Source organism: Amia ocellicauda, chromosome 10, assembly GCF_036373705.1.
Source record: "Amia ocellicauda isolate fAmiCal2 chromosome 10, fAmiCal2.hap1, whole genome shotgun sequence".
NCBI classification, from domain to species: Eukaryota; Metazoa; Chordata; class Actinopteri; order Amiiformes; family Amiidae; genus Amia; species Amia ocellicauda.
This window is the reverse complement of record NC_089859.1, coordinates 37,388,959-37,497,785: the sequence shown is the minus strand read 5'-3', so window position 1 is coordinate 37,497,785 and position 108,827 is coordinate 37,388,959. Positions and strand designations below refer to the sequence as shown.

The following is a 108,827-nucleotide window of genomic DNA, read 5'->3' as shown; positions in this document are numbered from 1 at the left end:
ATAGGCCTATGTGATATGTAGGTCTAAATTGAGATTACTACAAATATAGGCCTGAGGGAGATTACATTGATTTGTGAAAACAGCATATGAAAACAATTTTGAAATTAAAATTGTATGATGATACAGTGAATCCGGAAAGTATTCACAGCGCTTCACTTTTTCCACATTTTGTTATGTTACAGCCTTATTCCAAAATGGATTAAATTCATTCTTTTCCTCAAAATTCTACAAACAATACCCCATAATGACAACGTGAAAGAAGTTTGTTTGAAATCTTTGCAAATTTATTAAAAATAAAAAACAATAAAAGCACATGTACATAAGTATTCACAGCCTTTGCCACGACACTCAAAATTTAGCTCATCCTGTTTCCACTGATCATCCTTGAGATGTTTCTACAACTTGATTGGAGTCCACCTGTGGTAAATTCAGTTGATTGAACATTATTTGGAAAGGCGCACACCTGTCTATATAAGGTCCCACAGTTAACAGTGCATGTCAGAGCACAAACCAAGCCATGAAGTCCAAGGAATGGTCTGTAGACCTCCGAGACTGGACACGAAGACCACAGTTACGCTGAACTGGGAAGAAATAAGGAATGGTGTATCCCCGGGGCAACAAGAACCTTGTGCCTACCGTGAAGCCTAGTAATAGCGGCCTCTACTAGCAGTGCTAACAAACTATATACATAGCACACGTGTCCTCGCTAACAATAGTAGCAGTCGTCCACACTCAACTTAATAAGGAGTGGACAAGCTCAACTGTCTATTCCAATTAACTATATACACTGCGGGCTGCAGGAGCCAGCTCATTCACCACATGCAGGACACAGGAGCAAGTTACACACTGCCGACCAGCAGCTAGTGGCAACAGATGCTCTACTGATGTCAATAAATCAACTATATACACAGCGGGACACAAGAGTAAACTCAAAGCCTCCCGCTGAATACAGCAGCAGCGGCCCTCAGCACAGCTAGTATAGCTAGGGCGGGGCTACAGGCCTGCTGACAAAGGAACTATGTACAATGGTGGGGTACAGTTGTAAAAAACACATGCACTCCCGCCTACAGAATGAACTATATACAAGTCACAGTCCGGTAGGAATGGATAACGGTTCTGCGTTGCTTTTCCCAAGCATGCTCAACAGGTGCAGACAGGGATAGAAAAGGCCAGGAGCCAGTGCCTGATAGGCTACTGAGGCTCAACTGAAGCCAACACTGGATTTCCAATAGAAGGAACCGGGCCCATCACGTCCAGCCTGTAGAACCGAACAAAGGTGTGCGGTGAGACCCAACTCGCAGCCACACAGATGTCTGCCAGTGGGGCGCCTTGAAAAAGGGCCCACGACATGGCTACACCTTGAGTCGAGTGGGCCACCAGGTGTTCAGGCACCGGGACTCCTGCTGACTCGTAAGCCATGGTAATGGTGTCCACAATCCAGTGCGAGAGGCGCTGCTTTGAAATTGGTCCGAAAACCGAATGTCCTTGGTGCGCTCCAAATAGCACCTAAGAGCCCACACAGGTCACAACAGGTGTAGCCTACTCTCCTCCTCCGAAGAGAAGGGAGGAGGATGAAAAGCCATCAACTCAATAGGCCTGTTGATATGGAAAGGAGACAGCACTTTCGGGAGGAACAAAGGATTAGGCCGAAGCGTAACCCTGGAACCATCTCCTGCAAAACTGACACATGCAGGTTGAACGGACAGGGCGTGTAACTCGCTCATGCGTTTTGCTGACATGATTGCCAACAAAAACGCTGTCTTCAGTGATGCTAATCTAAGGTCAACTGACTGCAAAGGCTCAAACGGGGCCTTGGAAAGCACGTCCAGCACTACATCAAGGCGCAACGCGGGCAGAGAAGGAGCGCAGGTAGGCCTCAGCCTGTGCACACCTTTCAGAAACTGCACCGCCAAAAAATGAGAGCCTTGGAGGTTCGCCATCAATCCTGACATGACATGAGGAGATGGCAGCCAAATAAACCTTGAGCGTGGAGGCAGACTTGCCCTGGTTCAACAGCTCCTGCAGGAATTGAAGAATGACACCTATATGGCAATTAACTGGGTGATGAGACTTCTCCTGACACCAAGTTTGAAAACTTGCCAGCGGTAGGAGTTAGGGCTGCACAATATATCAAAAAAATATTGTTATCGCGATAATAGTATATGCGATATCCGTATCGCAGAGAGGAGCGATAAATTAAATGTATTTTATGTTCCAAGCATTTGTGTGTTGCATGCATAGGTAATGGCGGGAGTAGAGACAGTCGAGGAAAATGACAACAGCGAAGAAGTTGTGCCTAAAAAGAACTGTACGTCTGAAATATGGCAATATTTTGGCTTCAAGAGAGAAGGCGTGTCACAAATGCAGGTACTGTGTAAGTCGTGCCGAAAAATTGTGGCCACGTCGAGAGGAAATACAACTAATCTCCACAGTCATCTGGAACACAACCACAGGGAGCTATATGAAGACTTCAAAAAGTGTAAGCCCAAATCTACCAAAACTGCTAACGAAATGCCAAGTAACAGTAAGAGAGTCCCACAGACAACCATTAATCAAATTTTTGGAAGTGTAACTCCTTATGAAAAAATGTTGAAACGCCACAAGGAATTAACAGAAGCTATCACACGCTTTTTAGCTCACTTGGTGGCAACTCCATCAGGTCAACTTCCCACACCTGAGTAAACTAGCCAGGAAGTATCTCTGTATAGCTGCAATTAGTTCACCTTCAGAGAGACTTTTTAGTACATCAGTAAATGTTGTGACATGCCAACGCACATGTTTAAAACCTACCAAAGTCAATATGCTAGTTTTCCTGGCAAAAAACCTGGAATAAAATTGCTTTCACAGTTAAGCACATATGGCATTGCATTGTGCTAAAATATAGGTTTACATGTTAATACTTAATTATTTTATTCTTGTGAATGTTGACAAGATGTTAGTATTTCCACTACATACTAATTTATTTAAGGCCTGTACACTTTATGTTTAATAGTATTTTTTTATTTGATTTTTGTTTAATAATATTTATTTTTATTTAAAAAAACAGGCAAGGCAAGGCAAGGGGATATTTTGTTGAAAAGATGCTCTTGATGATTGCATGGCATTTCTCTAGGGAAATGTTATATCACAAGAAATATCGTTATCGCAATACTCAACAACAATATCGCATATTTTCCCAGTATCATGCAGCCCTAGTAGGAGTACTGCAACCTTGTAGAGGGAGCTCTCGTCGACTGAATAGTAGCCACTACCATGTCTGACAGACCCCAATTCATCAGGTGATCCCGCTCAGGGGCCAATCCCAGAACTGGAGCAGGCCCGGGTTGGGATGCCACAGTGTGCCATGCACCTGAGACAGCAAGTCCGCTCGCAGGGGAAGCTGCCAAGGCTCTCCGAGCAAGAGGGAGACCAGGTCCGCAAACCACAGTCTGCAGGGCCAGCGAGAACTGTAACTCCAGAACCACTGGAAGAAGAGGGAATGGTGGGAATGCGTAGAGGAGACATCGCGGCCACGTGTGGGCTAGCACGTCGATCCCCAGGGTCCCTGACTGATCCCGAACGGAGAACCATAGGGGACAATGTGTGGACTCCGCCGAAGCGAAGAGATCCACCTCTGCCCTGCCGTAGTGACTCCAAAGCTGCTGAATCACCAGCAGCTGGAGGTGCCATTGCAACACCGGGGGGCCTCCACGGGAGGTGGGCTGGGTGGAGGTCTATTGCCCGTCCTCTTGCCACGGTTCCTGGCATTAGGCCTGGCTCTACCACGGCTGGTCTGGGTAGGCGAATCTGGAGGGACTCCACAGCTTGCTGGGCGACTGCCCAGAACTTGGCCTGACAGCCTGCCGAAGCAGGGACGAGATCCTCACCTGTGGGGGGAGGAGGGGGGAACCACATCCTCCCTCAGATCCGCCTCCAGATCAGACCCCCCATAAGGGCTGAGGGAGATGACGTCATCTCCCCAGGTCGCCTGCTGACTCCTCCTCCGCAGAGTGGACAGACAGGCTCCCCTCAGACTCCATAGACACTGCTGGAATGAGAGGAGGAGGGGGGGAGGAGGGTGGGCCGCTTGGGCCACCTGCGCAGCAAATAGGGCGCAGATCTGGTCCATCCTGATGTTGAGAGCCAGGATAGCAGCATCTCGCCCCCTGTCCGCAGAGCTCGGGCCCCTGTGCCGGCGTCTCAGTGGAGATGAGATCGGTGGTGAGGAAGAGGAGGGGGAGGGGGCCCAGGGATGCCTCTCCACGGACCTCCCTCTCTGTCCCCTAATTGTCACAGCCAGTGGTGGGACAGAAGCCCCAGCAGTCACTGGCCTGGCAGAGGAGACAGAGGGGCTAAGGGCTAGGTGTAAGGCAGAATCTACCGAAGCCCTGCCCTCGCTTGGAGAGGAGGACAGCCTGACGATGTGGTGGTGACGCTGGCTTGCCCCGAGCGGAGGCCACAGTTGCTCCAGTCCCGGACAGAGGGGGCAGACCACGTCCCTGCTCCAAGCGGGTAACGTGCGGTGACCACACATGGCACAGCGGCGGGGGTGGGAGGAGGAGGAACGGGGTCTCTCCATCCCGGCAGTACCATGCTCGTGCACTGCGACATGATCGCACAGCGAGTGCTCCGGTCAGCGCGGGTACCGAAGACACAGCAGCAGCCGAGGTGTTCGCGCAACAGTGGCAACGCAACACAACACAGTGGGGGAGGGGCACTACACGCAGACCACAAGGTACTGCACTGGGGCACTGGGTTAAAAAACCAGGGAACACTTCTACCAAGTTGTGCCTTTTCTTTTGTGGCAACAATAAGGGAGGTCCCGAGGTTTAACACCATGCACCGCCAAAGTGCGCTGAACAAAGCACTGCACACTACAAGTGCCGGGCGGGCCATGAAGGCATAGTCACACCACGTGTTGGGGGGGTACCGGGGACACTGGGTGCCACACTGTTCAGAAAAACACCACCCGAAGCGGGGCTTAACACACCAGAACCACTACACGGATGAGCACAGCAGAGCTCAATCCAGTAAACTGGAAGAGTGAGACCTCCTACAGCCATAGCCGTAGGCTGTAGTGCGGGCGCAAGCTGGCAGAGGAGCCCCTCGCGGGCGAGGTACTCTTACGACAGACCAGGCGTAGGCTGGGCAGCCAGCCTCGGCTATTACCGCCGCTGCGTGCGCTCCCGCTGTGGAGGAAAAAGTCCTGTGGACAAAAAGCAACACTTCTGATAACTTTTTAAAGTGGCAAATACTGACAATTAAGATTACAGTTATGAGAATGAACATGGCTTGTACTTACTTAATAATTACTTGAAAGACCTTATTTTTTGTTTTTCTGTTCATATAGAATTGAGCCAAGATGTATCCAGAGGATTCCGTGTAGTTCAGTTCATGAACTCGACATCAGACATTTGTCGTTTATTTTACGTTTCATCTACTATTTGTCTATAAAATTGGTGCTTGTTATTCCTTAATAATGCCTCGGCTGAGTGATTTGAATATACAATTTTACATGTTACAGGTGTGGGAAACATAATATTAACTGTTGTGTTTTGATCTGGGGATATACGATTCTCCAAGTGGCTACAGCACATTTACTTATTTAATATTAAATGCATTATTTAATTAGGCTTGGTTCTGTTTAGCATAAGATATCACCTTTTTAGATATTGGATAATACTGATTTCAGAAATACTTTCTCAAGCTTCCTACATTCCCAACTCACCAGAGAGAGTGAAAACAAAGCAATAGCTATAGAACTGTTTATGAAAACACTGTGGGTTACAGGATAAGGCATCGAAGGAATGGGCAACAATGGACACAGAATAAGAGCAAATAATACTTTTGGGGAATTAACATTTGCAAGTCAAAACACGGATGACTACAGACGTTGGACCATTGTCGTTTTGAACATCAGGCCAATGTGGGTATGATGACGTCGGGCCAACTTTGGCATGATGAGCAAAACGATGACTGCCAGTTGGTAGCCAACATCGGGCCAACCATTCGTGATCAGGTGGGCCAACATTGGCCCAACACTGCTGTGCTATCTTGGTTTCTACTCTTGGTTCGTTTTATGGCTGAAATGCCTGATTTTATCAGTAGGTAGTCTACCGCCTGTTGTGACAGCTTGGGGCACAACAACTATCTACAATTGTTTAGATTTACTTTCTCATACTGTCTGCCAATTTACCTAATTAGTTTGCCTGAGAAAATGGCGACTGTTTTGATCCAGCCGCTAAGGCTGCTGGGATTGTGAAGTAATTTTCTGAATCTCTTTTTGCCTTATATGGCTAGGCAAAAAGGCTGTTTCTTCTGTGCGCAGTGTACTTGGCCTACAGCAATTGGCAGGCCAAGTTACTGACTGTACTGACTGTACACAAAAAAATCACCTATAAGCAATTTTGAAATAAGGCTGTGATACAAGAGCAATAAACATAATCAACAGGGAACATAACAGCAGGTATAAACACCAGAACTCTGCAAATACCTTAATATTTTCCCTGTTCTGCCATCAACAGGTCATCCTTTGTTTGGTTTGCTTCAATGGACAGAATTTTGCAGTTAGTAGTTGAGAGTTGCTAAAATACATTAATTTCAATTTCAGGGCAGTTCTGTCTCAAAGTCTCCTGGAATTATGAGGTCTGGAAACCCTAACACTTGAGGACATATTGAACATATGTGTACATTGTTTTGTGTGTGTGTGTGTGTGTGTGTGTGTGTGTCTGTTTTAATAAACTATGAAAGTGTTCCTTAAAGATACATTTTTTACTGATATTGTAAAATTAAAATGTGCAATTAAAATGTGGATAATATTGTATATAGGTATAGCATATGTATTCTTAGTTTGATACATATTGTGCAATATTATTAAAACTAAATATATAAATGTATTATGCACATTACCAATTTATATTATGCACATTATATTCTAAATTATATATGTGTAATTGAGATTACAATAAAAAATCCCGAATGTAAAGATTCAATTTGACTTTTTGTTTTTAAGGAAATTACGTTGTAACTTTTGTAAGCCAATCAATAAACTGAACTTCCTATTATATTTATGTGAGCAATGAGTTGTGGGAAGAGTAGTCTGTATAATTCTGTCTTCATTTAAATCGACCTTTCATGAAATACAAATCCCAGAATTCAATTGAAGATAATCGCGCAGGCTCCGTTGAGCACTGTATGGCCAAGCGCATTGTATACTGTGTACAATGTGCGCTTACTTGTTTTAATTGTTTTTGTTTTTACGTATATATTTATTTGTTGTTTTTTCTCATGAAATGTTTGTCTGTACTCCGTTTTTCTGGTAGTGTTAGAACAGCAGTTTGTATTTTTAGAGTGTCTCCGCAGTAACTTGGGATCTGTTGTGAATGGTTTTGTGTTTCAGCGAAATGATCGGTAGGGTTTTATACCGAAACTAATTTCTTGAATCTCAGTAACTACCTCTTGGACTTTTAGTTCAACATCATAAATGGGCCTACAGCTCAAAACATAAAAAAGGAAAGGGTTATACAGTGCTTGCGCTTGGGATAAAATGTGGCAAAGCGTCGGTCTGACAGTGTTGGTCATTATAGCCACCCTGGTGTGCGTGTTGCTATTCATGCTGTTCGGTAAGTACTGATTTAACAACTTGGAATATGAAATAGGTTTATCGACATTAAAACTGTAGTGCGGGGAGGGATTGAATTTAATTCACTGCAGCGCCTAACAGCTGTGGACAATGACCAATATATCTACTACAGTATGCTTTTACCGGTCTTATTTTGGTTGAATTAGCACATTATTTGAAACGCATAGCCTAGTACGTAGTATATCCACTATTCTGTTAACGAATGTATGTATGTATGCATGTATGTGGGTTCGGTGTAACACCCAAGTAATAGTGTATAACACACACACGCATACTCTTTATCACTTGGAGTTATACCGAACCCATTTTTATTGTTTCCCATACTTTATGGTATAAATGAATAACTTCACAATTTGATAGATCTTTACAAAAGAATGACGAGCTTAGTGTACATGGCATCTCTCTATACAAATGCACCTTATTTTTAAATGTGTTTGTGTATGTATAATATATACACACACACACACAGAGTTGGGTCCATAAATATTTGGACAGTGATACAATTGTCATCATTTTGGCTCTGTATGCCACCACAATTGATTTCAATCAATCAATCAATTTTATTTGTATAGCGCCCTTCGCAGGGTAGCCGCAAAGCGCTTTACAGACTGGAAAACACAACAAAGTACAGCAAAATAAAATGCATAAATACAATAAAGTAAAATAAATATAGACCTGTAAACAGTTTACATGATCTAAAATAAAGTAAGTGAACATTTAAATAAATTAACCATTTAGGCACGCAGGAGAGAAAAACCAAAAACTCCTATGGATGGCATATTGGAGAAAAATGAATCTCTGGGGGTCCACGGCTTAGGGCCTAGGCCTAATGGTTGCCTCCCCTCCAGGCAGTATAGTTGTTACAGCAGCATGGTTTCCTCTCTGGAGGAGGCCTCTTGCCGGCCATCGGGGGTCGGAGGGTTGGACCATCAACAGCCTTTGTGTGGCGATGGCTCATCAGACCTTGGGTGTGGATGCCCCGCAGGCCCTCCGTGATGGGGTGCCTCAGAGGAGGGTTGTGTCTCATCAGACTTCCATGGTGGGAGACGAGGTGCCTCGTCGGCCACTCAGAGTGGGGTGTTGCTGGAAGACAAGAAGACAGTTGTGCTCAGATACCGGTCATGCAATGCAGGACATTTCCAAAGACAGTTGTGCAATTGCATGTCCATGGCAGACCGGCGGCACTTTGGGCTAGAAAAACGGAGACTAAATAGATGAGTCTTCAGCCGTGATTTAAAGGCTAAGATGGAGGGGGCATCTCTTACGTTGGCTGGAAGATCGTTCCACAGTTTCGGGGCCCTATAACTAAATGCTCGACCACCTGCAGTTTTCTTGTGTATTTTAGGGACCACTAAGTAACCGGCTTCCTGTGATCTCAATGGCCGACCTGGAGTGTATTTGATAAGGAGATCTTTTAAGTAGGGAGGTGCCAGTCCATTTAGTGCTTTAAATGCTAGTAAGAGAACTTTAAAGTCTATCCTGTAGCGCACGGGCAGCCAGTGAAGAGAAGCCAGTACTGGAGTGATGTGTTCATGTTTTTTTGTTTTTGTAAGAATTCAATTTGAATTTGGATTTGAAAGGAAACAATCAAGATGTGCTCTATGTGTAGACTTTCATCTTTAATTTGAGGGTAGCTACATCCAAATTGGGTGAACAGTGTAGGAATTACATACATTTTTATATTTTGTCCCCCCACATTTGGGGGCTCAAATCCATTTGGTCAAACTAACATAATCATGAATTAAATTTTGAGTTTCAATATTTGGTTGCAAATCCTTTGCAGTCAATGACTGCCTGAAGTCTGGAACCCATAAACATCACCAAATGCTGGGTTTCTACCCTGGTGATGCTCTGCCAGGCCTGTACTGCAGCTGTCTTTAGTTCCTGCTTGTTCTTGGGGCATTTTGCCTTTAGTTTTGCCTTCAGCAAGTGAAATGCATGCTCAATTGGATTCAAGTTGTGTGACTGACTTGGCCATTGCAGAACATTCCACTCCTTTGTTTTAAAATAGTCTTGGGTTCTTTCGCAGTATGCTCCATCTGCACTGTGAAGTGCTGTCCAATGAGTTTTGAAGCATTTGGCTGAATCTGAGCAGATAATATAGTCCTAAACACTTCAGAATTCATCCTGCTGCTTTTGTTAGCAGTCACATCACCAATAAATACGAGGGAACCAGTTCCCTTGGCAGCCGTACATGCCCATGCCATAACATGCTTCACAGATTAGGTGGTATGCTTCGGATCATGAGCATGCTCTTCTCATCACACAGTTGTTTCCGTGGTCTTCTGGGCCTTTTGGTGTTCCTGAGCTCACCAGGGCATTCTTTTAAGAATGTACCAAATAGTTGATTTGGCCACACCTAATGTTTATGCTATCTCTCTGATTAGTTTGTTTTGATTTCTAAGGCAAAACTGAAGGCAAAACGTCCAAAGAACAAGCAGGTATGGGTTCCAGACTTCAGGCAGTCATTGACTGCAAAGGATTTGCAACCAAGTATTGAAACTCATAATCTAATTCCTGATTATGTTAGTTTGTCCAAATACTTTTGAGCCCCTAAATTTGGGGGGACTACCTATAAAAATGGATGTAATTCCTACACCGTTCACCCATTTTGGATGTCACTACCCTCAAATTAAAGATTAAATTCTACATTTAAAGCCCATCTTGATTGGTTCCTTTCAAATCCATTGTGATGGCGTACAGAGCCAAAATGATGACAATTGTGTCGCTGTCCAAATATTTATGGACCTAACTGTGTGTGTGTGTATATATATAATATATATATACGTACTGTGCAAAAGTTTTAGGCAGGTGTGAAACAATGCAATAAAGTAAGAATGCTTTCAAAAATAGACATGTTAATAGATTATATTTATCAATTAACAAAATGCAAAGTGAGTGAACAGAAGAATAATATACTTCAAATCAGTATTTGGTGTGAGCACCCTTTGCCTTCAAAACAGCATCAATTCTTCTAGGTACACTTGCACACAGTTCTTGAAGGAACTCGGCAGGTAGGTTGGCCCAAACATCTTGGAGAACTAACCACAGTTCTTCTGTGGATTTAGGCAGCCTCAGTTGCTTCTCTCTCCATGTAATCACAGACTGACTTGATGATCAGGGCTCTGTGGGGGCCATACCATCACTTCCAGGAATCTTTGTTCTTCTTTACACTAAAGATAGTTCTTAATGACTTTCGCTGTGTGTTTGGGGTCGTTGTCATGCTGCAGAATACATTTGGGGTCGATAAGATGCCTCCCTGATGGTATTGCATTATGGATAAGTATGCCTGTACTTCTCAGCATTGAGGAGACCATTCATTCTGACCACATCTCCAACTCCATTTGCAGAATTTCAAGTCCCAAACTTGCAAGGAACCTCCACCATGCTTCACTGTTGCCTGCGGACACTCATTCATGTACCGCTCTCCAGCCCTTCAGTGAACAAACTGCCTTCTGCTACAGCCAAATATTCCAGATTTTGACTCATCAGTCCAGAGCACCAGCTGCTGCCATTTTTCTGTCCCCCAGTTCCTGTGTTTTCATCCATAGTTGTCGCTTGGCCTTGTTGCCACGTCGGAGGTATGGCTTTTTGGCCGCAAGTCTTCCATGAAGGCTACTTCTGACCAGACTTCCTCGGACAGTAGATGGGTGTACCAGGATCCCACTGTTATCTGCCAATTCTGAGCTGATGGCACTGCTGGACATCTTTCGATTGCGAAGGGAAGTAAGCATGATGTGTCTTTCATCGGCTGCATTAAGTTTCCTTGGCCAACCACTGCGTCTATGGTCCTCAACGTTGCCCGTTTCTTTTGTGCCTCTTCAAAAGAGCTTGGACAGCACATCTGGAAACCCCTGTCTGTCTTGAAATTTCTGCGCTTCGGAGAGAACTTGCTGATGCAGTATAACTACCTTGTGTCTTGTTGCTGTGCTCAGTCTTGCCATGGTGTATGCCTTTTGACATTAAACTGTCCTCAGCAACCTCACCTTGTTAGCCAAGTTTGACTGTTCCTCACCCAGTTTTATTCCTCCTACACAGCTGTTTCTGTTTCAGTTAATGGTTGTGTTTCAACCTACATATTGAATTGATGATTATTAGCACCTGTTTGGTATAATTGTTTAATCATACACCTGACTATATGCCTACAAAATCCCTGACTTTGCGCAAGTGTATCTACAACAGGGGTTCCCAAAGTGCGGCCCCGGGGTCAAATGTGGCCCTCGAGGATCTTTGGTGCGGCCCCCCAAAGCCAACCTTCAACCACCCCTTTTCTGAAGCTTTTCTACATTGGTTCCCTCGTATTTATTGGTGACGTGAATGCTAACAAAAGCAGCAGGATGAATTCTGAATGTTTAGGACTATGTTATCTACTCAGATTCAGCCAAATGCTTCAAAACTCATTGGACAGCACTTCACAGTGCAGATGGAGCTATTTTTACACTTTGACAATTTTCTGTAACAAATTGCACATGTAATTTGGGGGAAAATATAAAACAACAATTAAACTTAATAAATGTTCCCTAACAGAAATGTATAGGAAATACTTTACACTTGCCTAAAACTTTTGCACAGTACTGTATATTGGAATATGGAGTTAAAAATGGTACGTTGCTGAATGACACAACTCTGATCTAGAGCATTGTACGTTTCCTGGTACCAAATCAGTTCCAGCTCATGTTTACAAAGACACATGCTGCAGTAATGCTACTGGTTGTATTGGTTGTAATTAGACATTTTAAATCGATCACTGAATACGTCATAAAATTAATACATTTTTGAAGGTTTTTGTTCATAATTGCAGAAATTAAGAGCAATAGATGAAGCAACAAGAAGCGGTTTCAGATGACTACTGAAAATAGTGGTATTGCTAATATTTGATTCCCAAAGTTTGTACCTTATTTTATATACAGCTCTGGAAACAAATAAGAGACCACTTAACATTGATTTCTGAACTTGGAGTGGTCTCTTAATATTTTCCAGAGCTATATATATATATATATATATATATATATATATATATATATATATATATATACTGTATTTTCATATATATGTATATGAAAAAGAGTTAATCTCTGTGTTAAATTCATATTCCACTCAAGATGATTAGAATTTATACAAAGTAATATTATGGAAACCTATGGTATCTTACTACATGGTAGGGTAATTTAGTTTTTTAAGGTTTCGTAGAAATTCTACCATTCTACCATAAATACATAAAAACATTCTGCTAGTGCAGATAAGCTATCTCATTTGGATGATTACAAAATAAATACACTGTGCCATCAGCTCAATTATTTCCCACAACTACATATAGCCTATGCCATATAGATGACATCAAAGGGCTGAGTTTGAGGTGCATGTCTTCATTCATCTAAATATTTTAGTTTTCTTGTAGAACAGCATTTAGTATCAAGTTGGACACTTTAATGTTCTTACAATAGTGTCATGATAATACCACAAATTAAGCAGATCTGAAATGGGGATATGCAGAAACTGTGCTCAAACACAGAAAGATAAGGGAATATTTTTGGATAGGCCTAAGGAAAACTTTTTTTCCTCCTCAAATTAAGCAAACTTGCCAAAGCAATCTACCATGATTCTCTGCCCTCAACATATTTCAGAAGGAAAAGGATCTATGCCCGTCAGCTTTGATATATTGTACAATCCTTGCAGATTTATTCAGAATAAAATATATTGGTAAGATGTAACTTCCAGGAGAATAATGCACAGTACCAGCTGTGTCAGCAATCTCTCCACAAGATATTAAAGGTATGCAATCTTTTCCAGAAACATTTTTTCTTATACTGGTTGAAAGTCTCTTCACATCCTGATAGCAATCAATAATTTAAGTGGTCTAAATGTAAAAAATATATATCTTCTGTGGAAGGGACAGGACTAAAAAAGGATCGACCAATCATTGCATTCGGTCCGAATGTAATGATAGGAAGTCCTTTCTGTCTGTCAATCTATATTTGCATACCGCCACGCAACTTGTTTGCACAGACAATTACACTTTATCAGCGCGGGAACCTTGACGCTGTGCAGAGCTCGAGAATGGAAAGCGAGCCGCAGTTACTATTTTTAAAAACATAATAACCGTAATAAGATGTTTACGTTCGTTATTATTGTAATGTCTAACCTATGAATGAGACATGCGGTAATCTGAAACTGTTGCGATCGATTCCACCCACACGTCTCTCCTCCTGGTGCTGAGACTCTGCTCTGTGTGTGTGCGCATGTGTGATAGAGGGGGCGTGGCTTTGGAGATGGACTCTATGCTTTCAAAACTAGCTTGCTAATTGCTGGCTTCTCAGGATTGCATACCCTAGCTTTAAAGCCATGATAGTGTCCTTTGTATGTACTTAAGAGAATTACTGAGAGTCTCTCAATTTTAAAACATGATTTTACCTTTTGAACTGTAAAGACTTTTTTTTTTTTTTTTAATTCTCAACAGCTCTCTATCAGTTTTCAGACATAGTTCTAGTTCTTTCCTTTTGCAGATTCAGCATTGTTATATTTAATAAATTCTGCTTCATACTGGTTGCATGTTTGTTTTTATTTTTTGTATGGATTGTATGGATCAGTATGGATTCAGTTTTTAGGACCTAATCTGTATTTACTCTATCTGTAGGGTGGTATGTGGTGTGGCAGCTATTCTTGTCCAAGTTTAAGTTTCTCCGAGAGCTGGTGGGAGACACTGGATCCCAACAGGGAGACAACGAGCTGTCCGAATCTGAGGCAGAGGGCGATTCGCCCCCAACCCCACGTCACAGACCCAAGACTGCAAGGCAGAGGAAAGCCCCAGTAGAGGAAGCCACATAGGGGGCAAGGCGGCCTGAGACTCTGAACACAACATTCTAGAAGCTAGATATGAACATGACATGGAACATTTGTTAAGGTAGAATTTTAGCATCACCTTTCCAGGCACTGGAATATGTAGGGCATGTTCTCTAATCCCCAGAGTTTCTGTAGCTATCCAGTAGTGTGCTGCTACCTGTGAGATGAGTTACTGTCCATCATGTCATGCTGATATCTGTGTTTCCAGAGCTAAGCTTTGTTTGTGGAATATAAACAACTAATAATCAAGATCATAAAATGGCGTTCAGTATTTAGTCCATGGCAAATCATATTCTAACCAAACTCCCCAGGCTAATGCGGTTTCTCCTTTTTTTATTAACTGTGATATTCCAAATGTTACTCAAATGTGCAATGTAAAATGTAATGCAGTGTTTTGCCATTCATAAGTGAGAAACATTTAAGATTGTTGACCTTGATTTTGCCTTTAGGTCTTGTTAAGGAATGAATGTTGTATCATGACCTCACACTAAAACCAAGATGCACCTCAGGTCATTACAGTTTACTTTTGCATGGCATGAGGTGTGCTGCTTTAATTAAAATTTAAAAGCAACTGAAGTACAGTTATTAAATAGATTTTGAACCCAGTTTGAAAAATGTTTTGCACATTTATGTTGTTTGTTTCCCGTTTCTGTTCCCTGTTTGTAGGTGATTTTATATGTAATGCTGATTTTGTTTGTTTCTGTAGATGGTCTTTGATCATAGCAAAAACTGTAAACTGTTAGGTTATGTATTATTTTGCAATAATTAATTGCCATCAATAAATGTATTTCTTAAAAGATGCATTTTCTTTTTATCGGAATGAAAATATAAAAGCTCCTCTTTATAAGTTCATAACCAAACAAACTTAATAGCTGAGCTATATAATAAACCTAAGGTCTAATACTTTATCCCATTGAAGGTCAAAAGAGCAGTATTTTATAACACAATCTGATTTAAACACAGCATGCCTAAAGGATGGGTGCATTCTTGTAGAACCTATTATTGCTATTATTATGATTGTAATCGCCATCAAGCTATGTGCTAGTAGGTATACCTTCCTGTAACTGATTGTGGAGATAGTTTGTGGCTTTTAAACTGTGCAACTTGACTCTCTTAACTAATTATGTTTACTCCAGATTTATATATAACTGCCAACAACACTCCTTGCCGTATTATTATTTACTTAGCAGTTTCAAGAATAATCATATATTAAAAGCAGGTACAATATAGTAGGTTATAATTTAACAAATCCATACACATTTCAGTCATGGCATATATACATGTGAAAATGTGGCGGGAAGCAGGGGCGCCATGGCCCCCCCTGAATTAAGCCTGCCCCCTCCCCAGCGGTCCCCCCTAAGATTGCTGTCTGTGCCCCCCCTAGCATGAACAGAACACCCATTACCCCCCCGCTTGTGTGAACCCCTCCCAGTTGAAGCAGAATGGAAAAAATGCAGTAAGCAAAACATAAATGTCAAACAAAACAAATTGCAAAGCAAATATAAATAAATAAACTCAGGACTCTCTGTAACCACAACTAAATTATATTGTTATATTGGTGCTGGCAGACTAAATCCTCCCTACTCAAACCAAATAAATGAAAATAAACTCAATTTAACCCTACAAATGAACTTAGTGTTCTTTAAAAAAAAAGAAATCCCAAACAGTAGAAGACTATTACATTCCACTGATAACTCAGGTTTCAACTAATTCATTACCAATATGCTCCCCATTGGTAAAACTTGCACTCACCTGCCCCTTAAAAAACAATATAATTGGAGGTGCACATACCTTTAATTTTAACCAAAATAGCTAAATAAAATGAAAACAAAATAAAACATCCATCTGCATGGTGTTATTCATACAGCATTTAACAACATCTTACTTAAACAGTAACACAAATTAAACAAAGTAACTAGTGGTGGTTATAAAAGATGGTTATAATGTGATTTCTCCTCATTACACAGTTGTTAATGTTTTCATTTATTCATTCATTTATTTATCTTGTAAATGGGCTCATGTTAACTAAATCATGTTCGCCTTCATACTGATGTTCTCTGCGGAGCTGTTGCACAGCAGACTCTGCACATCATTCACATTGTTCAGTTGTTTTTTGGCTGTTGCTGCTCTGATTATTGTCCTTCATGTTTTTACTCTATCCATTTTTTTTTAATTGCACCAGAGTCCTGTTTAATCTGAGTTCGGCAAGACCTCTGGCATACACTCAGATATTTCTAACTGTAATCAATAATTGTTTCTGTATGTCGACTGCTAATAAAACTTTAATTTCTTCCTGATCCCACACAGCACTTGAGATTCTATCTTCCGACATACTGTACTGTAGTGATTTTTGATGCATCTCTCTTATCTGTCTCCAAGTCAAGTGCACACCTTTACTTCTGAAACAAGTATTTTCTTAGTGGGTGTGATGGCTACTTAGGGCCCCATCTGGCAGCAGATAGTAAAGCGGGCTAGAAAACCATGGCTGCCAGTGGAAATGGGGCATAAGTGTTGCAGCAGGGTGTGGTGGTCTACCAGGGTTTGAATTCTGCCATGGCCTGAACCCCCCAGTATGTAATACTGATAACAGAAATATGTGCCGAACCTGCATTGGTACATCTCAGGGGAGATGAAGGAGCAGCGTGAGCACAGAAGCGCATGTCGAGCCTGCATTGGTCATTTTCAACTGAATCTGTATCCAGTGTGCTCCAGTCTAACTCTTCTAAGTGCCACCTCATACCTCAAGGTTTGCTTTTCTAAAATTGTAGACCATTGTTTTAGACTTGGTGCTTGCCTCAAAGCTAACCATACTGTTATCACAGTTTGCCATTGGTTCTCTAACTAGTGTCCCTCTGACTGCGCAGGAATAGCACAAGGATGTGTTCTATCTACTGGGAGTGGGGGGTAGTTTAAATCCTGCTGTGGCCTGGAACCCCCCAGTTCCCCCAAACTTCAAACATAAAAGCAAACAATATTGGAGAGCACCTGATGCACGTGTGACTGCTAGGAACACTGAGACACAACTGACACAATGCACCTTCAGTATTCAGAGCTTTTTGAATTTTGGAATTGTGGATAAAGAATTGTTGACCTGTATTGTTTTTTATTTGCATTTTGTCAATTTATGCAGAGCTTGATTTGGGGAATTTCAATCTGTCTGCACTGAGACACCTCTAAGCACAGCTCTGGCACCTCCTTGTGACATGAAAAATGTAACGTGCATTTACATTTTTTAAAGATTTGTGAAGAAGTTAAATGTGGCCCGCCTGAGAATTTTCCACCATAAGCGGTAAGGTTAGGCTACAGGCTAACAGACAATCAGCCATGACATTATGACCACCTGCCTAATATTGTGTAGGTCCCCCTTTTGCCGCCAAAACAGCCCTGACCCGTCGAGGCATGGACTCCTCTAGATCTCTGAAGGTGTGCTGTGGTATCTGGCACCAAGACGTTAGCAGCAGATCCTTTAAGTCCTGCAAGTTGCGAGGTGGGGGCTCCATGGATCGGACTTGTTTGTCCAGTACATCCCACAGATGCTCGATTGGATTGAGATCTGGGTAATTTGGAGGTCAACACCTTGAACTCATGATTCATCAAACCAGGCCACCTTCTTCCATTGCTCCGTGGTCCAGTTGTGATGCTCATGTGCCCATTGTAGGTGCTTTCGGCAGTGGATAGGGGTCAGCATGGGCATTCTGACTGGTCTGCGGCTACGCAGCCCCATACGCAACAAACTGTGATGCACTGTGTGTTCTGACACCTTTCTATCAGAACCAGCATTAACTTTTTCAGCAATTTGAGCTACAGAAGCTCGTCTGTTGAATCGGTCCACACGGGCCAGCTTTCGCTCCCTACGTGCATCAATGAGCCTTGGCCGCCCATGACCCTGTCACCAGTTCACCGCTTTTTCTTCCTTGGACCACTTTTGATAGGTACTGAACACTGCAGACTGGAAACACCCCACAAGAGCTGCAGTTTTGGAGATTCCCTGACCCAGTCGTCTAGCCATCACAATTTGGCCCTTGTCAAAGTCGCTCAGATCCTTACGCTTGCCCATTTTTCCTGTTTCTAACACATCAACTTTGAGGATAAAATGTTCACTTGCTGCCTAATATATCCCACCCATTCCTCATTTTGTTTTAACTTGGCCTTAATTGAAGTTAGCATTGTCTGTAGTTTGCCTTAATTGAAGTCAATTAAGTTCAGCTGCTAAGTTGGTGAAAGTAAATAGGTTGTAGAAAGGTGATTTAGTCAAGGACTAGCATGAATTCTGTTCCAGGTGGAGCCAGGTGAGGCCAGTTATGTGTGAATTGGTGGCAGGTAGACAAAAGCTACTTAAAGCAGCTGTTGAGAAATAGCTATGCTGTTTTTCAGTCACAAAAAGTTGACTAGGGAACAGGAACCAAGAAACAAACAAAAAAACACTAACATTTAGAAGCATGTAGTCACTATAGTGTCAGGTTTGCAGAATGATTGCCTTCCTGGATGAACTCATCCAAGAAGATTTCATTTGTGAATGGTGTTAGCATGTTGAAATCCTAGAGATCAAGGTCTGTGATCTTGAGGCTAAGCTTGTTGATCTGCACTGTATTAGTGATATAGAAGAATTGGTCAATCAGCCCATGAGAGAGATGGTGTGCATGCCAAAACCTAAGAGAGTTGAGACCTTAGAGCAGGACAGCGTAGAGAACTGCTGGGTTACAGTAGGTCATATCCACAGAAAAGGGCGCGCACAACCCTTAGAGACATTCCAAGAGCTAGAAATGCCAAACAGGTTCCAACTGCTGGACACCGAATTGTACAGTGACAGTCCAGAGGGTGATGGGAGGGTGGTTGAGCACCACAGCACCATGGTGCCCACTCCCCCCCAGAAGAGGGAGGTAGTTATAGTAGAAGACTCAATTCTTAGAGGTGTAGATCACACAGTGTGTTCTAGTGATAAGGAGACCCGCATGGTATCTTGCGTGCCTGGTGCTCAGGTCGCAGATCTCCCACTGACCAAAGCCGGGGGAATCCACTGGTCATGGTCCACATTGGAACCAATGACATAGGAAAAGGTAGGGCAGAGGTTCTGCAAGACAAATTTAAAGATTTAGGAAAGAAACTAAAGAGCAGAACCTCCATGGTATTTTTCTCTGAAATACCGGTACCACATACATGGCCAGGGAGACAGGCTGAGATCCCAGTAACAAAACAGAATCTTTGTGGGTTAAACGTTTGAACAACAGATCCAGAGAATTAGTGGTAGGAGTGTGTTACAGACCACCCAACTCAGATATTCAGAAAGATGTTGCATTGTACAGTGTAATCAGGACTGCATGTTGCAAGGATGTGGCTGTTATAGACATACACTGGGAAAGCCTAGTTAGGACTACAGAAGCAGAAATAGAAATGGTTGAGATGGTAAATGACTGCTTTCTAACTCAATTTGTCAGGGAACCAACCAGGGAGAGTGCATGCATTGACTTGATCTTTTCAAATGACCAAGGCAGAGTCAGAGGGACACTAGTTAGAGAACCAATAGCAAACTGTGATAACAATATGGTTAGCTTTGAGGCAAGGACCAAGTCTAAAACAATGGTCTACAATTTTAGAAAAGCAAACCTTGAGGTATGAGGTGGCACTTAGAAGAGTTAGACTGGAGCACACTGGATACAGATTCAGTTGAAAATGGATGGTTATATTTTAAGAATATACTACTTGAGGCTCAGGAGAAATTTGTACCAAAACTTAGCAAATTGAGGACCAAAAAAAATTGGCCAAAATGGTTTAATAGAAGTATGCAAAAAAATATCAAGAGAAAGAAAATGTTGTATAGCCTATACAAAATGGATGGAGATGAAACAATCCATCCATCCATTTTCAAAACCACTTATCCTGGTGAGGGTCACAGGGAACCCAGAGCTGATCCCAGCAGGCATAGGGTGCAAGACAGGAATACACCCAGGACAGGACGCCAGGCCATCACTGGGCAGCACACACATGGCAATTTAGCATGAACAATTAATTTAACCTGCATGTCTTTGGATGGTGGGAGGAAACCAGAGTGCCCAGATAAACCCCCCCCCACACACACACAAGGAAAACATGCAAACTCCACACAGACAGGCCCCAGAGCCAGGACTCAAACCCAGGACCCTGGAGCTGTGAGGTCAATAAAGGAGGAAGTGAAGTATCTTAGAAGATGAACAAGATGTGGCAAATATTCTAAATGAGTATTTCTATTTCAGTATTTTCACAAAAGAAAAAACTGATAACATGCCACAGGTTAACAACCAGTCCATTCAAATCCTAAGAGAGATCAGGATAAACGAGGAGGAGGTACTAAAGAGCCTAGCAGAACTGAAAACAAACAAATCACCTGGGCCAGATAGTATATTTCCAACAGTACTTAAAGAAATTAGGGAAATTATTTATAGGCCACTAACTCAAATATTCCAAATGACACTTGGGGATGTGCCAACTGATTTGAAAACTGCTAATGTGAAAGCATATGATATGATATACTTAGATTTTCAAACAGCTTTTGATAAGGCTCCACACCAAAGAATGATCCTCAAATTGGAAGCTGTAGGTATTCAGGGTAATGTAAGTAGATGGATTATGAACTGGTTTATGTATAGGAAACAGAGGGTGTCGATTAGAGGAGTCACTTCTAACTGGAGTGAGGTTTTTAGTGGAGTTCCACAGGGCTCAGTACTAGGGCCTTTGCTTTTTCTAATCTATATTAATGATCTGGACTCTGGGATAGTTAGCAAACTTGACAAATTTGCAGATGATACGAAAACAGGTGGCTCAGCAGATACAATCTCGGCAGCACAGGCTATTCAAAGGGACTTAGATAATATTCAGTTGTGGGCCAACACTTGGCAGATGAAATTCAATGTGGACAAGTGCAAGGTATTACATGCAGGTAACAAAAAAGTCCACTATAATTACACTATGGGAGGAATAGAACTAGATGAAGTAACACATAAGAAAGACCTAGGAGTCTATGTGGACTCCTCACTTTCTCCATCCAAACAATGTGGGGAAGCAATAAAAAAGGCAAACAGAATGCTAGGGTATATTGTCAAAAGTGTAGAATTTAAAACAAGGGAAGCAATGTTCAGACTGTACAATGCACTAGTTAGACGTCATCTGGAATACTGTGTACAGTTCTGGGCACCACATTTCAAGAAAGATATCACTGCTCTTGAGGCAGTTCAGAGGAGAGCAATCAGACTTATTCAAGGTCTGAAGGGAATGTCCTACTCAGAGAGACTGAGGGAACTGAACCTTTTCACCCTGGTAGAGAGGAGACTACGTGGGGACTTGATTCAAGTCTTCAAAACTTTTCCAGATCAGCAGGGACACACGCACCCAGGGACACAAATGGAAATTGGGCTTCAAGGCATTCAGGAGACACTTCTTCACACAGAGTTATTACAATCTGGAAGAAATTCCCCAGTGTTGAAGCTGAAAATTTGGGAACATTTAAAATCAGACTGGATAGGATCCTTGGATCACTCAGTTATTAATGGACACCAAACGAGCATGATGGGTCGAATGGCCTCCTCTCGTTTTTAAACTTTATGTTCTTATGTTCTTAAATACTGGCAGTACCAACCGTACATATTGCATTTCCATTTTCATTGTTCCAATGTACATTTTTATGACATACATGATCAGGTGTAAATGCGCTAATATTATGCTACATACCTACCTATATAACAATAATAGTAATAATAATAATAATAATAATAATAATTTCTGATCGCACCGCATGGCATAATCTTGCATTTGACGAAATAGCATAATTATGATGATGATGGTGTTAATGGGTAGGTTAATCTAGCCTAATATTAGCACATATTTATTTATTTATTTATTTATTTATTACATCTACTCTGTGGTAGGAACAGTTGCAAGCATTGTGGTTTAGAGTGAAAACGTTATCCAGATAACTTATCCAACTGATAGACATGCTTCACAGTTGCCAATAGCAGCTCCCTATCATGCAGTTGTGCTGCGCCCTGGACCAGACCAGGTTCCCTCACTTAAGACCCCACACAAAGAGGAAGCTCAGTTAGTTTGGCTCGACCTACATTTGTTAGCAGACATTCTCTCTCATGCCTCTGACTCCAATCTATGTGACAACTTTTCACTTGACTATAATGACATACTTGGCACCAAGTCACAGCTTCACTGCTCATATTAGGTGTGACACCAGTTCCCTCAAGACAAACGTAATGTTTTGATCAGGCTATAGTGAGGATAAGTCCTGTGCCTGTTTTTGTTTTATTTATTTAGTATGTTATGATGATTGTGATGCTGTGATTATTAGGCTTTTAATTACATTACTATTTTGTCACTGATCTGGCATACCAATATGGAAACAACTTTTTTTATGTAGGCCTACCCATACTCTTTATTTTCAATGATTTCATACTCAGTTCACCCCACCTCAGTTAGTGTATAATGTTACTGTATCTGTGAGCAGGTTTTCTAAGAAAAATGTTTTATTTATATTATATTCATGTGATTGTACTTTAATATCACAAGTAATTATTTACTTTGATTTGTATATGGCCCTTGAAAATACATCTGGCCCATTGAAAAAAAAGTGTGTACACCCCTGCTCTATTGTAATGAGACGTCCTTCAATATCCTCTGCAAGTACACTCAATGTGCAATATACAGACAGAACAGAAGATGGTAGTGTTGCTTTCACAATAAAAGAAATATAGCTTCAAACTACTAAGCAGCTGCTCACTATAAATATGATATTTGAATATAATAGTCATTTTGACCGCGTAGGTCAAAAAAAGAGATGCGGGTTAGGTTGACTGGTCTCTCTAAATGGCCCTGTGTGTGTGTGTTGCCCAGCGATGTACTGGCATCCCGTCCTGGGTGTATTCCTGCCTTGCACCCTATGCCTGCCTTGATCGGCTCAGGCTTCCCCGCAACCCTCACCAGGATAACCGGTTTTGAAAATGGATGGATGGATGGAAGTCAATTTGAACAGGATGTACACCTTATGCTTCACATTACATTAAGATTTAGAGGGGTTTGGGGTTTTTAACCCAAGGTACTGGAGTACCCCAGTGTCTGATGGTTTTCTTTCCAGTGTGCTCCCCCTTACTTAATTGGACCATTAATTATATTATTTTTTTTATTATTAGACCTATTTTATTTTTTTATTATTTTATTTTCAATTGGAAATTAGAAAGTACATATAAACATTTATAAATACATTGAGATCACATTTCTAGGAACTGAAAACTGATCTAATAAGGTACACAATTTGATTCTGTAAGGTTTCATTTAAGTAACGTGGAGCTAATTTGCAAAGAACTGCAGCAGACGATTGAAAACTGGTAAATTGAAAATGGTCAGTTATTAAATAATTGTTGGCTTTCTTGTAAACACAGTATGTGTTTTAATAGTAGCAACTGTTTCATATATTCATCTCTGTACAATATGTGCAAACTCACACATTTTAAAAAACAGACTTCCCTCATTATACTGCATAGACTGGGACAGGAAAGTAGGGTTCACATTATAAAGACAGAAGGACTATATTATTGTTGCAAAACCATTCAAGGGTAGAAAACTGCATATATGAGAGGGGAGTGTTATAAAAGGGGGCAGTATAGAGAGGGATAACTAATGCACCAGTACATGTTTTTCATGTGGAAAGCCAAGTTTTGACTGAGTTTAAAGTATCCACATATATTCTGATAGTAGTCCACACCATTGTTAATCAATATTAAAAGCCCAAGGCTTTTACAGGTTACAAAGTACAAGGGTGATTTCAATAATGCTGATGCAGTTAACATGGTTTGTGTGACATTCTCAGTGCAGCTGTGTGCTCGTAAGAAATGATTTACATATTTTTTAAGAGTACAGAAGTTGAAAAAAACAAGGGTCTCAAACGCCTGTCAGGAAATGACTGTGGTAAGCCAAGGAAATGACACTTCGCCTTGCTAGTTTGCTGGTTCTATAAATAGAACTGTTTCAATGTACTGCCTTCAGTGTAAGCACTTGCACAATAATAGCAACAAATGCAAGCAAATCAAAAATATAAAACAACTACAAGATTCAAAATGAGTGATATATTTAAACATGAATGGTAATGTGAGGCAATGCAACAAAGTTAGGCACATAGTTTGAAAAATCTCACCTTGGAACTATTGAAACATTATCTGTTAGCATCTGTCTGTTAGATACAACCCACTATGATACTGCAGTGCTGTTTTTCCCTTTCCTTTCTAAAAGCCTCTGACAACTTAATTAACACACATAAATCACATAATTATTAACAAGTGAGACTCCAAACACATGTTCATACCATCAAATGTACTGCCTTAAATGGAAACTAGCATGATTCCTAAAATTATGGTTTTATATGTCTTTACCTGTTGCTATTATATATGGTAAGTTTAAAATGTAACATTTTAAAAAGTTGCTTATATGATACAATCCAATTTACCATACACTATAGCAACAAGTAAAAACCCATAAAGCCATAGTTTTAGTTCCCCATTAATCGATGTCCCACTGAATGTAGGTGTATCTGAGAATTATGTTTAATTAAAAGAATGTGTAATCTATTCTGTAGAAGATCTGCACTTTTTGTAAGTCACTGAAAGTTTGCACAACCTTTGAAACCAGATATGCATGCCTTTGCTTTGTTGCAGAGGGAAAGATGGCTAAAGGGGACGCAAACACTAATGCTAGGGTCACACTACTTGATTTTTAAAATCCGATCCGATTTTAAGAACTGTGGGCAGCTCACACTTAACGACCATTTTTCACCAAGCCTTTTGTGCTGTGAAGGATTACACTACAAGATCATTTAAGTACAGGGGGTCACACACTTAATGACTGATCTGAAATCCTTTGTCGGGAAGATCTCCAACACAGATGCCGGGGAAGTCCAATCTGGGGTAGGGGGGTGCCAGCGAAGTGCGTTCGGTGCGGCAAATTGCGGTTCGGGGCGTGGGTGCAGTCGAAGTGCGTTCCTGGAATCCACGCGGGATGACTGGCCCACACGGGAATCGACCGGCCCACCGAACTAAACAATAGTCCGGCCCTTTTGACATTTGCCAGAATTGCCAGTCCGCCTATGGCCTGAGGCGTAAAACCTTTGAAGGAAATTGTGTTGTAAAAAATATAACAATATATATAGTGTAGCGACCTCGAGCTTCGCTAAAATGCGATAATTTTAGTGATGTGGTAAGATCGCTGCATTGTGGTGCGAGAGAATGGGGTTCGAGTCTCCGTCGCGGCCAGAACCCCCGCGTCGTTACTATATATACAATCAGTAGTAAATATTTGGGAAAAACTATCGACAGTATAGACGTAAGTAAGTATGTGATCTACCTTGATACATGTCTTAAAAACACGTATTATAATTGTAAAGATTCTAAAGAAACCGAAAATACAAATTTACATTTTTATCTCCTTCATTAAGTTACACACACACACACACACACACACACATATATATATATACACTCACCTAAAGGATTATTAGGAACACCATACTAATACTGTGTTTGACCCCCTTTCCCCTTCAGAACTGCCTTAATTCTAAGTGGCATTGATTCAACAAGGTGCTGAAAGCATTCTTTAGAAAAGTTGGCCCATATTGATAGGATAGCATCTTGCAGTTGATGGAGATTTGTGGGATGCACATCCAGGGCACGAAGCTCCCGTTCCACCACATCCCAAAGATGCTCTATTGGGTTGAGATCTGGTGACTGTGGGGGCCAGTTTAGTACAGTGAACTCATTGTCATGTTCAAGAAACCAATTTGAAATGATTCGACCTTTGTGACATGGTGCATTATCCTGCTGGAAGTAGCCATCAGAGGATGGGTACATGGTGGTCATAAAGGGATGGACATGGTCAGAAACAATGCTCAGGTAGGCCGTGGCATTTAAACGATGCCCAATTGGCACTAAGGGGCCTAAAGTGTGCCAAGAAAACATCCCCCACACCATTACACCACCACCACCAGCCTGCACAGTGGTAACAAGGCATGATGGATCCATGTTCTCATTCTGTTTACGCCAAATTCTGACTCTACCATCTGAATCGAGACTCATCAGACCAGGCAACATTTTTCCAGTCTTCAACTGTCCAATTTTGGTGAGCTTGTGCAAATTGTAGCCTCTTTTTCCTATTTGTAGTGGAGATGAGTGGTACCCAGTGGGGTCTTCTGCTGTTGTAGCCCATCCGCCTCAAGGTTGTACGTGTTGTGGCTTCACAAATGCTTTGCTGCATACCTCGGTTGTAACGAGTGGTTATTTCAGTCAAAGTTGCTCTTCTATCAGCTTGAATCAGTCGGCCCATTCTCCTCTGACCTCTAGCATCAACAAGGAATTTTCGCCCACAGGACTGCCGCATACTGGATGTTTTTCCCTTTTCACACCATTCTTTGTAAACCCTAGAAATGGTTGTACATGAAAATCCCAGTAACTGAGTAGATTGTGAAATACTCAGACCGGCCCGTCTGGCACCAACAACCATGCCACGCTCAAAATTGCTTAAATCACCTTTCTTTCCCATTCAGACATTCAGTTTGGAGTTCAGGAGATTGTCTTGACCAGGACCACACCCCTAAATGCATTGAAGCAACTGCCATGTGATTGGTTGGTTAGATAATTGCATTAATGAGAAATTGAACCCGTGTTCCTAATAATCCTTTAGGTGAGTGCATATATATTAATTGTATTTTGTGTACAGATGTTTACACAATCTGAATCCAGAGAAAACCGCACATTTTTTGTGTGGTTGAATTGATGATTTACAATGTATCATTAAAAACAGTAAATCATTATTTCAGTTTAAATTACATTGAACCTGCCAAATCAACATAATATAAACCTGTAAATTAGAAATAGGAAATCAGTACAAGTCCTTAAAACACTTGTAGGAGTATAATGTTTGTTCCAGCCTGTGGTTACAGGACAATATATTCTCCAATGTTCTCCAATGACCTATACCACCTCAATTCTCTATTTAAAGTCAAATCTGGTCCAATCTCTGTAGCTGGGTGTGGTGTGACTGAAAGTTGACCATTTTAATCTGGCTTTGAGGATATTTAAATATGAAGGGAATACTAAATGTGTAAATGTTTACCTTGATTTAGTTTTGAGCCATAATCTGTGCATTTTTTACTGCAAAGTACATTTTTAACTCCCCGCAAATATGAAAACATTATATAGAAGTATTATTAAAGTGCTTTGAGGCATGAGATTGTGTAAATGCAGGCTTTCACAAAATGTGCACTACAGAACTATTAAAAGCACATCATGGATACATTTTGCTGACAAACTATTGAAAAACATCTCAGCTGGAATGCGTGTTAGCCTTTAGGTAGACTTTCTGACATGTTTTTCCACTTTACAATATTGGATTGCCATTAGAGGTCTGAAAAAACTACTGGTCTCTAAGGGAAACCTTTACATGGCCTTTAATATTTTCCTAAAAATTAAGAACCATGTGTAGAGTTGTTTACTTCAGTGTTTTACTGAAGAGTTTAAATTAGTTGCAGAGCTTTTAACACCTTAGCTTCAAAATAAATTTCAGGTACACCATGTTCTAATACAATGTTTGTTTTTAAATGAGAAATGGTAAATTATTTTTATATCCATCCCCTTTCCAATCTTGTGGAATGAAACATCTCAGCTCAACACTACAACCCTTTTAAAAGTGGAAAATACAATTAGGTATGTTTAACAGAAAGCGTTTATTTCTACAAATGGCTTATGGAGATCTGTAACACACTACCCAGTCACAAACCTGAAGGTGTCCTTTCCTTCAAGAAAAAGATATCAGACATTTGGTGGTCCCTGAGTTATTAAAAAAAGGACCATGAAAAGACTGTTGGTGAATGGTTATTGCATCCTAGATTCCCCCTCTCTGTTCTTGCTATTTATGGGATATGCATTCCAGTCTCTATTTATAATACTACACTACAATGTAGATACACTAATGGGTAGATATATTAAGAAAGGCCAGTTGCATACCACACATTGTCTTTGTTGTGCAGATTCTCAATTAAAAAAAAAATCCTATTTAGTACTGAGAGAAAATATGTTAATGAAGACAAATCAAATAGTGATTTAAAATGATTGAACATCATCTTTGGGAGAAGCATTGCATGAGCTTTGCAATATTATAAGAAATAAAAAGCAGCAGTTGAATTGTGCTTAGTCTGATTTGCATAGCTGACTACACTACAGCAGCCTGGCCTTGATTGGAGGTTTTCTCAATCACCACCCTGATTCTTATATGTGCCTGGTAATTGTGCCCTTCCGTGTAGGCTGGGTGCAATTTGCCACCTGGGATGGTGGGGATTTTCCCCTTGTCCTTTTTTCCCCCCCTCTTCTGGTCATTATATTTTATCCCAGGTGGAGACATGGTATATCCCCACTTCTGATATGCATTTGTACATTGAGTTCCAGAATTTCACAAGTAATTTATCAAATCTTACATAAAACCAGTACAGTAAAATATAAATAATCTTCTTACTGTTTTTTGTTTTTTTTGGTGTGCCGATATGCTGTGACCGACCTGTCGCCCTTCGCATTATGTGTTGTATAGTTGGAACTGGTCATGAAGTAGCTTAGGCTAAGCAAGCCAGTTACAAAGTTTTCGTGCAGAAAAGCAAAGCCTGCCTATACTAGATGGAAGTGTGTGTATATTAAAAGGACAAAATGTGTTTATTTTTACAGTGACCCATATAAATTATTCCATGGTTTCCCACTGCTATATTTGCCGTCTGGCCAAACAATACATGGACATTGAGGAAAAAACTTACCACTCCCCCCCCCGACTCTTGCATATATATCCCCCCCTGTTTATTTAACAAATAACATGTAGGTAAACTGTATATACAGTGAAGGAAAAAAGTATTTGATCCCCTGCTGATTTTGTACGTTTGCCCACTGACAAAGAAATGATCAGTCTATAATTTTAATGGTAGGTGTATTTTAACAGTGAGAGGCAGAATAACAACAAAAAAATCCAGAAAAAAGTTATACATTGATTTGCATGTTAATGAGGGAAATAAGTATTTGACCCCTTCGACTTAGTACTTGGTGGCAAAACCCTTGTTGGCAATCACAGAGGTCAGACGTTTCTTGTAGTTGGCCACCAGGTTTGCACACATCTCAGGAGGGATTTTGTTCCACTCCTCTTTGCAGATCCTCTCCAAGTCATTAAGGTTTCGAGGCTGACGTTTGGCAACACGAACCTTCAGCTCCCTCCACAGATTTTCTATGGGATTAAGGTCTGGAGAATGGCTAGGCCACTCCAGGACCTTAATGTGCTTCTTCTTGAGCCACTCCTTTGTTACCTTGGCTGTGTGTTTTGGGTCATTGTCATGCTGGAATACCCATCCACGACCCATTTTCAATGCCCTGGCTGAGGGAAGGAGGTTCTCACCCAAGATTTGATGGTACATGGCCCCGTCCATCGTCCCTTTGATGCGGTGCAGTTGTCCTGTCCCCTTAGCAGAAAAACACCCCCAAAGCATAATGTTTCCACCTCCATGTTTGACGGTGGGGATGGTGTTCTTGGGGTCATTCCTCCTCCTCCAAACACGGCGAGTTGAGTTGATGCCAAAGAGCTCGATTTTGGTCTCATCTGACCACAACACTTTCACCCGGTTCTCCTTTGAATCATTCAGATGTTGGCAAACTTCAGACGGGCCTGTACATGTACTTTCTTGAGCAGGGGGACCTTGCGGGCGCTGCAGGATTTCAGTCCTTCATGGTGTAGTGTGTTACCAATTGTTTTCTTGGTGACTATGGTCCCAGCTGCTTTGAGATCATTAACAAGATCCTCCCGTGTAGTTCTGGGCTGATTCCTCACTGTTCTCATGATCATTGAAACTCCACGAGTTGAGATTTTGCATGGAGTCCCAGACCGAGGGAGACTGACAGTTATTTTGTGTTTCTTCCATTTGCGAATAATCGCACCAACTGTTGTCACCTTCTCACCAAGCTGCTTGGCGATGGTCTTGTAGCCCATTCCAGCCTTGTGTAGGTCTACAATCTTGTCCCTGTCATCCTTGGACAGCTCTTTGGTCTTGGCTATGGTGGAGAGTTTGGAATCTGACTGATTGATTGCTTCTGTGGACAGGTGTCTTTTATACAGGTAACGAGCTGAGATTAGGAGCACTCCCTTTAAGAGAGTGCTCCTAATCTCAGCTCGTTACCTGTATAAAAGACACCTGGGAGCCAGAAATCTTGCTGATTGATACTTATTTCCCTCATTAACATGCAAATCAATTAATAACTTTTTTGAAATGCGTTTTTCTGGATTTTTGTGTTGTTATTCTGTCTCTCACTGTTAAAATACACCTACCATTAAAATTATAGACTGATCATTTCTTTGTCAGTGGGCAAACGTACAAAATCAGCAGGGGATCAAATACTTTTTTCCCTCACTGTAGGTAAAGTTGGATTCAACTTATCAGTACTGATGTTAAGGATAGCCACTATCTTCTTACAACAAATATAATAATAATATTATTATTAATTCAATATCTCATATCACAGCTGAAACTTGAAATAATTGTTAAGGTTTAAACTTGCTTTTAAGGAAAAAAAAAAACTAGTAAGCACATTTCCTTTGAAATTATTTCTGAGAGCGTTGCTTTACAAAGTTCTTAACTAATTGATGTAATTGGAAATGTCACTATGGCTGCCAGGTTTAGAACATCTCATTTTAATAAATGGTACACCTCATTCTCCACCCCACACCCAAAATTTTATATCAACAGCTTAACCGCAAAGACAAATTATTTGCCCAAAACAGTTATTTAAATCACGCAAAAGTAATTGCTTTTTTCAGTACATTACCTGATACTTCTGACTTGTATGTGACAGGTTTAAGACTCTTAAATATGTGCAATCCTTTAGTATATCTACCTCTAAACCAGCAACTACAGGGACACCAGCATCGGGTGGATGGAAATTATGTGAAGGTAAATGAAAAAAAGGTGCCAGAAAAAAAGGAAAGATTTACAATGTTATATATATTGTAACGATTCCCAACAAAGTCCGAAGGGATCGCCAGACTTAAAGATAGGGAGGATAAGGACTGCAGAATATATAGTTGTAAACCCAAAGTGTATTATTCCAGAGTTTGTGTATGTACATAAGTATCCCAAAACAATTCCCCTATACCGACACAGCAAACAGTATATACAAAATACAAAACAACAAAAGAGTATGCGCTGAAGTATATGAAAAGGTTTTTGTGTCTTTCACAACAGCATTCAATTTGTTTGTGTCCCGAGTTTTGAGTCTCTGCACAGAAGGAAGGATCTTTAAAGAACTGAGACAAAAAGGAAGTCCCGAAAAAAATTACGTTCTCAGCCACTGGCTGGTCTTACCACTCCTTGAGTTAGACCGAAGATCCAGGACTGGTCCAGGAATGACTTTGTAATCCAATCAAGAAAGGACAAAAATATATTTCCCAAATACTCTAACAGGAACAAAAAGTGATGCAAAGCCCAAAAAGGCAATCCAAGACTGAAATCCTTACAAAAATAACAAAAAGCCCCAGGCACACCAACCAAAAAAACAAATAGGCTTCAAAACAAAAAGGCTAAAAAGAAAAAGAAAAAGAAAAAGGCAAGAACCACCTCACTTAGGACAGCAGACCAATAATGCAAAAAAGGGACAGAGGTTATAAGTAGGCTAGAATTTAGAGAAGTCAGAAACACACAACTCTCTCTCATCTCCTAACAAACACAAAGGGACCTCTCTTTGAAAGTACCAGAGCTGGCTATATACTGGTATTTCTGGTTTCAGAAGACTTGTCTAACCAGAAAAAATGGTTTTCCTGAGAAGGCTACAGGCAGCCTCGAAAAATAGCAGGGGAAAAGAGGAAGGCTTGGCCAAGCCAGCTTAGAACTGTCAACTTATTCTGACAGCTGTGTAACAGTGTTACAATTAGGGCCATAAATATTTGGACAAGGACACAATTTTCTTCATTTTGGCTCTGTACACCACTCCAGTGGATTTGAAAGTGTCAAGTTTTCTTGATCTGGCCAACTGTTGTGAAGGGTTTTTTCTTCACCAGGGAAATAATTATTCTGTCATCCACCACAGTTGTTTTCCGAGGTCTTCTGGGCCTTTTGGTTTTCCTGAGCTCACCAGTGCGTTCTTTCTGAAGAATTTACCAAATAGTTGATTTGGCCACACCTAATGTTTTTGCTATCTCTGATTGGTTTGTTTTGATTTCTAAGGCAAATTGAAGGCATAACACCCCAAGAACAAGTAGGAACTAAAGACAGCTGCAGTACAGGCCTGGCAGAACATCACCAGGAAAGAAACCCAGCATCTGGTGATGTCTATGGGTTCCAGACTTCAGGCAGTCATTGACTGCAAAGGATTTGCAACCAAGTATTTAAACTCACAATTTAATTCATGATTATGTTAGTTTGTCCAAATACTTTTGAGCCCCTAAAATGGGGGGAACACATATAAAAATGGGTGTAAATCCTACACCGTTAATCCAAATTGGATGTAACTACCCTCAAATTAAAGATGAAAGTCTACACTTAAAGAACATATTGATTGTTTCCTTTCAAATCCATTGTGGTGGCATACAGAGCCAAAATGATTAAAATTGTGTCCTTGTCAAAATATTTATGGACCTAACTGTATGTGTGTATATATATATATATATATATATATATATACATATACACTGATCAGCCATAACATTATGACCACCTGCCTAATATTGTGTAGGTCCCAAAACAGCCCTGACCCGTCGTGACATGGACTCCACTAGACCTCTGAAGGTGTGCTGTGGTATCTGGCACCAAGACGTTAGCAGCAGATCCTTTAGGTCCTGCAAGTTGCGAGGTGGGGCCTCCATGGATCGGACTTGTTTGTCCAGCACATCCCACAGATGCTCGATTGGATTGAGATCTGGGTAATTTGGAGGTCAAGTCAACACCTTGAACTCATGATTCATCAAACCAGGCCACCTTCTTCCATTGCTCCGTGGTCCAGTTCTGATGCTCAGGTGCCCATTGTAGGTGCTTTCAGCAGTGGATAGGGGTCAGCATGGGCACTCTGACTGGTCTGCGGCTAAGCAGCCCCATACGCAACAAACTGCGATGCACTGTGTGGTCTGACACCTTTCTATCAGAACCAGCATTAACTTTTTCAGCAATTTGAGCTACAGAAGGTCGTCTGTTGGATCGGACCACACAGGCCAGCTTTCGCTCCCCACGTGCATCATTGAACCTTGGCCGCCCATGACCCTGTCACCGGTTCACCGCTTTTCCTTCCTTGGACCACTTTTGATAGGTACTGACCACTGCAGACCGGGAACACCCCACAAGAGCTGCAGTTTTGGAGATGCTCTGACCCAGTCGTCTAGCCATCACAATTTGGCCCTTGTCAAAGTCGCACAGATCCTTACGCTTGCCCATTTTTCCTGTTTCTAACACATCAACTTTGAGGACAAAATGTTCACTTGCTGCCTAATATATCCCACCCACTGACAGGTGCCATGATAACGAGATTATCAGTGTTATTCATTTCACCTGTCAGTGGTCATAATGTTATGGCTGATCGGTGTATATACACACATATATACATGTCTGTTGTGTGCCTGTTTTTACTATTAGCCAATTCATGCCCATCATTAAATATGAAACAGAGTAAGATGAGTTGTTGGTTATGTGTATCATAATGAATTAAACCTGTAAACTACTGCCACTACAAAAGCTAAATATGTCTAATCCTTTTCAGCACCAAGTGTGATTTTTTCAAAGACATAACAGATCATTTACTTATGCCTGTTTGGGTTTTGTTATTTTTCATGCCTGAAACATTGGCATTTGTTGGTTATATTATTATAATTCAAAATATGTTTAGGCATGGGTAGCATGGTGGTTAGCGCTGCCACCTCACAGCTCTAGGGGTCCCGGGTTTGAGTCATGGCTCGAGTGCCTGTCTGTGTGGAGCTAGTATTTTCTCCCCGTGTCTGTGTGTGCTTCCTCCGGGCACTCCGGTTTTTGGGTTAGGATAATTTGCCATGGTAAATTGCACTGTAGATGTGTGCATGTGTCCCAGCGATGGCCTGGTGTCCCATCCTGGGTGTATTCCTGCCTTGTGCCCTATGCCTGCCTGGATCGGCCCCGGCTTCCCCGCGACCCTCCCCAGGATAAGCAGTTTTGAAAATGGATGGATGGATGGATGTTTAGGCATGTATGGGTTAGTTTATAGAGTTCTTAGTTGAATGTTGATGAAACTGAAAAAAGCTTAGATGAAACTGGTTTTCATTCTCCATTTAATGTTTTAATAAAGGTATCTATTTCAAGTCAGTACTTTATACATACTACTATGAATGAAGTTGGTGGTTTTATTGCAGAACTGCCACGAAACTCTTATAACACACACATAAATGAAAGCATATGTAGGATACTATATTAATGATTTCCCATTGAATCCTTTCCAAAAACATATTAAAACAATGAATATATGAGAAAGACAAATATCTCTAAAAATACAATTTGATCTCTGCAAACTGAAATCACCATCTATCAATTATGGTTCACCGTTTGACTGTTTAGATATGTAATACAGAATAAGTTTACATTTCCGTTACCAAAAACAATTTTCTATTTTGCAAAAATAAATATTTATTTCTGAAAGGTGCTTACATTATTTATGCAGTAAATTAATATTGCTACTAAGATTATATAAAGAAGAGAAACACAAATTTAACCATTTACCCATCCAGAAAAAAACGAAAAATAAATGGATAGACTTTACACCAAATTTTGTAACTAAACTGTTAGTTTACTCTTTACTCATTAAGGATATTGTCCATGAATTGTGGCTTTCATATAGTTTATAGGAGATCACTAGAATCTGAAATCCTTTTTTTAGTTTCGTTTTTAATTTACACACCGATATTTACATATTTTAAATTAGCCCAGTTTTTGAAAGCTCCTCAATAAAACATGTCTAAATACATACATGTACATACAATACAATCCTCTAATTTCTGTGGTTGATTTGTTGCACATTTCTTACGATCATATATTGACTTTGACACAATGCATTGCTGCAAAATTAATCCAGTTTTTAAGGATATCCTTTAAGGTTGTTCTTCAATAAACAAGTGCTTTCAATTGCACAGTAATTCACAGTAATGGGACAGATAATATCAGCTAAAGACTACACAAAGTTCTTAGTAGGTATGAAAAAAATTAAATTATTAAATAGAATTAAAAAAATCATAGAAAATGTATATATATCTATTGCTACAAGCAGTCCATACAGACTTGGAAAATCACAGGGTGCTATAAACAAGAGGATGAACTGCTTGGAAAAACAAAATGATCTCATAATGTATAATCGAGACTACTACTGCACATGCCAGAAATGTTTTATATCTGAGACTGATGAATTGACCTTTTATCCTTAAGAACAACAAAAACCTTATTAATAAAAGATCCACAGATTTTTACTGTACCCTAAAGGAAAATTGACAATGTACAAATAACTGCATATTTTCAGTACAACACATGGGAAATGTAAAGCAATCATCTACAGTGGATCAAACAGGTTGCAGATCATATTTTATAAGGTGCTTAACTACTAAGAATTAGAATGAACTGAAGGAATGTTATGACAGTTGTTGACAGTCTAGATTAGAAAATGCATTTTATTTATAAAAATCAATCTACATAAAAAAGAGCTATTTTTACAAATATATCTATGAGAGAGAGAGAGAAAAATCTTCCTTGTTTTCCTTGCAGTACAAATCTACCAGTCCTTTGATGCGCGTTGTATCCTTCTTACAAAGACGCCATCTGCAGAAGCTGTACTTTAAACTGTTGTGCGTGATGCGAAAGTTCCGTTACACGGTCCACCATTTCTTGCACGGCTGCTGTGCTGGGATAGTGAAGGGCTGCTATTTTGGTAGCTGACACAATGGTCTTTAGGAGCTCACAGAGGATGTTACTGCAGTTCATCACTTTATTCCGAACCTCCAAAGTGGCAGCCTGTCTTGATAGGGTATCCCCTATGAACACCAGTTTGTGTGCACTCAGAATGACAAACTTGCTGTGAGCCACAAAGATCCGAGGAGGCTGTCCCACACTGATGCAGCTGAAAAAGGCATCTATGGCATTCAGCAGGGTGACAAAATGAGTCTCGCACTGCTCAGAGTAGAAGAATAGTAGCTGCTTGTCCTTGGTACAAAGCCCTCCGTTTGCATGAGGGACATTCTGAGGCCCACTCCAGGTGGAAATGTCATTTTCTACAGGCTTAATGACCTCTTTCTCCAATTGCTTAAATTGATTCAACTGGAAAAAAAAAAAAAAGAAAAAAAATCAGTCCTAGGGCCGGATTAAATCAAAACTTTGACCCACCCGCTAATAGCAAACTACAAATCTGTACATCATAGCGGTCGGTTACATTTATGATTAGAAGAAAGTGTCATCTTACTAAAAATGAAGGCGCAACCGAGTACAGTTCTGTAGTTTTCTATTAGCAGGTGGGTCAAAGTTTTGATTTAATCCGGCCCCTAGTCTTCAAAAAAATCCAAAATACTTTACTGTAGGATTTACATTGTGGCGTAAATTAAAGAGCATGTTGTGTGGTTCCTAAATGTATGGCATTATACGTACCCTTGGTGGTGCTACAAGAGTTTAATTAGCATACCTGCAATTCTTCCTTTCACTGGGATCTATTCTTAAAACATGTGATAAGGGAATTGAGAATCTATCCAATTGTTGAATGTATTCTCCATTATTAACAACTTTCAAGAATGGGCATTTGGGTATTCCAAATTTGTTATTCTACCAAAGACCATCCGGTTTCTATCTGGAATTTCACACAGAGAATGCACTCGTGTATCTCAAATACTTTGTCTATATAGCCAATTTTTGAATTCCAACATGCTATCTCCCTTAAACAATGATTAGTTATTACTCAACACTTATTAATATTAGTTGAAGGTGTTAATCTGGTCACATATAACAATAATTCTGATATATTACAAAATATGAATAATTAGTGCAAGCACTAAAAATTAAAGCATTACTTCCATTACAGCACATTATAATGCTGAAAAAAAGAGATGCGAGTCCCATAAAAGGAATCTTTAGTGACAATACTTTGCACACTGTGTAACAACTTCTGAAGTCTCAAGCACTACATACAAAACCTGTCTCTCCACATTTTGTTTGAGACAGGTTTGTTTTCAGTCTGTAACAAATATGTTGTCATATTTAATTTATCCTCACTTTGATTTCAAAGCATGTTGATGGTGAGTGATTATGATTATGAATGTTTAAAGAAACAGGCAGCACTTGCCTTAAGAAAATAGGGCATACAACAGGAAATCATTTAATGAAAAGCCCCAGTTAGTCCTTCTGACATAGTATAAATCTGTTCTATGAAATGCTAAAACTCCATAGTAAGGCAGCAAACACCACCTTTTATCTTGTGTGTTTTCAATTAGTAGTCACAGAGAAATTTAATTGATGACATTGTGTTTATATTAAGAAAGACCAGCAGCATTCCCATACATATTTATTTTGCTTTATGAAACATGTTATATGATATTCTATATGTAAGGCTATCAAAAACAATTTGGTCATTGAAGTTTACTGTCCAATGAAGCAATTTATATGATTTAACAATGATCTATGGTAGGTTGTTGGGGGAGAAAAAAAAAAGCCCCGTTTATAATAAGTAAAAGTATCTGGACAAATGGTTTTGACTCTTGGTTTGAGATCTCATCTTATCAAATAAGAGGGTTATAAGGGAGAACTGCTTGGAAAATAGATGTAACTATCAGTTTAAAAAGAATACCTGCTCTTGCTCCAGTTGTATCTTGTTCTGCTTGATGATATTTTCTTTTTCTAGCAGTTCTTTCTGCTGCCTCTCAAATTCCTCCTTACCCTGTAAATAGAACAAATGTACAGTATCTGCATTAATGAATGAAGATGGTATAAAAAAGAAATTAGTGACAACACTGACACCAGTATAAAAAAACACTGTATAGACTACAGTTATTCAGGTAACATATTTTCAAAACAATTCTATCTATTAAGTTCTATAAATCTGTGCCAATGTATGCAATAAGGCACTATTGGATGCTTCAGTATTTTTGACATATAAATGCTGTGAAGCCCAGACTCTCCCGTTACTGTTGTATCTCCGTCTGTCCGAAGGGAGGCAGAAAAACAGGCTGTACTCCACGGGTTCAGGGATAGTTTGGGAAAAGTTTATTTACTAGTTTTCTTCTTAACAGTACTATTTTCTTCACAGGTCTCCTACTGTGACCTGACAGAACCCAACCCTTACAGCGCCCACTCTTCAGGGCAGGTCCCAACAATCCCAGCTCCTAATATCTTACACTACACAACTTAACAGATCTAATAAACAAAGAAATGTGGTGCGAGGGCCAACCAAAGGTTTATACTAAATAACTACAACACAAAACACCGGCTGGTCCACTGACTACACCAAACCAAAACAAACCAAACCAAACCAAACCAAAACAAACCAAAACAAACCAAAACAAACCAAAACAAACCAAAACAAACCAAAACAAACCAAAACACCCCTGCTACCGGCCCAACACTGTGCCTCCTTGTTCTCTACCCCCACCCCTCCTTATATATGTCAGGTGGCTGGGGTTGATTGACCTTCATTGCTCAATCACCCCAACCACCTGCAGTCCATAAGCAGACAGGGAGTAACACTTAACCCCCTCCCTGTCACACTCCTCCTCCCCCAGTGTTCCACGACCCAGGTTTTTTTTTGTTTTTTTTTAACCTCTGCTTCTGTCACAATGCCTAGAAGCATATGACCTCAATTTGGATATATATGGACATCCTTAATATAAATGTTATCAATATCCAACCTTGGATTTCAAGAAACCATGTTATTATTATTATTATTATTATTATTAGTAGTAGTAGTAGTAGTAGTAGTAGTAGTAGTAGTAGTATATTTCTTAGCAGGTGCTATATGCAATAGCACATATGCAATATGTCTTTTACAAGAATATATATTTGAAGAACTGTATTTCTTTCCCTGTGTGTCTGTGTGAACAAGGTCACTTTCTCACGGTCTTACTGTGCTACGGTACTGTGCCATAATTCAACCCTGATACCTAGAACAACAGGGTCTGATAAGAACCAGCAATTTGGGCTTGATACATCATACAAACCCCCCTTATAATAAATATTACGTATGCCTTCAATTTACCCTGGTTTAGCCATATATGGATCTTCCTGAGCAGTTATCAGGCAGAAATCGAACTTCCACTCATCACGGACAGACGTGTGCCTGTTATGTTTCTCTCCTGTCTGGTCTTCATAAAAGTGCCTGTAGTTTGTAACTTCTCTAAGTCTGTTCTTGAGATTGCCTCTTGAACCTCTTCCATGCAGCTGCTTGTAATAAAAACCTTTTAAATGGAGATACATCTCTTTCTGGACTTCCACGACTCTTCAATATTGATCTTCTCTTTATAGAAAACATGCTGACAACCAAAACCACCGAAGGGGGAAAACTGAATATTTGACCTACCTGCAGGTGTACATAATCATAATCCTCCATCCAGCTCTTTATTCCTTTCTCACTGCTGTTAATATTTGCCTTATCGTCAACATTAGGCCGGCTAGGAAAAGTCTTGCTTTGGAGGGTGTCCTTCTCTTCCTGGTCAACATGGGATTGTGGACTGTTATATATATAGTCTGTTGAACCACTTTGCTCACTGATGGCTGTGGAAAAAGATCCATTGGGCACGCGCTTAAACAGGAGCTCAGCATTTGTGCTTATTGCAGATGCTAGTTGCTTGACATCATCTGGGACTGTCCTTGACACCATAATGAAACGTTCCAGACTGTCACACTTGTTCTGGGCCTTGTTGATGACCAAGATATTTAAGGACCAATTACAGACATCTAGAGCCTGTCTGGTTTGTGAAAGGATCTGGTTGGAGTCATCCAATCTCTGCAGATGCTTTTTCAGCTTGTTGTATAAAGTCAGGTCAGTGAGTCCTGAGGCGTTTGCTGCAGCCCCTTTGCTGAAGTGCATAAAGTCTGTCAGGGCTTGCATCACCTTGTCAACTGCCGTGTGAATCTCATTCACATGCTTCTCCATATAGTCATAAGACCTCCAGTTTGGAGCTAAGTGGCCCATGAGGGCTGCAATGGAGGACTCCACTACCTGATAAAGCCAAGAAATCCTTTGAATGGCTGTGTCCAGGTCCAGGAGGAGCTTGATCTCCTGCAGGGGGGAGGTGGAGAGACAGGACTCTTTGGAGGTTGTGGAGGAGGTGGACATATTGCTTCTCGTGCTGCCGGTGCTGGAGAAGGACAACCGGTTGATTCCATCTGTTATGTCCTGCACAGCTTTGGAATCTTGGGAGACCTGTGGTTGGATGTCATACACCCCTTTTCCCCTCTCTGTAGACCTGTCTGTGGGAGCCCTTGGTTTCCCTGCGGGCTGCATCCCTCGTGGAATATCGTACACATCTGTCTGGGAGCTAAGTTGATTCCCAAGAAGCTGAGAGGGTGGGATGTCATAGATTCCATTGTTGCCTTGTGACGCTAGTTCAGAACTAGGAGGAAAATCGTAATTGGACTTTTCAGGAGATTTTCCAATGGTAGTGGGAGGTACATCGTAAACTCCTTCGGGTTTAAGTTTCATGGGTGGTGGGAAATCATAGTTTCCCTCCCTTTCTCTACAGGCAGATGGGGGAATTGAGTATATCTGCAAAGCAACAAATCATTCAAATGAATATTCTCAAACCACACAAAATCACACAAATCATACTGACGGCTCAAATTGGATTTGAAAAAGGTTGGAGTTGACTGGAAATACAGATATGTATTGAGGTAATCTTTTAAACTCATATTTGTGTCTCTTAACCAGTCAGCACTTATGTCTATTGGCTTGACTAAAATACATTGTTTCTCTGTATATGGGAAAACTGTGCAATTCCTTAATTATTCAACATATTTTTAAGTATATAATATGCACTGTACATAGACACACAAACACACATTCAAGGCGATTCAGCAATTCAAGTAATTTCAGTCAGCTCTGAATTCTGAGGTTGAAGCTGCTCCCAAATTTAAGAGGCTTTCCAAGACCATAATTAGGGCTGATGTAAATAACAGGTTCACTCATATTTCACATTATTACTAATAAACTGATGTTAGTGACATAAACTGCTCTTGGAATTGTATGCTGGAAAGAGAAAAATAAGTCCACCTTAACAGATAATAATTTTGTATTTCAGTTTCTAACAACAGAGCTCATAGATGCCTCGATAGAAAACACTACATACATGATATTATTTTTTCTACGATTGCAATACAGAAGACATGCCATTTTAGAAAAAATATTTATAAAATAACTCTGTCTCACAATTAGATTTAAGTTTAGTTTAGATTTAGGCTTTAGTTTTTTTGGCAAGTGTGTTCCTCATTACTGCTTGAACTTTAACTTTTAATCAGATGGTGTCAAGATGCATCTGCATACTAATTACAGGAAAAATATTGAAAATGCCCATAGAACAAGCAGGAACAAAAGACAGCTACAGTACAGGCCTAGCAGAGCATCACCAGGGAAGAAACCCAGCATCTGGTGATGTCTATGGGTTCCAGACTTCAGGCAGTAATTCACTGCAAAGGATTTGCAACCAAGTATTGAAAATTAAATTCATGATTATTTTAGTTTGTCCAATTTATATAGTCCAACTACCCTCAAATTGAAGATGCAAGTCTACACATCTTGATTGTTTCCTTTCAAATGCATTGTGGTGGCGTACAGAGCCAAAATTATGAAAATTGTGTCACTGTCCAAATATTTATGGACCTAACTGTATATACCTACCCCTTGATTAGTTGGTGGGATATCATACACGCCTTGAGCTCGAGGTTCACCTAGTTGTCCAGGAAACATTGAACCTTTCAGTTTGGCTGGAGGGATGTCATACACCTGCCAAATTAAAACAAGAATCACTAATGACATTTCAGACTGGACATTCCTAAATAAAAGCAAATGTATGTATATTTGATATATTTTGCAATGCTAATTTGAAATTCTAAAACAAAAAATAGAAATAATAAGGTTATTTAAGTAATTAAACTATATATAGGGGGTCCCCGAAAATCGTTGGGGATGCGTTCTTGAAGATCGCAATGAATTTGGAAATTACGAATTAAGGGGAATTAATATCCATACGAAATAATGGGAATAGCCCTAGATGCATTCCAACACCAAACAAAATAAAAACAATGTACCCATCCAAATGTTTTTCAAACACCATAAACGACTCTTATAATTCATTACAATGATATTTGTACATACAAATAAGTGTAACCATTACTGTATGACCTCAGTGAATGAACCTAACATAGTATTGTACTGTTTCTAAACACCAACACTTTTTACTTCATCACATTATGTATAATCAAGACATAAAAAATAATTTGTACTGTTAGTAAAATTAGAAATTATTCATAAAGAGAGAGAGAGAGCAAAAAAATTTAAAAGTTCACTAACCGCACGGGATCACTGTTCACAGGCTGAGAAAACACGAAACATGTTTGGGATGATGGGAATGTAAGACTAGCAACAGTTACGATATTAAGATTTTGTGTTAAATACTTATTTTGTACCTTCACCGTCTCCATAGTTATAGAAAGTAATACGAATAGGAAGCGACAATGCAGCCTGCTCTTGACTGTTTTTACTTTTATTTTCACACTGTAATGATGTCAGTTTATAATATCTGCTGGCCACCATCCTGGGCCGATATTTAGACCACAGAGTGACTTTGTAGCACCAATGACTCTGCGAGGACAGGTGATTAACGACAATTAACGAAAACACGTCCTAAATTCATTAGTAACAACTCTGCAAAACGATGAACAACGAGTCGATGAATTGCGAGTACCCCCATTTACCATGGAAAAATTTGGCCAAATTTTATACTTGCCTTTTAACATAACATATTATTGTTCTACTTATAGAAAACTTAGGATTGAGAAACAAGACTTAGAGACATAAAATGAGAATGTTAGTAAAATAAAATGCAAAAGCTTTAGTTTTCTGTAGTCTGATCGAAGTAAAGCATATCTGTGACAACAGGTTGTGTGTTCAATATTTTTTCTTAATAGGTCTTCATTATTTATATCATCATTCACTTTCAAGAATTTATACCATATAAGGAAAAAGATACATACCCCTTGGGGTCTTGTGGGTGGAACATCATAGACATCTTTCTGGTACCTGGAGGAAGATTCACAGGCATAAGTCTGTCCCACTCGTGTTGGGGTCATTACCTGTTAATACAAATAATAGAAATGCAACTTGCTTTAATTCAGCAAAACATACATTAGTTACACATATAAATATTGATTTTGTATTTACTAAGGTGTTATGATACACAGATTATCTACAAGAATACTGAAACATTTCATTAATTCATTAAACGTGTGATGTTGGAACTTGCTTTTGTTTTTAAGATTTTTGTGTCAGAATCAAAAAATCATACCTTGGGAATGTTGCTGACCTTTAATGGTCCAGCTCTGAGGCTCTGTGTACAGGGGGAATGTAGTCAGGAGCTTCTAGTATGAGCAGCTCATGATCACAGAAGAGAAAATGTGAAGGAAGGAAAAAACAGGCCAAAACTCCCTGCGCCTCTCTGTGGTTTGCAATTAAATGTGAATGAACAACCATAAATATCCTTTAATGAAAAGAAGCACAGCAGTAAACATCTTCAAAGATTGTTAATCTTCATTAAGCTCTTAAACTGACGGATGACGCTGGTACCCTTAAAAGGGCACCAAAAATTTCTGTTTCTGTTTCATGTGTAGTGTACTCTTCACCGTTGTGTTATTTTCTCGAGTGTTTGGTATCCCATGAAAGCAGAGACTCTCAGCTCTGTAATTATTCTCTGATCCCAATCCCCCCACCCCCTCTGCATTTTGAATTTGGGGGGGTGAGTGTTACTTGGTCTGATGAGGAATAAAAAATCATTGACATACTGATCAAAACGAGACCATCTGCGTTTTGATAGAAGCAACACACACTAGTACAGAGCTCAAAATATCAATAAGTAAACACTCTATTTCTAGAGTATTAATACAAAACTATTTTATATCATCGGATCTGAAATTCTTTGTATTTGATAGAACATCAAATATTATATACTCGATTGATCGTTAGGGTGTGCTAGACAAAACAAGCCTATTTGCAAAGAAATACGATTGAATTTGAGGGGTCTATTCCCATCTGAGTGGATCCCCTCCTCTTCTAAATCTGTCTGTGCCATTTCCCCCGGGGGACATCATCACGACATACAACACCAAAATGCTGGCTGTGGTGTCTGTGAGATTGACACAGGCATGTAGCCAATAAACTCAGCTTTTAAATGATATGCAGATTTGGCGGATATCCAATAGCATCTATGCACAAGAGGAATGCGTAATCAAGCTGTATAATGTCTTTAAGCGGGTACAGTCACAGACCGCCTGGTGATGCATAGAGCTGCGACGCAGCTGCCGAGTCTCATTTTTTTTTAAACACTAGATTGTGAGGTGGATCTGTGAGTAATATTATTTGGTTATTTGTATTATTTCAGCTAGTTTTGTTTGGCCACTTGGGTATGTGTTTGGACAGCACTTAGACAACTCTCACAAACACCCTTGTACAGTGGGTTCTGTTTGTCCTATCAACACACAAATTGGTACAGCTGTTGTTGATATGCCACTGAAGGGATATGGTTCAGCCTACTACACATAGATGTGCCTTCCTTAGGTGATGTGAAACTTGACTTTGCATATTGAAACAAAACAAAAAATGTTTTTTCTGAACATTCTCTTGTGTTATGTGTATTGAGTTACTATGTTCTAATTCAAGCAATTTCCTTTCAAATGATACCATCCATATGCATGTGATACAAATATTTACAGAGTTATGGGATTTTGAAATTGGGACGGTCCTTTTAGGAGGAAATTCCCATTTTTGACGGTCAGCTTGTTCATTAAGCAAGCACCAATAGAAAGTTCCCCCAATCAATCATGGACATTAATCACAATGGCATGCCTTTTCATTTAAAAGCATCCTCAGTGGCAACAAATTGATTCAAATATATAGAAAGAAAATAAAAGAGACAAAACCCCCAATAATTTCAAAAGTACCTTCACATGGTACAGAACTAATGTAGCCTATCCTAAAGATCAAATAACAGGCTGTTACTTCATGCACCAGAAGTGTGACAGTTGTGTCTTATTTGAATACAGTACAAAAATATTTCAGAAGAAGCAAAGTTCTTATCTTTTCCTCCACACAAAAGGGGAACAGTAAGGCACAATTAGAGAGAGATCATAAATTAACTTGATTTAGGGACAAGACATCTTTAGCATAAAGGCTGTGTTTTCTCCTCAGTACTGGCACTGACAAACATACAAAAAACATTGTTCCAATGGCTTCAAGGGCAAATAAGACTAGAAACTCACTGACAGACTTTGGTTGAACAACAAAAAAAAACTGCCTTCTAATTAGTGACCCTCTTAATTGATGTTCTGGGTCACCAAAATCACAGTATCTTCTAATTTAACAGTTCAAGACACTCTTATATTCAGAAAAGCATTCTTGGTGTGGGTGCATTTTTTGGGTGGTGCTGCAGCAGTGGGATGAGGTTGATGGATAAAACCAATTAAACATATATATATTTTTTTCTTTTAAGTAGATACTTTTATATTGATTCTGCATGTATGTAAGGACAGTATTGCATGAATAGATACTAACAACTAATCTTTACACAATGGCACTCTCAGCCACCTTCAGACAAATTAAACTGTGTTCATGAACTTTATTCTTTATCTGACCATAAATCCTTATATGACCCCACTTGACAAACAATAAACTTTTAATGGAATTATTGAATCCTTGCATGGTAATGCTTATTCATGGGTAACATAAAAATATTCCACATCAGGTTCAGTGCTCAGACACTCAAGGCCTGATGTCAGTGATTGGGTCTCTCGGACTAGTGGAAAGCAGGACATGTGGAGTCATCCCCTCTCGGTGTATTTAGATGAACGAATGAAAAAAACTAGCATTGCTCCCTAGGCTGCCATCAAGCCCCCTCAGTATTAGGACTGCAGACTATGGCTCTCTGTTAGACAGAACTATTTGTGGAATGCTGTTCTCTAGCACTCGTCAAGAAACAATGGAAGCAGGCCAAGTCCCTTTAAGAGCTCTCAGTCATAGGAAACACTTAGTAGGGTTCAGTAACAGGGCTAGAAAATAGGAACCATATGGTTTCCTGTTAAACAAGACAAGGAATCCTCCAAATATCCCCTCTTTGTTATAGATGTCTACTATTGAGAAAAGAGTTTGAAATGGGGGGGATCAGGACTGAGGGTCTTAATGAAAACGTATTCATTTACAGCACCACCCCACGCATATTTGTTTAACTGTAAGAGTTGCAATCTGAGAGCAATCTGTACAGGGAAATTTTTCTTGAATTGGTTCGATACTAAAGGGATACTTTAGTATTTTGGCTGGATTGGATACACACCCAGAGTCATACAAATCCATAGAAACCTCTTTAATTCTGGTTGTCGAGTTTGAAGAAATTTTAATTTATCGTTTGGTTAGCAAAGCACAATTGCTAGAAGCAAAAGGCTGCAAATCGCTGACTCTCAAAAGCCGGCTACTAGATCTTTAAAGCACTAGAAGTGCCGAACAGGTCAGTTTGATCGATTTGGTTATTCAAATTTGAATTATTCTGTGTTCTTGACTACCCATTCGTGACTTTTCCTAAATATATGTAATACATATGCCTACAGTATTTTAACTGCATAAAACAGGGCTATAGCACAATTATTGACGCAATATATTTTACATTGTAAATCACTTTATACATATTATTTTATTAAACTAAAAATTTGAAATACATATTTTACATTTTACTTTATACAATGTGAAGTGCTTTGAAATGGGTCCATCTGTCTAGTACAGCCGTGTTCATCAATGCAGAAAACACGCTTTTCAGCAGGGCTGTTTGTGTTAGTAACCTGGCAGTGTCTGTATTCCGAGTGCCCGTGGGTAGCGTTGGCTGAAAGGCGAGGGGCACCTTCAGTCCTGTAAAGATGCTGAATTGTAGTGCCAACAGCAGTCTAAATGCTAAAACCAGCAAGCCTGTCATAGGAAAGTTAGAAATTTGCTGAGCCGATCAGAGGACAGGTACGAGCTATATCACCTGCAATTCCTCAATTGTTTATCAAAATGTGCGTATATACATAAACAAGAAAAAAAATACAATTTACTTAAAGCAATAAACTGTGTCAACTGGTGTATAAATTGGTATGCACATATCATAGCAGATTTATACAATTATAAAGCACAAATAACCGGTTATAAAAATAGCACAAAACTGAAATATGAAAAAATATGCAATGAATGAGCTTTGAAATGACTCACTACAACATTACAGTGCCTTACACTAATACAAAAGAATTTGCATTCATGCTCAAACAGGTGACTGATCAAAGCATTGATCCAGAGACATGGGTTTGCAACATGATCAAGATTGAATTCTAAAGGAAAGCTAGAAACTTGATGAGCCGATCAGGACAGAGACGAGAACTATATCAGGTGCAAATCGTCTAACAAAATAAATGATCATAATAATTATATATGAATGATGTGTAGAATTATGTGTTACAGTCATCAACACTATTATAACTCTTATTTACAAAGCCCAGATTGTCGGCTATTTAAGCAATATCACACGAGCAAGAGTGTGATATGGTCCTACATCAGCACTGCTGTGATTCAGCTGTAGGTAATCACAGCAGTGCTGATGTAGGGCCATATCACATGATTGCAAGTGTGATATTGCTTAAATAGCCGACAATCTGGGCTTTGTAAATAAGAGTTATAATAGTGTTGATGACTGTAACACATAATTCTACACATCATTCATATATAATTATTTAATTAATTAAAATATGTATTAACATATAAAAATTGATATAAGGGGGGAAAAACATTGCAGATATATTCATATTATTTAATATTTAATGTTATTGTCTGCTCCTTTTATCTGACCTATTTATTAATTGTATTCTATTGTGTGAATAAACTGCTCTTTGGGGCACCTTTTTGAATTACACTGCCGATCAGAAGTTTTAGAACATCCCCATTTTTCCAGTTTTGATTGAAATTTAAGAAACCTGAGAGTCTAAGCTTTTATGGGATATCAAACACTTGGCAAACAACAGAACAGTGAAGAGTACACATGGGATTAAAGAGAAGCACACAGATTTGGTGCCATTTTAAGGGTACCAGAGGGGTTTGCTAGCTTAAGGGGTTACATTTTATTAAACAAAATGATTCCATGACTTCTTTTTTATCTCCAATTGTTTATTTGTTCTATGCTTTAATTTCAGAATACATTGAGACATTAAACTGCGTAAATTTCAATAAAAACTGAAAAATGTTAGGTGTTCAAATAGGTTGCGTATGCAACCCCGGTTATCTGAAAAGGAAGCAGTGGACCCCTCATCCAATAGGAGCGGGGCCACAGACCCCATGAGAAAAATACAACATAATACATAGCTGGCTAGTCAACAGAGTAGCCGAGCTGAACAATAAACAACATATACATATTGCAGCACAAGAGCATCCAACTCAACTAAACAGTACAGAGTGGAAGAGCTCCATCAAACACAGGAGCAGTTGACGCCTGCTGGTTAGACCAGCTAACGCAGGGCAACATTAGCTCTACTGTGTTAAGAAAGGAACTATATACACAGTGAGACAGCAAAACTCAATCGCCATCAGCTGGGAACAGCGGCAGTGAGCTCCATTTTATAATTTCAGAACGGAGCCACAGTCCTGCTGTTTAAAACATAATACATATATACACATATATACATCACGGGGTGCTGGAGCTGGCTCATGCGCCACACGTGGAACACAGGAGCAGTTGACACCTGTCGAATAGCGCAGCTAATGCAGGGCAACTACAGCTCTTAGCGTGTGAATAAATGAACAATGTACACAGTGGGGCATTGGAGAACTCGCCCGCCGCTGTGCCCGCCACTGGAGGACAACAGCAGCGGTCCCCTGCTCCATGGCGTAATACAGTCAGAGCGGGCCACAGACCTGCTGAACAATACATACAGAGTGGGGTACAGGCCAGACACATGCAACACCGCAACAGAATTATAATGAATGAACTATATACAGGGCGGCCTCGTAAGGCAACTTGCCTGTAGGCCGCATGACAAGCCCTGGGAACACATCGACAGGGCTGTCAGTAAATCCGAGCAGCTCGTGCGGGTGCTCGACTGGAAGGCATAGTCCGGTGGAAGAGAAAGACACGGTTCATTAGTTCCCTCAGGATGCACTTACAGGGGCAGACTGGGAGAGGAAAGGAAGGAGCCAGAGCCTGTAGGCTACTGGGGCTCGACTGCAGCCAACACCAGGTTCCCAATGGAAGGGACCGGTCCCATCACGTCCAGCCTATAGAACCAGGCAAATGTAAGCAGCGAGGCCCAAGCTGTAGCCGCACAAATGTCTGCCACCTTGAAAAAGGGCCCACAATTTGGCAACGCCTCGAGTCAAGTGGGCCACCAGGCGATCAGGCACCGGGGTCCCGGTGGACTCATGGGCCATGGTAATGGTGTCCACAATCCAATGCGAGAGGCGCTGCTTTGAAAGCGCCTGGCCCTGTGTCCACGCTCCATAAGACACAAACAGTTGGTCTGAGGAAGCGAAGCGAAGGGAGGAGGATGAAAAGCCATCAACTCAATAGGCCTGTTGAACATGAATAGGCCTGACATGAAATGGAGACAGCACTTTCGGGAGGAATGCAGGGTTAGGCCGTAGCGTGACCCTGGAGCCATCTCCCGCAAAATGGACACATGATGGGTGTGCGGACAGGGCGTGTAACTCGCTCACACATTTTGCAGAGGTGATTGCCAGCAAAAACGCAGTTTTAAGTGACACCAGCTTCAGCTCAGCTGAGTTCAGTGGCTCAAATGTGATTGGGAAAGTGTGTCCAGCACTACATCAAGACGCAATGCGGCAGTGAAAGGGGTCGAGGAGGCCATAGCCGTCGAGCTCCCTTTAAAAACTGCGCAGCCAGAAAATAAGACCCAGGAGGCTTGCCATCAATCCGGACATGACATGCGGAGATGGCCGCCAGATACACTTTGAGCGTGGATGGGGACTTGCCCTGGTCCAATAGCTCTTGTAGAAATTGACCCTAAGACCCTGATGGGGCAATTAATTGGGTTTTGACCACTGTCTTGGCACCAGGTGCTAAACGTCCGCCAGCGGTAGGAATACTGCGACCTCGTAGAGGGAGCTCTCACCGACTGAATAGTGGCAACTACCGCATGCGACAGACCCCAGGCAATCAACCGCTCCCACTCAGGGGCCAGGCCCAGAGCTGGAGGAGGCCTGGATTGGGGTGCCAAAGCGTGCCCTGCACCTGGGACAACAAGTCCACTCTCACTGGGAGCTCCCAAGGCTCTCCGTGGAGGAGGGCGATCAGGTCTGTGAACCAGAATCTGCGAGGCCACCGTTGGGCTATCACCAGAACTGTCGCTCGTTCTCTCCTGACCTTCTCCAGGACCACCGGGAGAAGGGGAAATGGTGGGAACGCGTAAAGGAGACAGCGTGGCCACATGTGGGCTAGCGCGTCGATCCCTAAGGTTCCTGAGCGGTTAGACGAAGACCCATAGTGGGCAATGTGTGCCGAGGCAAAGAGATCCACGTCCACCCTGCCAAACCGGCGTGCTAGACAGTACAGTCTGCGCGTCCGGAGACCTCCTTGCCTGTTGATATAGGCAACCACCGCTGCGTTGTCCGTCCGAACCAGCACATGTCTGTCCCGCAGGACTTGCAGGAAATGAGACAGTCCAAGGAGTACTGCTTGTAACTCCAGGATGTTGATTTGGAGGGCCTGTGCGGGCTCCGTCCACCTGCCTCGGACTCCACGTCCGTCGCAGACTGCTCCCCAACCCTGCTTGGAGGCGTCTGTTGTCATGACTGCTCGGTGGTAGGCTGGCATTAGGGTCACACCGAGGGTCAAATTGTGGGGGCACTGTGACTCCAACCACACGCAACCTTGCTGTTGCCAGACTGAACACTGTGTATACCAAGCACCAGGTGCTGGATACAAGCACCGCGTAGGCCCATAGGCTTAACCACACCGTGTATGCCGGGGTTTCCCGGAACACCTGGTGACGTGGAGTCCGGGGTCCGTGGGGCCGAGGTTAGTAGACCACCAGCCGTAGTGGCATCTAAAACCGAGGCATGCACGCACAGACCGGGAGGGCTAGCAGTGCTCGTTCTCAGCGAACTGAGAGAGCGAGATCTCCTACAGCCGCAGCTGTGGGCTGTAGTGCGGGCGCAAGCCGGCGGAGGAGCACCTCATCTCTTACGACACACCGAGGCTCAGGCTGGGCAGCCGGGCCTCGGATTTTACTGCCACTGCTAGCGCTCCTGCTGTGGAGGAAAAAACCCTGTGGACAAAAAACCAACACAGCAAGCAGTCGGAATATATACGGCACTATATAAACACAACTATTATTTTTAAGTGTGCTTTTTGTAGCCAAAACTGAAACCGAAAGCGCACCGGAGCCCCGGAGCACGGACAGAACAGAGAACAAGACACAGAGAGCTCACGTTCTCGGTCCGTGGCGAAGTGGCAAAAGAGCCTGCGCTGACATCACGTTTTATAGAACAGGATGTGGGAAGGGACCTGTTCTGAGTGACGAGCACAGGGGCCAATGGCAGCTTTGATAGAGTGACGTTTCGATCAGGTTCCTACGGCAGTGCGCAGAAACCCCTCCCCCTTGGGCAGTGCTTCCAACTTGAAAGATAACTGTAGTGTCAATAGTCTTCCTTTAACAGTGTGGGGTGGTTTCAGTATTTGTTAAATATTGTTTCCCTTAAATATTTCCCATTGTTGTGCCAAAATGTATAAATAAATAAATAAATAAATAAATAAAATACAAAATAAATAAATAGATAGAACAATAATGGAAATACATCTATATATATTTATCAATCTATTTATTGTGTTTTTTATTTATTTATATATGTAGGCCTATGGATTTTGTTATTTATTTATTTATTTATTTTGGCACAAATTATCCTCCATATGTATTCACTGAATTGAAAAGCCACACTTAAGTCTAATAAAATAATAACACTGTAGGGCAACTGTTGGTGGAAGAGGGGAGTTTCTCTTTAGCTGCTGCTTGCATTTTCAGAAACTCTGTGTGCTCTGTGGTGTCAGCGTCCAGGTGATTGATCAAGTTTGATGTGTTTCCCGAGCTTCCTTCTGATACATGCGATACAAATGGCCATTTTGCTGTCCTGATCGACACTTTGAAAAAGGTTCACACAGCCAGCATTCTTGTGTAACCAGGCACATTCAAAGCACATATAAAGAATAAAGCAGCATGGCACTTAATAACCGCATCACAGTTCATGCACGTCATTCATATTTTGTTAAAGGCACACGAGTAGAACAAAATCAGATGGTTAGTTAAATGCAATAAAAGCAGCACCATCAGTCAGAAATATTGGTCAGGAATATTGGCCATTTTAAAGCAATCGGACGATAGCTGATATTGTAAATTTGTGCGATATCGGCCTGATACTGATCGGTGGCCGATCAATCGGTGCATCACTAAATGAAGATTGTGTTTAAACATATTTAAACATATATTCTACATTTCATAAGGGCAAGAAAAATATAAATGTGAAAGCATAATTCTATTTATTATTTGTAATCTCTTCTACTGAATACCAGAATGTGCAAAGAACTAGCTATTTCAGTGAACATAAAATGCAACATTTTACATTCATTGAAAATAACTGTTTGCCTAACACAGGAAAATAAATGCTTTGAAAATAAGTTTGGAGATTCTATTTTATACACTATGAAATATATTTTCAAGGAATAAAGGAGCCTGAAATTCAAAGCAACAACTAAGAGCCATAGTGCCTTTTTAGTATCCTTGGATCACTTAGTTATTAATGGACACCAAACGAGCATGATGGGTCGAATGGCCTCCTCTCATTTGTAAACTTTCTCATGTTCTTATGTACATTAATTCAAATGCATCATGGATAGCCTCTGGGAGGTTTTTTCTCCTTTTTTTAAATGGGTTTTGGAGAGAGAAACCTAACCAAAGAGACTCTACAAAGCCAACCTGATCAAAAGACTAGGGGTCTGGCACGACCAATTGGTTATCTCTGTCTCTCCACTCCTGCTTCAGACATCAAAATGACAGGGGCCATACAGAAAGTCCCCTTCCCACACATGTTGTGGCCTCCTGCATTCTTCACAGCCCTCACACAGTGGAGTCAAAAAGCAGCAGGTGTCAACTTTGTTCATCAAAGGATGACCTGGTCACTAGCACCCAAGCACAATTCCATCAGCAACTCCCTCAATAAAACATGTATATATATATATATACATTTTTTTTATTCATGGGTTTTTTAAACTATAACCTTCCAATTTGGAATCAGTAATAGATCAATTACCTTAGCCCACAGGTGTGCTGACATAGGAAGGGTGTATGCAGCATATGGTGAAGGTTTGAAAAACACCTGACAAACTTTGTATGAAAACTTATGATCTCTGCATAGCTCTGCATGCTCTTTTCCAGGCTTAATGCACAGCTAATGTCCCACCTGCACACTCTGCATGGAATAATTAAAAACATAACATAAGAAAGCTTACAATCGAGAGGAGGCCATTTGACTCATCGTGCTCGTTTCGTGTCCATTAATAACTAAGTGATCGAAGGATCCTATCCAGTCTATTTTTGAACGTTCCCAAATTGTCGGCTTCAACCACATAACTGGGTTGTTTTTTCCAGTTTGAAACAATTCTGTGTGAAGACGTCTCCTGTTTTCTGTCTTGAATGCCTTGAAGCCCAATTTCTATTTGTGTCCCTGAGTCCGTGTGTTCCTGCAGATCTAGAAAAGCTCCTCTGGTTTGATGTGGTCAATGCCTTTCATGGTTCTGAAGACTTGAATCAAGTCCCCACGCAGTCTCCTCTATTCCAGGGTGAAAAGGATCAGTTTCCTCAGTCTCTCTGAGTAGGACATTCCCTTCAAACCTGGAATAAGTCTGTTTGCTCACCTCTGAACTGCCTCTAGAGCAGCGATACCTTTCTTGAAGTGTGAAGCCCAGAACTGTACACAGTATTCCAGATGAAGTCTAACTAGTGCATTGTCTTAACATTACTTCTCTTGTTTTAAATTCTACACTTTTGACAATATACCATAGAATTCTGTTTGCCTTTTTTATTGCTCCCCCACATTGTTTGGATGGAGAAAGTGAGGAGTCCACGTAGACTCCTAGGTCTTTCTCCTGCGTTACTTAATCTAGTTCTGTTCCTCCCATATTGTAATTATAGTGGACATTTTTGTTACCTGCATGTAATACCTTTCACTTGTCCACATTATATTTCATCTGTCATGTGTTAGCCCACAACTGTCAAAAAAGTCCCTTTGAATAACCTGTGCTGCCGAGATTGTATCTGCTGAGCCACCTATTTTAGTATCATCTGCAAATTTCACAAGTTTGCTAAGTATCCCAGAGTCCAGATCATTAACATAGATTAGAAAAGCACAGGCCCTAATACTGATCCCTGTGGAACTCCACTAACAACCTCACTCCAGTTAGCAACTCCTCTAATCGACACCCTCTGTTTCCTATACATCAACCATCAACCAATCCATCTACTTACATTACCCTGAATACCTACAGCTTCCAATTTCAGGATCAGTCGTTGGTGCAGAACCTTGTCAAAAGCTTTCTGAAAATCTAAGTATAAACTAAAACTAATAGATTAGTAAGACATGATCTGCCTCGTCTAAACCCATGTTGACTATCTCCAAGAATATGGTTGTCATTAAGATGCTCCTCTATTGTCTGTCTAATCATTTTTGTTCCACCATTTTACAAGTAATGCAGGTGAGACTGACTGGTCTGTAATTTCCTGGCTCAGTTTTTTCCCCTTTCTTGTGCTTTGGTATGACATTTGCCGTTGTCCAGTCAGTTGGCACATCCCCTGTTCTAAGTGCCATTTGGAATATTTGAGTTAGCAGCCTATACATAATTTCCCTAATTTCTTTAAGTACTGTTGGAAATATACCATCTGGCCCAGGTGATTTGCTTGTTTTTAATTCTGCTAGTCTCTTTAGTACCTCCTCCTCATTTTTCCTGATCTTTCTTAGGGTTTGTTAACCTGTGGCATGTTATCTGTTTTTTTGCTCTTTTGCTGTTGTAGTATTGAAAAAAGCTCTTAGCATAAGTTTTAGCTCCAAGAGACGTTTCATTCTATTTCCATCTTTGCTTTCCTGATCCTCCCTATAACATCTCTTTGCAGTTCTATATATTCTCTGTATTTTGTTTAATTTCTATCCCTTTTGTAAACATTCTTTCTCGTTTTTGTTTTTGCATACTTCTATCAAACCATTTGGCCAATGTTTTTTGGTCCTCAATTTGTTAAGTTTTGGTACAATTTCCTCCTGATCTTCTAGTAGTATATTCTTGAAATATAAACATCAATTTTAACTGAAGCTGTATCCAGTGTGCCCCAGTCCAACTCATCCAAGTGCTGCCTTATACCTCCAAGGTTTGCTTTTCTAAAATTGTAGATCATTGTATTAGACTTGGTCCTTGTTTTTTGAAAGTATGCCTCAAAGCTTACCATATTGTGATCACAGTTCACCATTGGTTCTCTAACTAATGCCCTTCTGACTCTATCTTGGTCATTTGAAAATATAAACTCAATGTGTGTGCTTTCTCTGGTTGGTTCCCTGACAAATTGAGTTAGAAAGCAGTAGTTTGCCATCTCAACCATTTGTATTTCTGCTTCTGTAGTCCTAACTGGGCTTTCCCAGTCTATGTTTGGGAATCATCAGAGAAGGTAATATGCACCCCCTCAGTTTCTAGCATTATAAAATGCTCACTTTCAGTGTACATTTTTAACTGTTAATGATAGCTTCATAGATATGTTCAGTCCAGTCATACTGTACCAGAGAAAGATGATTTCAAAACAAGCTTGCTTTCATGTAACCTGTTACACCGTCACATGCTTATATAGTCGCAGACATATTGATATTCTTCCCTGTAAAACGTTTTATATTTTATTGGTTCTTATTCACTTACAGTTATCAATACTATTTTTGTTATCCAATACATTTCCATACAAAATTAGCTTAGAGATGTGCTTTTGAATGAATGAAAAGCAGACTTTCAGTAAAAGCTCTGAAGACATAAAGCCAAAATAATGTACAAATACTATGAAAACAATAGTTGTGCATATTTACTTTATTAAAATTGGCACAATATTTTTGGATGTACTAGTAAAGTTGGCCTGTGTTTTTCACATTGCAACTAAGAATGCATGTCATAAAGGGAAATGTAACTTCGGACCTTGAATTAGACCAGCATTGAGTAATTGTGGAGAATGATGGAGAACTATAGATAACCCGTTTTACAGAGATAGTGTAGGCCTAAGTATGCTCTTACCTGACACCTATGATGTAATGTGAATCCTTCAATAAAGTACACTATGCGTAGATCATACATATACTCTGAGTCGCAAAAAGCAGATTAATACTGTCTGTAATTAGCTTTTATATAAACTTCACCACATTAGAGAATTAGATCCACATTTCACATTACCTCAAAAGCAACTGATATACAGCAAGTGAGGTAGTGCATGACATATTTGCAGATGAACTATAAACTAATTGTGATGCAAACTTTTTTATTGTTTTGTCTTACTGTGAAATAAAAGAAAATCTTCACTATGAACAAAGTCAGGCAGCATATTGCTTAAAGCCAGGGGACATTATACTTGACTATTTATCATTTTGGTGCTTATAAAAAGAGAAAAAGGTTATATAAGCAGTTAACTGTGTAAGCTAACCATATTGCTATTTAAATGTATATTCAGTCAGATGCAAAAAATAAATTAATAATCTGGGGCAGCAGAAAGGAGTTATGTGGACAAGTCTGACTTACCTGCTTGCTTAGAACGCTGACTGAGTGACACATAGTCACATACTTCTCGTTTATTTAGCAATTAACCATTTATTTATTTGTATCCCAGTTCTGTGAACTTTATGTTATGTTTATGTATAAATTCTCTCAAACAAATTGCATTGTGAAGCCTCAAATAGATTTGATTCTTAACAGGAAATTACACAGGTAACACAGTAACAAAAGGTCTCTAACTGAAAGTCACAGATTTGTGTGTCCTTTCAATTCCCCTCTTTTATTTCACTGATGAAATATTGACTGACTGGGCTGAGAGCATAGGACTTCTAAGTGATCAGGCAGTTGCCACAGATGGGAATTAAAGTTTTCACTTATAAAACAGCACTTGCTCTGCAGGGATCAGCTTGGCAGTGGGTGGGGAGGTGAGATAATTTATTTACCCACCTGAAAGCAGGCTCATAAAAAAAGTGTGCTCTCTTTTAAAAAACAGACCCACTGCAAGTCCAAACATTGGCAGGGTTTGTGCTCCTAAGCCAGACTTGTGGCTCAGGGCCATTAGAGCTGTATCCAAAATCCACCTCCCTTCAGAATGAGACTGGGTTTACTGTTAATTATGGTTGTTCTTTCATCTTTTTACGTTAGTCACACTTCCAATATCAAGAAGACATGTACTTAGGCCAAAAAATGTTATACAATTTCTCAGTGTAATTTCCTCCCAAACCAGCAAAACAGGATAAAGCGTTTTGTACACAGTTATCTTCAATTGAGTTTTCTAGATTTTCAAGTTTTCTAGTCTTAATTACCCGTTTGAAATTCCCCTATCAACCTAATTCTAGATGGGGAGAATAAAGGTTTTATTCTTGAGCCAAATATCAAAATAATGGATTTGTCTTACCTTTTGATAGTTCAATTTATTACATCATGACCACAAATACCCAACTCAAAAAGGGCTGGGCGATATGGCTAAAATATCATATCATGGTATTTTTCACATTTTTGACGGTATGACTTTTTTGTTGTAAAAAAAAAAAAAAAAAAAAAAAAGTCTAAATATATTTAGACTGTGTCATGACCATAGAATGGTCTCCAAATAAAGTGGTTTTAATGGCAATTTTATACTGTTAATAAAAACTGACATTAACTAAAGTAGTACTATTTGTTAAACTTTTATTCAACATTGTGCCAATTACAAATACAAAATAAATTACTTTGAAAAGCATAATTATCTATAATCTCATTCATGTGCATTACTAACATTTCTTTGTATACGTCAACATGCAATACACGTGGCATTTCTTTTCTCAATTGGTGGCATTCATTTCAAATTAAGGGTCGCGTCGTGAAGCGCAGTTCTGCACAGAAATCCAGAGATATGCGTTCTTGGAGTGTTTCTGCATGACATCACTAATCCCCCACCCATAGAAATCTGTGCAGAATCGCCGCAGCCCAGCGCAGCTCTGAAATGTTGCTGCAGGAGGTGAGCTATGGCTGGGAGACAAAAGAGACGATGCAGAGATCAAGAGGGGCATGTTAAGCCTTCACGCAACAGTATCACAAAATAGCAGCATCTCAAATGTGTACTGAAAAGCCGTCACAATGGCAGGAGCAGAAGAAGTGTCGTATATAACCAGTATAGAGTTGGGTTCGTCTTCTACGTCTTCTAAATGATCTCTATCTCAAAACTGCGACAACAAAGACCACGTCCACAACCAGGTCTTCTCCTCCCTCTCGGCACCATAGAGAACCGCCCCCGTTTTCTCTACCACATGTAGGCTTATATAGACTTCCTGAAACCGAATTCGGGTAATTGTCTTAAAGGCACACAACCCCACAAAGATTGTAAATACATATGTAAGCAATTGACTCGTCACAAATTATATTAATTATTTGAACAAACAGAATGTAAATCTATGATGCACAATAAAGCTGTAACTTAAATTATTGGCAATTCCAATTTTTATGCTGAGTTTGTGAAGAAATGCTTTTTTGGTCAGATGCATGTGACGTCAGACAGAGCGCAGCCACAAACAAGCTGTGGGATAGGTGAACACAACCAAGTTTAGTGGTAGCTGAATGCTATGCCTGAATGACACAGTAATTAGTAAATTATTTAGCATAGGAAACTTTAAAATACCTATATGAAGGTACAATAAAAGTCCAAATTGGTCCTTAAATGATTACCGGTATATCGTTTTTTATGGTATACCGCCCAGCCCTAAGCTCAGACCTACTATGTGATGTTTCAAAACCTACCAGTGACCTCCATATAATCAGATGACATTTAGTTAGTAAAATATCTATTGTTGACTTGCTTTGTTTCACTCATTATTAGTGTTGGCTTTGGGGTTATTGGTTACATCAATGTATACCAAATTTGCAAAAACATGTTTTCACTTTGTTCATGTTTTGCTGATGACATTGCCTCGGTAAACAAACAAATGACAATAGTGGTCACTTGTATAGCCATCATTCTCAAAAGTATCAATCAGCCAGTCAGGTTCCTAGCTTATGCACAAACCATCATCTTTCCATACACTTCACCAAGTGACCCTACTTGACCTTGAAACATTTACATACAGCAGTACAGTGGAGAGCTGACATGGTTACGCTACTTGTAAGCTTTCTGATTATCTTTCACAGTTGAAAATGTCTCAACAAACAATCCCTTTTAATAGTAAGCTGTAATTTCAGCATCCAGCCATTACTGGTTGACAGCTGCTTCCAGTGATTCACTTTGTACATTTCTACAATAGGGGACAAAACCCAATTTAAAACCTTCTAGCCATGAGAAGACAAAGGTATATAGTCTGGTATTCTTATTTGTCTGAGTGCACATATTATTATTATTATTATTTTTATTTTTATTTCTTGGCAGACGCCCTTATCCAGGGCGACTTACAACATAAGTAACCAAGGTGTAACCAAGGTGTTGCTTATTACTTCAGGTAGGAAATAATTGTAAAATCTTACAGAGCTATGAAATGTGGTTATGCAGTCAGTTCCTCACAATCCGCCTGTGTGTGTGAGGGATAGTGTGTGCTTGCCAAGATTTAAAACCTTGGATCTTGCTCAGTGAGAGAACTAGACGACCAAAGTTTTCATTGAGTACCTTATCTAACTCAAAATTATTGTAGATATTTTAGTACATTTGTAACATTTAGATTATTAAAACCTGAAAGTAAAACTGTCTGACCTTTTTGCCAACATCAACTGCATGGAAAATGTAAGTTGCCGTACCTTTCAGCCAAGCATTTCCTGTTCTGTCCTATTCTCAGTCCTTGGAATGTTATAAATCCCTACTGAGAGCTAACTGGGTATGTAGACATACAGTGGTTAAGTAAGAAAATGTTTTTGATTTTATTCAAAGGACTAATCACCTTTGTATGGATGGATAAATCAGTTCACTGTTTCTATTCATTTGTCAGTTCATAATAAAGCAGAACAACACAACGCAGTGTAGAATTTAAAAAAGGAACACTATACTGGTACTATACTGGTCTATGATACATACAATATAATTAACAAGTTAAATTAAAACTTCCATATGTCCATAAAATGTCTAATGCTACACTTCTACACATTTGTTTTTAAAGTAACACATTGCAAAGCTGTACTTTTGTGAGTGCCAAATGAGAATTTGACCCACCTGCCTTTCTGAAAATTATAAACAATGTTTGATGGCAGGTTTAGTCAGAAAAATAAGTCACCAGTTGATTATAGTTCATATAAAATGTGGTGTTTTTAAGCACTATTTTATAATTGTATTATTGTTTTGTTTGTTTAAAACTATATGATACATCATCATTTAATGTTGTAATGGTGGTAGTAATCAACTATTGATAAGATGAGTTTCTGGAGTAATTAACTAAACAGGGTTTGCAAAATTCTGTTTCTGCCTCTAGAAGTCACAAACAGTGCAGCTGTTAGACACTCCTACAACAAAGAGTAATTATCACTACAGCGTGAGGAAGGCTGTATCTTTAAACAGTACATTTTAAATCTGTGTAAATGTCCAGTGTGAAGATGCTTGCTGCATAATTTAAGCTCAAACTTTTCAAAGTCATCCTATATGTGGTTCCCTCATGGCATTTAAAGAGATGAATGATTTAGGTTTGCATTCACTGCTTGAAATACACAGAAAAAATATATCTGTAAACCTAACATTTCATTAAGGCCTTTTTTCTCCTTTCTATTAAACTGTAAAGGCAAAATGTGAAAATGTATAAAATCAGTTGTCTAAATCTGTTGTCTTACAAATCTCGTTCTGGAGGGCCACAATCCAGCACATTTTACAGGTCTTTTTAAATGATCATTAGGTAAAGATCCAGGAAAAATGGTAAATTTGGGTGTTTAAGGGGTTACATTTAAAAGGGCAACCGTAATTATGAAGTCTTTAGGAATTAAATCGAAAAAGCACCTAGGCCCAGAAATTCAAAAGGTTTGCACACCACGCAGAGGGGTATGCGCATCGCCAATGGATATCACACATAAATGTGCATTATTTGCCATATTCAAAACCTAGTTTTGCATTACACAATCCATTCTGTGCCATGCACAAATTAATTGTATGCATGGTGCAATATGGGGAAGTGGGAGACAAGATGCATGATCCTGCTATATTTGAAGGTATGCGCCATGCACAAAACTGGGTTTGTGACGCACAGAATAAGATTTATAAAAAGTTGGCATTAATTCCAGCACCATTGCTGCACACAGTCAACAATTGGAAGTGTGGAACTGTCTCTGCTTTTATATATGGTTGTATGTGTGCTGCACCAGAACAAATTCAGAACCATTTTTTTTTTACTGAATGGCAATAAATCAATCAATCAATCATTCAATAAGGGAATGGGGAATGGAATGGTCAATAGTAGCATGCAGCATATCCATCGACATTTGGAGAGTAATGATACACTGTAGACCTGGCAACAGTAATGTGGACATAGGTGAAGTTATGCTGAAAGGGTGTACCGGCCTCGGCACATATGAGGAGCTCAGCAATGAGCAAATTGTGTGCAGCTATCATCTCAACCGAGACATACTGAATTATCTATGTCACATGCTGCTAATGACCTGGCCAGAACTAACCTGCATAGTGCTGCATTATCCAAACAGCTGATAGTGTCTGTCTGTACATGTGTCCTGGCTACCAGGATCTTGCGACAGTAGCAGGTGATACAGTGGGGATCACTCAGTCCACTATGTCCCGCCACCTTGACTGGTTCTTAACCGCGTTGCTGTGACATGCTGAGGAACACATTAAATTCCCCAGTACCAGAGCAAATAGGGAGGAAATAATACATGGGTTGATGACATTGCACAACTGCAATGGCTTGATAGGTGTCATTGATTGCACCCATGTCACTATCCGGGCAAGGGTCCTACAAAGATGGAAGGAGCTGCTTTCATTAACCAAAAGGGCTACTACTACCTCAACATACAGGTTGCCTGAATCGTGATGTGTACATCTGGCATCAGTCCAGACTTTTGAGTCTGGACACATCCAGAATGCTAACCTCCTCATTAATATAGTGTACACATCTATGTCATTGTCCTGAACACATACACAAGGGTGTAAAATGAAAATCCCAAAATCAGAGGAAGAAAATATAGCAGCACAGAAATTAAAGAGCAGAATACTTAGAAAACCTAAACTTTTTGCATTTAAAATATAAGTGAATGATCAAAACAATTAAAGTAAATGCAAAAATATCTTCCAGCTTCAATTATTTAGTTTAATTCCTGTTTGCTTCTCTGTCACTCAAATAACTCACAATGTCTCTTGCTGTGGATGGACAAATGTCTAAACTACTGAACCTCTAGTTTCAAAGTCTTATTTACAGATATTTACTTTCACTTTTTCTTATTTAGTATCAGTTTCTTTATTTGAGTACACATACAGTGAGGGAAAAAAGTATTTGATCCCCTGCTGATTTTGTATGTTTGCCCACTGACAAAGAAATGATCAGTCTATAATTTTAATGGTAGGTGTATTTTAACAGTGAGAGACAGAATAACAACAAAACAATCCAGAAAAACGCATTTCAAAAAAGTTATTAATTGATTTGCATGTTAATGAGGGAAATAAGCATTTGACCCCTTCGACTTGGTGGCAAAACCCTTGTTAGCAATCACAGAGGTCAGATGTTTCTTGTAGTTGGCCACCAGGTTTGCACACATCTCAGGAGGAATTTTGTCCCACTCCTCTTTGCACATCCTCTCCAAGTCATTAAGGTTTCGAGGCTGACGTTTGGCAACTCGAACCTTCAGCTCCCTCCACAGATTTTCTATGGGATTAAGGTCTGGAGACTGGCTAGGCCACTCCAAGACCTTAATGTGCTTCTTCTTGAGCCACTCCTTTGTTGACTTGGCTGTGTGTTTTGGGTCATTGTCATGCTGGAATACCCATTTTCAATGCCCTGGCTGAGGGAAGGAGGTTCTCACCCACGATTTGACAGTACATGGCCCCGTCCATCGTCCCTTTGATGCGGTGCAGTTGTCCTGTCCCCTTAGCAGAAAAACACCCCCAAACCATAATGTTTCCACCTCCATGTTTGACGGTGGGGATGGTGTTCTTGGGGTCATAGGCAGCATTCCTCCTCCTCCAAACACGGCGAGCTGAGTTGATGCCAAAGAGCTCGATTTTGGTCTCATCTGACCACAACACTTTCACCCAGTTCTCCTCTGAATCATTCAGATGTTCATTGGCAAATTTCAGACGGGCCTGTACATGTGCTTTCTTGAGCAGGGGGACCTTTTCAGTCATTCACGGTGCAGTGTGTTACCAATTGTTTTCTTGGTGACTAGAAAAAAAAGTTATAAATTGATTTGCACTCTCTTAAAGGGAGTGCTCCTAATCTCAGCTCGTTACCTGTATAAAAGACACCTGGGAGCCAGAAATCTCGCTGTTAAAATACACCTACCATTAAAATTATAGACTGATCATTTCTTTGTCAGTGGGCAAACATACAAAATCAGCAGGGGATCAAATACTTTTTTCCCTCACTGTACATAAGCAAAAATATATAATAAAATAAACTTTACGTAATAAACTGTGAAAACTGGTGTAGAAATCAAAATGTACATATATTAGCAGACTTATACAATTATAAAACAAGTACAAAAAATTGCATAAAACTAAAATATATCATCTTATGCAACGTGAAAGTGCTTTGAAATGGCTGTCTGTTACAGCTGCCTATCAATGCAGAAAATGCACTTTTCAACACTGCAGTGCATTTGCCACAGACTGCCTTTTCATCCCATGCATTGACATCAACAGGTTAGTTTGTGTTTCATTTAGCAGCCTGTCAGTGTCTTAATTTTGTGTGCAAGTGTGCAATGCTAATTGAAGGGTGAGGGGCATCTTCTCAGTCCTGTTTAGATACTGAATTGTAGTTCCAACAGCAGTCTAATAAATGTTAACACCAGCCAGCCTGTCGCCCTACAACAAATACAAAATCATTAGCATACAATATCAAACTGGTGACTGATCAAGGTATTGATCCAAAGACCTGAAACATGTTCCAGATTGAATTCCAAGGAAAGTTAGAAACTTGCTGAGCCAATCAGAGGACAGGCAGATGAGAAGTGCGATTCTTAAATTGTGAACATTTTGTGACATCTGCTAATAAAATAATTATAATAATATATGAATATATGATGTGTAGAAATTCACATGTTTCTGCACTAAACACAATTATAATTCTTGATTACAAAGCCTAGATTGTCAGCTTTTTTGTACTGAATATAGCCTACCGCATAATCTGTGTGTCCGGTGTTTGAAGAAGAAAGTATTTATAACGTATTCAATTTGATGAGTTTACAGCTGAAACAGCGTACAGGTATTTAAGTAAAATATTTAGTAACATATAAGAACAGATAAGCCGAAGAAATTCACATATGCAGAGATATTTACATTTGAATTGCAAAAGCCGCACAAAATGTAGCTATGGCAGTTCTAGTGTTAATGTGAAATTATACTTTTTTCAAGAAACATTTTCCGAGACAAAGTTTTTTGGATTTTGTCTCAGGATGTTTCACACCCCTGCACAGAAAAGATACTCACAACTATGTTCCTTCCATACAGGATTATATAGATTAGATATATAAAGAGTATATTATATGGAAGTATGTATATGTAGCCAGTGCCACCACAGGCCCCCCTCCAAGCACAGTGACTCAACCTAGTAGAGTGTTATGCCTGCTACACCAAAAGACTGTCTCCCGACACAGGAGGCATAACACAGTACTGATTTTACTGAGGAGTTACATCACTTGTAGCATGCTCATTATACCGAATGAGCCCCGTTACTAATATACACCTTGGTCTTGACTGCCTGATTCTATGCCACCCTCTATCCCATTGTGGTGGTGTACAGAGACAAAATTATGACAATTGTGTCAATTGTGTATGGCAAGCTATTGCGGAGGAGCTAAGGATGAATGGTACGTACTGTCTGATGCAGCTAGAATTCGAGAAAGTGGTTAGATAACAAAAATATGACTTATATTATTTACAAAGATTGACACTTTCAAAACCAGTTTAATATCGAAACATGCACTCTGCTTGTGCGTCTTAATGGTGAGGTGTAGTTTGTGTGCAAAACATATATATATATATATATATATATATATATTAGTAAAAATAATGTAAAGGCTCCTTATTTCTCCAGCAGCCCGAGCAACTGAAACGTTCTCCTTTTTTTTGTTGTTTATAATTAATATTTTGAATTCAATATTTACGGCACTATTTTGATCCCATAGTCCGAGCCTTATGCAGCACTGTATCACAGCTATGTAACGCACTTCCAGAGGCTCTGAGAAGTGCCCCTACACATGATAGTTTAAAGAAATTTCTTAAAAATCACCTTTTAAAAAAGGATTTTAGGATCTCTCTTTTTTTATTGCTTGCTCCCGTTTATTAACTTGCTTACTTTGTTTTGTCTGTATGTACTGTACTGCTGTATTGCCTCTATTTTTACTGTCTGATTTGACTCTTGCTTGACTTGTCGTGCATAGACCACCTTATAAATAAAATGTATTATTAATACATTAATAATAATAATAATAATAATAATAATAATAATAATAATAATAATAATAATAATAATAATATTGCAGTTGAGGAAGTAAAGAAACAGGCGTAGCTTGAGAGACCCATACCAGTTCAAGAAATGGGAAAGGCTGTGAACTTAGTGCAGTTTTAATGGATCCAATGTGAACTGTTCTTGACAGACAACTTTTCGGATGACTACAAATTATGTGTCGGATCCAGTGTGCAACGGCCTGTACTGTGTTGAGCCATGTTCATCCTCTGTCAATGAGGCTGCAATGTGTTTTCTCTTCAGTGCTCATTCATCATTGTCGTGCTACCATGCTGTGTGAGTTCAGCTTTGCACATTTTGAAGCAAACTGAATTCTTTGAAGTGTTTAATGTAAAGTGCTCCCATACTTTAGAAGACTTACATTACTTTCCACAGGTGTAGCTGCAGTCTCCGCCATCTTTCAATTATTATTATTATCATTATTTTGTTTTGTAGCTGCGTCCCAGGTAGACCCAACTAATCGACAATGAAATCCATTGCCAACTATTTTTAATAATCGGCATTATCAATTTTATCGACTAGTTGTTGCAGCCCTAGTTTTAACATGTACATCTAGTACTCACTGCTGCTGCTGTTCTTTCAATAAAACATGACAGTTTGCCTCACAAAATTGTGTTATTCCCAGATCTAGTTGTACAATATGTAATCTAATTAACAAAAATTATAATACACTAGCATCATCTATCCCAATAAAATCAATAACATTTTTATTTTATTTGTATTATTTCTATAATTTGACAAACCTGCCGGATGTCGGTCTGACAAATATTTAAACAACTTAGATGTATTGCCTGCTTTTGCCTGAATTTCTTTTAGACATTTTCTGCATTTTAGCTTTCCGTTGTCACCTGCCTAGCCCTCTTTATTGCACAAGAAACCAAAATAATCACAATTCAAACTGGTAACATAACTTTTTTCAAATTGTGGAACATTTTGGTCATTCGACTCAGCCACGATCCTTCAGTTTTTCCAATTTTACAAATCGTTTTAGTTTCTATAGCAGCTGCAGGTAATTAAGCACAGCTTTATATTTAAAAATAAATAAATTACCAGTATTTCAATGAAAAATAATTTCACAGCGGCGAGATGGTATACTGTTGGTCAGCACAGCCCTAGACAGGCAACTTTCTACATGACTGAGTAAAGATGGAAATCACTGCAACAAAACTCAGATCACTGACCTTGTTGGGCATGCCTTCTGCAGCCCAGGGACTCCTCTGCAGAGATGGGGGCACTTGGTATACATCCTGGCACAGGGAAGTGTGGCTTGGGGGAACTTGATAGGTGCCTTGCTGGTTCTGGTGAGAGGGAGGCACTTGGTAAAGGGGATCATTTGATGTGGAATTCTGAATAGCTGTCGCTGGGTAGCCAGGCTTCTGATAGGATTGGGATGTGGTTGACTCAAATTGTTGCTGTTGGCTTGGGGACTGTCCATCAAACATGGGTCCAATCAGCAGCTTCAAACGGTTGCCAGGTGCAATCCCTTGCCGGCCATGCAAGGAGCACAACCACCATCCTTCCAGGCCTCCAGTATTCTGCTCGATGACAGTCAAGATGTCTCCCTTGCGGAATGCCAGTTCTTCTGGAGACTCTGGAACATTGTCATACAAGGCTTTCGCCATCAGGTTCTGTCACAAAGCAAAAACAGGCACTTTTAGCCAACAGACAACGAGGATAGCTACTGCCTGTGATAAACTCTCAGTTCTGCTACACCATAACATAAACAGATCCGTATGTCACTTTTTGTCACTAAAATACTGAAAAGAAACATCTAGAGATATTATATATTTTTGAGGATAAGTGTACTTAGGCCTACTACTCAAAGGCTTGCTTTTACATATTTACTCAGATCACTATTCAGTTTTTTTTTATTAATATATTACTTGTTTTTCTCTACAACTTATCAAAATCACAGACTCCAGCTGGTTTCATATCACAAATACTCAGTGAGAGATATTTTAGTTAATTGTTGATAAATAAAATGTAAGGTGCAAAAAGTTAAAATGTCTAAATTCCAATGCCCTTTTCATTGATTGAAATGTTTACCTTCTAGGATAAGAAATATCTTATCTTATTGTAACACAGACACCATCACAACAAACATAAAATAAGCACAGTCAATCTTTGTTGCTGATGTAAGTCTCTATCGTAACATGAATGACAAATGAGACACTTTGAACAAAATTGCTTGTTCCACTCCTGACACATAGTAGCCTAACCCTTCTAATTTTAGCAACAGTCATGTTCCCTTCAACAGTAGGTTAATTATAAATGCAGAAAAACTGCTCTTATTGGATGCCGAGTGCAAAAACATGATTTCTGGACACCATGCACACAGAAACAAATTATGATTAATTGTTGCATAACATTGTGCACATTTTTATAAAAAATACAGTTTGTGATGAGAACAAAGCATGTGACAAAATGCCTTCTAAATAACTAACTTGTGATCAAATTATTAATAACATGAAAATGGTAAGGATTTCAGTATTGAAACTATATGTATTTCTTCATTTTGTATGCATGCTAACAATGTATGGTAAGATATGTATTCATTTGAGAACTATTGCCAAGTTGGTGACCACCCTCAGTGGTACATGTTTTGGGAGAATTACCTAAGAACACACAAAGTACAGTAGGGCTTTATAAACATCATGAATCATCATTATCACAATAGATCCAATTCTATGCAAGTATATGAAATTTGGAATACTTACATTTCTTCTTAAAGAAACCTAATGTTTTATTGCAGATATCTATACATTACATCTGGATATCAAGCACACACATGTACTGTCTTGCTAAGGACACTTCGCAGATTACATACACCTTCAACGGCTCAAGGTTCAAGGTTGTGAGGTTAACACTCATCCTGGCTTAGAGAAACTATGCTTTTCCAGAACCTGGATGATGAAATGTCACTGGTATTCATAGGATCATCTGCAATTTTCAGGTAAACTGTCCCTTCATCCTCCGGTACAGAATTAATTTCAGAAAATAAATAGACAATTTCTGGAAAACACTGGCCCTGCATATATACAGTGAGGGAAAAAAGTATTTGATCCCCTTCTAATTTTGTATGTGTGCCCACTGACAAATAAATTATCAGTCTATAATTTTAATGGTAGGTGTATTTTAACAGTGAGAGACAGAATAACAAAAAAAAAAAAATCCAGAAAAACGCATTTCAAAAAAGTTTGAAATTGATTTGAATGTTAATGAGTGAAATAAGTATTTGATCCCCTATCAATCAGCAAGATTTCTGGCTCCCAGGTGTCTTTTATACAGGTAATGAGCTGAGATTAGGATCACTTTCTTAAAGGGAGTGCTCCTAATCTCAGCTCGTTACCTGTATAAAAGATACCTGTCCACAGAAGCAATCAATCAATCAGATTCTAAACTCTCCACCATGGCCAAGACCAAAGAGCTGTCCAAGGATGTCAGGGACAAGATTGTAGACCTACACAAGGCTGGAATGGGCTACAAGACCATGGCCAATCAGCTTGGTGAGAAGGTGACAACAGTTGGTGCGATTATTCGCAAATGGAAGAAACAAAATAACTGTCAGTCTCCCTCGGTCTGGGGCTCCATGCAAGATCTCACCTCGTGGAGTTTCAATGATCATGAGAAGGGTGAGGAATCAGCCCAGAACTACACAGGAGGATCTTGTTAATGATCTCAAGGCAGCTGGGACCATAGTCACCAAGAAAACAATTGGTAAAACACTACACCGTGAAGGACTGAAATCCTGCAGCGCCCGCAAGTTCCCCCTGCTCAAGAAAGCACATGTAGAGGCCCGTCTGAAGTTTGCCAATGAACATCTGAATGATTCAGAAAGTGTTGTGGTCAGATGAGACCAAAATCAAGCTCTTTGGCATCAACTCAACTCGCTGTGTTTGGAGGAGGAGGAATGACCCCAAGAACACCATCTCCACCGTCAAACATGGAGGTGGAAACATTATGCTTTTGCTGTGTTTTTCTGCTAAGGGAACAGGACAACTGCACCGCATCAAAGGGACGATGGACGGGGCCATGTACCGTCAAATCTTGGGTGAGAATCTCCTTCCCTCAGCCAGGGCATTGAAAATGGGTAGTGGATGGGTATTCCAGCATGACAATGACCCAAAACACACAGCCAAGGCAACAAAGGAGCGGCTCAAGAAGAAGCACATTAAGGTCCTGGAGTGGCCTAGCCAGTCTCCAGACCTTAATCCCATACAAAATCTGTGGAGGGAGCTGAAGGTTCGTGTTGCCAAACGTCAGCCTCGAAACCTTAATGACTTGGAAAGGATCTGCAAAGAGGAGTGGGACAAAATCCCTCCTGAGATGTGTGCAAACCTGGTGGCCAACTACAAGAAACATCTGACATCTGTGATTGCCAACAAGGGTTTTGCCACCAAGTACTAAGTCGAAGGGGTCAAATACTTATTTCACTCATTAACATGCAAATTAATTTATAACTTTTTTCTGGATTTTTTTTTTGTTATTCTGTCTCTCACTGTTAAAATACACCTACCATTAAAATTATAGACCGATCATTTCTTTGTCAGTGGGCAAACGTACAAAATCAGCAGGGGATCAAATACTGTAATCAGCTTCCTTTGCCAGCTCTATATAATATGGTGCAAACATTTCACCTCTGGTTCTTAAACCACAAAAAGGGGAATATATATATATATATTAATGATAGCCTAATGATCTTTCTGTACTGACACTCTGCTCCAATACTTGTTAGAGTTGTTCTTGGTTGCTTTAAAAAGAAAATCAAAACTAACATCTGCTCTGGTAGAATAATAGCTGACAAGTCATTTTTGTTTTGTAAATACAAATTACTAAGTACAGTAGCATTCTATAATTTTCAAACCCCAAACCACAACCGGTCTTTGCCAGCTGTGATTTCTATGCTCCAGTGTCTTAAAATAGATTCATTATTCAATTCTTCATCTGACAGACCAGCACATAACATTTTGACATACCCCTTGCTTTGCATTACTAATACTTGTATACTTGTATTATTTTGATTTCCCCTATGCCTCCTTTCCCTTAGCTCTTACTGATGCCTGCATTTACTAGCTTTTACTATCTAGGATGTAGGACTTGTTAACTGTATATTTCCTATACACTTTTGTAAATTGGAATTTGTAAATTGCATTATGCTTTGAACTGTACTGTATTTTTGCACTTTGTATTGCTCTTATGTTTTGTAAGTCACCCTGGATAAGGGCATCTGCAAATAAATAAATAATAGGGTTCTAAGCTAGAGAGACTGATATTTATTCTGAGTGCTCGAGATCTCCATTGTAATGGAGAAACCATATTTGTTGTAACAGACACCATCACAACAAACATAAAATAAGCACACAAACAAAAACCTTTTAATTGTAATTCAATTTTATTAAGTATGACATGACTCATGGCCACTGAAAACCACCTTAAATTACCTTCAATTCACATAAATCAATCTTTTCTACTGAGGGAAGTTTCTCTAAAGACACAGAGTGTTTCGATTGCAGAAGTGGGGAAAAAATCATAAAACTCTATATATTCTTTTTATTTTGTTATCAATTAATGTTATATCAGTCAAAATTTAGTGTATAATAAATAAGTTAGGCAGAAAATAATGCTGACCCACTAATACTCTTATTGGAAAGATTTAAATATTGAACCATCATATGTAGGCTATTTCTTAATTTTGTATGCATGCTAACAATGTATGTTAAAATATATATTCATCTTTTGTTTTTTGGAAGTATTGCTGTCATGGTCCCCTAGCACTCACCCTCCACCTCTGCTAGAGGCCACTGTTTCCCTGCTTTTTCCTTCACTCCTCCCTGCTCTCATCTGTCACTCATGTCTATTAACATTCCGGTCAACCATGTGCACTCTTGTTCTCTACCTCTGCTCCTATTTGTCCTGCACCTCCTAACCTGGTTCCTGCACCCTATATAATCCCCTCACTTCCCTCACTCTGGGCAAAGTTTTGCCAGTTCCAACTGCAATCCCTAGCCTTCTCCCAGTGCCTATTCTAGCCTTGTTTCCTCGAGCCCTGTATCTGCCTTGTTCCCTTGACTTCCTGCCTGTACTTCCCGACCACGACTCTGTCTTGCCTTTGCCCTGCTCTGTTCGCCTGACCATCGCCTGTTACCATGACCACGTCTTTGCCTAGCCCTGTATTGTCCTGATTAACCAACACCCGACCCGCGCCTGTTCGACCAGCACTGCACTTGGGTCCCCTGTTCCCGTGCTCCCCGAGGTAGACGTGACAATTGCCAAGTTGTTGATCACCCAGTGGTACACTTTCTGTAAGAACCACCCAGTAGTAATGTCCTAAGATTACAATGACTGCTGAGGTAAGGAAACTATGACGGCCTGCATACATACAGACAATTATTGGTATTGGGTAATATTTATTACTACTACGTCCACAATATTGTGTTTGTACTAGAGTTGCATGTTATACTGAAAATTCAAAACTAAAAAAACAAATCGGTTCGATACTTACATTTTTGTTACGTTCGATACTTCTGTCAAATGTCTCACGTTGTCATAATCAAGAGAATCAAATAGTAATTTCTCTGAATCAGTAGAAGGGAGTTTTTTTCAGGTACTTATATTTTCTCTGCATGTTAATATTAATTAAGGCTGCAACAATAGACTATTTTGTTAATTGATTAATCTGTCGAATACTACTTTGATTAATCGGATTAAAAAAACATGTATTCCAGCATTAAATGCAAGTGTTTTATTAAAAAAACGAAAGTTTTGAATTTTCCCTCATCTTGCATGATGCTCTCTTTAAAACAACTTGAGATGGCAGTTATAAAAAATAAAGGGTTTTATAAAGTGCTGTTACGACCCCAAGTGGCTGATATAAGGGGATAAGAGGAACGTAACATAAAACACACAAATGCAGTAGTGGGAGAGTGAAGGGAGTGCAAAAACCAACACAATATCAATAAGATATATATATATATATATATATATAAGAAGGGTTTATTTACAATGGGGAGGGGAGTATGTACAAGTATGTACAGTATACAAAAACACGTGATGATAATGATACAAATAATGAACAAATATACAGAGGAAAACACCCTGGGCGGTGTCGGCTAACACTTAAACAAAACAAAACCTATCTAAGCTAGTCTAAAAGAGTAAACCACTACCTGACTTGTATTTGTAGGATGACCCTAACTAGCTACACTAACTAAACTATCTAAACCTAACAACTAGTACAGAGGGGTGACGCCCCTACCTAAATACCTAATGTGCTAGACAACATACATCCCTACGTGTAACCGTGTAAACCCATGGGTATCTCACCTATCTACCCGTTCTCCCCTGAACAGAGCACAATACAGAATACAATGTAAACGGAAACAAAACAGAGAAGAAACAGTGGATATTTACACAAGGAAAAACAATCAATCACAAAGGTATTTTACACAAACAGACAGGGTAGCAACACGAAATGGCATTGCAATTGGTAGTCTCCCGAAATGGAGGAATGACAGGGTATTTAAGCAGTAGTTGGAGACATCTGATTGGACAGGAACAGCACGGAACAGCGGAGTTGAGTGACAGGGACAAGAGCCAATCACAGCGGGACACCTGCGTACAATAGGGATAGGAGGACAACAAACACAGAGCACCCTGCCAGTGGCCAGAACGCACGCACGTAACACCCCCACCCTTAAAGAGCAAACCCCTCAGGGTTTGTGATACCAACAAGCACCCAATACAGTATTTTAGATATAGATAACAAATTCAGAGGTGGGGGGGGGGAAGACACAAGTTAGACTAAAGACATTTACGTGAAGGGTATGGTAGTTATACACGAGAAAGGGCATCAGCAATAATATTCTCCGAGCCTTTCTTATGACGGATGTCTACATTGTAATTCTGAACAATGAGGGACCAGCGCATAAGACGCTGATTTTGGTTGTACATGCGCTGCAGGAAAACCAAGGGATTGTGATCAGTGTATACAACAATCGGCAGAGCACTGGAACCGATATAAACTTCAAAGAACTGCAACGCTAATAATAATGCTAATGCTTCCTGCTCGATTGTGGAGTAATTGACTTGGCACTTATTGAATTTCCGTGAGAAATAACACACGGGGTGATCAACACCATCACTACCCCCCTGTAACAGGACAGCACCCGCTGGAAACACACTGGGGAAGCTCTGGGCCAAATCATCTGACTGAGTGTCCGGACAATCCAACACTTCCAATACAGGCAGCACTTTACCTCCAGCAATATCATTCCCCAATATGAAGGTGACACCTTGCACCGGCAGTGTAGGCCGCACCCCCACTTTGAAAATTCCGCTAACCAAGTCGGACTTGAAATGTACACGGTGTAGAGGAACTGACACAAAACCCATCTCAATACCCTGAACCAACACACTCGCCCCACAGAACGAGTCATCGGAGAAGGGCAAGAGATCAGACACTAATAAATGATTGCGCGGCACCAGTGTCTCTCAGAATGCGAACAGGTCGCTGATCTTCCTGATCGCCAGTCAATGACACTAAGCCATCCAAAATGAATGGTTTGTAACTGAGATCTGGTGAATCAGAAATATACGTAACCTCAGGCATAACTGTCGTGGGGCGAGAAATGGTCTTAATCAAGCCCACTGCTTTTGGTGGACAGGAAGGTGGCTGCGATTTGCGTTTCAGGCCTGGGCAATCGGCAACAATATGGCCCAACTGGTGACAATAAAAACACTCCCACTCCTCTCTCTCGCGGGGAAGACCCACTGAGGGACGACCGACCGGAGCTGGGGAGCCGGGAGTGGAGGTAAATGCTCTACGGGATGATACAAAAACACTTTTATGTGTTAATACAAACTCGTCAGCTAACACAGCTGCTTGTACCAATGATGTTACCTTTTGTTCATTTAGATAAGTAACCAAATGGTCAGGTAAGCTGTTTTTAAATTCCTCCAGTAACACTAACTCTCAGAGTGAAACCACATCAGTAGCCTTACTGGCAGTGCACCATCTGTCAAACAGGGTTTCTTTTTCCCTAGCAAACTCCACAAAAGTCCGGTTATGAGACTTCTTGAGGTCCCTAAACCTTTGTCTGTAAGCCTCAGGTACAAGCTCATAAGCACGGAGCACTGTAGCCTTAACAGTGTCATAACACAAGCTGTCCTCCAGAGAGAGGGCAGACATCACCTCCTGCGCTTTCCCAGACAACTTGCACTGTAGCAAAAGAGGCCACATGTCTTTTGGCCATCGCAGGTAAGCTGCAAGCACTCGAATGCACCGAAATAGGAATCGACTTCTGTTTCACGGAACGGGGGAACTAAAGCGATTTGTTTACTTACATCAAAGGTGTCAGTGGGAAGAGCTGGTGGAGAAGACGCAGGACAGGCTACCGGAGAAAGTGCCCGCCCCGCAGTGCCAACTGCGAGGGACGTCGCCTCCAGTTCAAGCTTCCGCAGCTGTACCTCTTTCTCTGCCTCGAATTCCATCCTGCGGATCTCCAGCCACAGATTATGTTCAGCCTGCCGTTCCCTGTCCTGCGCTTCTAGATGAAGACGTACCAGATGGATCTTAAGTTTACCGGTCGCCGCGGACCCAGAAAAACCAGGGGAGAGGGGGTCAAAGCGTGGCATTGTCACCGGAGCCTTGGCCTCTACGGCACCGTATGCCTCCGCATTCGTGCCCGTATTGACGGCCTCCGCGCTGCCCGTACTCTCCTTCAGACCGGGCACAGGCCGCGCCTCCGGGGCCACCGTGTGCATCACCGGGGTGACCGGGGCAGGGGCAGGATCAGGGACACGGGCAGGATCAGGCAACACCGGAGGCACAACGAGCACTTGCCCTTCCACCAACTTATCCATGACGAACTGTCTAAGCTGAGCTTTAACAATGTTCCTCAGAACTGTGAAACAGAAGTGATCCGCTATAGCATATAAATCAGCCTTGTGACACACATCAAGCTGATCCAGAGACGGGACACTCAGAAAAGCACTTAAATCAAAACTGGCCATAATTGTGACAAAATTATTGACCTCTTGCTGTTGTAGTATTGAGAAAAGCTCTTAGCATTAGTTTTAGCTCCAAGAGACATGTTTCTTTCTATTTCCCTCTTTGCTTTCCTGATCCCTTTCTTAGCATCTCTTTGCAGTTCAACATATTCATTGTATTTTGTTTTGTCTCTATCCCTTTTGTGTACACTATACAACATTTTCTTTCTCTTGATATTTTTTGCATACTTCCATTAAACCATTTTGGCCAGTGTTTTTTGGTCCTCAATTTGCTAAGTTTTGGTACAGTTTCTCCTGAGCCCCAAGTACTATATTCTTAAAATATAACCATTCATTTTCAACTGAATCTGTATCCAGTGTGCTCCAGTCTAACTCTTCTAAGTGCCGCCTTCAAGGTTTGCTTTTCTAAAATTGGTCCTTGCCTCAAAGCTAACCATATTGTTATCACCGTTTGCCATTGGTTCTCTAACTAGTGTCCATCTGACTCTATCTTGGTCATTTGAAAAGATCAAGTCAATGCATGCTCTCTCTGGTTGGTTCCCTTACAAATTGAGTTAGAAAGCAGTCATTTACCATCTCAACCATTTCTATTTCTGCTTCTGTAGTCCCAACTGGGCTTTCCCAGTCTATGTTTGGGAAATTATAACAGCCACATATTTGCTGCATGTAGTTCTGATTATACTGTACAATGCAACATCTTTCTGAATATCTGATTTGGGTGGTCTGTCCTGCCACTAATCCTCCGGATCTTTAGTTCAAAAGTTTAACCTGCAAAGATTCTGTTTTGTTACTAGGATTTGACTAATTTGAGTTCTTCTGCCTCAAAGTAATTTTTGACATATAATGCTACCCCACCACCTCTTCGATTTTGCCTGTCCCTCCTAAACTGTGTGTATCCTTTCAGCTTGTATTCATCCCCATCATTTTCTATAAGCCATGTTTCTGTCATCGGAAGTATTTAGGAGAAAACTACCGTGGAGGTTCTGCTCTTTAATTTCGTTCCTAACTCTTCAAATTTGTCGTGCAGAACCTCTGCCCTGCCTTTTCCTATATCATTTGTTCCAATGTGGACCATGACCAGTGGATTCCCCCCCTGGCTTTGGCCAGTAGCCTGTCTACTCGTTTAGGGAGATCTGCAACCTGAGCACCAGGCAGGAAAGATACCATGCGGGTCTCCTTATCACTAGAACACACTGTGTAATCCACACCTCTAAGAATTCTCCTACTATAACTACCTCCCTCTTCTGGGGGGGAGTGGGCACCATGGTGCTCTGGTGCTCAACTGCCCTCCCATCACCCTCTGAGCTGTCACTGTTCATCTCGGTCGGTGTCCAGCAGTTGGAATCTCTACACTCGCTCCCTGGGCCCCCTCATCACATCCCATGGTTTCTCCTACCACTTCTACGCTGATGATGCCCAGATCTTCTTGTTTTCTCCCTCTTCTAACCCTCTCATCCCCTCTCGCATCTCTTCCTGCTTGTCTGCTATCTCCGCCTGGATGCACTTGCACCACCTCAAGCTCAACCTCTCCAAATCTGAACTCCTGTTTCTCCCCCACGCTTCCTCACCTTCTGCTGATCTCTCCATCTTGATCCCCTTGGAATCCATTACACACTCTCCTTCTTCTTCCACTAAAAATCTAGGAGTCACCCTTGATCCTGCGCTCTCCTATACCCAGCACATCACCACGACACGCACCTGTAGATTCTTCCCGAGCAATCCGTCCCTTCCTCACCAACTACTTGACTGCTGCTCATCCAGTCACTGGTCCTCTCCCGCCTGGACTACTGCAACTCCCTCCTGGCCAGCCTGCCTTCGACTAGTACCTGCCCGCTCCAGCTCATCCAGAACTCTGCGGCTCGTCTGGTATTCTCTCTGCCCACGATTCACACACGCTACTCCACTGCTCCGCTCCCTCCACTGGCTCCTGATACCGACACGCATTCAGTTCAAGACATTGACCCTCACCTACCGCTGTCTCGACCACACTGCACCAAGCTACCTTCAGTCCCTCGTCTTCCCATACGTCCCCTCCAGACCACAGCGGTCTTCCGGTGCCAGAAGACTAACTCTGCCTCCTCTCCACTCCCCTTCCTCCAGAGCCCGCTCCTTCTCATCCCTGGCCCCTAAATGGTGGAACGACCTTTCCACCGAAGTCAAAACAGCAGAGTCCTTGACCTCCTTCCGGCACTTACTCAAAACACATCTTTTCAGACAATACTTGTAATATTAGTCCTTTTAATCCCCGTTAGATAGCACTTCACAGCATTTTATCATGCTTCTTGTGTTACTAATACTTGTATTATTGATTGATTTCCCCTTTGCTCCCTTTCCTGTAACCCTTGACTGTGACCTTACATCTTGACAGCACTTAGCTTTCACTTTCCAGGATGTATGACCTCACTTACTGTACTTACCTGTGTAAATTGGTTGTAAAATGTATTATATTTTGAATTGCTCTGTTTAATGTAAATTCTGTATTCTTGCACTTTGTATTGCACTTATGTTGTAAGTTGCCCTGGATAAGGGCGTCTGCCAAGAAATAATAATAATAATAATAATAATAATAATAATAATAATAATAATAATAATAATAATAATAACCTGTTGGGCATTTCAAGCTCTTGGGATGTCTCTAAGGGTTGTGCATGCCCTTTTCTGTGGTTATGACATACTGTAACCCAGCAGATCTCTACGCTGTCTTGCTCTAAGATCTCAACTCTCCTAGGTTTTGGCGTGCACACTATCTCTCTCATGGGCTGATTGACTAATTCTTCCATATCACTAATACAGTGCAGATCAACAAGCTTATCCTCAAGATCATGGACCTTGATCTTTAGGACTTCAACATGCCGATAACATTCACAAATGAAATCTTCTTGGATGAGTTCATCCAGGAAGGCAATCATTCTGCAAACCTGATACTGTAGTGGCCACATGCTTCTAAATGTTAAAGTTTTTTTAATCTCTTGGTTTCTGTTCCTTAATGAACTGCTTAACTGGAGGTAGAATGTTTTTTGTTTTTTTCTGAAATGGAGAGAATGTGCATTTATGCATAGTAGCACAATATTTACATTTACATGCACACTGGATCGGATGATTCATCCAATTTTTATGTGTGAAAAGAGAAAAAAACTAGTGTGCATTCCCTGTCTCACCTTGCACACTGACTCCTTCGTACAATGGTGAAACAATTTCAATTCTATCCGATTTTATGTGCGTTAAATCATCATAACCACAAAGATCTATATAACAGAGCAAATAAATATAGACGATTTATGGTAAGGTATCCCAGAGGAGCTGGGCATGAATGGTATCCAGTGATGTATCTAGAATTCTAGAAAGTGGTTAAGCACAGATAAACAACTAAAATTTGACTTACATTATTTTCACTTTCAAATAAACAGTTTAATGATAAAGCATGCACTCTGCTTTTGTGCCTTTATGGTGAGGTATAGTTTGTGTGCGATAAGGTTTTTTTTCTTTTCTTTTTTTTAAAGCTTTTAAAAAATGTTGTAGAAGCTCCTTATTTTTTAAGCAGCCCTGTTTGTAAAACTTTCTTTTAGTTAACGATATATATGCATTTTTATATATGGCACTTATTTGATCCCATAGTCCGAGCCTTCTGTGGCATTGTGCCAACGTGCAACGCACATTATTATTATTATTATTATTATTATTATTATTATTTATTTATTAGCAGACGCCCTTATCCAGGGCGACTTACAAAATATAAGCACAATACAAAGTGCAAACATACAGTGCAGTTCAAGGCATAAAACATTACAAATGTAAAGTTACATTTTACAAATTCCAATTTACACAAGTGTATACAATATATGAGGTCTTACATCCTGGATTGTAAAAGCTGAGTGCAGACAAGATCTTAGGTCACAGTCAAGGGCAAATCAAATCAAAATCAAATAAAAATAACAGTATGAGTAAGGCAAGTATTATGATAAAACATTGTAAAGTGCTATCTTACAGGAGAGTAAATTACTAAATTACAAGTACTTCCAGAGGCTTTGAGAGTTAAGCGCTACACTTCTTAAAACTCACATTTTTTAAAAAAAGCTTTAAGAATCTCTGTTAGTTGCAAGTTTTTAAATCCTCTTAGTATTTTATTATTGCTGTTCCCCTTTATTGGCTAACCTGCTTGTTTTCTTGCTTTGTTTTGTCTGTATGTACTGTAATGCTGTATCTTTTTACTGTCTGTTTCGACTCTTGCTTGACTTGTAGCGTGTGGGTATAATAAGAGTGCATTATAAATAAAACGTATTATATTATTATTATTAATAATAATAATAATAATAATGCAGTTTAGGAGGTAAAGAAACAGGCATAGCCTGCGAGACACACCTAGTGTACCTAGTGTTGTTTTAATGGATCCAATGTGCCATGTCCATGACGGACAAGTTTTCGAATGAAAGACTACAAATGACGTGTCAGATCCAGTGTGCAATGGCCTTTTTTTACCATGCGGAGCCATATGTGTTTTCTCTTCAGGTGCTTATGCATTATTGTTGTGCTCCCACGCCATGTGAGTTCAGCTTTGCACACTGAAATGTTAAATGCAAAGTGCTCCCATACTTTAGAAGACTTACATGACTGTGTGGTTGCAGCCTCTGCCATCTTTCAAGTTTTTTTGTTTTTTTCTGTCACTGCACCCCAGGTAGACCCAAGAATTAGTTGTTGCAGCCCTATTATTAATATTGCAGACATTCAGTGTACAATGTATCTACAAGCATATAAGTGTATATTACAATATAATATTGACTGTGCTTATATTTATTTAAATGGTCACCGTAAAAATTACAGACAAAATAAACATTTTTTGATTACTATAAAAGTTTAAGAAAGAGATCTATAGGTTTTCTTTATTTCAGACACAAAACAATTATTACTCCATTTATTAGCAGACACCCTTACCCAGGGTGACAATTGCTACATTAAATCACATTTATTTTTACCCATTTATACAGCTGGGCATTTCCTAGAACAATCTAGGTAAACTACCTTGCTCAAGGGTACAACAGTGCCTTTACCTGGGATTGAACCCACAAACCCTCCACTCCAGAGTCCAGAGCCTAACCACTACTCCACACTACAACCATAACACTATAACAGTAAACATTCTCAAGTGCAACAAATAGAGAGAATATAATATGTTTATGTGTATTTACCCTTGTTGGGGTCGTTACTGATAAAAAGTAATATATTATTTGTTATTCGTTCCTTGAGAAAAAATAATAATATTAGTTTAATTAAAATGAAGCATGTCAACTTAATCATTATATTACCCACTACATTCCTTCATTTTGCCCTGCAAAACAATGTGACTAATCTCCATAGTCTGCTAATACATTTTTTTAATGTATTCCAAACAAATAAACTGTAAATTAAGGCCGTGGGTTACCTTAGTTTGTGTCAGCAGCTGCGCATGAATCCGTGAGGGCGATATCTTACTTCTACTCAAGTTAACCGGGGACTTAATTACAAAGGCTCAGCAATAATAGAAAACAAATTAATCTGCCAGCAGTATGCTCTAACCTGTGTAACAAACAGAACAGTAAATACAAATGAAGTGTAAGAACAGTAGGGATCGTTGCACACTCAAATGTATGTTTTGCATGGAATGGACTGCTACATAGGCTATTAAGGCCGTTGTGTCCAACAAAGCGTTTTCCGCTAAACCAACACTGTAAAATCAAACTAAATATTGAAATTTGCAAACTTCAATATAACAGTTCTCAAAACTAACAGCACTTAATCATCAGGGGTGCCTGCAGATAAGGTTGAATGGGGTGGCCAAAGAGGGGCCAGTGATTTTTTTGGGGTGGCACATCGTGAAAGAAACTACATTTCTACATCTAACAGTAGTATAAATATGCTCCCTGCCCAAAGCCAGATAAATATAACACATCTTGAAAGAAAGAGGCTTAATAGTATATCAATTTAACTTAAATGTTTTTATTTTATGTTTGACTAAAAGTGCAATACTTGGTAAATGTATTTTCCAAACAGTGTGTGCTTTAAAGAAAATCCAGTCTATTAGAAAACAATGAGAGTGGTATGCTGTATTGCAAATAACTAAAAACAAGTAAAAAAAAATACCATTTATAACTAAATCATGTTAAGATGACAATTCTCTGCATACATTAAAGCTAAAGCTATTATTGCCCAATTCGGAGTGGCTAACAGAAGGCTTGGAATAGTTTTATCCTTTGGTTACCATGACTCTTGGCAAAGTGATCAACAAAATCATCCATATAAAGAATTTTAGCCCTTGTTGACAGCAAGATTGCATCAGCCATAGAAGATCTCAGGTAATTTTTGATAAGCTTGAGTGTTGAAAAACTGCATTCACAAGCTGCAGTACAAACTGGGATAGAGACTGCAATTTTACACAACTTAAAGAGTTAATTAAACACTTCTTTGAATTGTTCAATAAACACAGCAACATCAACTATACATCCTGGCTTTGGCATTCCATTTTTGATTTTCTTGTTCATTATTCTATTGAACTGGTGTATCTCATGCTCTAGGTCTTCCAGATATATCTCAGCAAATAAGCGGGTAAAATTCAGAGATGCTGTGGTACGCTCAAAGATTCGGCGCTGCACCGCGGCTCTTCTATGGTTCCGCTTTAGAAATTAAATTGTATCCGTACGTCTGTCCGTCTTTAATGTTGTAACTCTATTAGCATATGGTAATGACATGGTAATTGTAAACATGAGATGCAGATGTATTCCAGGGCTTACATTAAACATGAACATAAGAATCGAATTTGAATTTCCTGAAATTCAACTGTATATACTTATATTTGCACTATATTTGCCCTAATGCTTTGATAATGTGATTGGACTATTGCTAATAATACTATTAGCCTACCATGTAATTAAGAATTGTTTTTAAAAAGCATAGTGAACCATCACAGCTCCTATGCGATCATCTTTAAGTAAATATTTTGGTATTTCTGGCAGAAACCTCCACACACAACATAACTAAATGCACAGGTTTGTAACACTTAAAAAAAAAGTCATTTACATATCGTTCTTTTAAATTAAATACTTAAATTGGGATTAATTTATAAAACTTTAATCTCAATGATTTGCAGTGGAGCAATTTGCACATTGTTCTTTTACAGTGTAAATCTTTATTTTATTCTGTTTGTGTGTAATTGTTATTACATTTATTTTGTGTTTGTGTAGTTCTACTGTTTGACTGAACAATAAAACATAATTGGAATGTGAATTTGAAGAGTCTTCTATGGGCTCAAATTAGCGCCATAAGTAACAAAGTGAAAAAAATATATATTGTAAACAAAAAAAAGTTGAGAAAAAATAGATGTTGAGATCAAAAAAAAAATCGAAAGTAAAATGTATAGAATTGTAAACAAAAAGAAATACATCGAAAGCAAAAAAAACCAAACAAACTTGAAAGCAAACAATGTTAGATCGAGAGCAAAACTCGCCTGCAGCCCCTGTCTTTGCTTGCGATGCTGCAATCTTTGCTTTCGCCACCAATTTCTTTGCTTTCGATTGATTTATTTTTTTCGTTTACAAGTTTTGGGGCTGTTTTGCCATGAGGGCAGGATTTACAGGGAGGCGTGGATCATAAGTCACCATTGGTCCAGCTGGTTTGAGTGATGGTTCTTCGTAACCCAATCAGTGAGCAGGGTGGGCTGGTCTGACAGTCACCACTCTGCAACACATCTGACTTCACCACTGACTGACTCATAGACTGAGTGGAGCAACTACATGGCTTAGGAATTTAATGATAAACAAAGCATGCTTTTAATAAAAGTTGTGGACAATCGCTTTCTACATATTACATGTGTTTATTTTATACAGCCTTTATTCTCATCTTTGCATTTGCGTCTTGATGATGTGAGCTCCATCAGTCTGGCGCTGTGTTATCTGAGGAGCTGAAATAAAGTGCTCCTGCAGGTTACATTAATATGAAAATGATATTAAACATGTTACTGTGCACGTAGCAGGTGAATCCTGTGTTTTGTTTCAGTGCTGTATGTATGGGCTCAAATGGCGGTGGGATCCAGTGATTGTCCAGCTTTTGACTGCAGGTCTATACACACACAGGATATTTAAGGAGCTGCTGAACTGTTGCTGCTGTTGAAACCGAGACAATCAATTCCCATCCCACACAGAGATCACCCAGTCCAGCTCACCCTGCTCACTGATTGGGTTAGAAAGAACCGTCACTCAATCCTACTGGACCAATGTAAATCCCGCCCTCATGGCAAAACAGCGCCAAAACTCGTAAATGAAAAAAAAAATATCAAAAGCAAAGAAACTGGCGGCGAAAGCAAAGATTGCAGCATCGCAAGCAAAGACAGGGGCTGCAGGCGAGTTTTGCTCTCGATTTAACATTATTTGCTTTCAAGGTTTTTTTTTTTGCTTCCAATGTAATTTTTTTGTTTACAATTCTATACATTTTGCTTTCAATTTTTTTTTTTTGATCTCAACATAAATTTTTTCTCAACTTTTTTAATTTTGTTTACAATATATATATTTTTGAATTCATTACTTATGGCGCTAATTTGAGTCCATAATCTTCCTATTTCTAAAAGAGTTTCAGAACAAACCCAGCACAGCCCTAGCTGGTGAAAACCTTTAATTTAACTATCTGCCTAATAAAACATTTTCTTAAAACTAATTCAAGGTATTAATAAAATTTGAAATGATAAATAATTAGTAACATTTCAGCATCATGCTTTACATACAATATTTTGCTACGTTTGTAAGAATATACAAAGAGTATTTGTTTTGTTTATTTTGCTGTTTTTGTATTTATAGTTGTGTCTAGTTGTTTGTGTCTAGCCATAACAGTGTGAATACCGAAATCCATTCTTAATTTTTCCTACAAACACATGTTTTCCATTTTGCTGTAGTCTGATACGTTCAACACATTTGTGTGCAGTTAATGGTGCAGTCTTCTTCCATTTACATTTATGAGTTGTTAAATAGCACAATAACTTGAACTCCAGGATCTCCATGTAAGTACCCAGTAGACCATTTATCACAAACTCAAATTTTCCTTTTTCAGGTAGCACACAACTAGTCACTAGTGAACAATTAAATTCCTTAGATATCTACAGTCTGTAAGCATTCCACTGGGTCATAAGCACTCAACACAATCATGTAGGCATGTATCTCTGCTTTATCCATATACTTTAAATTAGATTGCTTGCAGTATTTTGTTTAAGGTTTCTTTTCCCTGACTCCAAAATACAGAAAACATAGCAAAGAGTCTGAAACTGAAAAATCTTTCTTCTAAATAAAAATATATAACTAAACGATCCATTAGATCCTTTAAACTTTATGACTGATGTAAAAAATCATTGACATCTATTGATAGGAATGCATAATTTAATATAAATTATTCCTCCAGATAGCAGGACTACTCTGCAAAACCCTTTTTCCCCACAGAATCTAAAAAGTTATTAAACCCATTTACAATAAGATGTTGTGCTTCCTTTAAAGTAACTTTAAATTGTATATAGGTTGTGTTCACCCAACCCATTAGTGTAATTAAGACTTTGACTAAATTCTTCCACAAATGCTATAAAATCCCCCACACTTTAAAACCATTTCATTACTGTAAAATCTCTTCACCAGCAGCACAAGGGATGGGCCTGTAATTAAACACTTACTGGAAGAAAGACAGACAGTTTAGCCCTTGTCTTGAAAAAGAGTGTTAGATTCTATGAGGAAATAAAATAATGCAAATGATTAGGTGATGTGTGTACAGTTTGTGATAAACCACTGCCGAAGGGCACAGAAACTGAATAGAGTCACCATACAAACTTGCCCTTGTAAACTAGGCATAGTGTTTAGCATCTGTCCCCCTTTTGTTTCTATTAAAACATGCAAAGCTTTTTGTCTGCATCATTCCAGTGAGACAACATGTGCCAAACTTACAAGTAGTTTTATTTTATTTAATTGGCCCATAAGTGAAAACTGATGTGTATATGGCTGCTCTTTAAACACAATCCTGATCAGAGATGGACTCATTTCCAATTTGTTTCTGGAATTGTTTTACAGAGTTAAAGAACAAGAAGTGGAATTGACTAGACTGAACTGGGGTGGAACTGAAGAAAATGAACTGACCCTCACTCTGGTCCCAATACTAAAAACCTAAAAAGATTACAAATAAAATATTTTGGGAAATGTGTGAACTGCAAAACATCTACACAATCCTGTATCCCCAGTTATAATTTAACATGTTAGAGCTGTCTAAAGTCTGAGTAATTTATTTTTATATTTCTTATATGCCTTTATCCAGGATGTGAAAATATCACATTATTTTCAGTTACCTGAAAATAAACACAAAAAAAGTGTTATTGTTTATGTGGGTGTTAATTAATACCAGCAAACTGTTTTAAAAAATACCATAAAGATTTAGCTCACATGCATAGGCTACATCTGAATTTAATAATTAAGAAACAAAATAATGAAAGTAGCAGTGCATACGCATCATCAATTAAAATAAAACACTTAAACTTTGAACCCAGCTCCTACTCACCCACCCATAAACTCCATTATCTCTCTAAAGTTAATTTTCGCCTTTATGTGCCATGACAACTAGCCTGCTCTCAGGGGACAAGGGTACTGACAAGACTTTATTGTGAAGTGATGAATCAGAAGTCTGCCGCCTACTTAATCCCACCCTCTTAGTGTGAATCAGCAAAGGCCGGAGAATCGCACACAACAGGTCCTCCATTCACCCAAGGAACTTTAATAGTTTTTCATGTGGTTCTTGCCTAACTAGGTCATCTGATTGAATCACTATGCTAGCCAGGTCTGGCTCCAGCCCCTTTAGAAGAGGTCAGTGTGAAATGTCAGTCACTGCATGTGAACGTATGATGTGTGTCTGTGTGTGAGGGTGACCCCTTCCTCTCCAGTGAGTGTCTCCCCCACCCATTTCCTGCACTCAGCATTGCGTTATATGCTACTCCCAAGTCTTTTCTTGTTTTATTTTCATTCTTAACAAAAAGCTTTCTGAAAGACACGGGGGGGGGGGGGAGTTCTGAGAATACACATGAACTCTTTCAGTTCTGAGAAGCTTCACCTCTGTGAAGTAAACAGGATATCATCTGTTGATAGGAGTTGCCTGCTCTCTAAACGTAGTTATACTGTGTGTGTTCTGTGATACATTTATAAGCAGAGACCAGAAATCTGGTAGCTGTTTATCAGTCAGCATGGATCACTTTCATTACATTTTTCACACATAGGTAAATTCTAAATTAATCTCTAAACTCTTTGGGTTATTTTCAAAATTGTACAGGGGAAAAAAACAAATAAACTGAAACTCACATTATTACTGGATTATAGTACAAGCACAGACTGATGAAAACCAGTAGGAAAACACGAGTTAATCAGTTTCAATCACGTTGCTAACTTATTAATGCAATATTGCATGACAAAATAGGATAAAATACATTAATTCCAAGTCTCTCTAATTAGCATCAGTGTGGTGCTAATAATAATACAATTTTTTTTTTTTAGAAAATTGACACTATTTTAAAAAGAGAATCAAGAGCTTAAACATGAAATTAATACCATTTAAATCTCAGAAAAATATACTTTATACCAGTTCATAAAAGCCTTTAGTTAAGGCCAACCTTTCAGAGTTACATAATCAGCAGAGCAGTGTTAATTTTGGCAGCTTTTTTAGATTTAGTTTTTTTTTTAATCTAAAATGCTTTTTAGTCACATTTTAGTAATTTAATCTTTCACTAGTTTTAGTTAATATTAGTCAAAGAAAACTCCTGCCATTTTTGTCTAGCATTAATCAAAGTCATTTTTGTTACATTTTAGTCCATGTATAATTTATGCATTATATCTGATGTCAGATGTTTACATCAGTTAGTTGATGGATGCAAAACATAAACATATTGATAGACTGTTAATCTGAAATGTATTTGATATCAAGTCATAAACAACTATTGTGAACTTTACGATCACTTTTCAATTACTGTAATTCAAGTTCATATACGATCAACAATTAATAATAATAATAATAATGTGAACAAATTAAATCAAGAAACTTAATTTATATTTGGGTAGTAAAAACCGTACCAATGTATAACCATAAAGATACATTATTTTCAAAAGCGACCCCTAACCAAACCAAGTTTGAATGCACAGAACTTACTTTGAACTTGTTGCACAGTTTTATAGTCCTTTTCAAGGTGGATCTAATACAGTTGTAATGTAAAGTCTTAAACACGTCTTTGTACAAAGTGACAACATAATAGATTAGGACACTGGAGTGGGTCCCATTAAAGTATGCCAAGTCAAGACATCGTATATACACTCACAGATGCACAAATGAAACAATAGCTTTATTATGCAGAACTATGCAATGTTGTGAGGTATTCTTGTTCCCAGCTGTCACAAGTTTCCTCTTGTTTGACAACTGTAGCAGTTAGTTATGGATAAACACATTATATATAATCTGAGCAAAGACTAATAATCCTAAAAGGAATACACACAAATTGTGATAGGAATTATGTTGCTTCTTTAAATACCACAGATACATAATGCCTTTTTTATAATATTATTATTATCAGTTTTAATGAGCTGCCCACAGTCTAAAAGAACTGCAGGAATGCACCCTTATCTACAGTATTCACAATGGGAAAAAGGTAACTACAAACTGATTTACAAGCCAGGAAATGTGAACACCTACATAGAAATTACATCTAACACAACAGGAATGTCTTGGTCCACAATGAACACCACCACAAAGTTCTAGTACATTACTTAAATCTTAATGAATGTAGTGTTAGTGGGTTGTGGGTTCAATCCCTGGTGAAGGACACTATTATTGTACTCTTGAGCAAGGTACTTGGTATTTAGCTGTCTAAATGGATGATTGTATGTAAAAAATAATGTAATATATTATAACAATTGTAAGTCAACCTGGATAAGGGTGTCTGCTAAGAAATGTAATAATTTCTGGAGAATTTAAAAGTAATACAAATAATTGCAAGAAAAAGGGCCCTGCATATACCTTAAATATGGACAATGTATATATATTTAAAAAATGTTGATTATGATAATAATCCTAGATGTTTTTAACCATATAAACAACATGCATGTAAGTCAACTCCAACAAAAAAAATTACTGGGAGCCCATGGCAGTTTAATTTGTTTTGTCATACATGACAAAAAAGGTTTGATCTTGGTATTAATTGCTATTAGGACAAAAATCACCAGCTAATTCGACAGGAGAAAATGATCATCATGGAATGTTAGTGTCTGTTCTCATATAGGGCTTCCTAGTGCTCTGGTGTTCAGGCATGTTAATTGGCAATATCCCATTATTTTTTCCACAGTTTTTGTTTGTTTGTCTGCTTAGATTATATTTATCAATTAACAAAATGCAAAGTGAGTGAACAGAAGAAAAATCGACATCAAATTCATATTGGGTGTGACTGCCCTTTGCCTTCAAAACAGCATCAATTCTTCTAGGTACACTTGCACAAAGTCAGGGATTTTGTAGGCATTATAGTCAGGTGTATGTTAAACATTTATACCAAACAGGTGCTAATGATCATCAATTCAATATGTAGGTTGAAACACAATCATTAACTGAAACAGAAACAGCTGTCTAGAGGAATAAAACTGGGTGAGAAACAGCCAAACTCAGCTAACAAGGTGAGGTTACTGAAGACAGTTTATTGTCAAAAGTCATACACCATGGCAAGACTGAGCACAGCAACAAGACACAAGGTCTCTCCCAGGCGCAGAAATTTCAAGGCAGACAGGGGTTTCTGATGTGCTGTCCAAGGTCTTTTGAAGAAGCACAATGAAACGGGCAACGTTGAGGACCGTAGATGCAGTGGTTGGCCAAGGAAACTTACTACAACAGATGAAAGACATATCATGCTTACTTCCCTTCACAATCGTAAGATGTCTAGCAGTGCCATCAGCTCAGAATTGGCAGAACACAGTGGGACCCTGGTACACACATCTATTGTCCGGAGAAGTCTGTTCAGAAGTGGCCTTCATGGAAGACTTGCGGCCAAAATGTCATACCTAGGAAACTAGGCCAAGTGACTCAACTATGCACGAAAACACAGGAACTAGGGTGCAGAAAAATGGCAGCAGGTGCTCTGGACTGATGAGTCAAAATTTGAAATATTTTGCTGTAGCAGAAGGCAGTTTGTTTGCCAAAGGGCTGGAGAGTGGTACACAAATGAGTGTCTGCAGGCAACAGTGAAGCATGGTGGAATTTCCTTACAAGTTTGGGGCTGCATTTCTGCAAATGGAGTTGGGCATTTGGTCAGAATTAATGGTCTCCTCAATGCTGAGAAGTACAGGCAGATACTTATCCATCATCAATACCATCAGGGAGGCATCTGATTGGCTCCAAATTTATTCTGCAGCATGAGAACAACCCCAAACATACAAGCGAAAGTCATTAAGAACTATCTTCAGCGTAAAGAAGAACAAGGAGTCCTGGAAGTAATAGTATGGCCCCCACAGAGCCGTGACCTCAACATCATCGAGTCTGTCTGGGATTACATGAAGAAGAGAAGCTACTGAGGCTGCCAAAATTCACAGAAGAACTGTGGTTAGTCCTCCAAGATGTTTGGGGCAGCCTACCTGCCGAGTTCCTTCAAAAACTATGTGCAAGTGTACCTTAGAAGAATTGATGCTGTTTTGAAGGCAAAGGGTGGTCACACCAAATATTGATTTGATGTAGATTGGTCTTCTGTTCACTCACTTTGCATTTTGTTAATGGATAAATATAATCTATAAACATACATTCTTACTTTACAGCATGTTTTCACACCTGCCTAAAACGTTTTCACAGTACTGTATATGTTAGAAACAAAGAAGGAAAAAAACATAGTTCTTATCTCCATTCACAACATGTTTTCATTCTGTAGAAATAGTAAAAAATGCACTCAGTGATAAAACATCAGTGATACCAAGAGTGGAAGCAAGTCCAAACGGCTACAAAGGAAAATATGCAACCTGAATGCTGTTCTTTATTCTCCCTGTGATTTTTAACATAAAATGCTTGATTTCAGGCCAGCTATAGGTAAATGCGCTTTTTGCATGCTCCTCTGAATATCAAGTGTTCTCACAATCGCCCCCCATAGTGCTCTGAACACAAGTGTTTGTCAGTACTGCCACCCTATCTGAAGCTTTAGGACAAACCTGCTTAGAGAAAGTCCATCAAAAACATGTATTTCTCATACTACTGCCCCATCTTTCTTTCTTTGCTAGTACATTTGGAGGTGTGCCTAGAAACACAATATAAAAAAGCAACAATCCCATCCCAGTTTGTCTGGTTCACCTAATCATGCAGCCCTGTAGTAGGCTATTTCAGTATTGGTTACTTAAGTATCACAAGAATTAAGGGGAGGGGGGTCAAAACAAAAGCTAAACTAACCTAAAAATGTTTGACGAATGATCCTGAGGTGCCACAGCAAGTGAATTACAAGCATTCAGAAAATGCATGACTATTTTTAAATATCAGAAACACTTTTCCCCCTCTTCCCTAGAATAATTAACAGGAGTAACATGAAATCTGTACAAAACACCTTTCAAGTCATGAATACATTGTCTCTTTTGCTTTATTCCTTAAATGAATACCTGTAATATAAGAAAATGTCTCTGATCAATCAGTTTGATAACCTTGCCATCTTATCCTGTAATTTTCAGAAACTAGACAATTTGTCCTGACTTGCACCTGTTAAACCATCGGCCCCTTGATGTCAGGTTCTGAAGTTATTTCAGATAGTATTCTGAATACAATTTACAACCTAAAGCAGCTATATTCCAGCCAAGACACCCTACCATCAATTAAGAGTGTGTTCATGCCTGGATTCATGAGGAGTGATAGGATTACGTAAGAGGAAAGCAGTGGTGTAGAAAGATCATTTATATTCCTCTGCAGCAGGGAAAACTACACTTCATGGTACACATACCCGAGTTGGACCTCAGTAACCTTATCACTCTCTTATTTGACATTTTAAGTTTGGTGAGATTTGCTTATAAATATATACGCCTCACAGGCTTAACGTGATGGCAGGTGAAATGTAGGTGTAGTGTAGGTGAAATCTGAACCCAGGCAACAAGGAGGAGAAATACCTATTATTATTATTTATTATTTTTATTTCTTGGCAGACGCCCTTATCCAGGGCGACTTACAACATAAGTGCAACATAAGTGCAATTATAAAAACTAAGCCTGACAGTGCCAATCACTGAGCAAGTAACATTTAAGGTGACATCTTTCACACTTCCCATTTGTTTAATATCGGCAAAAAAATGTTATGTATGTTCCACTGAAGTGGAGCTACCTACAAGCCATTAATAAATATGACAAATGCAACGTTATCGAAAAGCAAGACACATTTTTTAAAGCCACATACATTTTGTATGCTGTGTCAAATATTTAACAAAATATTGTTCAGTCAGTCTCAGAATTAATTGTCTGGTTCATAGAAATCATTAAATGCTGCTAGAGGAAGAAGTGTGTTAACTACTATGGAAAGATATTCGTAACGTCACACTGAACTAGATTATTTTTCCATTGAACCTTTGCTTCCTCGTATGACTGAAAGAGTCTTTATCAAATACATAGTCGAATGAATGTATCTGGTTTTTTTAGCTTATTTGTTTTTTTAGTATACTGTATGGTTAAGCACTGCTATTAAATTGTTAATTTGACTTACTTTAGTGGAAGCTGACAATTAACTATTTACAATGTCCAAGGCTATTTTATGTAGTAATACCAATTAGGCAACATCGTAATGTTGAGTTATACTATTTAGAGGATAACATTTTGAATTAAACGTTTAATCAGTTGATGAGTTAATCTACTGTAATATATCAATGAATCACACAATGTGGATACAATTATCTGTAATTAATTCGTAGATTAAAAAAGCCTTAGATTAAATACATAAAAACATGAGAAAGCGAATGTCCAAAACTGTTGTCTTCTTGACATATACGTTTGGAAATATTGTGCACAAAGCTCTGATTTCTACAAGAATCTGGCCACAGTACCATAAACAACTTTCATTCTGTAAGGACTTGACAATTAATTAGTGAACACGCGAGTAAAAAAAAAAAAACACATATCAATCACCGTTTGTGTCCCTAGATAATCTGCACACACATTCCAAATTCACAAAATATACCTTATTGTTTATAAAATAATAATTATCATCATAATAAAATGACTTACTTTATACTTCATATTGTTTTAATCGCGTTCTGATTTGTCAATTGCATCCGCTTTAGTAATAATCACAGAGAAAGCATCCACGGAACTGATGTCGGTGTTCCTTACAGTTAAATAACCATGAGAGTTGCTTTTTTCCAGATCACAAACACAATTCCTGATACACTTCACACAGGTTCCTAGTATATTTGAGCCCTTAGATTTCTACAGCCCAGCATGACTGTTTAGCTCTTTTACATAATTCAACCACTATTGGTCAGGAAGCACTTACTCCCTCCTGTTGGAGGAAGTGCTTCTTTATTGTGACTCATTTAAAGTTGCAAGTAAGGTTTTCTCTCGTGATCTGCATTTTGTTTTAATGTTATTTAGGGAAATGTGGCTGAAAGGGCCATGTTGAGATTTGTCATACTTACCACAGCTCGTGTTTTCCGCTATAAGAATTATATGTATATTATTATATCGAATATATTATAGAAAAGTATTTGATCAATCAATGCATACTACCAGTGCTCACTCATTGCTGACATGCAAAAAGTATACAGAAACTGCGGACAACACAAAGCAGCATGGAAGCATGTATGCTTGGGATAACAAGAAGAGACATAAATATAAATGAATGGATCAGAGAACAAACCAAAATACATTTAATTACATAATTTAGTGAAAATATGAAAATGGCAATGGGCCAGACACCAGGCTGATGGTGATGGTGTTGTGATGGTGATGGTGATTTGCAAATTATATATATATATATATAATTTGCAAATTGTTAAGCATGGGAATCATAACATTTTGGTGCAGCCTTCTGATGCATTTAATTTTCTTATTTGAATATTGTAATGGGGGTTTCATGTCTTGCTACCAAGTTAAAAGTATATGTTACAAACCCCTACTGTATATTATTATTATTATTATTATTATTATTATTATTATTATTATTATTATTATTTATTTATTTATTTATTTATTAGCAAACTTACAAAATATAAGAGCAATACAAAGTGCAGTAATACAATACAGTTCAAAGCATAATGCAATTTACTAATTCCAATTTACACAAGTGTATAGGAAAATATACAGCACACAAAATATAAGTCCTACATCCTAGATTGTGCAGACAAGATGTGAAGTCATAGTTAAGAGCTAAGGGAAAGGGGGCATGGCGGAAATCAAAATAAACACTAGTAGTACTAGGAATGCAAAAGCAAGTATCAAAGTATCACAAAACATTGTATATGTGCAATTTTACAGGTGAGTGTAACTTATTAATAAACTAATTTCAAATGGTTAATATAAAATGTACCATGTATTCACTTTCTGCAGTAAATGATTAAGTCACATAAATATGGCTTAAAAAATCACTTTGTGACCATCTCCTTATTTTGGTCCTTTTGAAAACTATGCTTTAGGACATCCTCATGCATCAGTCATCCTCAAGTTCAAGTATCAAGCATCCCCCACTCAAGTCTCAGGTATTAAGATGGTTATACTCACCCCTCCCTCAGTCAATCGTCATTGCTCCGGCATCACTGCTCACTGCTCTTAATTTTTTTTACACACACAAAACGTTGACATAAAACGTTAGTTTCTTATGTATTGGTTTTAATAATGGCTTTGAACATGTGTAGCAGATCAAAAGGTTGTTCAATGAACATAACACATTTAATAACATAACACAGTTAAGATTTATTTATATGACAAAGAAACATTAAAAATAATATAATGTATTGGGGGTTCCAGTCATAGTGGGATTCAAACCCAGGTCTCCTGAGCCACAGTGCAGTGACCTTACCACATCACTAATGTTGGACCATTACATAAAAAAATAAATTAAAAGGAATGAGCACTGAGCACTGAGCAGTGAGGTGGTGGTGTGATGCTGGAGCAATGACATTTGACTGAGGGAGAGGTGAGTAATGATCTTGATACCGGAGACATGAGTAGGGGATGCTTAATACTTAACTCGAGGATAACTGAGGATGCCCTAAAATGGACACCGTATGCATGGATCCATCCTGCCATGTGTGAACAGTACAGGCTGGTGGTGGTGTAATGGTGTGGGGAATATTTTCTTGGCACACATTTGGCCCCTTAATGCCAATTGAGCATCATTTGAATGACATAGTGTACCTAAGCACTGTTGCTGACCATGTGCATCCCTTTATGGCCACAGCCTACCCGTTTTCAAATGGATACTTCTAGCACCATTTCACAAAGCACACATCATCTCAAGCTGGTTCCATAAACATGAAAGTTTACTCCAATGGCCTGCACAGTTCAGATATCAATCCATTAGAGCACCTTTGGGATGAGGTGGAACGGGAGGTTCACAGCATGAATGTCTGGCCAAAAAATCTGCAGGAACTGTGTGATGCTATGGAGTCAGCATGGACCAAAATCCCTAAGGAATGTTTCCAGCACCTTGTTCTGCAAAGAATTCGGGCTGTTATGAAGGCAAAAGGGGGTCCTAACTGGCACTAGATAGGTGTACCTAATAAAGTGGCCACTAAGTCATCATCCATATGAGTTCAAACTGAATGTAGGGTCCTTTCAAATGTTCGTTTCTCCCCCTCTGTAATGACACTGATGATTTCCTACTTGTGCAATTTATAAACAAAAAAGAAACTTCCTGTGAATAGCTGTTTGACACATTAACCAAATGTTGATGCTCTGCTAGTTTTACTTTGCTTAACCATGTAGAAGTTAGCTTTGACCACGTCCAAAAAATACTTTATAATAATTCTTTATTAGGGTCCAGAAATTGAAAATTCCAAGATGTGGCATTTCACCTTAAGCAACATCTCAAAGTGCTGTATAAAGTCAGATCACCATAGTATGTGAAAGTAAAGCAGAACAATACGATTAAGAATCAAGTGCAAACCAAAATGATGATAATAATAATGAAACAAATGCATAATTCAATAACAATAACAAGGCAAATCAAACAATAACAGTAATATGTAGCATTTTGTTTAGAAGACGAAACTGAAAGATTAAAGAATGTTAAAAATCAGTAATTCAGGAAACAGATATCACCTTGGCTGTCATGGTTTTCAGCCATCACCATCTCTCTCCACTAGAGGCCGCTGTCTCCCTGTCTTTCCTTTCCCCCTCATTGTTCTTTTCTCACCTGTCAATCACCTTATTAACATTCCGGTCTGCCTTGTGCTCTTGTTCTCTCTTCCTCTGTTTCCATTGGCTCTGCACCTTTCTTCCTGCTCCCTGTCTTAAACCCCTCACTGCCCTCATTCGTGGCAAAGTCTCATCAGCATAGTCTACGATTCCAAGCCGTCTCCTCGCTTCCTTGTCTCCCTTTGCCTGGCTTTCCTTTTACGATTCCGTCTCGCCTCTGCTAGTCTGTCTGCCTGATCCCACGACCATTGCTTGTTTCCTCGTCCACGTCTTTGCCTAGCCCCTTTGTCTTATCTGCCCACTCTACGTGAACTGCACCTGGGTCCTAACTCCCTAAGATCTGCTGTACTTCCCCTGAGAGACCATGACTTTGGCACACTGGTGGTTAAAGGCATGATATCAAAGGGATATCTTTCTAAATGAGGAAAGTCTTGTTTTCACAAGAAAAACAAGCTTTATCATTCAAAATCTATTAAGAATGTAGACTTTTGCAACTGTCAATTTAGCATTATATTTAATAGCAAAATATTTGCATCCTTTTGGATCAGGTTTTTACTAATAATTCCAATGGAGCCTGAGCCATAGTCAAAGCATTACAGCTAGCCCATCTGGATAAAATAAATAAGGACTTCTCTGTAACACCACTATTGTAGTTTAGCCATACCCATTTAAATGTGTTACTTAAAGCACAACATTTGTCATGACTGAAACTCAAATGTAAACACATTCAAAAAGAAAAGTTGATATTTCACATCAATATTATTATTATTATTATTATTATTATTATTATTATTATTATTATTATTATTATTATTATTATTATTATAAATAAAGTCATCATACATCTCACAAAAATGGTGCAGTGTTGCAGATAACAAAAAACAATGTAATACCCGAAATCCATCCCATGTTCACCTCTCCTTGGTGTGATTGCACTGAGCTTGTGCAGAATTAAGAAAAAAAAACTTAGCAAGGTATTAATACATGTGTTGAATGAAATGCTTGTAAATCTCCAAATCAAGTTAGATTTTAAAAGTAAAAAAATATATTAAAATAAATGTTTATAATCAAAAGACAAGCCAGAAGCCAATAAAAGAGAGGACACATCACAAACACTGGATTAGCAAACAAACACTGAAAGCACTAGAACATCTTCCAACTGTATGAACAATAAATTGAGGTCAAAGACATTTGAAATATGGATTTCAGAAGTTATTTAGGGAATGGCTTAAAGTGACCAAAGAAAAAACAACATCACTCTCTTCCTTTTTAGCCATGAGATCATAGGTTTCAATTCAGGGTTGTAATTTAGCAGATGGAGGTCAGCTTCCTCTAAACAGCAGTTTGACTTGAGCAGCAGTGTGCAGTAGAAGAAAGTGGTTAATTATCTGATTGCAGACCAGTGCAAAGCAAATATTGTTTATCAGAAGTAACTGTCTTTGAGTGACTGCTTAGTCAGTGAGAAACTACAAGCTAATAATATCTTTTGACATTTCTATAATAATAATCATCATAGTCATCATACAAATAATAGTAATATATTTCTGTGCACGATATTTAAAATGACTGTAAGATTTTTGCTCCAAAAAAAATGTTTTTTTTAATTATTATTATTATTATTATTATTATTATTATTATTATTATTATTGGTAGTAGTAGCATTTTGTTTTGTCCATGACTCGCTCACTGTTTCAATAATTACATAAATACATTTTGAATTTAATTACATAATGAGCACGTTTAAAATGGGTAATTATATAATTACCCTTCAATGAAGCCAGTTTGCAGAACAATGTTTATTTATTTTTTAAATCCACTGCCATTTTACATAAGATAACTAGAAACATGACAGAACCTGCAAGCGTAAAAATAATTATAACAATATATACTAATTAGATTTAAAGTAGTGAAAACTTACTCCAGCATGTTAAGGTATCTTGACTGAGAGAGGAAAAAAAAAAAACTCTTCCAATAGCCAACAGAGAGAGACTGGTTTCTAAGCTTCCTGCAGTAAGAATGTATACAGTACCCTCATATGTGTTAACCAATAACAGTCTGATTTCTTTCAACACTATGATGATGTTAGTATTCACTTGATCTGCACTCTAATGTGGATGCATAAATATGCTTAGTTTTCATTGTGCTTTTAGTAAGTAATATCTTCCACTCGTCTTAATTTACAATTTATTCACATCATGTTTTAAAAAGCAAGTAAAAAAAAATTAAAAGAAGGGAAAAGTTTGCTGCAGTGTAATTCTAATAATTACATTTACTTCAGTGAGGACAATAAACCCCTTCCTCCCTCTTGTGCAATCTTGTCATGTCATATTTCTTCCTAGTACTATTACAACAGTTAACTGCCAGAAAAGAGAGCAATTCATGCATAAGATCACATATTTAAATTAGAAACATTGTGATTAGCTTTCAGCAGCAGGCAGCTTATAAAAACTGAAAAAATAACTATCATAAAACATTACAAAATCAAAAACACCCCATAATCAATTAAGGACTATTAAACCTTTTAAATAACACTTGTCATTTATTCAATTTACAACCTGTATGTTCTTAGTTTAGACTGTTTAAGGACAAAAACATGCTTTTGTCGCCAAACTTGAGCAAAAGAGGTGTGTTCTCTTCTACATGTGTGTGCATGCATGTATTTCCAATGTCCAACAAGCACACCCAGTTTAAGAGATAATGAAACCCAGTGTACCCACACACCATTTATAGTAAATGGATTACCGGTTCATATGGTTCATCAGGTGTCGTCACACATACATTGAGTTAATTTCAATGTAAATCATGAGGTCTCTTTAATTTAATTACCCAATCCAGTGACATAAACTGATTTTCACAAAAGCTAGGGAAGGAGATAACCATTCCAACCACTGCTGTACGCTAACAAGATTTTCTTCAAAAAAACACCTGTGTAGGGTGCTATATAACTTTCCTGTCAACACAATTACAAGCTTCTCCATTTTCAGTGTCTCCCAAATAGTAAATTCATCAATGATGCATTTTCCACCCTCCCTACATTAATATTTAATATTTTATGTTGTTTACCAACCTAAAACTCTACCAAGTTTAGTTTTCTTTATAAATAGTCACTGTGGTACTTAACTAATTACAATGTGATGTTTTTCTAATCTTCCTCTACTTAAATATTCCTTTTTGCATTATCTAATGTCCATCACTGTGATTTAGCATATTACTACCATGAGAAATATAATACCATACTTAACTTTTTTTAGCACACTATCCATATGTTTTGCTCAAGTATCAGCTCAATTAAGTAGTCAAAAAAGACAATTTTTTATTCTTCAAGGCTCAATTAAGCCTAGATCTCTCCCCTGTTTTGTGCATTTTATTAATTCTTTGTTTTTGTGTTTGTCTTTTCTTGTTTTGTTTATTGCTGGTTTGTCCTTCAAAATCTTATTATCAGGGCTAAATTAAATGTCTGTCTGTTAGAAGTATAGCAGAGCACATCCTTCCTTTGCAACCAGAAGTGGTTGGGTATCCTTATTTATCAGCTTCTTGTGGTTTGGTTAGAGAAGCAATGGGAGTGGTTTAATCAGTAATGTCCTTGGCACTGCAATAACAGTTCAAATTACAACTGAGCTAAAATAAAAACATACTAAAACAATTTGAACCAGAGAGAAGCTAAGTTTTAACGTGCAGTTTGTACATTTGTATTCTCTTCTTTTCCCTTGTATTTCAGGTCTTTAAAAACTGAGCAGCAAAAAGGGGATATAACTACAAATTTATATTTGACATTTAATTTTGCTTGTGACCTGCCACAGATAACTTTGTATACTGTTTATCTATTACAGGCCCACAAATCTTGAAACACTTATTTAGAATGGGTCATGAGTGATTGTTTCTTTAAAGCTTTAACCATTTGCATTCTTAGCAGTGACAATAAACTAGAATGATTATTAAGGGTTTTGTATTCAGAAAGCTCCCATTTAAAACCCCAGCTGCCTTATGTATAATAAGTATAATGGATAACGGCATGGCACGGCACGGACGCATAAGCCAGTGGAACCGAGGCATAACTGGATTATTTCAACAACATAATGAAATAAAACTAAAGAAATTTGGTGAATATTTTATGAATGGTGTTCAACCAGTTAATCTTTCAAAGGATCACAGAAGAGCAAACACTAAACATATCATCCAATAGAGATTTTAAAGAAGTGAGGTCTTGGTTTCATTCTTTTTACTTTAGAAATTGGTGGGGGAAAAAACCAACAACAACCACGCCTTCCTTTTTCAGACTATAGATAGCAATGGATTATTAAACTGTGGGTTGGGTTGAAAAGAGTACCAAAAACACTTTTGTGTCTGGTGTCTCAAGTCTTTAGCACAAAATAATGGCAGTAGAAGTTAATCTTATTTAATCTACAGAGTAGCACTCTAATGCCAAGATTCTGTGAGAGTGGCATTTCTTAATTGTGTAAAACAAATATGACCGCAACAATAATAAAAAAAAGGTCAAATAAAACAGGATATTTTAAATAAATAAATAAATAAATAAATAAATAAAACGTATCAACTGGTATATAGTTATCTTTCAAGTCTGAAGCACTGCCCAAGAGGGAGGGGTTTCAGCACACTTCCATTGGAACCCAATTGAAACATCTCTATATCAAAGCTGCCATTGGCCCATGTGCACGTCACTCAAAACAGGTCCCTTCCTACTTCCTGTTTGTATAAGACATGACATCTGCACAGAAACTTCCTCTTTTGCCATTTCACCTTTGGAACATTAAGTCAAGAGAGCTCTCTTGTGCTTTTGGTCGGCTGGCTGCACAAATAGTGCTGTTCACCCACGGATTTGCCACATTTCTCTGTCTCTGTGTGTATTTTTTAGTTAGTTATTAACTAACACCATTCTGTGCCAGCTGCGCCCCGGAGGTCCAGCTGCGCTTCGGTTTCAGTTTTGGTTTTAAAATACATCACGCAAGGCTTATCTACACTGCTCAAAAAAATTAAGGGAACACGTAATCATCACAGTATAACACCAAATCAATTAAACTTCAGGGATATCAATCTGTCTAGTTAGGAAGCCTAAGAGATTGTGAATCAATGTCACCTCTTTTGGTGCAAATGAAAGTGACAACAGGTGCACTGGAGAGGCAAAAGCAAGACAACCGCCAAAAGGAGAATGGTTTTGCAGGTGGTGACCACAGACAATTGCTCTCTCCTTCCTGACTGATTCTTCTCTAGTTTTGTGTTTTGCTAGTGTCACTGGCATTACCTTCAGCCCATTCAGGTTGTACAGGTAGTATACAGCTCCTCCAGGATGGCACATCCATACGTGCTGTCACAAGAAGGTTTGCTGTGTCTCCCAGTACAGTCTCAAGAGCATGGAGGAGATACCAAGAGACGGGCCATTACACGAGGAGAGCTGGACAGGGCCGTAGAAGGGCATCAACCCAGCAGCAGGACCAGTATCTGCTCCTTTGTGCGAGGAGGAACAGGAAGAGCACTGCCAGAGCCTTACAAAATGACCTCCAGCAGGCTACTGGTGTGCATGTTTCTGACCAAACTGTCAGAAACATACTCCATGAGGGTGGCATGAGGACCCGACGTCCACTAGTGGGACCTGTGCTCACAGCCCAGCACCGTGCAGCTCAATTGGCATTCGCCAGAGAACACCAGAATTGGCAGGTCTGCCATTGGTGCCCCGTTCACTTCACAGATGAGAGCAGGTTCACATTGAGCACGTGTGACAGACGTGAAAGAGTCTGGAGACACCGTTATGTTGCCTGCAACATCATCCAGCATGAGCGGTTTGGCGGTGGGTCAGTGATGGTCTGGGGAGGCATATCCTTGGAGGGTCACACAGACCTCCACGTGCTAGCCAACGGTACCTTGACTGCTGTTAGGTACCGGGATGAAATCCTCAGACCCATCGTCAGACCTTACGCTGGTACAGTGGGCCCTGGGTTCCTCCTGGTGCACGACAATGCCCAGCCTCATGTGGCCAGAGTGTGTAGGCAGTTCCTGGATGACGAAGGCATTGATGCCATTGACTGGCCCTCACATTCCCCAGACCTGAATCCAACTGCCAGGTGGAGACGTGCTTACAGTGGCCAGTCCCACTAGGCGCTCCACCTTGTCGCGAGGGCATCCCAGCCTACACTGTCCGGCGCCACCGCTACACATTCCTGCCAATGTGCTGTATGCCACTCACATCAGAGCATGGAGAGACTGTGCTCTTCCTCCGCTCGCCCCCGCCGCTGCACTGCTTGCGGCCATCAAACCTTGCCCCGCCCCCCCCAGAGTGGAGAGGTCATCTGCCCTGTATGTTTGTCGACCACAGGTGCAGTTAAAATTTGGACCCCGACCCTGCTATGGCATGCCTTGGGTCCCAGTCACGTACAGGATGCTGCCACCATCGCCGTTGCGTCCTAAGACCCTCCACATTAGTGAGTGACAGTAGGGGCTCAGTGAATCAGAGTTTCACCTCTCCCTTAGCCCCCCTGTCTCCTCCTCCAAGCCAACAGCCTCAGAAGCAGCCATGCATGATGTGCCTGCTGCTCCAGCTGCGCCTATCATTCTTGCTGTGCGCACTCCCTTGCAGGCATCAGAACAAAGAAGGAGACCCGGGCCCTCTCCTCTTCCTCGCTCCAGGTGCCTGCCTCCACCTTAACAAGGCTGGAGTCCAAGGGCCCGCCTACGCAGCATGTTGCTCATTTACATGACTACACAGGGCTTGCTTTGTTAGGCCGCCCTTGTGTATAGTCAGTGCTGTTCAGTGGAGGCCACCCAGGCTGGCCCTGTGTAGCCCACTGCATATGTTGTCATGGGTGTGCGTGTGTGTTATTCCGCAACCCCATTGTATACAGTTCACTGAGCCTTGTATTAAGTAGAGGGCATGAGCTGGTTTACTGTTGCTCCACTTCTTTATTTGGCCTTGCTGTCACAGTAGAGCTTGCTGTCACTGCTCTCCTAGCTGTGCTACTTGAGCAGGAGGTGACTGCTCCTGTGGTGGGTGAGGGCACAAGAACCTGTCTCTTGCTGCCCCACCTTGTATATTGGCTCCTTCTTTTCATGCAGTAGAGCTCGTCATCACCCAGCTCCTAGCTGTGCTAGTCGAGCAAGGAGGTGAGTGCTCCTGTGTTAAGCGAGGGCACAAGAGCTTGGCTCCTCTTGCCCCTCTTGTGTACTATAGCACAGTAGAGCTTGCGGTCACCCCACTCCTTGCTGTGCTGGTGAGGCCGGAGGGGGCTGCTCCTGTGATAAGCGAGGGCACATGAGCTGGTCTCCTTTTGCTCCACTTCTTTCCTTAGCCTTGTTGTCACAGTAGAGCTTGCATGTAACTCCTTCACCCAGCTGTGCTACTTGAGCAGGAGGTGACTGCTCCTGTGTTAAGCGAGGGCACAAGAGTTGGTCTCTTCTTGCCTGCTTGTGTGTTATATCTTAGTAAAGCTTGATGTCGCTCACTCCTAGCTGTGCTAGTTGAGCATGAGGTGACTGCTCCTATTTAAGTGTGAGTAACAAGAGCTGTCTCTTGTTGCTCCACTTTGTTGCTATCGCCCCACCTCTAGCTGCTAGTTGGCAGAAGGTGAGTGCTTCTCTGTTCAGCGGAGGGTACATGAGCAGATCTCGTCAACCCCGCTGCGTATATGGTCTTAGTATTGTTGAAGATGAGGGTAGAGGCACTTTTGTCCTCCCCTCTCTGCATTACTGTTCCCAGTATATTGTGACACAATGTGGTCCCAAGGGGCCCCCGCGGAGGTTTTTATCTGGGGGACCAACGCGCTGTCTCACGTCTCCTCTATAGACCAACCCAACCCATGCCTGCTCCAGCTCTGGCCTGGCCAGACCTGGCCCCTAAATTGCTTGATAGCCTGGGGACTGTCAGACGTGGTAGCAGCCACTATTCAATCGGAGAGAGCTCCCTCTATGAGTATCGTGGTGAGTACAGTATTACAATTCATTACAGTATTCATTTTATTGCCCTATAATGTAGATTAATAAAAAAATTACAGTACCTATATATGAATTCATATGTATACAATCAATAAAATTTTACTGGGTTGTAAGTAGGGTGCAATTGGCATTGTTTATAAGAGTAGTCTTGAAAATGTGGTTTTGGCTTTACGCGGTTGGCCAGGAACATAAGTCCAGCGTAAGATGTGGGTCTACTGTATAATACAACCCCAATTCCAAAAAAGTTGGGACAGTATGGAAAATGCTAATAAAAACAAAGTGTAATGTATTGAAGACTAACAGGGGTGGCAAACAGAAGGTTGGCAAAGGTACAAAGGGGAGATCCAATAATCATAGTCAAAGACAGTCTAGAGGTAAATCAAATCCAAAAGGGGAGGTCATAAAGAGCAAGCAAGAGGTCAGGAACACTAAGAGACAGGCAATGCAGGAATGCTTAGAAATGACTGGGAAGAAGACAAGATATAGTAGTGATTGAAGGGCAAACAGGGGTTTAAGTACAGGGCAGAGTGAAGTCAGTGGAGCTGGTAGGGAGAGGTAGAACCAATGAGTGCAGAGGGATGTTGGGACAAGAGCACATGGTGATGTGGAATGTTAATTGGATGATTGGTAATTTGGAGAGGGAGACTGACTAGTATTTGGGTGATGAGGATGACCTCAAGTGGTGAACAGGGGAAGTGCAGTGAGCAGGCCTGACAGAGGAGTGATTTGTAAATGTACTTTGACTTGTATTTAAACAAAAAAACTTATAAAACAAGGTATTTGATGTTTTATCTAATCAACTGCAAAGTTTTTAAAGGTAAACGTTTATTTTGAAATTGGCATGTAACACGTTCCAAAAAAGTTGGGACAGGGGCAATTTAGGACTAATAGCGATGTGACAAGTTGAAATAAGAAGGTGTTGTGAAACAGGTGAGGCAATTGTGTAATCATAGTATATAAGGAGCCTCCAAAAAAAAAGGCCTAGTCCTTTAAGAGCAAGGATGGGTCGAGGCTTGCCAATCTGCCAACAGATGCTTCAGCGAATAATCCAACACTTTGAGAACAACATTCCCCAAAGACAAATCGGTAGGATTTTGGGCATTTCACCTTCTACAGTGCACAATATAATTAAAAGATTCAAAGAATCCCGTCAAATCTCGGTGCGTAAAGGGCAAGGCCGAAAACCACTTCTGAATACATGTGATCTCCAATCCCTCAGACGTCACTGTCTTAAAAACCGTCATGAGTCTGTAATGTATATCCTGACATGGGCTCGAGAATACTTTGTTAAACCTTTGTCAGTCAACACCATTTGCCGCTTCATCCACAGATGCAAGTTAAGGCTTTACTATGCAAAGCAGAAGCCATACATCAACACTGTCCAGAAGTGCAGACGACTTCTCTGTGCTCGGTCTCATCTGAGATGGACAGTAGCACAGTGGAATCCTGTTTTGTGGTCCAACAAGTCAACATTTCAAATAGTTTTTCGGCAAAACAGCCGTCGTGTTCTCCGGGCCAAAGAGGAAAAGGACCATCCAAGCTGTTATCAGTGTCAGGTCCAAAAGTCAGCATCTGTCATGCTATGGGGGTGTGTCAGTGCCCATGGCATGGGTAACTTGCACATCTGTGAGGGCACCATTAATGCAGAAAGATATGTACACATTTTGGAGCAACATATGCTGCCATCCAGACGTCGTCTTTTCCAGGGACGTCCCTGCATTTTCCAGCAGGACAACGCCAAACCATATTCTGCCCAGATTACAAGTGCATGGTTGCGTAAGCAGAGAGTGCGGGTGCTAGCATGGCCTGCCTGCAGTCCTGACCTGTCTCCAATTGAGAATGTGTGGCGCATTATGAAGCATAAAAGAAGGCAAAGAAGGCCCCATATAGTTGTGCAGCTGAAGAAATGCATAATAGATGAATGGGAGAAAATTCCGCTTGCTAAACTTAACCAACTGGTGTCTTCAGTGCCCAAATGCTTAATAAGTGTTATTAAAAGAAAAGGTGATGTTACACAGTGGTAAACAGTCCGTCCCAACTTTTTTGGAGTGTGTTGCAGTCATCAGATTTGAAATGAGTGTAATTTATTTATTTATTTTATTTTTGAAAATATAAAGTAAAACATCAAATAATGTGTTAATGTGTTTTCAATATAGTACAGGGTGACTTTTGAATTTTCAAATGACTTTTTGTTTGTTTTTTGTCATTTTCCATACTGTCCCAACTTTATGGGAATTGGGGTTGTAGTATATGATTATATACTATGTAATATATAATTGTAACAGTTCACAACACATCCCCAGTTCCCCACTAGATGTTGCCATCACCCTTCCTTACCAATCACTTCTCCCAGCTCCCTTCAATCAATCAATCAACATTCCTAAACACCATGTGCACTTATTCAATCACCCTCTGCTCCCATTCGCCCCGGAACCTCCAAACTTGGTTCTGCTCCACATATAAACCCCTCACTCACACTCAGTCTTTGCAAAGTTTTATCAGTGTTAACTACATCTCTGAGCAGTCTCCCACCATGCCTTGTTATAGCCTTGTATCCTTGACCTCCTGATTTACATCCTGCCCACGACTTTGCCTTGTCTTTGTTTGCCCTGTTCTGCCGGTATATGACCCACGCCTGTCTGACAACCTCTACCACGCACTGTAACTGGGTCCCCTGTTCCTGTAACAGAAAACTTTGCTGCTAATGGACCCAGTGGTTCTGACCCACCCTTGCCACCCAGAGAGCCTTGCTCAGGGAGCATGAGCAGAAGCTCTGAAAAATTGAGACTGTCCTGGACCAGTTTCTCAAGCACCTAACTGAGCAACTGCCTGCTTCCTCTGTGATGGCTGCTCAGGCTCCTGATGCTCCAGCTCCTGCTGTCACCACTGCAGCTCCTGTCCAGCTGGTCCGGCTGGCTGTTCCAGGGAAGTACGATGGCTCCCCTGACCACTGCAAGGGCTTTGTACTGCGGTGAGTAGTGAAGATGGCGGCATCACTTATTTTGACAGCCGGAAGTCCCGCCCTCCCTACGTACCATAAACCGGAAGGCCCACCTCACCTTCCAGTTACCCCCACCTTTGAACTGAAACTTCTCTCTCCTTCCCATCACCCCCAGGGTTACCCTTTGACCCTCCCTTGTCAGCCATCTTGGATGATATCAGCTATCTTGGATGGCAGCCATTTGTAAGGTCATAGGTCATCTGGTAAGATGTCAGCCATCTTGGATGGCAGCCATTTGTAAGGTCATAGGTCATCTGGTAAGATGTCCGCAATCTTGGATGATATCGGCCATCTTGGATGTCAGCTATTTGTGAGGTCATAGGTCATCTGGTAAGATGGTAGCTATTTTGTTACCATTTGTAAGGTCATAGGTCATCTGGTAAGATGGTTGCCATTTTGTTACCATTTGTAAGGTCATAGGTCATCTGGTAAGATGGTCACCATTTTGCTAGGGTGACATCCATCATGGTGAGGGTTATATTGTTTTATGATACTGTTTTAGTAAATAAAAAGAGAATAAGAAAATATTTTTTTATATTTTATTTTAGGTTATAATGTTTAATGATTCGTTTTAGAAAATTAAAAAATAAGAAAAATAAAAGTTTTATATATATTAGGTTATATTGTATACATTCAAGAAAAATAAAAGTTGTAAATACATATATATTTTTTAGATTATAATGTTTGATTACACTGTTTTAGTAAATTAAAAAATAAGAAAAATAAACGTTTTATATATATTTAAGGTTATATTGTTTTATGATACTGTTTTAGTAAATTAAAAAAGAAAAATGAATATTTACCCAGAGTGGGATTTGAACATACGTCCATGTGTTTTTTGTTTATATGTTTTATGATTAGGATGATAC

The 108,827-nt window shown here is 39.6% G+C and overlaps 2 protein-coding genes across 7 annotated transcripts; one reads left to right on the top strand and one right to left on the bottom strand.

The window, feature by feature from the left end:
* Positions 1 to 7,148: 7,148 nt before the first annotated feature.
* Positions 7,149 to 16,758, top strand: smim13 (small integral membrane protein 13). The gene is made up of 2 exons (XM_066716050.1): positions 7,149 to 7,601; positions 14,256 to 16,758. The coding sequence occupies exons 1-2, from the start codon at positions 7,526 to 7,528 to the stop codon at positions 14,444 to 14,446; spliced, it is 267 nt and encodes an 88-aa protein (XP_066572147.1). The 5' UTR covers positions 7,149 to 7,525; the 3' UTR covers positions 14,447 to 16,758.
* Positions 8,162 to 98,996, bottom strand: nedd9 (neural precursor cell expressed, developmentally down-regulated 9). Of its 6 annotated transcripts, none has more exons than XM_066716049.1 (8): positions 93,888 to 94,104; positions 75,985 to 76,187; positions 67,824 to 68,270; positions 43,716 to 43,814; positions 42,361 to 42,465; positions 40,045 to 41,232; positions 38,320 to 38,409; positions 8,162 to 8,704 (listed from the first exon to the last, which is right to left on the bottom strand). In XM_066716049.1, exons 2-8 carry the CDS (start codon positions 76,129 to 76,131, stop codon positions 8,648 to 8,650), a joined length of 2,133 nt encoding a protein of 710 aa, XP_066572146.1. In that variant the 5' UTR covers positions 76,132 to 76,187; positions 93,888 to 94,104; the 3' UTR covers positions 8,162 to 8,647. The 6 variants fall into 6 exon arrangements, with proteins under 6 accessions (XP_066572146.1, XP_066572143.1, XP_066572141.1 ...); XM_066716046.1 differs by lacking the exons at positions 8,162 to 8,704; positions 75,985 to 76,187; positions 93,888 to 94,104 and adding exons at positions 34,764 to 36,806; positions 95,379 to 95,425; positions 97,015 to 97,284; XM_066716044.1 differs by lacking the exon at positions 8,162 to 8,704 and adding an exon at positions 34,764 to 36,806.
* Between the last annotated feature and the right edge of the window lie 9,831 nt (positions 98,997 to 108,827).

Excerpts from the sequence above, each read along its gene's own strand:
- smim13 (XM_066716050.1), top strand. The coding sequence starts at position 7,526 with ATGTGGCAAAGCGTCGGTCTGACAGTGTTGGTCATTATAGCCACCCTG. Across the intron at positions 7,602-14,255 it reads GTTGCTATTCATGCTGTTCG|GGTGGTATGTGGTGTGGCAG; the intron begins GTAAGTACTGAT and ends CTCTATCTGTAG.
- nedd9 (XM_066716044.1), bottom strand. The coding sequence starts at position 76,131 with ATGGAATTCGAGGCAGAGAAAGAGGTACAGCTGCGGAAGCTTGAACTG. Across the intron at positions 68,271-75,984 it reads TTCCCACTGACACCTTTGAT|AACCTGATGGCGAAAGCCTT; the intron begins GTAAGTAAACAA and ends GCTTTGTGACAG. Across the intron at positions 36,807-38,319 it reads TACAACTGGAGCAAGAGCAG|TTGAATCAATTTAAGCAATT; the intron begins GTATTCTTTTTA and ends TTTTTTTTCCAG.